This window comes from Pinus tabuliformis, chromosome 9 (genome assembly GCF_031772625.1).
Source record: "Pinus tabuliformis cultivar Carrire ecotype Pingquan chromosome 9, CPIR1, whole genome shotgun sequence".
Lineage (NCBI taxonomy): Eukaryota > Viridiplantae > Streptophyta > Pinopsida > Pinales > Pinaceae > Pinus > Pinus tabuliformis.
The window spans coordinates 81,135,251-81,279,429 of record NC_142307.1 but is presented as its reverse complement, the minus strand read 5'-3'; positions in this window follow the sequence as shown (position 1 = coordinate 81,279,429).

Below are 144,179 nucleotides of genomic sequence, written 5' to 3'. Positions count from 1 at the left end.
GTCCAGCAAAATTCAGAGTTTGATCAACTCCTACCGAAAATCCTCTGTAACCAGTGAAGTTACCCCCTAACGAGGTATTGAAAGGAGTTGATAGCCCCTGATAAGGGTTTCATGCATTAGCAAAGGGTGGAAAACTTTGAAATGAATTGACCGAAGAATACGGCACATTCCCTTGTTGGCCGAAAAATTGATTCCTAGCTCCTATCCCACTAACCGTAGGGTTTGTCCAACTCTGGAAAGGGTTACTACCTTGACTTGTAAAAGGAAAAGGCATTGACCCTACTGTCAGATTGGAATGTGGTATATGACCACTTCCAAATGGGAAACCCTGAAAAGAACCTGATCCACTCATCACGAATGTAGAGGTGGTCGATGGTATGTTCAAAGGAACTGAAGGAATACCCTGAGATGACATTCCAAAAGGGAAGACTCCAAGACTAGATGTGGTAGCTTGAGAACTTCCACTTGTTGATGGAATGGAAGTAGACCCAAATATAGTTGTGCTGGGAGTATTAGAAGGGATAGAAATAATTCCTCCCCCTTGTATAAATATGGGAGTCTACATGCTCGCAACACTCGTTGTAGATGCCATGCTTCCAGTAGTGGTCATCGAAGGAATAGATGTATGTAAACCTAGGCTCGAAGGCTTATGAGTCGAAGTACCAACGTATAACAAAACGTTTGGATGGTCAGGAGGGAGAGGAGAATTCGGAGCCGCATCCGACTCTGACTCCGTACTGTGTTCCTCTCTAACTCCATACTGGTACCAGGTCTATCTTGTGAACTAATGCCCCCAAGTGGAGGATCTATCTCTGATGCGCCTGCTACCACTGGTTAAAAACCACTGGCAGAATCGCTCCTATGCCTTCTAGGAGAAGGCTTCGGATTCGTAGGTGATAGCCCATGAAGTCTCCTAGATCGTCGAGATGGTCGGTCATCCACTTTGAATTATTTAAAAGATCTACTTAAAGACTCTATTTTTATTTTCTAAAGCTAGGCTGAATAGGAGCACAAAACAGTCACTAAAATGTCCCTAAAGATATCAATAATCAAACAACTCTCAAGTATTTCCGCTCCGCATAATTAGGACCGGACACCAAAATACAAGAAAGTTAATAAAAAGGGCCTTTCGAAAATAGACAGGGGTAATTATGCCCCAGGCCTACTAACGAAGGTATCCGAGGTAGTTACGCTGACCTCTAGATAATAGCCTTTGCTAGTGCAAGCCCACAAGCTTCGCAACGGTGCCCTCCAGAAGTAATGTTGAACGTGATACAACGTCAACCTCGGGTGCCATCGAATTCCCCTCCGCAGCCACCTGTGTGGTTCCTAGGATAGGCAAAATTCTTATATAAACAAACTACGTAAGAGCGACCATACCCGGATTTCCTTTGTTTGAGTAGGTCTCGCAGGGTTCAGACCCTCTGCAACTCCCGATGTTCTTTTGACCTAAAAATCATTCAATTCGAACATACATAGCAGTATAGAAGTAAAGCATGTTCACGAAATTTGACTTTATATCATATAAGCAAATGATCAGTTATACATCAAAACAACATTCATACCTGAATTACAACATAATTTGATGCATAAACAAAGTTCATTTTGGAAACAATACAACATTTATTTTATTGCAGTAAGCTATAAATAACATGGAGAGAATTCACCTGAGTCTTCTTCTTCCAGCTCCAAGCAAAACCGTCCTCCGAATTCGTCCTATCCTAGCCTTCAACAATCTTCTTCCATAACCAACACCATGATATATCAAGCAAGAGGGAGAATATCTATAATCAAGGAAATAAGGGTTTCCTGAAACTTGGGGGAGTGCATGAGGCATAGGGATTCATCAGACTCAGTTAGGGATAATCTCAGCATAATAACTCTATCTCTTCTCCTCCTTTAGGCCTTCCCATAAAAGTCTATTTATACTTCTCCCAATTAGTTTTTTAGTTGGGAAACAGTTGGGCCATGGGAAATAAGATGTAATCAACAGGTAAAACCTGTGATCTCCACCCATAATTATGGTAATTTAATTTTTTTAAGTGTTTTAACACATATACGTAGGTTGGGTATTGACTAACCCGCGTGTACACACTTTTATCTTAGGGAAAAGTAGTGTACATGGAATAAAACACTGTTTTTAATATATTTGGACCAAGTCTGGAAGGAGGGGTTGCCCTAGGCCATAAACCAAGCATCGCAAATACCAAGTGTGATAAATGGTACTATAACAGTGGCTGCATTAGAAGTATCACTTCACGTGAGTAGGCCCATGCACTATTAACTTAGGAGTAGGAGTAGTTTTTCTTTTGGTTTTCTTGCATGCATGTTTGCTTACTTGCTTTGCATGTTTGTTTGTTTGCCTGCTTGTTTGCTTACTCGCTTTTCTTACGCATTTACTTTTTCTTTTTTCTTTGTTTTCTTGCTTTTTTTCATGTTTGCATTCATAGGTTGGTTTCGCATGGACCATGTGTGACTCTTGAATCAAGAAAGGAAAAGTACAAGAGGAACTGTGCAGTTATCAATTCTTGGTTATCTGTCATCCTGCCTCTATATGAAGAACTTGTCATCTTCAGTCCATGATACACCAATAAAAAATACGTACTGTTCGAAGTAAACATTGATGAAAACACAATGCTTGCATGCTAACTAGTGTCACCTACTCTAGTCGGTTGTTTTTGGGTTAATCCTTGCCAGCACTGTCAAGTAGAGTAATGTGAGGGTGAAAAACTTAACAAGAACGTTAGAGGTATATATAAACTAATTCTTTGAAGGAACAACCTCTTCTACTCTCAATAAGTCAAGATCCCTCTTATGCCTCTGAAATGAATAAGTGTTATGCACAGTCACGAAAATGAAAAATGAAAAAAAGAAAGTGTGAAAAATTTCAAAAAATGAAAAATGAATAAGGTGAAAGAAGAGAAAGGCTTCCTGCGCAGAGCGATGATGTAAGTAACTCCACCGGGGTACTAACCATACTCACTGGCAATGGAGCGATGCTTGCATTCCTGCATGACTCCACCGGGGTACTATCCAGGCCTACTGGCAGCGGAGCAACACCAAAGATGAAACTAAAATTCTGACGATCATATGACTTGTGCACCAATATACCCTTCATCCCCAATCAAGAAAACTATGTTGACTTGGCTTGGAATGTGTGTCAATCTAACAAGGGATTGGAAGATGCTACATCTTACAATCAAGAAAGTATGGAAACCAAGACGAACAAAGAACAAAAAATACTTCCGAAGGTGTTAGACTTGCACAAGGTCCATTAAGAGAGCTGGAGTTCTACCAGTGTGTCTCCAAGTGTTGCAGCAGCTGCAAACATCCTCCAAAATTTTTCCTTAGCTTCATTTTGGAGCCTCCCTACCAACCATCCTCAATAGCATGTCTTGCACCATCAAGCATATAGGCTTCAGTTGTTTCTTAGTGTCTTGTCAGGCTGTGCATGTAAGTTTGCTTCACTCCCTTCACAGGATGTATTTCCAAACTTAGACCATGTGTTGGCCAAGAAGCTCCCCCAAAAAATTGCATAATTTTGGAGGGGAACCAACCTTCCCTCCAGAAATTGCACAAATCAGTTGGCCAGCCTGTTAAGCTCAATAATTGGACAAATCAGTTTGTTAGGTTTCCCTTAGAAAATTGTACAATTCTGGAGGGGAACCAACCTTCCCTCCAGAAATTACACAAATCAACTTGGAAGCCTCCTAGGCTCCAGAATTGTGCAGAGAAGTCAGGAAATCTTTGTCCAAAAATCTACACAATCTGACCCAACATTGCTACTCAGCCCAAAAATTGCACAATTCTAGGAGGAAGTCACCGACTGACCCAAGAAATTGTGCAATCCCTCTGGGACAACTAGCCCAACTTAGCCCATCAACTGCACAAATTTTCATCCCAGGCTCGCAGACCGATGCATTTGCCTTCAGGTTGACCGATTCCCTCCAGGACTGAGCAAAACTGATTTGCATGCATGGACTATTTTTCCCAAGGCAACATGAAAAGGCATCCCTAGATTTAGGGATCTATTTTTAGCAGCTAGAGGTTACATGCAATTCTCATTTTAGAAACCTCCTGCCAAGTGTTGCTTTTCCTAGATTTGTGGCATTGATCTAGATTTAAACAGGAATGCAATAAATTATAGAGATAACCAGAAACACAAAGATGCAGCAGAAATAATATTTCATTTCATTAATGTAAACTACCGAGATATGCTTACAAACAGAAAATGGAAATAAACAGCTAGGGCGACGGTAGCTTATCTCTGAGGAGAGATGTGGTGGATACATGCCTCTGAACTGTGTTGCAATGAGGCTCGAAGGTATATTTATTGTTGAGAAACCATGGAAAACCCTAAACATCCAAAAACCTAACCCTAGAAGATGAAACGCCAAACTGTGGGCCCCGTTTGGGTAAATTGGTACATCAACTTCCCGGGGTCGTAACATTGGCATACGATCTTTGTTTGACACGTACAATATCTTGTTAGAAATATCTATCCGAGAAATACAACTCTGGGAAGAGCAACATCGGTCCATGGACCCATGTTGCTCCTAGTTTTCCCAAAAAACGTCGTTTAGGGCCTCAAAACGGCTCCAAAAGTTTAGGACCTAAAAAACCACTAAAAGTAGTAAACTGTGCTACAGTTAAGGAAACTGAAAAGCTAAAAGAAACAATGGTGGGGGTCCAAGTCGACTTGGCTGGTGGCCACCAGTATCCACCTGGATCAGGCATGCATGTCATAACCTCGATTTTATCAAAACGTATGAACGAGACGCTGTAGAGCTCATTCCTCACATCGATCTTGCAGCTCTGACATCCCACATTGCATCTAGGAGTCGTCGGCACATTCAACTCAACTATTTCAGGGTAAGCCTGCTTTGCATGTCTTGCACTGAGTTTCTTTCACTTTTTGTGTTTCAGCTTGTGTGAGTGTTTTCTTCTTGACTTCAGCGAGTGCTTTCTGTCATTTCAATGTATGTTAGCTTGTAGAAGCACTGTTTCAGTTTTCATTTGCATCTCATTGCTTTCGCATGCATGATACTCTTTATGCACTGACGGTCGCCATTGCAGCGAATCTCTTCACACACATGCATGATTTCCCATTTCTGAATCATGTACTTACTATTTTCAAGCATGATCATTCACTCTCGTTTACACTTAGTTTCACAATGTATTCAAACTTCTCATGCTTTCAGTCGCCCGTCAGCGGGTCTGGGTTACCTTGGCCCGGACCTTGCCTTGCCCAGCTAGCATTATGCATTTCTAGAAGTGAAGGCTCTTCCTTCCCTTCATAAATTACATAAGGGTGGCCAAGCATTGACCTGGAGGCTTGCATTGCATAATTCTAGGAGGCAGTGCCTTGCTGGCCCCAGAAATTGCTCAATGCAATTTGCTGGTTTGCATGTCACTACTGAACGAAATTGCGCATTGCACAGTTTCAGTCCTCAGCAAGACAGACTGGACTCTGCATTGCGTAGCTCCAGAATTCAGTCAGCATCTTAACATCCTGAACTGTGCCTTGCATAGTTTTGGTAGTCAGTCTCCCAACCTCCCAGTGAACATAGCACAATCTTCACGGACAGTCACACATGGATATTGCATGTCATTCCTTCATCTTGTTTTAGTTTTTGACTAACAAATTGCTTGTCATGAGTGTTGCCATGTCTCCAGGTATGACAGGTCTTCATTTGCCTCTTAGCAGCACAAGTACAATGGATTCTAGGAGAGAAGAGTTGAAGACATTGTTCAGAGCACAATTGGGGATGCAGTTTATCAAGTGTCTATGATCTTGCCTATCTATGAAGACATCAAGTTGTTCATGGAAAAGGATATCAAGATGAAATAGCAGCGGCATCACAACGAGCAACACCATCAGCAGCAGCAGAAGGTAGCACACTTGCATGTGACAAATGCAAGAGGAGGGTTGTTGACAACGCAAAGGCGGGACAAAGTTGCAAGCTCAAGCAGATCCACCTATGATGAAAGTAGATTTGGAGATTGAGGCTATGAGGCAATGATGCGACAAGAGGATCACGTGAAGGAAGAAAGATAAATAAAGAAAGAGTTGCAGGCGTTGAAGTAGAAAATCAAGGAAGAACAAGAGCTGCACAGATGAGAGAAGGAGTTGTAGCAGGAACAAGTACACCAAGAGGCGCAACATCCATAGACGAATGAAACTGCACCCATATAGGCTATAGATCCATTCAATAGCTGACATGGAGTAGAGGGGGTGTGCAGTGCTGTTGATTGCATGCAAGGGTATTTAGGAGCATGGATGTCATTATGCGCATGCATGTGATCCCACCCATTTGGCACACTCACCGAGGCAAAGACAAGAAGCAAGTCCAACTGGAGCTGAACATGTATTTTGACAAGTTGACACAAATGGTCACCAACACACACTCAAAGATCAACACAGACACTATGCATGAATATGTTGCTGGTCTAGCTACACTTAAGATGATGATGCACATGATATTAGACGAATTGGATAGAGTAGCCATATCAGTGTACCTAGATGCAACAAAGGAAAGAGTTTGCTTCAACAGGATGTCACCATTGAGCACGTGGACACCATCACGCATGACCAAGCTTGGAATCAGTTCACCACTGTCGATTATCGTGAGGATGTCAAAGAGTTGGTCTTACCACAACTGTCCGAGTGTTAGTGATAGCTTGCAAGGCTTGCTCAAGCCTATTTTGTCTCACATCAGTACATGGGTAGATTGTATGTAACGTCTTGTCAAGTGGAAGTTCAAGTGTCGATAGTTGAATGTAACAGTCATAGAGTAGTTGAAAATTCATGAGAATAGGTGAACAATCACAAAGGGGAATGTCAAGGATCACCCCACCCTTTGAAATATATAGTATCTCATAACTCATTGTAGAGGCTTTTGGTTAGCCAAGCTTTTGATAGGAGTATCTTAGAGAAAGATTGGAGAGTATTGTAATGAACCCTAGCTTCTCCACTGTGCAGAGCTAGTATATCTCTTTGGAGGAGTAGGTGATCGTGATTGTAACGTTCCGCTATCGGAACTAGTGGTTGTTCATGGTTGTATTGTATGACTAGAACTTTCACTTCTTAATATAACAGAGCCAACACGTTTCATGCATATGTCATATTATATTTCAACTATCTTGTTTACTCTAAATGATATATGTATCTATTTTCTTACGCATGTGTGTTTAGACTCTTTCTGTATATGTATGTATGAATCTTACTGAAATGTGTTGTTGGTTTAACCATCACTTTGGATTGCTAGCTTACTTTACTTCTAGTTTGTGATGCATCTTTTCTCATGTGTTCCCTTCTTAACTTTGCACTTTCATAGGTTTCCAAGGGGTGTACTCACCTCACCCTCTATGTGTTAGAACCGTTCATGCACCTTCCTTGACTTAATGCATATGTCACACCCTTGCTACCAGCAGGGACATCTTAGTTGCCTCTGTGCGCAACTGGGGTAAAGGCAATATCATGCGACCCATTGCTGGGACTCCTACACCAAACGGTCTGCGGTCTAGTTGGGACTTATTACTAGGGAGATCCCCTGACATGTTGGTGGGTCCAACACTATCAACACCTCTGAAAACTGAAACAATGATGTAGGACATGTTTTTTGCATTGTTCCATGCAATTTTTCCATCCAAGATGTAGACAAAAACATTACCAAACTTGGGAGGTATATCCACTACTACAATGTCTATCACCATAAATTTTGAAGGAATTTGAGTTAAGGACATTGCTAAATCTTTAATTAATCCCAGGCACTTCACTTTGCTGGATTCAAATGAATAAAGGTCCTTGTATGGTCTTGTAATATCTAGGCCCAACCCCTCCATGACCATTGTATATATTAGATTATGTGAGGCTGCAGAGTCCATCATAACATTATGCAATATTTTCTCATGCACATTTAAACTGACATAGAAAGGAGGAACATCCCCATCCTATCCTTTTTCATCAATTTTTGGCCCAAGGATAGTAGCTGGATGATCATCATCTATGTTAACTGTATCAGAAGATTTGTCAACTCTAAGTGCCTTTAGAATCTGAGATCTATTTTGGTTATTCTTTACCAATTCACCAAGGGGAATGGAGATTTTTAATTTATCAATTCAAGCTTCAAGGTTAAAGGGGTTTGATACCTTTTCAACCTGTTTATTGTTGGGTTGTGTTATATTCTTTCCACGACTAACAGGGGGGTCAAAGGGGGGGAGGTACCCCCCTTGTTAGGGGGTATGCATGGGTCTCCCTTGCTGGGGTCCAGGGGGTAGTGCCCTGGGAATTTTTTTTTTCAGACCCTATATTACCTATGGTTTTGTGCATGGATTTCACATAGGTTTTGGGTGCGATGGTTTTTGGTCCATGGTATTATGTAGATCTGATCAAGGGAACTGTGGTTATGTTCTAATCCAGGGTTAATGGATTAGGGTTTATGGATGCTTCAACATGTATATATATGTATTGTAACATTGAAAGGAACATAATGAAAAATCAATCTGGTAGTCCCGGTTTTGGGGTCTGGGGGAAAATCTCTATTCATATTTGTTTTATGTGTTATGCTCTCACATTTGTTTATTTTTCTATTTTATAATTCGTATGCGGGTAATTTATGTACAGGGTTAAAAACTACATTTGGTATCATAGTTGTTTTGGCTTCAAGGGGACACATTTGCTGTTGAGGGGTTTTGCTCAGGCCTATGGTAGACCCTATTTAGTGGGAGATCTGCGAGATCGATTCTTGTGGTGAAAGAAGATGGTGAGAAGTGGAAAGATAGAGATCGATAAATTTAATGGTCAAAGTTTTGAGTTGTGGAAACTCAAGATGGAGGAACTGTTGGTGGATAAAGATCAGTGGATCACAGTAGATCAGGGTACTAAACGAATGGGAGTGTCCGATGAAAAATGGAAGAATTTGGACTGAAAGGTGAAGAGCACAATACAATTGTGTGTCTCAGATTCAGTATTGCTTAATGTATCAGGGGAAGCTACGGTGAAGACTTTGTGGGAGAAGTTAGGGAATTTGTACTAATCTAAGTCTCTGGTGAATGAACTATTCCTACGGAAAAAGATGTATAACCTGAGGGTTAAAGATGGAGACTCAGTGACAGAGAATCTGAATGCATTTAATACCATGGTAAGGAAATTATTATCGGTTGATATTAAAATTTCAGATGAAGATAAGTGCATCAGTTTGTTGTGATCTCTACTATATTCATGGGATAGTCTGGTTATTGCAATAGGTAGAAATGAAACTGCCTTGCAGTTTGATGAAATAGTCTCATCCTTCTAATCCAGGGTTAATGGATGCTTTGGCATGTATATATATGTATTGTAACATTGAAAGGTGTTAGAGTTGATATTTTCATCCCTCTGTCAGAGATGAAATCCTCTTGTTGCATTTCATATTAGGTGTCCCGCCCAGTAATTTACATTACATTAGGCGCATAGATCATCTGACGGTAGTGGCATTCCTATAGTTTCCCTCATGTTATCTACCTGCTAGCTCATGTTTGTTCATTAAAAAACATACACAATCTTCTTTCTATCTTGGAAATTGCAGAGGTTGTCTTTAGGGTTTCATGGTCAATTAGGTCTAGGGTTTCATTACGGTTTCGTCAAAAAATGTGTCGAAGTGTCCAATAATTACCAGTAGGCCATGAGGAGGTTGCAACATCAATAAATTTCATCGCCAAGTGTTTGAAAATGTGTTTTTCCTCAAAACTCTATTTTGAGGAAAAAACAGAGTATTTAGCTTTTATTGTAAAAAATCATGAAATTGTTATTTTCCTCATTGTATATTCCTTAATCTGCATCCTGGTTTCCTTCCTTAGCCCCAAAAGCTCCATCACCTGCAAAACAAGCAAAGCTCAGGTCATTTAGTTCATCACAAAACTCAAATGAAGTGAAAAAGTGAAAAAAACAGAGTTTGAAGATAAAGTCATTTGTAAAACATTATGAAAGTGGGTTTTGGCAAAATAAAATTTAAAAGCTCCATGTATAAATCATTTCTCCAAGTGTTTGAAGTTCATTTGTACTCCAAGAGCAAAGAGAAGCAAGGCAAGACGATTTGGGTGAGTAAGTGACAAGTTTGGGTGAAAATCGACTGGAGCGGCGCACTGGGTAGGTGGCGCGACGCACTCACCAGGCACGGCGCATTGGGCCTCGTTTTACTGTGTAAAACAACACGGGCGCGACGCATATGGAGGGCACGACGCATTGGGCTGGATGCACGGTGCATACAGCCAAAGAGCTTGAAAATTTCCAGAACTCGCTCAAATTGCCCAAAATGCACGGATTTGTCAGGTAGAGCCTCCATTACCGTTTTATATCCAAGTTGGGTGCTTGCTTCATGGTGCTTGTTTCATGGTGATTGCTTAAAGAAATCAAACCCTACCATTTGAAGTTCCTCAAACAAAAATTGTTGCCTAGGGTTTTGATGACTGTTTTGCCACCAAGTTCACTCCCTTATCCCTTTTTTCCATTGATTCTCTTATTTCCTAAGTTCCCCTACCCCCTAAATTCACTAATCCCCTATCCCAAGTTCCCTTTCCCAAAATCCCAATTGTAAAATCCCAAACCCTAATCCTATACATAAACTCCCAAAACATCCCATATTTCCCTAACTAAATCTATCCCAACAGTCCCTAATCCCCCACTATTTTTTCCTTCCCTTACAGTCCCTCATTTCACCATTTTCCCTTGGTGGCAGAGGTAAAACAATCACCAAAAACAGTCCAAGACAGTTTGACATATCAACACCTACTTCTCCAAGGCAGTTTATCTACCAGCAGCTATGGCATATGATCCTTCATATGATTATGAAGAGGAGACCCAAAGTGACTCACCCACGGAGGGACATGCACCCAGGAGGTCTCATAGAGGTGGCAGACATATCAGAGAGGAACCAACCACTCTTACTAAATTAGAGGCCTTCCCTCTTGCCATTTTTTGTTTCCAGCATCAGTCATGTTATGAATTTTGCGAGAAGGTTGCTAATATTCAGTTTCATCATGAGTTGGCCCGCTTATTTGTGTTGCATTTACATGGTGATCAAGCCACTCTTACTGGTGTCACTTTCACATTAACACCAGAAACGATTTCATTAGCAACCAACATACCAAACATTGGAGAACCATGGAACAAGAGGCAGAAAATTGTCCAGCAGCACTATGAACTGTACATCAAGCCTGACTTTTTGAGACAACTCAAGAGGGTGTTTTCTTTTCGGTACCTCAGGGATGAATATGCTCCTTTAATGAAACTCATCATGAAGTATTTCACCTATGAGGTTCAGTTCTCCCGCATGTATGCTTATCACATCAGGTTGCTGATGAATTCTACTCGGGTATGGATGATGAACATTCCTTACTTCATATGCCGAAACATAGAGAAGATGACCACTCTTGTGTAGCACAAGACCCCTTAGCAGCAGTTCAACAATATTTATCATTTTGCTCTCATCAAAATTGTGGTCGTTCATCAGCTTGGATTACAGGGCATCACTTGGGATGACTTCATCTCTCATGAGTTTTTCAGAGCTCAACAGGGACCTTTAGAGGCTGGGCATGAGACAGGTGGACCTTCTTATCAGCATGAGGGCCATGAGACCGCTAGTGTGCCGATGTTCATCACCTATCAGAGGGGCACTAGACGGTTGTTTGCAGCAGCAAAGCGAGTGTTATCTCCACCCGGGGTGGAAGGGGCCTCGCTTCCATCATCAGCACAACAGGTTCAGGACCGAGGCAAGAGGCCACTATAGGAGGAAGGACCATCAAGTGAGCGGGAGACTGATTTCATCCTCATTGAGGGTGATGATATCGATATGGGCTCGCGAAGTGCAAATCTTAGAGAGATCATTAAGGAGCAGCAAGCAGACATTGATGCCTTGTCTAGCAACTTGGATAGAGCCCAATGGACTATACAGTACCTGGAGTAGAGGAACAAGCAACTTGAGGATTAGCAGGTGGTTATGGAGTTGCAAAACATTCGGCAAAACCGCCAAACTGCCCGAAGGAGGAGGGTGGAGTTTACTTCATTGGAGCAAGAGATCAATGCTGATAGGGAGTCATGGCTCGAAAGAGTCAATATCCACTTGGAGAGGAAGCTAGAGAAGGCAATAAATGAGAAGAATATGCTTAGAAACTTGTCATATCATTACTTGTCCCGGAACTTGGTGTGCCACACGAGAATCAGGAATTTAAAAGCAAAGTTGAAGAGAGCATCAAGGAGGCAAAAACAAGATGAAGGACTTCAGATCTTGGCTGAGGCTTCCTTGGCCCATCACAGCACTTGATAGAGAAGACTCAGCCCAAATTTCAAGAAATTTGGAGCAGTTTTTGCATTTTGAAAATTTTTGGCACAAAAAATAGGTTTTTCTGCCCTATGCGCCGCGCCACGTGGCACTCGCTTTTGTTAGAGGCCTCCAAATCACAAAACTTAGCATTTTTGGATTTTTCATGCAAAATTACACTTGCCTACCTATGGCCAAGAAATTTGGGTAGGTTATGAGCCCTCAAAAAGGTCAAAAACACTCAAAAAATGACCTCGCTGCCCCTATTTTGACACACAGGAAGCAGTGTTGGGAGAATGGACTTTTAAAGGGGCAAATGGAGGCCAAATAGGAAAATTCCACTTGGATGGGAAAGTAGATAGGCAGAAATTTCCAGCAAGTACTCTTGGAGAGAATTTGGACATTATGAAGACCTCTAAAAGTGGGTCCAAACAGGCGCTATGCATAGAGAATCAGGCGCGGCGCATAGAGGAAAAATTGCCAGTTTGACCAAGTTATGCTCTGTTTTTCGCGCAGCTTCGCCTAGTTTGACTTTTTCACTTTCCTAATGGAAAATTTATGATGTAATTTGATTAAAATTGATGGATTATGATGTAAATATGTTATATTTTCACTTGTAGAGGTAGATTCATTAGTTTAGAGGTTGTTTGAAACTGAATGAATCAATTCCCTTGTTTCTAGAGGCATGCTGTTATGTTGCCTAGTTTCTAATTCTCAGTTTAGAATCAGCTGGATCAACTCCTAAACATGTGAGCTAGACCCCTAGAGGCAAGGATGAGCTATGTTTGTCTATATTATGTTATTTTTCAGCCATTATCATGGTTGGACTCTGGAGAAAGCCTTGAGCTTCATTGTACATTCATTTTCAGCATTTTGGCTAAGGAATTGAGACCAGGATTTGCAGCACTCTTTGGGATTCATGTGGCAATTTGTCTTGGTACAATGCTTCTCTTTGTAATTTTGAATTTGTTTATGTGATTACATGCCATTATCTATCTTATTTCTTCTGAACTAAACAAACAAGAGTGTAAGTAGAATTCATTGAAAGTGCAATGCTCTACTTGAAGTTTGCTTTAGTTATTTGATGTTTTCAATTGTTTGGAGAGGATTCATGATTTCTCTTGCCCTCTTCAACACCTTACCTATCTATTCCTTCCATCTCACTAAAATTTAAGTGCCAAAACGATTTCCTACCTTGCCCCATTGAGATCTCTGTAGAATTGAGCCTCAATCCCTGCACCCGAAAATGTGCCTTTCCCTTTGAGCCAACAAAACACTATTTTATCAAATCAAATCTTTTGCACATATACCTAGCCTAAAATCAGAAGATATTTCAGTCATCTCAAGCCCCATATATCATTATTTTTTGAGATTGACCTGGAGAGAGCCCTCTCCCGACCTGGTAGGGCTAGCTACCAGGCTGAACATGGTTTGATGTTGGTCCTGGATCCTACCTTTTTAGCCTGAGGTAAATCTAGGCACTAACAAAATGAACATAATGAAAAATCAATTTAGTAGTGCCAGTTTTGGGATGTAGGGGAAAATCTCTGTGTATATTTGTTTTATTTTTTATGCTCTCGCCTTTGTTTATTTTTCTGTTGTAGAATTCGTATACAGGTAATTTCTCTATGGGGTTAAAACCTACATTTATGGGCAACATCCTTCTTTTCTGCTGCATCCTTGGATGTGTCTTATTCCCATTACAAGATAGTGGTAGGAGACTCCTTATTTTGAGCACTTGTACTAGGGACATCCTTCTTCACATTGTTGGCTACCACCTCTTTCTTTGTTGTGCTGCTGATTGGTATTTCCATTTTTGGCACATTGTTGCCCACAATTTTGTTCTTATTATATTGTCACTAAAATTTCATTATGGAATTTTGTTATCCCTTCCTATACTCCTTGGATTTAGTCATTAATACATTAATTTGATACTGATCAAGCAACAACTCCATCCTCTACCATAAAACTTTCAAACTGCTCCTGCTCTTGATCTTATTTAGTCAAATACACCTTTCTGCCCATCACCAAAAAACAAAATTTGATTCTTCAGAAATTTCTTGTCCTCCTCATCTTGATATTAAGCATAATACTGCTGAAAAGCTAGTCTTACTTGTTGTCGTGACCACTCTGGACCCTTCCGTGCTCTTGGTTTGTTTGGCACCTGTGGCTGCATCCGAAAATTTGGGTTTGTAATTTGTGGACCAATCTGAGGTTCTCTAACTGCTTCCCTGTTAGTTAGAGATATTTTACCCATCATCTTCTCCATGGTTTTGACCAATATATCAAAATTAGCATCAGAAGAAGTGGTGATCTCTTCCTTTATTGTGACTCTTTTCTCTGCCTTCATCTTGGATTTCCTTGTTAGCAGATTAGCCTCCACACTGACTGCATTGTTTTTCATGTATTCTAGTGTCGGTGGATCTCTTTCCCTAAGCTTATAGGCCATCTCAGGGTTGAAAGCATCAAGATAATGAAGTAAAGAAAACCCAGGAGGAGGATTTATTTATGCAAGAATAGAATTGTACACTTTATTGAACCTTACAAAAAAGTTTGGGATAGTTTCTCCAGGTTGTCTTTTTAGATTATTGTACTCAACAAGAATTTGCAAGGGATTCTTCTTCTCACCCCACCTTGCAAGAAATAATCTTATAACTCTTGATAATTGGCAAAATCTTCCGGGTGAGAACTCCTGAACCACTTCTTGACATCGCCAGAAAATATTTGAGCAAATAATTTGACTTTAACATCCTCATGGTCCAATTCCTCTAAATCTACAAAATCACTGACCATGTCCACATGCTTCTTAACTATAACTTCCCCTGTACCATCATATTGGGGATGTATTTGACCATAGTTAAGAGGAAAATCATGGAGCTAAGTGGGAAAAACCAGAGGAGCATATCTCACTGACATAACTACTACTTGAGTAGTTGAGTGACTAGCGAACAGTGTAACTAAAACAAAAAATGATGGAATAACTTGATGGATAGATAGTGAAACACATGATGGGGGGACCAGAGATGTTGCGAAGACATAAATAGGATTTAAAATGACTTGTGAAGGGACTGTTTTTTGAGAAAAGACTATATTTTCAGCAGTTTTTTGAACTTTATTGACTAAAATTTTAAGTTTACTAACCTGCTGAAGAATATTTTGACTGAACTATTTTTTCTGAAGTGGGGTATAAGAACTAGAAACAAATGAATCCACTAGAACTTTGGTAATACAAGAGAAAGATATAGTTTTGGACAGAGGAACTTCAGAAGAAATTTCTGGTGAAGAAACAAATCTCCTAAGAGAGATATTACTTGCTTGACTCTCCACCACAATTCTGTCCTTCCTAAAAAGTCTTTCGGGATCATAGACAACCACAGGGGGGTTTGGATCAAGATTCTTCCTGATATACCTTCTAGAAGTGATATCTTCTCATATAGATTTTCATGCAGCCAATTTCACATTCAGTCAAAGCGGCTATGAAAAATTAAGCCTATGCCATAACTCTCAAAATGAAATAGCTTCCCAGGAAAAATTAGACCTTTTTATTCCCTGACAATGATGCCACTATGTTAGCACTCTATGAATTCTACTAGGCTGAGGGTAGTTTCACAAAGGTAACCACAAACCACTTTGGTTTGAGAGTATGGTCTTCTCCAACTGGAGGGGGCTCCCTCACTTGAAAAACTTAAATATTAAAGACTTTGAAACATAATTTTTTTGCAAAGACCAGATTTGAAAAGGATTAATTTTTTTTTTTATTGGAATGTGAATGACTAAAGAGGATGAAAATATGTGATCAATATGATTTCCTATCCCACTACACTTATGCATGTAAACTCCAATAACATTCACAAGGGCTTATCAAGCATGTGATTTGGATAAAGGAAATGACTTGTAGTATAGAGGAGAAATAAATAACATAAATTCCTTCTTTACATAGAACAATACTACATATACATGAGAAGGAAATTAAGAAGAAGTAATAACATATGCAGGTATAAGATATTTCATTTGCAGCTGAAATACTGCCACAACTAGTTTAGATTAGTTTAAAAGTGAATTCTAGATCAACTGATGTCATTATACCCATAAAATATGAAAACTATAGAGAAGAAATCAAAATAATAATCGATACACAAAGAATAACAAATCCAAAATATCATACCATAAGTATCCTTGTGAACAATAACTGGAAAACCCTCAATCCATAAGAATTTTACTCATAAAATATTGATCACAATCACATTAACTCTGTAAACCAATTCACAATAGTCTCCAACCAATAACAACCTATTCCGTCTATTTTTCCAATATAAATAGCATACAACAACAAGTAAAAATGTTTCTTGATGCAATGCATATTTGATCCATACAGTGGATCGAATTAAACCAAAAGGAGGAAATATTATGTCGTTTCAAGTATTTTTCCTCAAATGATAAAAAAAAACATTGAGATGTTTATCATTTTATCGTAATACACAAAAATCTAAATCTAAAAATCATGCCTATCTTCGAACCATATCCTCTTGGATCAATAAAAACAGAAAAATCATGAACAACTAGCTGTTAACTGCACAACGACTGGGTAGCAGCAACTTTTTCTCCCAAGGGTGGCATGCAGCTGGTGATTGGTGATCTGAGCTGGCTCCCACCTCTGCTACACATTCATCCCTTCTACCTCTACCAACTAGCATCTTCCTAACACTTGTAAAAACCTATAGACAGGGGCTACGCAACAACTGCGTAGAGAATGCAGAGTTGAACTTTCAATACTAGCTCCTTTAAACCATAAGGATCTATCAAAACAAAACTACCATACTGTAGGCCCCTCCACATGTACAAAACTATCTCAACATACTGATAAAAACACCAGCCGCAACTTGAAAAAAAAACTTTTAGTTATGGACAAAACTACAAAACTTCAAACAAGGAACTGTTATCTCCTTTTCCTCTTGTTGGATGCTCTGCTGGTGGAAGCTTGAACCTTAGGATGTTTAGGTATAGGATCCTTGTGTTAAGTAGGCACTAGTTGAGAAGGATTTTTTTCAGACTGAGCTTTATATGTTGGTCTTGTCACTCTTCCAGGTGTAGGTATCTTGGTTGCCTCTTTGTATTTCCTAACTAGTCTCCATGCTTTGGCTAATATTTTCTTCATACTCCTCAGACTTGTCTTTAGTACAGCGTTTTGACATAAATGTTATTGCATTGACTTCTTGTAGGAAGTGACCACTTGACAAAATGTTTACCTCTATCAAGGGTTTTGGAGGCTTCACACACTTCTTTGTCACAATTTTCAAGCAAATGTTGAACATATTTCTTATAATCTTGATTATCTTGCATTATTCTCATCACCTACATCTGACACTCCTCAAGTTATTCTAAACATATTTGATATTCCTTCCATTGGTCAAAGTATGACCTATCAAGTGATTGGGCCACTTTCTTCATTTACTACACCCAACCTTGTTTCAACTTTGCTGCACTAGTGTTAGGCACACTGGACACTATTTTAGGCTCTTTGGAATGTTCAATAAATGCAACTTGTTTACCTTTATCTTTTTATAATAGGTATGTATTTTCCCTTTCCTTTTTTTTAGTTGCTTGTTTTTCCTCTTTTCTCTCCTTTGAAATCTCAACAACTGCTTGAGGAACTGACTCCATATTATTCTTGACTCTCGACCTAGTTCTAGGCCTTATCACAAACTGTTTATCTTTGACTATCTCCTCTATTTCCACTTGAATATTTTTGGTCTAGGATGGTGCCACCTGAACTTTTGTTTTATGGGATTTCTCTTTACCCTTTGCAATCTGTTTCTTACCCAACTGCTTGCTAGGTTTTACTTTGGGTTTCTTGGTGGGCTGATCATATTTTCCCTCAACTACCTTTGTTTCTTTCACTATCCAAGTAACTTTCTTTTCATGTGTTTCATGTGGATCTTTCTTCTCTTCACAAGTTTTCACCTATGAAGACTCTGTTTGGGGTAATAAATCAAGATTAGAAAAAAAAAATCATACCAATAGACTTTTTTCTTGTCCACTACAAACTTAACCACAATTTTAATAAGAGAGAAATGAAAAAAAAATAGACATGTGGTTGCCCTTATGAAGTTGAACCTTTTCATCCATTCTTTCCAGACTCTTGAGAAAGAAGAAAGTTAAATTCATGGGCTTTTTATCTATGAAATGCAATAGAAGTCTCAAGTGGTATTGGTAGGCCCTACTAATTCTACCTTCGCATGTAAAATACCTTTGGATAACCTTCAACAACTCGTTGTAATGATCTTTAAGAGACATAGTGCGGAAGGTTGTGGAAAATTTGTTGCTAAACTAGGGTTTAACAAACTCCTTAAAGGATGAAATATCCAACTCATCACCCTTGAACCACTTCTCACCTGCTGTAGGGAGGTCAATGGCATCTGCAATAATCTTCTTTGTGACAAATATTTCTAAATTTCCTAATTTGAATCTGTCATTTTTTAAATTCAAGACAAAAATAATAGCAAGCCTGGTGTGATGGCCTACTTTTTGAATCTTTTGGAAAAATGGAATACATCCAACATTCTCAAAGGAAAATATGATAGCTAGGGAAGAGTTCACTAAGTTTAAAGTCATGGGCTCGGTACGCATGACATCCCCTCCCTTTTTTCTTGTGGTAGGATCTATTTAACCATAAAACACCTAACTGTTATAGGCATTTTTGGGCACTGCAACCCCAAGCATAAAATGTCCAGAAACCAAGGGCTACTAAGTCCCTAAAAGTGTGGTTCTAGCCCCTAAAGGAACAAGGTCAACTGATTACATCTTCTCCCAGAAGTTCTCCATGAAAAACTGCTCAGAACTGGTCAAAACAGGATCATTTCACCTGCTCCATAGGCAAAGTGCATTGCATCTCACCTAAGTACACTCTGTGGGTGCGTTGCATTTCAAAAAGCCCTTCTATGGGGTGCGATGGGCGAGAAGTGACAAATGGCAGTGTCAATCCGCAAGGTGGAGAGGCATGGAATCTTCTAGAAACTTCTCCTGTGACACTTGCCTCTCTAAATTCGACCAAGGATGAGTAAGAGATCATCAATCTCCAAGTGGAAGCAAGAACTATCAGAGGGAAGACACTAATCAAATCACAAGCTGACTCATCTCCCTTACAGATATCTATATATGGATCCCTCATCCCAGAGATCCAGAGGCTGGAATTTTGCATCTTGTAAGGAATTGTTGTTGGTTTCTTGAGGCAACATCATAGTGTGGGGTGATCTAAGCTTTGTATGAGGTGAAGAAGGGCTTACTTGCTGAGAGGATGATGCTGGGTCAGAACAACTGGTTGTAACTCTCTTGGCTCTTTCTTGATTATCAATAAAAGCTATTCAAGTTTTCCTCCATACTCTTGTGTTGTTTATGTTTTATGCATTTGTATGGTCAATTTACATCTGATCCTAGATTTTTTATGATAATAGATCCATGTTATTGTATAGTGTTATGCTAATTTGATTCTACAGGTACTCTGTGAAGTTGGGTGTATAAGGAAGCAAGTAGCAAAGGACTATCAGAAGAGAGAGGAAACGAACTAGGAGCCAAGCGCAAGACAGAGGTTGGTCTCCTTTATTCTTCTCTCATCTATCTTTCATAAAGGAAAAACGAAAGTAGCTTTACTTTGTTTGTTTCTAAGGTAGCTACCACACCTTAGTGGGATTAGCAGTTCTACATAGACACTTTTCCCTGTAACAAAATGGCGACTCCGCTGGGGAGCGACTAGGTTGTTTGTTTATCTACCTTGTTGTTTACTTTATAAACTTACAGACGGAGCCTGAAGTTGAGCCAGGTAACTTTCGAACTGCATTTGCTATGCAAATGCAAAGTAGATAACTGCCGCTTCAATCAATCCCCAGGTTTTGTTTATGAATTAAACAACTGATTTACAAACTCTCTAATTGCCCTTGTGGTGGCTCTAGTAACCTCCTGAGATCTACCCCTGTTGTTGATTTACTGATTACCACTTGCTCGACCAAAATCCCTGAACTGAACTGCAAACTGTGAACCGGAACCCAAGCAAAGTCTTGTCTCTGGCCCAGCACAGTCTTTGTTCTATGAATCTGAAATTCAGTGCACTTCCCGAGTGTAGTAGGTGCGCTGCATTTCAAATTCACTGTGTTACAGGTGCGCTGATCAGACTAGGCATTGTTCTTCAGTTTTGGTTTCTGTGATTCATTATTTTCAGTTCTATTCATGAGTTTTGCTGCCTGTAGTCAGTATACCTCTGTTTGAAACCCCTTTCCTTGCTGATATTCTGCCTCCATTGTGCAAAGAAATGTAAGTGTTTTTGTGTATTTGTTGAGTCATTTTCAGTTCTCCTTTGCAAAAAGTAACGTAATTGTATTGTCGTTTCTTGATTCGAAAGTGTCGCAAGTGTCGTTTTCAATCATAGAAGAGAGTCTGATTGCTTTTGATAGTCGATTACCCCTGTTACTATTGTATTTGATCTGAATTTGTAGTTTTTCTAGTGTCGAAAGCAAGTATTCATTTCCAAATCGCAAAGTGTTGTCATTATCTTCATTTTTGATTTTGAAAAGAAACTTGTTAGTAATTGTCGCTTGAAAAGTAATTCAGATTTGCGCATTAGCTTTCTTTTTATCATTCACATATTAAGAAGGCTGAAAAAAAATACATGCATATGCATTTGCATTTAGACTGTTTGATTGGTTTGATTTAGGACAGTGCATATAGTGTGTGCTCTTTGCTCTTTGTTGAAAGAATTCTGTCTTTCTTTCCTTAGTAGCTAGGATTTTCATTGTACAAAGAAGATAAAAGACTGAATATCATCTTAGATTGCATTTTAGGAATTGTACATCTACATCACACGGTGAACCTGAAAGGCAAATTTCTTAAGCAATATCAACTATAAAATGAATTTAATCAATCTAACAACACTTTGGAACCTAACGCACAACATCTAGAAGTCTAGGTTAGAGACGTATTCCGGCGTCGTAAAGCCTGGTAACTGTTGTTCTCACTGATGGTTGGGTGATTCCTCCACTTTGAGACGATAAGTGCCAATACAGACTTGTGCTCCCACGTACCATCAAGTATATTTTGGGAGACCACAATAGGCTTAATCCTTTATCCATAGGAAGCCATGTCTGCTGCCCTATCGATCGCAATGCACTGAACACAACATTCGGGAAGATTGACTGCCGTACCATAAAAAGTATTCTGCAGTTTGCGATTGGTTTGGTAATCCCTCTACCTAGATTTCCAGAGCAGTCCCTTTCGTTCCTTTTTAGACTCCTTAATGGAAAAGGTCCATCTGAGCACTTATCACTTCAGGCTCATTAAAAATCGAAGGCGACGAGAGTCATCTTTTGTTTTTTCTCGACTCTTAAAAATTGAAAAAACAAGTTGTGTCAAAGCGTCTAAAATTCATCTAATTCGGAAACATACTTCCCCTTGATTTTTAGTTGATCAAGTAATCCACAATCGTGGAAGAAAGTCAATTGAAACCCCGTCATTCGCGGAGGCTTACGAGTCAACCGTCTTTGTCTTCGGAATCGAAACTATTACGGACAAAGCAAACTCGGTTAACCGGTTCCAAATCCCCTGGTAAAGTTAGAACAAGTGTTCCAACAACATCAGAGACTCCGGTTACTCCAAAAATTTCTGGTATCCCTGCCTTTACAGAAGAAGTTCAGCAGCCACCGAAGGATAGTAGTACTGATCCTAGTCTAAGGGTAAACACTTATATCACTGAACCAGTTCCATCTACAACCGGTTCGGAGAGTGTTGTTCCCCAAACATCTGTCGCTGCAGATTCCATACCTTCTTCGGCACCAGAAATATTCTACGGACCTGATGGTCTACCTCTTCCACCTGGTCTGATTGCTATAGAAGAGATTGTGGAGGATCCTCCATCTAGTACTCCATCACAATTTGGAGTCGGGATCACTTTGTATCCTTCTTCATCAGAAATTAGTCTACCGCCAGCGGAAGCTCCTGTAGAATCGCTAGGTAATCTTTTGGATAGACTAGAAATGTCTGAACAACCGTCAACATCTAGGATTGTGTCGTCTAACACAACGATGGCAGAACTTCCTGCTATCACTCCAACAATGTTCGCCGGTATACCATCTGTCCCAACTAGCTCTCAATCGCTAGAAGGAGCCCACTCAGGGGCTATTTCGACGGTATGGTCCGTTCCTGTTTGTTCATCCGGAATAATATCCAGAAACTCTTATGTTGAGTCTCAACAAATTGATCCATTTGGAGGTCAATTTGGGTAGTCTGGTCCTGTTGTGCTCTACAACAACCCCCCCCATTTCATACAAATTTTATTCTCAAAACTATAATATAAAATGGGTCCCTTTTTATTTAAATTGGTATCAACTTAGTATTATTCAAAAAGGTCCGAAACAAAATAAAAATATTATAAAACCTTTTTGATAAACCAATTAATCGGTCTTATAACATATAAATGAGTAATCTTTTATCATTGTGATAAAGCGATCACAAGATCGCATATTGCAATGACAAGGGAGGCATGACTTAAAATACCCATTGATTTTCTCCGACGCGACAATGCTCAAAATGCTATCGAATATCGGCAATGACGAGTTATCATAACAAAAGCCCCTTTCGCTCCGATGCGATGCGATATCGCTATCGGCGATCGGAGATGTACCATGCATGCTTTTCAAAGCCCTCAGTTAATACTCCCGATGCGAATTGGTGATATCGCTATCGGTAATCGGGGATTTCGAAAGGAACCAATATAACGATTTAAGCTTTCTGCCGATGGCCGATTGCGATAAAGCTAAAAGCACGAATTTCAAAAAGGATTGATAAAGCCGGGATATTACGGTTAATTAGTATTAAAGGCCTTATCTTCCCGATAGCGATTCACTTACGCTCAACCGCCAAAACATCAAAGCCACGCTTGAATGAATCATTCAGCCAATAAACGATATGATGAGCATTTAAAGATTGGCAGGTTTAAATGGCCATTTAATGAAATAGTCAGTCTAAAATCTCTTCACAGATTGTATCTGCGGCCACCTTAAGTTAATCCTCCATCATGCATTGATTAATATATCTCGTTCATATTTGGTTTACTCCACCAATTCTATGCATTACGTTCATTTTCACTCCTGTGCAGAGCTCTTCCGAAGCAGTAAATTCAAGCAGAATGGGGAAGAAGTCTAAGAAGACCGCAACCGCCTCCGCTTCGCCAGCCACAGGACAACCCACCGTTGATCCAGGAACTAAAAGAAAAGGATTGATATCCTACACTACATGTCTAGGACTCAGCAAAACTACTTGGAAAAGTACCTATAATTTGATTGAGGCCGAAGAACCTGAGGTAACAGCAGTGCAAGCCACAACAGATACGACTCGGAAATCTGATGCTACTCTAAAGGATTTAGCCGACTCTTTCCTTCATCGGATAGCAGCCCGGGAACAAATTCTCCCATATACAAATGTAGTGAGGTGGGCAATTGAAGAAATCCCAATCACGAACAGAACCTTTTGCACCATGGATGGGAGAATCTTCGGTTCATTTCAACTTGATGATTTGAGGCAAATGTACCATTTGCCTGTACCAGAGAAGAAGTACAACAAGGCATTCTTGGAGAAATTCAGAAAGGAAAACGAAATTGAATCCGAACCCATTCGGGATTGGAGGCAAAATCCAACAAAACACAAGCATGAATCTTCGGGTAAGTACTCTGTTGATTCTTTGTGTTCTCCTTATTGTTATGCTGGGATGATGATGTGTAGATTGTGGGGGTTGCATGATTCCGCAAACTTCACTATAGAAATGGTTCCTTTGATGGAGGCAGCATGTAATAGTGAGATAATGGATTGGGCAACTGTACTGTCGGATAAGCTAGCAACCGCAGTTCTTGAGTTTAGAAGCAAATCCCGCATTACTGAAAGGTTTATTCCCCCATTCTACTATAGTGCCTATATCTTGGACACCCTGTGTTTTAATTCTGAATTTCCTATGCTTGGATGGAGATGGACTCCACAAGACCCCATGCCCATTCATATATACCATCAGAAGTTATGGAAAGCTCACTATAAGCACCATTTATATCAAGTTTGCAACGGTTTTATGTTACCCATTCACTATTCTATTTTTGATAAACATGCTCCTAAGATTTCCTACCAAGCAGGGGTTGACTTGACATCCATAGGAAGATGGTTCAGAGAAGAAAAATTCACCTATGTAAGAGTTTTCGGAAGCCAAGCCAAACCTCATGTCCTCCCTTTGTACATACCTGATAAACTGTTAGGCAGGGAGGTAGCTATCAGATGACATTTGAAGGAGTTACACAGACTCTGAGGAATAAAAGAAGCAGGTTTGGCCTCCTTCTCCTCTAAGATGCGGTGTCTACACTCTGCATGAATTTATACATGCAGAGAAAGAAGCTGACAAAGTTAAGGCGCTAAGTCTAGCAACTCTTCCTAATAGGCGATTTGATCCAAACAAAGTCACCTATAATGCACTTGAACAGGCAAAATTGACTAAATTTGATCATAAAGAAGATATGTTCGATGACCTGTTCTCCTCAGCCGAGTCAATGTCCCAAGTTAAATCGCTAGCCAGAATGGAATATAAGGATGACGGGTTAGTTGAATTTAACAGACTTAGAGAACAGAGGTTGCAAACTCTGCCTCTAGATCTGTTAGCAACGACCCCAACGACAGAATCAAGCGAGCCTGAGCAGCGACTCACTAAGGAACCTCCTGCTACATCAAAAGAGAAGGAGGAAGTGCATGCAAAAGACCAAGAGGAAACCCAGGCAAAAGAGCAAGAGGAAACCCAGAGAAAAGAGTAGGAACAAAGCAGCACAGAGGTGAATGTAGATGCCCAGATTGACCCGAAATTGCTCCAGGGATGGCAGCAATTCGATTCAATCATCAGCAATATCGAGTGCTCGAAGGAAGCTGAAACATCAAAAGCGGCTAACACATAGGAGACAACATCAAAACAGGTTCCAAGTGGAACCAGCAGCCTACCCAGTTCTAAAGAAGTAGAGATAATTCCTAAGGATCCCTTCGATCAGATTGTTTTGCAAGTAGAAGAAATTCCTCCCTTAGATGTCTTTTACAGCCCAAAGCACAAAGCGGTAGTAAAATGACAGCGGAAAAGGAGAAGGACTTATCAACCTTCCCTATTCCCTAAACAAACAGTGACGGGCAACGTGGTTTGGAAGGAGGAGTTTGATCCCTCTGATGACCTAACAAAACTGTCCCAATATGCTGGAGCCTATTCGGCAGCCACCATAGATAAGGCATCAGAGGTGAGTAATTTATTAAAAGAAAAAGACCAGGAAATATTTTTGCTACAAGCACAACTATCGGAGGCACAGCAGAAGGCAGAGCAAGCAGAACGACAATTGTTTACACAGCAACAAATAAATAATCAATTGAATAAACAATTGCAGGAAGAGAAACAGAGAATTGATTCCAGTGCAGTTCAAAAGCAGAAAGAGCTGTCGGAAGCATTGGCACAACTAAAAGAAATGAATGAACAAATGCTGAAGTCAAAAGATGAGCAAATTGCTCAACTATCAGCCCAAATACAGAAAACCAAGAATCTTCCACAGCCAGCTGAATTCAGAGCAGAGGCATTACAGATAAACAAGGCATTAGTGACACAGATAAAGCTGTTATGTCAACAAATCGCCCAGGCAGAACCTTTATGTGACTTAACAGCATCAATAGGTGAAAAATTAGACAAAGCTAGAATAGACTTGGAGCAGGCCAATGAGACCTTAACTAATTTTCTTGAGTGTTAAGACACTGATGAGGGACAGGCAGCTAATTTTCCAAAAATCCTAGAATCGCATAAAGAGATATTATTTACGGAATGGCAGTCCCAGTTAATGAAAGCAGAGAGAGCAGTTTCAAGATGCAAATTAACCACAAGTAATTTGGTTGAATTGATTAATGATACTCTCTACTTATATAACTTGATTTCTCAATGTACCCCAGGTAAATTGACATCGGCTAAAACATTGGAGCAGTCATGTTATCTAGAGCTGGAGAAAAATGGGAGATTAATCGCGGGAATTAACAGTTTGACATGGGACACCTATTGGTTGTTCTTAGTCAAACCATACAGCCAGAGAGCCGCCCTCAAGTGCCTCACAGATGCAATCGGGTGTATCATTCCTGATATACAGGATGCCACCTATGCTGCCCAACTCAATTCTCGTCTCAACCGACCACCAGAAGTGGAACCAATGCTTGCGATATGCCAGCTCAGGTCTAAAGGCAAACAGCCTAAGTGATGAATCATGCTGCCGACTGCCAGATTTCCATGAAGAAGATATTCAGAATCAAAGTTGTACCAATTAAATAGGATTTTAGTTTCATAGTTAGTTAGTTTTAATCAAGTATTTATAGACCCTTTCATGTATTTAGAAAGGGTCGTAAGTTTTTGTATATGACTTAAACCTGAAGTTGCACTACTGTACTTCAGGTATATTCTTTTATAAAGACTGGGCCAATTATTCTGATTTTGATAACGAAGCTTTTATGTGAATGTGCACTACTGCCTTTGTTTAAAAGTGTTTCTGCGTCGAAAGAAGGAATCCAAATAGAGATTGATATTGGGAGTGATTTGCAACTCATATGGTACTATTATCTATGTCTGAGTTCATTCCTTTTATGTGAATTTTTGTTTGATCGCTCTTGCTATTATCAGATATATGCATGTGTTTTAACAACATCCTTTATACTTTCCACTATTGGGTGTTTACAACATGCTTTTCTTTTAATCATACTTGTATCGGTAATATAAAAAGATAGGTGTAACAATGCGTTAATCACTTTGTTCAACTATTTGAACAAAGTAATCATTAAGTAAAGGAATATCTATGTTTATTGCTTAGAGTCATCTACATGCCTATCAATGAACAAAGATTATCAAACGTTGCACTTCAAAGAATAGAAGTCTCCCGGGATAGAATAGTTATTTATATTTTCGCTGATAGATTAGGTTATCCATTCATTATCATTTATTAGAATTCAATTACTCATGCATCCCCTTTTATTCATTATTGGGAAACTGGTCCCATTATATCCAGTCGGAGCCACCATTCCAAACGGAAAAGGAGCTGTATTAAGGTCCAGACCGGGTGATTATCCCCCAATGTTGATACAACGATTTTCGGGGCATCAACATTTTCGGCACTAGAAGGAGGGCCTAAACTATAAATGGTGAGCAAATCCAAATCTATAGACCATTCTCAGAGTAACTCTCTCTCCACATCACCTCGTACTTCCCAATTGCATGCTGGTTCTCCAGTATCCAAGCAAGAAGAAGAGGAATCAACTACCACTGCCCTCACCCACAATACTCCAGAACGATTAAGTCCCGAGTCCCATGAAGTTCAGTTACTCATCCAAAAACTTCAAGGCTTCTCAATGACACCACAAAAATCTGAAGTATCTCAAAGCAGTGAGACTTCGTAGTTCAATTTACTTCATCCCCTCACTAGACTTCAGAGCGAAAAGCTCGGTATTGAACCTACTGAGTTCCATTTACCCAAAAGGAAAAGGGCCAAGAAGAACACTGAAGGATCTGACATTGAAACACTTTCATCCACATCCTCCATCTCATCTTCCCCTGTGCGAAGTCAACCATCCACCCCTCCATTACACGTCGTTGTTCATCAGGGATTAGGAACTTCAACATCTCAACCTGTGCAATCCTCAATATCAACTCCTTCCCAAACATCTGGAATTTCAACAGTAATATCATCCACTACTGGTGTTACAATGGCAGATCCATGGACCAAGCCTGGTGTGGTCAATATGCCTGCACCATTACATGCATTACCTGACGCTCCTGAAAAATGGCTACCCAAGTTTAAACCAGATGATGGAAAACAAGCTGAGGAACATATTAATAACTTCATGTTATCAGTTAATCTCAAAGGAGTAACTGAGGAAGATGTTGTAGTTAGGCTCTTCCCTTATACTTTCCAAGGATCAGCAGGATCCTGGTATTTTTCCTTGCCATCTGGTTCCATTACCAGTTGGACCACTTGCCAAGAACAGTTTCTCACTAAGTATGGAGATGATAGGTCTTTAGCCACATTAATAAATGATCTCTCCAATCTTAGAATAGAGCATAGGGAACCAATTAAAGAATTCAATGCGTGATTCAATAAACTCTTGAATAAAATCCCAACGGCTTCCAAACCAAGTGAACAAATTAGAAGCGAATGGTATATAACTGACCTACCTGCTAATATAGCTATTTTTGTAGACAGGGCTACAAAACCAACCTTAGCTGAAAACATGAAAGAAGCACTTACTGTGGAAAAACGTATTAATGCTCTAGAAAAGAAAGCTGCTCTGGAAGATAGAAAAGCCAAAAAAGTTTCTTTTAAAGATGATTCAAAGAAGAAAACCCCAAAAGATCCCTACGATATGGAAGGTCTACAAAAGGTCCTTAAGACTTTGTCAAATGAAATGGTTGAAATCAAAAAGAAAGTAGCAGAAACCTCAACTAAAAGGCTTTTTAGAACTTTCAAGAAAACTGAATCAAAACCACCGAACGTTATATCTAATGCAGATTCAGACCCTGAAGAAGAAGAAGAAGAAACAATCTCACCAATTGATGATGAAGAGGAAGTTGTTGAATGCCATGGAATGTGGGATTTCATATTACCTAACTCCGATACAGAAAATGAAGAAGAAGCTTTTCTTGTCACTACTAGGAGTAAAGGTGACCCTGAACCCATCCAGGAAACTTCAAAGAAAAGAAGTGCAGGTGCTACAACAACAAAGGAAAAGGTATCCACAAGGAAGCCAGCTGCAACGGTTTCCCAAAACCAACCTTCAACCTCAAATATGCCCTCAACATCTAAAACATTAGTAGTATCCGATTCAATGGATTACAATATCATTGATGATATGAAGAAAACTAAGGCAAACATTACTATGTTTGAACTTAGTAAACTAAAACATCAGCAGAAATTTCTTCTCAAAGAATTGAATGTTGTTCCTTCCTCACCTCTTCCCAGTGCTAAAGCTGCAAATGATTCAGGACAACCACCTTCTAGCAGGATTGAAGCTACTGATACGATTCTGATTGGAGACAGATCCAATTCCCATACTTCTCCTTTCCTATTAACCTATGAGATTTATAATCGTAATCTGCACAATTGTTTGATTGATTCAGGGGCATCCTCAAATATAATGCCAACTTCGGTTTGTTCCAAGTTGAACATTGAACCCCAGAAATCTGTAATTCACATTGTACAGCTAGATAGAACTAAGGTACAGGTTGTAGGAGAAATCAATTCCGTAACAATCAGGTTATCGACCGATCTGCGAGTAGTTCAAAGAATTAATATCTTAATCGTCGATATACCTGAATTTTATGGTTTAATCTTAAGTAGGGATTGGTCCAAAAAGCTCCATGGGTATATTTCTACCAATTGGTCCCATATGTGGCTACCCTACAATGGAAAGCCAAATCAAATAAAAATCAATCGGGAAAAGCACATGACCCACACCGTCACAGAGTTCGAACGGGAAAATCAACCCATAGCATTTAATAACAATATCTTAGGGAATTATTCGTTAGAATCATTCTTTGGAAACTTCACAGCCCAACCATCTCCTTTCTCAGTAAATAATTTTTCATCTCAGATTGAAAATTATTCACAAACAGATAGGTCAAGATGTTTTGGTGATACTGAGAAAACTATAAATACAATTGTAGAAAATTCTTTATTTTGGTCTTTATATTTTGATGGCTCTAAATCTAATGAAGGCTCGGGAGCAGGATGTATCTTGGTTAGTCTGCAAGGAGAAAAAACAATGTTGTCCTGTAGGTTAGAATTTGAATGCACAAACAACACAGCCGAGTATGAAGCCTTAGTCCAAGGACTGTACAAAGCAATTGGCCTTAAAGTGCAATATTTGAAAGTATTCGGCGATTCTGAAATTATTGTCAAACAGGTGAGAAATACAATTCATTTTCTTTCAAATCACCTCAAGCATTATCAATCGCTGGTGCAAGAACTCACCTCGCACTTTTCAGCATTCAATATCTCTTCCATTCCCAGGTCTCAAAATTCGGCAGCCGACTTGCTAGCCAATGTTGCTTCCAAACTCCTACCTTCCGAAGATTATAGCCCAGATAGATTTTCAGTAGAATTGCTTTTTAGGCCGTCAATTCCTGACAATGTCACTAATTGGAGAGTTTTTAATCACGATGAAGACATTTTACAATTCCTGACTTCTGAAAAATCCTATGATGATCAGATTATAGAGGAGAACGATCATGATCTTTAGATGAGAGAAAAGCATGAAGAAAACTCAATACCTAAGCCTGTGGTGAAACTGAAGGATCTTTATGACATTAAAGATAGATTTAAACCTGTGATCAATACGAAGCTCCACAGTTCCACCTTGAGGTTTGAGTTGATTAATCTTGGCACTGAACAAAATCCTCAAAACATTAATCTAGGATTAGGACTTTCTCTGGAAGAAAAAAAGGCATTCATTAGACTATTAAGAAAGAATAAACATGTCTTCGCTTGGAAGTATGATGATTTAAAGACGTATGATACATCCATCATCCAACATACTATTCCAATGCTCGCAGAACAAAAACCAGTTCAACAAAAGCTCAGGAAAATACATCCGAACCTAGAGAGTCAAATTAAAACTGAACTTAATAAACTCTTAAAGGCCAAGATTATTTTTCCCGTTTGACACTCGAACTGGGTCTCCAATATGGTGCCTGTTAGGAAGAAAAATGGCGATATCAAGATTTGTATAGATTTCAGGAATTTGAATAAGGCAAGCCTAAAAGATAATTTCCCATTACCTACTATGGAGCAGATACTCCATTCAGTAGCAGGCTCTGAATTGATGTCCTTTTTAGATGGTTTTTCAGGATACAACCAAGTTTTGGTCCATCCTGATGACAGACTTAAAACTACATTCAGGACAAAGTGGGGAACTTATGCTTATCAGAAGATGCCTTTTGCACTGATTAATGCAGGAGCCACATTTCAAAGAGCGATGGATATTGCTTTCAAAGGATTGATCAATAAAACAGTAGCTGTCTACTTAGATGATATTACTGTATTTTCTAAAAAGAGAACCAATCATTTGCATGATTTGAACCAAATCTTTCAACGTTGCAGAAGGTACGGTATTTCACTCAATCCTAAAAAATCCTTCTTTGCTCTTGACCAAGGAAAGCTTTTGGGCTTTATTGTCTCCAAAGATGGCATTTATATTGATCCGAGTAGGATCAAAGAAATCTCTGAAATCCATTTTCCTCATAATAAAAAATCCATGCAGTCATTTTTAGGCCAAATCAATTTTGTTAAAAGATTTGTTCCAGACTTTTCTCACATTATTTTTCCACTAAACTATGATTAAGAAAAATTTAGTTTTTAGATGGGGATCAACAGAAAAGGAAGCGTTTGATTTAATCAAAAAATCAATAATTAATGCCCCCGCTTTAAATACTCCTAATTTTTCTAACAATTTCACGTTGTATATTATCGCATCTGATTTGTCTTATGCAGCAGTACTCACTCAAATTAATGATCACAACTTGGAAGCACCCATTTCATTCTATAGTTCAAACTTGCAGGGTGCCGAACTGAATTACTCCGAAGTAGAAAAACAAGCCTTTGCTGTATATAAAGCTGTCAAACATTACAGACCCTTCCTTTTAAAAGCCCATACAAAAGTCATAGTTCCTTTCTCTGTAGTAAGGCAACTATTAATCCAAAGGGAATTAGGTGAAAAAAGGGCAAACTGGGTTACAGCACTTCAAGAATATGACTTGGAAATCAAGCTAGAAAAGATTGTTAGAGGCCAAGGTTTTTGCAGGTTATTGGCAGGAGCATCCAACATCCAACAACCAGGTGATACAGAACATTTCAAAGAAATCAATCAGATAAGTATTATTGATTCTGAATCACAATATGCAGACTTGATCTTTTATTTGAAAAATGGATATGCACCCCCTAACCTGTCTTATAAAAGCAAGAGGGCCATTATATTGAAAGCAAGGAATTTCACAATTGTTGATGATGTACTTTTTAGGCAAAATTATGATTCAATCTTATTAAGATGCCTAGAAAAACCTGAAGCACAAAAGGTTTTGCAGGAATTACATGATGGACCAGCAGGAGGACATTTTGGAGCTGACACAATAGCCCACAAAATCATTCATGCTGGATATTATTGGCCCACCCTGTTTAGAGATGCTCATGAATATGTAAGGAAATGCCGAAGTTGTCAAACTTCTAGTGGAAGACAAAGAAAGCCAGCTTTCCCTTTGCAACCAGTCAACATTGAACAACCATTTGAGCAATGGGGATTGGACATCATCGGAGAAATCACTCCACATTCTTCCAAACAGCATAAGTATATCCTTACTGCCACGGATTATTTTACTAAGTGGGTTGAGGCAATTCCGTTGAAGACAACAAATTCTGAGGCAATTATAGAATTCATAGATCAATTCATCATTACCAGGTTTGGTGTCCCAAATGCTCTTGTTTTTGATAATGCATCTTATTTCTCAGGCAATGCTATGTTTGAATTCGCTATTAAAAGAGGATTTAAATTGAAATATTCTGCTAATTACTATCCCCAAGGTAACGGTTTAGCATAATCTACCAATAAAAATCTAATCAAGATTATAAAGCGAACAATCAAACAGAATCATAAAAACTGGTATAAATCTTTGATATTTACACTATGGGCTGATAGGATAACACAGAAAGCTTCCATAGGTTCTTCTCCATTCAATCTTGTGTATGGAAAAGAAGTAGTACTACCAACAAATCTTGTCCTTCCTTCTCTAGCCCTAGTTCAGTTTATTGAGGAAAGCCCTTCTTCTTCTATTCAACCGAGACATGATCAAATCCTAAAATTAGAAGAGGAAAGAGAAAAAGCCAATATTATTCATGCAAAACATCAGCAAAGTATCAAGTCATCCTTTGATTCAACTTCATCCGGTTCAAAACAGTTTCAAGTCGGTGATTTAGTTCTGAAATGGGACAAAGCCCATGAGGATAAAGGAAAACACACCAAGTTCCAGAAAATGTGGCTTGGGCCATTTCATATCTGCGAGAAGATAGGCCATTCGACCTTCATATTGCAAGATTTATCAGGTTTGAGAGATTCTCTCCCTGTTAATATCCTTATCTTAAAGAAATTCTTCAATTAAGGAGGTAACCCCTTCTCCTTTTTAGTTTAGGAAAATTTGTAGTTTGTAGGACCATTAGGAAATAAAGTTGTAAGGTATCTTCCATTGACTTTTGCTATATGAAAAGTTGCTCAAGGAAGTAGTGTTGATATTTGCTTTTAAAATAATAGAATTCTTAGACAAAAGGGATAATTTCTAGGAAACTAGGTATAATTGCATTCTGAAACCGCATTTCAATATTTGTGAACTCTTCTCAAAATTTACAAATATTGTAAATCATTTTATGTTTTCAAATTGGTCACAAAAAAGGTTATCAATATAAAACAGAAACTAATCCAATTTCAGCATCTTCAACTATTACCTTGTCATCCATTCTCTCTTAAGGAGAAAATTGTCCATCCCATTCATTGAAGTTTGTAATTACTCAGAGTGTAATTCTAAAAAATTTGATATAAAAGATAAGAGGTCTTATTACAAGCCTGCTTACCATGATCATCGGGAAATAGTTTAACCGACATTACCAACACTGCATACCAAAACAGGCTAATGGCTTATTATAAGACAAGGGGTCTCATCACGAGCCAGCTTGTTCGGTTAGATTACTACCAGTGAATGGCATTGTCACTCAGCTAGCCACCAAACCAGGACAATGACTTTTTATCTTACAAAATAACAGAAAAGTAAAAGAAATACAAAATATGAAAGCATGTTTTGAATTCATTCTGTTAATTATACTTTGAAGTGGATGGGATAATGGACAGTAATATGGTTAAAAGGTATCCCTATCGAAACTATGAACGTTTGCTGGTAGCAGAGGCTCTACCTATGATAGACGAGTTAATTCTACAAGCTGATTTCGAAAGGTTTTCCGCTTTATCATTATCAACCAATAGAGGCCAATTTAAAACTTAGAATGTATCTAATTTTAAACAAGAGAAGAAATTAGCAAAAATAGTTTTATTTGGAATGCGTATATACCTAGTTATATTAGAATTTTCCTCTTTGATGAGATTCCTATTTAGAGAAAGTTTAAGTATTTCAGTACTTTTCAAAGATAACTGTTTCTCCCAGCGAATCGCCAATTGTTGTGCTCTACAACAACCCCCCCATTTCATACAAATTTTATTCTCAAAACTATAATATGAAATAGGTCCCTTTTTATTTAAATTGGTATCAACTTAATATTATTCAAAAAGGTCCAAAACAAAATAAAAATATTATAAAACCTTTTTGATAAACCAATTAATCGATCTTATAACATATAAATGAGTAATCGTTTATCATTGCGATAAAGCGATCGCAAGATCGCATATCGCAATGACAAGGGAGGCATGACTTAAAAGACCCATTGATTTTCTCTGACGCGATAATGCTCAAAAGGCTATCGGATATCGACAATGACAAGTTATCATAACAAAAGCCCCTTTCGCTCCAATGCGATGCGATATCGCTATCGGCGATCGGAGATGTACCATGCATGCTTTTCAAAGCCCTCAGTTAATACTCCTGATGCGAATTGGCGATATCGCTATCGGCAATCGGGGATTCCGAAAGGAACCAATATAACGATTTAAGCTTTCCCCCGATGGCCGATTGCGATAAAGCTAAAAGCGCGAATTTCAAAAAGGATTGATAAAGCTGGGATATTACCATTAATTAGTATTAAAGGCCTTATCTTCCCGATAGCGATTCACTTACGCTCAACCGCCAAAACATCAAAGCCATGCTTGAATGAATCATTCGGCCAATAAATGATATGATGAGCATTTAAATATTGGCAGGTTTAAATGGCCATTAAATGAAATAGTCAGTCTAAAATCTATTCACAGATTGTACCCGCGGCCACCTTAATTTAATCCTCCATCATGCATTGATTAATATATCTCGTTCATATTTGGTTTGCGCCACCAATTCTCTGCATTACGTTCATTTTCACTCCTGTGCAGAGCTCTTCCGAAGCAGTAAATTCAAGCAGAATGGGGAAGAAGTCTAAGAAGACCGCAACAGCTTCCGCTTCGCCAGCCACAGGACAACCCACCGCTGATCCAGGAACTAAAAGAAAAGGATTGATATCCGACACTACATGTCTAGGACTCGGCAAAACTACTTGGCAAAGTACCTATAATTTGATTGAGGCCGAAGAACCCGAGGTAACAGCAGTGCAAGCCACAACAGATACGACTCGAAAATCTGATGCTACTCTAAAGGATTTAGTCGACTCTTTCCTTCATCGGATAGTAGCCCGGGAATAAATTATTCCATATACAGATGTAGTGAGGTGGGCAATTGAAGAAATCCCAATCACGAACAGAACCTTTTGCACCATGGATGGGAGAATCTTTGGTTCATTTCAACCTGATGATTTGAGGCAAATGTACCATTTGCCTGTACCAAAGAAGAAGTACAACAAGGCATTCTTGGAGAAATTCAGAAAGGAAAACGAAATTGAATCCGAACCCATTCGGGATTGGAGGCAAAATCCAGCAAAACACAAGCATGAGTCTTCGGGTAAGTACTCTGTTGATTCTTTGTGTTCTCCTTATTGTTATGCTGGGATAATGATGTGTAGATTGTGGGGGTTGCATGATTCCGCAAACTTCACTATAGAAATGGTTCCTTTGATGGAGGTAGCATGTAATAGTGAGATAATGGATTGGGCAACTGTATTGTCGGATAAGCTAGCAACCACAGTTCTTGAGTTTAGAAGCAAATCCCGCATTACTGAAAGGTTTATTCCCCCATTCTACTATAGTGCCTATATCTTGGACACCCTGTGTTTTAATTCTGAATTTCCTGTGCTTGGATGGAGATGGACTCCACAAGACCCCATGCCCATTCATATATACCATCAGAAGTTATGGAAAGCTCACTATAAGCACCATTTATATCAAGTTTGCAACGGTTTTATGTTACCCATTCACTATTCTATTTTTGATAAACCTGCTCCTAAGATTTCCTACCAAGCAGGGGTTGACTTGACATCCATAGGAAGATGGTTCGGAGAAGAAAAATTCACCTATGTAAGAGTTTTCAGTAGCCAAGCCAAACCTCATGTCCTCCCTTTGTACATACCTGATAAACTGTTAGCCAGGGAGGTAGCCTATCAGATTACATCCGAAGGAGTTACACAGACTCTGAGGAATAAAAAGAAGCAGGTTTGGCCTCCTTTTCCTCTAAGATGCGGTGTCTACGCTCTGCATGACTTTAAACATGCAGAGAAAGAAGCTGACAAAATTAAGGAACTAAGTCTAGCAACTCTTCCTAATAGGCGATTTGATCCAAACAAAGTCACCTATAATGCACTTGAACAGGCAAAATTGACTAAATTTGATCATAAAGAAGATATGTTCGATGACCTGTTCTCCTCAGCCGAGTCAATGTCCCAAGTTAAATCGTTGGCCAAAATGGAATATAAGGATGACGGGTTAGTTGAATTTAACAGACTTAGAGAACAGAGGTTGCAAACTCTGCCTCTAGATCTGTTAGCAACGACCCCAACGACAGAATCAAGCGAGCCTGAGCAGCGACTCACTAAGGAACCTCCTGCTACATCAAAAGAGAAGGAGGAAGTGCATGCAAAAGAGCAAGAGGAAACCCAGGCAAAAGAGAAATAGGAAACCCAGAGAAAAGAGCAAGAACAAAGTAGCACAGAGGTGAATGTAGATGCCCAGATTGACCCGAAATTGCTCCAGGAATGGCAGCAATTCGACTCAATCATCAGCAATCTCGAGTGCTCGAAGGAAGCCGAAACATCAAAAGCGGCTGACACACAGGAGACAACATCAAAACAGGTTCCAAGTGGAACCAGCGGCCTACCCAATTCTAAAGAAGTAGAGATAATTCCTAAGGATCCCTTCGATCAGATTGTTTTGCAAGTAGAAGAAATTCCTCCCTTAGATGTCTTTTACAGCCCAAAGCACAAAGAGGTAGTAAAACGACAGCAGAAAAGGAGAAGGACTGATCAACCTTCCCTATTCCCTGAACAAACAGTGATAGGCAACGTAGTTTGGAAGGAGGAGTTTGATCCCTTTGATGACGTAACAAAACTGTCCCAATATGCTAGAGCCTATTCAGCAGCCACCATAGATAAGGCATCAGAGGTGAATAATTTATTAAAAGAAAAAGACCAGGAAATCTTTTTGCTACAAGCACAACTATCGGAGGCACAACAGAAGGCAGAGCAAGCAGAACGACAATTGTTTACACAGCAACAAATAAATAATCAATTGAATAAATAATTGTAGGAAGAGAAACAGAGAATTGATTCCAGTGCAGTTCAAAAGCAGAAAGAGCTGTCGGAAGCATTGGCACAACTAAAAGCAATGAATGAACAAATGCTGAAGTCAAAAGATGAGCAAATTTCTCAAATATCAGCCCAAATACAGAAAACCAAGAATCTTCCACAGCCAGCTGAATTCAGAGCAGAGGCATTACAGATAAACAAGGCATTAGTGACACAGATAAAGCTGTTATGTCAACAAATCGCCCAGGGAGAACCTTTATGTGACTCGGACAAAACTAGAACAGACTTGGAGCAGGCCGATGAGACCTTAACTAATTTTCTTGAGTGGCAAGACACTGATGAGGGACAGGCAGCTAATTTGCCAAAAATCCTAGAATCGCATAAAGAGATATTATTTACGGAATGGCAGTCCTAGTTAATTAAAGCAGAGAGAGTAGTTTCAAGATGAAAATTAACCACAAGTAATTTGGTTGAATTGATTAATGATACTCTCTACTTATCTAACATGATTTCTCAATGTACCCCAGGTAAATTGACATCGGCTAAAACATTGGAGCAGTCATGTTATCCAGAGCTGGAGAAAAATGGGAGATTAATCGCGGGAATTAACAGTTTGACATGGGACACCTATTGGTTGTTCTTAGTCAAACCATACAGCCAGAGAGCCGCCCTCAAGTGCCTCACAGATGCAATCGGGTGTATCATTCCCGATATACAGGATGCCACCTATGCTGCCCAACTCAATTCTCGTCTCAACCAACCACCAGAAGTGGAACCAATGCTTGCGATATGCCAGCTCAGGTCTAAAGGCAAATAGCCTAAGTGATGAATCATGCTACCAACTGCCAGATTTCCATGAAGAAGATATTCAGAATCAAATTTGTACCAATTAAATAGGATTTTAGTTTCATAGTTAGTTAGTTTTAATCAAATATTTATACACCCTTTCATGTTTTTAGAAAGGGTCGTAAGTTTTTGTATATGACTTAAACCTGAAGTTGCACTGCTGTACTTCAGGTATATTCTTTTATAAAGACTGGGCCAATTATTCTGATTTTGATAACGAAGCTTTTATGTGAATGTGCACTACTGCCTTTGTTTAAAAGTGTTTCTGCGTCAAAAGAAGGAATCCAAATAGCAATTGATATTGGGGGTGATTTTCAGCTCATATGGTACTATTATCTATGTCTGAGTTCATTCCTTTTATGTGAATTGTTGTTTGATCACTCTTGCTATTATCAGATATATGCATGTGTTTTAACAACATCCTTTATACTTTCCACTATTGGGTGTTTACATCATGCTTTTCTTTTAATCATACATGTATCGGTAATATAAAAAGATAGGTGTAACAATGCGTTAATCACTTTGTTCAACTATTTGAACAAAGTAATCATTAAGTAAAGGAATATCTATGTTTATTGCTTAGAGTCATCTACATGCCTATCAATGAACAAAGATTATCAAGCGTTGCACTTCAAAGAATAGAAGCCTCCCGGGATAGAATAGTTATTTATATTTTCACTGATAGATTAGGTCATCCATTCATTATCATTTATTAGAATTCAATTACTCATCCATCCCCTTTTATTCATTATTGGGAAACTGGTCCCATTATATCCAGTCGGAGCCACCATTCCAAACGGAAAAGGAGCTGTATTAAGGTCCGGACCGGGTGGTTATCCCCCAATGTTGATACAACGATTTTCGGGGCATCAACAGGTCCTCAAGGGCAAACCATTCCCTTAAGTACCGGATTACCGCCGTATGGGGGGCAGTATACCCTTTCATTGTCCCCTCCGGGAGGACAGCCATAAGGGAGTTCACTATAAAATTTGGGTTATGCTGGAATTACGTCAAGCGGTTGGGTACCAATACTACCTCAACAACCAAGAGTTGTATATTCGATGCAACAATGTTTACCTATGTCAAGTATACCAACTACGCCAACTATTGTGACGGTGTCGCAAGTTCAAGCGCTGCCTGTTGTATGCCAACCTCAGGTTTATCAGGTTGTAATGCAACAGCCTCTTGACCCTGCAACTCAACCACAATTGCCGACTGGTGGAATGACAGAGGTTCAAACGGGTACAATTACCCCTCATCTTGGTCAAACAGTTAGTATCGGGCAACAACACATGGCTTCACAAACATGGCTAGTGCAATACCAACAACCGCAGTTCCAACAAGTATACCAAGGTTCTGAGCATCAAATCTTTGCAAATAGTGGGCAGCCGTATATTCAAAACGGTCAAAATCAACCATCCTACAATGGTCATGCCCACCAACCTTACCAAAGTTACCATCATCAAATGCATTATGCTGGTATGCAAAGACCAACTGCTCAGGCGATCCCATCTTATCCTGGGTAGGCTTCACCTAACCTGAATCAAAAGTTACCCTTCGTGGCGACTTTAGAGTTACCTGATTTAAATCGGTTAACAAACAATCCAATCGCTTACGCCCCTTGGTGGCCAGCGATTCTGCATAAACTTCCATCAGATATTCCTAAATTTAATGGAAATCTGGGTGAAGATCCGTCGAATCATGTGATGACCTTTCATCTGTGGTGTTCATCAAACACCCTAAATGATGATTCGATTAGGCTTCACCTTTTTCAGAGGACGTTAACTGGTTCGGCAGGAAAATGGTATATCGAATTGCCCAGAGCTTCATTTGACAACTTCAGTACCCTAGCCACAACCTTTTTAACCCATTTTCAGTTACCGATAAGGTACGAAACGGGAACAGAACTTCTTACCAATTTCAAACAAACAATGGCCACTCACATATCTGATCATATACATGAGTGGTGACGTCGTCGTAGAATGGTAAAAACGTATGTTCCTGATCAGCTTTTAGCTGAATGGTTTATTAAGTCATTATTGCCTTCCATCACGGAAGATGTGGCAAAAGGGGAGTCGTCACTAAAGAGCAGGTTATCGCTCGTGCACAATATTTGGACTTGATTTACACTCAGTCTGGCATGCTCTACGATAAAATACCTGACGCTCCTAGACAGGAATTCTTAGTCCCTCCTCCTCCTAAATCAAACAATGACTCTCATGCTGGCGATGGTGTGATTGGCTCAACAGACACGAAATCGACAAAGGCTACATCTAAAAAGGCCCGTAAGATTTCCCGTCAAAATGCAAAAGAAGAACTTCTTGCCTCAGAAGTAAATGCCATCTCGACAGATGAAGGCAAAGAAACCAAGCAACCAAGGGGCAAGAAGAAAAGCAAAGGGAAGAAGAAGAAACAGGAAGAATCATCACCTGAAAAATCTTCTGCAAACCCTCCTGGAAATAGGAAACCAAGAAATCCATGCTTTATATGCGATGAGGATCATAGGACAACAGATTGTCCACACAGAGCTGAGCTTAAAAAATTCTTCAAGAATTCAAAAACCTCGCCAGTATTAACTGATCCGTTTCTAAACCCAGGAACGAATCTAGTTGACAGTGGAAATGCTTCCCCATCTCAAGTGCTGATGTTGTCGGTTTCCAAACAGCAAAATGATGCTTTGATATCGAAAAGGAACAAAGATTACGGGAATCCACAGCTGTCGAACAACAAGGATAAAGATCAACCTAGTAGTTCGACAACAACTTCGACAAAAGTTGCCCCGCCCATCATTTCTGAGTTGACAATAAAACCGCCAAAGGGAGTAGTACACAAGTCAACATTTAATCCTCGTGCTAGAGCAGCACAAAATTATAATATAGTGGAAGATTTGGCCCAATCGCCATCCGCTATGTCGACACTTGAGGTACTACAAAATTGCCCATCCCAAAAGCAGGCTTTATTATCGGCCATCGGTGGGATAGACCCAAAGGATTCCAATCTTGTATCCTTTGATCATAAAGGATACGATCCTCAGTTACCAGCTCAACTACATTTCCTCGTTCAAGTGAAAGCCCTCAATAAAACTATTCATCGAACAATTATTGATGAGGGGGCATCTACATGTATTATGTCGATGAGTTGCTGGAAAACTTTAGGATCTCCAACCTTGTCATGATCTTCGACGACATTAAAAGCATTTGACGGACGAACATATACCCCATATGGTATTCTAAGTAACTTGAAGGTTGAACTAGGACGAAAAACAGTAGAAATAGATGTTGAAGTAATCGACGGAAACCTCGATTACAACATCCTACTGGGAAGACCATGGATATATACTATGGCTGTTGTTGTGTCGACCTATTTTAGGAAGATTGCATTTCCCTTTCAAGGAGGGATTACAATTGTCGATCAACAAAACTTCCTCCCCAAGGGTTCTCAAGTTACGGGAAGCATTCCAATGATCCATGGAAGCCCCCATTCGCTTCAAAATATCGGAGTAGGCCTACTAAAAGACCCTATATTAATGGGAACTTTTGCCCTTGCACCTCCAATCAATTTGGCGGAAGTAGCGTCGGTAGGAACCTGCAATATGATATCTTCAATTAAAAAGATCTTAGAAAACGATATCAACATGGATCATGCGCAGGTATTGCCTCCAAGCCCAACAGAAATATTGTAGCAATCAATGTTCCTAGCATGGGAGGCAAACCCAAATCAATGCTCATCAAGCGTTTGGATAGATAGGTCTAAGGAATATGGCACCCCTTCAGATCCTTGGTCGCGAGTGCATGTCACCGACGAAGGAATTGTTCAATCAATGGTAATTGAAGGGGCACCATGGGAAGATTACCACCATCGTTCCCTTCTTCCGGATTGTGAAGAAAATACTCCTGATGACCTTTATCATCCTTCAGTTTTTGATTTTCTATCAAATACTGTAAACATGGTGGATTCCGAGTGAAACTTGTCCAACATTGAAGAGACTATCACCATAAATATCTTGACCAAAACAGATGTTGTAGAGAATATTTATTTTGGCAAATGTTGTTCTCCTTCAGAACTGGAAATATATAACGCTCTTTTTCGCGAATTCAGAGATGTCTTTGCTTGGTCATATAATGAAATGCCATGCATTGACTCGAGTATCGTTGAACACGAAATCAAGATGTATCCAGATGTCAAACCAGTACGACAACGGCTACGGCAGGTGCACCCCAAGAAAGCCACTGCCATCAAGGCAGAAGTTGAAAAAATTCTCCATGCTGGCTTCATTTACCCGTTTCCTCTAACCGATTGGGTATCGAATATTGTCCCTGTTATGAAAAAACAAGGAACGATTAGAGTGTGCGTTGATTATAGGGATGTAAATCAAGCTTGTCCAAAAGAGAACTACCCTACACCCTTCATTGACCAGATAATTGATGAATGCGTCGGATGTGAAATCTTTTCATTTATGGATGGATTCTCCGGGTATAATCAAATAAATATCCGCCCACAGGACTAGTCAAAGACTGCATTTATTTTTCCATGGGGCACATTCGCATATCGAAAATTACCCTTTGGTTTAAAGAATGCAGGGGAAAAATTTCAGAGGGCAATGAATTATGCCTTCCATGACATCAAAAACATCGTTCAACTGTATCTCGATGAGCTCTCGGCTCATTCGTGAAACCGGACTGATCATCCGCAGCATTTAAGAGCGATATTTCTACGTTGCCGACACTACAAGATACGACTCAATCCACACAAATGTGTATTTTGTGTCAGTTCTGGTCGTTTACTTGGCTTTGTAGTCTCGAAAGACGGGATTCGTCTTGACCCATGTAAGGTTCAGGCAATCATAAATTTGCCTCCACCTTCGAATTTGCTTCAGATTCAGAAACTCCAAGGGAAAGCAAACTTTCTGAGGAGGTTCATTCCAAATTACACCGAACTTGCTAAAGGTTATACACGTCTTTTGAAAAAGGAAGTACCCTTCGTCTGGGATCAGGTCGCGCAAGCTTCCTTTGATGCTTTGAAAGACTCCCTAATGAAAGCATCATTAATGTACGCTCCTGATTATCAAAAAGACTTTAACCTGTATCTGGCTGTAGCGGATACAACCATCGTAATGGTTTTAGTTCAAGAAGACAACAGAAATGAACATCCTATATATTATTTAAGTAAGAACTTAAATGATACAGAAAGCAAATATTCATATGTTGAAAAGCTAGTGTTCGCAGCTGTTCAAGCGATATAGAGATTTCGACACTATGTCCTCTTTCGAAAAACTACAATTCTGTCAGATTGCAACCCCATGACTTATATATTGTCGCGACAGTTGCTGGGGGGAAAATATTCAAAATGGATAGCAATTCTACAAGATTTTGATATGGAATTTGTAAAATCCAAGTCAAAGAAGGCTCTGGTTTTCGCAGAATTATTATGCGATCTCCCATCGTCGTCCAACGATGAAAAATCCGAAGAAACGATCGTGGACAAAAATTTGTTTCTGATATCTTCAAGCAATCTGTGGTATGGGGATATAATCATTTATCTCCAAACCCAAAAATATAGACCCAATACCTCCCGCTCTGAACAAAAATGTATTCGATACCAATAAAAAGACTACATGATCGTCGGTGATACACTTTACCGTCGTGGTGTCTATACAGTTCTACGGAGGTGCCTCATCCATGAGGAGGCCGAAAAAGTCCTGAAAGATTGCCATTCAGGCGCGTGTGGGGGGCATCAATCAGGTTACGCTACAACACAAATTTTTTTACGAGCAGGATACTTTTGGCCAACAATATTCAAAGATTGCATAACGGCAGTCAGAAGTTGCCATGCCTATCAAATTTTTGATAGCAAAACCAGAAGACCACCCGCACCTCTGCAGCCAATAGTTTCTATTGGGCCATTCGCCAAATGGGGCATAGATTTCATGACATGTAACCCCACCTCGACTGGGGGGCATGGGTATATCATAGTCGCAGTTGACTATTTTACCAAATGGGCCGAGGTGATGCCTACATTAGATAATACTAGTGAAACAACTGCCCTCTTCTTTTTCAATCATGTAGGCGCCAGATTCGGTGTCCCACAAGCTATAGTCACAGATAATGGATCGCATTTTGCAATCACATGATGGTCGAATTAGCTGCCAAATTAGGGTTGTCTCACGACAGCTCCACTCCATATTACCCGCAAGCCAACGGACAAGTTGAAGCAATCAACAAGGTCCTGAAGCGCATGCTGCAAAGGATGATTGGAGTTCACAAAAGAAGTTGGCACCTAATCATGTACTCAGCCTTGTGGGCTTACCGAACATCGGTAAGGAATGCGACCGAGTTTACTCCTTTCCAACTGGTGTATGGCTTAGAAGCAGTCTTACCAATCCAGTGAGAAATCTCATCCCTCAAACTCGCAATCGACCTTCTCCCCGGGACTTCAGAAGAGGAGGCTCGTTTCTTGGAACTAATCCAATTGGATGAAACCTGTCGTGATGCCGCTTTGGCTAATGAAGCCCATAAGAAACGATTCAAGGCGCAGTTCGACAAGAATGTTAAACCCCGTGTCTTCTCAGAAGGTGACTTGGTCTTGCTTTATGACCAAGAATCTGATAAATTGGGGGTAGGTAAATTAAAGTCTTTATGGATGGGCCCCTATATTGTTAAGCGAGTGTTAGCAAAAGGAGCCTACGAGTTAATGGATTATGACAGGATTCCACTGGCACAACCTCGTAACGGGTTGTACCTTAAGCGTTACTATGCGTGATTCAGTATAGTAACCTATATGCTTTTGTTATGTTTTTGTTTTCGCTAAAGTATTTGTTTTGGTCAAGTAATCAACTTTTTACATTTATTGCAAATGTCAAACCTATTGGAGTCATGTGTTGGATATTTCGACGGAGCGAATCGTAGTTCGCGGAACCTATCTTCCGCGGCCTGGGCCATATTTGATCCAAGCGGCAAGTTAGTAAGTTTCAGAGGGGTATGTATTGGTCGATCAACGAATAACATCACTGAATATAGCGTGTTGATAGAATTTATCTCTAATGCCAACACACATGGCATACGCCGACTGATTGTCAGGCTAGACTCACAACTCGTCATACTACAACTCACTGGTATCTACTCTGTCCGAAATCTAGCTATTTATCGCATGTTCCTAAGGGTTAAGATTTTGGAAAGGAAATTTGATTTTATTCAATATCAGCATATTTCTAGAAGCTTAAACACATTAACTGACTCATTGGAAAATTATGTGTTAGATAGACATTTGCAACATTTATAAAAAGAAGCATCTCATCAATATTTGCATCAGGGCCATGCAACTTAATCAAAATAAAACTCCGAAAATCAAAAATATATATATAACTATTTATGGTTTACACATAATGTTCCGTAACCAAGACAAAATTGGTCAAATGACCCAAAACTCAAAACGCTAGGGGGCACCCTCGTCTAATGATGCTCGTGATAACAAGTCACAGCCTGTGCAATCATGCGTAAGAGCCTAGTCCATCGTCTTAGCACACCAGTAGTATGCCGCTGCAACCTCAAAGGCAAATCGTCAGTCCTCACATTTGGAATATTGAGAGTGAGGCCCTCGACCTGATCCTGTAATGCTGTGAGAGTCTCGGCCACATCAAGGTCGCGAAGGATAGCCCTTCCAACAGCCTTTCCTGCTGGGGCGGCAGCTGGCACTCTGAGGCGTACTACTGGCCGAACAAGACAGACATCTGCATGAACACATGAGTTTTGATTAGTCTTGATAGAATAAAGCACAAGGACATTGTCAAAGAAAAACGATAAACAGGAATATGGTCAAAAGAATTTACCAATGGCACCCCACTGTTCGCCAGCCGGCAGTACCAAATCTGGGTCACCCCGAAAGTCCATACCAGCATATGGATACTCATAATAAACCATCTCCTGACAATCAAACCACCCGAAGAACGTATCAGAAAAGGAAATCTGAGACTGGCCAGCATGCCTAGACATATGGTCGACCCATCTCTGCATACGTGGTTCAGTCGGTGGAGGTAAATCGAGTGCAATATACTGCGGCTGCATTAGTGGTATCTTTTCCAAGGCGAAGGCGGTCAAGATAGAACCATATCCAAAGTTCTTCAGTCTCCCGCTCTTCACCTTGGTCAACTGTTCTTTCATCACAAGGAGTACTGCATCGCACCAGTTGAACACCTTCGGTTGGAGACATTCTAAGGCGTACTGCATATAAGATCGGTTGGCCACATGAAGAGCCGCACCACCAGCCATCCTACCAAAAGTAAATAGAATAGTCCTCAAGGACCTGTCAGTGACATCTCAGATGATGATCTTGCCGTCTTTACTCGGCTGAGATCCCTCTCTGCAATACCTACGAACATAGTCTCTCACAGATTCACCTCCTCAGGCCGAACCTGATAAAGAGATGGGGCCACCCCGCCTCGATAAGCCGGTCAAAAAATAGATGTCCACTACAGTCAAGGGGATGGATTTGCCCCTAATCTGGAACACTTGGCTGGTAGGATCCCAAGCATCGAGAAAATACTGCAGCAAGTTGATTTGTTGTCTCATGCTAGAAATGCGGAAAAACTTCAGCAAGCCACAGTTCTGCAGTGCGTTTACTGCGACCGGATCATGTAAAGAAAGCATGTCCTCTTCTTCATGCTCACGTTCTCACCATGTAATAGTCATATTGCTCCAAAAATCTCTGAAAACAAACAAGAGAAGAGTTAGATCTTGATTTGGTGAGAAACAGACAAAATTTCCATAAAAAACTGTGCATAAATTTCCTTCTTTGCGCTCATCGCACCTACAGTAGTGTTATGGGTGTGTTGCATGTTAGTTGGCCAATAGACAGGCCAACATCCAATGCCTCTCGATACACAAAGGGTGCGCTGAAGCCAGGGCGAGTTTTTAAAACCCCAGAGGCTCAGAAAAACCAGAAATCAAGCTTAGAATGCAAAATGGAAAGCATGAAATGAAAGAGCTCGAGTTTAGCTCCTACCTGGTCGAGACGGCGCCGAGAATCATCCACAGAATCTCCCGGAATTAGCTGATGAAAATCAAGGGGGGAAAGCACCTCCAAAGCTCCAACAAGCCAAAGTTCAAATGAAATGGTAAAATGAGAGGTAAAAGCACTTTTAAATTACTTTTTACGTAATTCGAGTAAAATATTAGTGTTCTAACTCATTTTTCAAGCATATATTGTTCATTTCTAACTAGTTTGATGAAGCGATTGAAAATGCAGTGCCATCTTTGAAAGAACAAAGCTATTTATGGTAAACTCAAGAAATGGTTGTTGTATCGAGCAGTTTTAGCACATAGTTCAAGCTCGTTAAAAAATAAACATAAGTCATGAGCAAATGTTTCTCCTCGCGTTTAAGCTCATTAAAAAATGAACTATTTCCCGGTAAATAATCATCGTGAATGTAGTACTTCAGCCTTTAAAGCCTTGGTCGTGTTCCCATCATCACCTCCACTCTGTATTGGCTGATCATTCACCTCCATTTGATTGTTTACCCCTTTTGAGGAACAGCGGTGAAGAGTGATCCCACTAGCCATCCTTGTAACACTGCCGTGATTGGAAAATTCCAAACCTTACCTGGAATCAGCTGCTACCCAATTTTATCACTCGTTCCTAAAAATACGAGTCTCCTTTAAGCTCTTTTCAACTAACTCGTAAAATATGAAAAGATTGCCAAGCCATTGGCCTCTCCAGCTCGTTAAAGGGACCGGAAGTGCTATCCCTCCTTTAGATTTTAATCTTTTTGGGACTAAGGGATTATTACACAAAAAGATCGAGCGCTTGTTTTGTTCGGCTCGTTAAAAGTATCGAAAATTCATCCCTTCTATATTTTTTTATAATTTTTCAGACTTAAGGGATTAGATGACAAAAACGGATTTTTGGAGTTTCCTTTACGTCCCTTTTCAGAATCTCTAAAATTGAAAAGGACCGAGTTATCTTTGTCATTAAACTCGTTAAAACTTAATAGCGACAAACTTGTCCATAGCAGACAAGAACGAGTTTCACTATCGCTAGGCTCGTTAAAACATAGCGATGGGTTTGCCCGAAGGGAAAATTATAGAACAAGCATATGTTATCCTCCTCAAGCTTGACAAAAATAAAGAGGTACTGGTCAGCAATGACTGGGGAAAAATTGGGAAGAAAACTTGAAGAAACTTTGTTGGTAGCAAGTCGCTCTTGAACATGACACTTTCACTCCGCATCCAAGTCGGGTTGGGTTGTTTCATTCACCGGTCACATCACCATGGTCCCATCACACCATCCACATTTGGGGTTAATGCTACCAATCCATCACGTCAGTGTCACCGATATGTTCAAGAGAAGTCACTCAGAGAATTCACTTGTGTCTCACCCGCTGCAATACATTTACGCTCCTTTCTTTCATGACCGCCACCCTGAACCTTATATCACCAGATCGTTTTCACCTCCATTAAAATCATTTGCTCCGTTCCGTTTCATTGATGTGGGATTCATTAAGGCCCTCCTATGATGGATCACTTCTTGTCAACATCAGCTCATTATCCAAGATGTCGATCTAGGAACACCCCTTCCAGTACTTTGAAGCTTGCATGCCTCAATGGCAAGTTTCTCACTTCCGGCGACAGGTTGACATCAATGGCCTCCGACCGAAAGATTTTGCGTGGTGTTCGACGCCAAGTCCTTTATTCACACCACGTGAATTGTACTGTAGTACCTTGAGGGTCATTATCATTATCGGTGATTCCTCTCGCGCCTGTTAACAGCTTGCATCATTGGCTGGTAATCAGGCGATGTCTTTCCATGTTCGACTCCAGAACATCTCTCACATGGATCGAATTGTACTTAGAGTGAAGATCGAACGAGATTGAAGACCCCGGATCTAGTTTCATCCATCCGGGTTGTGATATATATTCAGGAAAATAAAGACATCAAATGTACATAATTGCTGCACAGATAATCATCCAATCAAAGGGATGATGGCTCTACTAGAATCATCAGTCTACACTCAGACGATTGTCTGTCCTATGTACATGAAAATGAATTTATAAATTTGAGCATGGGAATGCCCGCCTCAGCTAGATCATGAAAATATTATGAAGATAATGTATTGTATTGTATCTTATTACAGGTCTCCTCCTAGCTTGAAAGAACTTCAGATACTCATGATAAAGCATTTCACCCGACATCAAAAAGATTAACGACCTCATGCTTTAGGGGGCAACTGTTATAGGCATTTTTGGGCACTGCAACCCCAAGCATAAAATGTCCATAAACCAAGGGCTCCTAAGTCCCTAAAAGTGTTGTTCTAACCCCTAAAGGAACAAGGTCAACTGATTACAACTTCTCCAAGAAGTTCTCCATGAAAAACTGCTCAGAACTGGTCAAAGCAGGATCATTTCACCTGCTCCATAGGCAAAGTGCGTTGCATCTCACCTAAGTACACTCTGTGGGTGTGTTGCATTTCAAAAAGCCCTTCTATGGGGTGCGATGGGCGAGAAGTGACAAATGGTAGTGTCAATCCGCGAGGTGGAGAGGCATGGAATCTTCCAGAAACTTCTCCTCTGACACTTGCCTCTATGAATTCGACCAAGGATGAGTAAGAGATCATCAATCTCCAAGTGGAAGCAAGAAATATCAAAGGGAAGACACTAATAAAATCACAAGCTGACTCATCTCCCTTACAGATATCTATATATGGATCCCTCATCCCAGAGATCCAGAGGCTGGAATTTTGCATCTTGTAAGGAATTGCTATTGGTTTCTTGAGGCAACATCATAGTGTGGGGTGATCTAAGCTTTGTATGAGGTGAAGAAGGGCTTACTTGCTGAGAGGATGATGCTGGGTCAGAACAACTGGTTGTAACTCTCTTGGCTCTTTCTTGATTATCAATAAAAGCTATTCAAGTTTTCCTCCATACTCTTGTGTCGTTTATGTTTTATGCATTTGTATGGTCAATTTACATCTGATCCTAGATTGTTTATGATAATAGATCCATGTTCTTGTATAGTGTTATGCTACTTTGATTCTACAGGTACTCTGTGAAGCTGGGTGTATAAGGAAGAAAGTAGCAAAGGACTATCAGAAGAGAGAGGAATCGAACTAGGAGCCAAGCGCAAGATAGAGGTTGGTCTCCTTTATTCTTCTCTCATCTATCTTTCATAAAGGAAAAATGAAAGTAGCTTTACTTTGTTTGTTTTTAAGGTAGCTACCACACCTTAGTGGGATTAGCAGTTCTGCATAGACACTTTTCCCTGTAACACTAACAAATTTACTTTGACTCTGTGGCAGACTATGTGTACAGAAAGGAGAGTAGCAGACTTCATATTCGTGACAACACAAAGATTTATTACGCAAAATCACGATGCAATGATGACAATGTAGACTTACAAAATTGAAAATGAGCGGGAAATATTTCTATTCTGAACCATATTTCACCCAACCACTCAACATTCCACATTGACCATGATTCGTCCTAAAAACGCATGACTTTAAGTTTTTAGAATTGACTATGTGTGTGGCAGATAGGGTGTGCGCAACAAGATTTCCGAAGGAAAAGTAATATTATTATTATAGTCCTTAATTGAGACATTAAACACAAATTTTAGGGGATAAGAAATAGACCCCTACCTTCCACAGACTAGAATTTATATGTGCAGTCACTGGTAGCCTCAGGGAATCACTGCAAAACAAGTGTGTAGTGCTCTGTGTAGAAATGTCGTAGCATGACTTCTGAGTTCCTTTGCAATCTTCTCTCCACACTGTGACTAACCTTCAAAAATCTTGCATGACAAACCAAAATATATGTCTGTGATTAAAAACGATGGAAACGGCGGTCTACTCGAGAAATTTGAATTTGATGCTTATTCCTTAATGACATGATCAAACGTGATTTTTGGGTGACACTCCACTTGAAGGGTAATCATATTAGAGCATGGGAGTGTAGGAGTATTTGGGTAATAGATTTGAGTATGATGAGGTGGGCTTATGTATGGGATACATGGGCGATGCTCACTCATCATGCACAATGATAGTTTATCAATAGGGATTAGGCCTAGGGTAAAATACAGGATATCATAGTTGGGTATATTAGAAATGGGAAATAGTTTGAAAAGAAATAATGGGATAGGAAGAGAGGATATGTAGGGTTAAGGAATAAAATAAGAGGATAAGGGGAAAAAATAATAGACAATGGGGAAAGTCTTGAAGGGAAAAATGGATATTAGAAGTGGGAAAGAAGTGTAGTATTTGAAAACCATGCTGCCTTTAACAACATCCCCTTGACTGTAAATGAGTGTTTAGGAGAACCTTCTAATAGACCTCATTTTTACACGAACCTCTTGACTAAAAAATTGTAATGACAACTCTCAAAAATGTAAACACCACTTCACATTACTAACCAAAAACTTGGATGAGAAGATTCATGGTGACTTCCCAGATAGTACTCAGTTGAACTCATGACAGTAAAAAGTTTATGAGTTTGAATTATTTCATGACTGCAAATTTACAGATTTGAAGACATTCGACGACGGACAAACTAGCTGACGCTAACATGTATCAATATATAAAATTACATAAATATAAAAAACATGTGAAGAAATGTATTCATACACATGCAATATAGAAAATTACACACATATGTACATACAATTCATTTACATGTACAAATTTGTTTTAACATATTTTTTATTATTATATAATTTACTAAAATGATGAGGATCATGATGATCCAATTGATATTGATGACCACCTGGAGATGGTTGAGCACCATCATGCCCAGGTACATGGGTTGATTGAGATTGTTGACCATTGGGAGAATTTTGACCACCCTCACACGACGACATAGTGAGCAAAGCTTCTAAAAAAAAATAGAAAATCAATTCAATATATATGTATACATATGATATATATATATATATATATATATATATATATATATATATATATATATATATATATATATATATATATATATATATATATATATATATATATATATATATATATATATATATATATATATATATATATATATATATATATATATATATATACACACACACACACACACACAATACCACTATGGTGTGAAAGATGAACCTCCATTGATTGAGGAGATACTCTTTTTGACCTAGTTTGAGATGCTCCTAAATAAATGAAATTTAATATAAATTTATTTAAAGATAAATTGATAAAACGTCAATTCCATATGTATACATACATATGATTATATTCAGATATCATTTAAAAACTTGCACATAAACATATATATACCATGATCATGATGGACCTCCCCCGATTCATTTGATATTCTCTTTGATCGATGACCTCCCCCTCTAATATATGCATGAGACTCTTTTGATGCTCGCCTCTAAGAATCATGTGGCAAATGCTCATCCATGATATGGATATCTATAGATGCATAGATACATGATATTTAAAATTTTACCTCATGCATTTACAATTCTTTTTAAAATTTCTATATAAAAAAATCAATTTCAGAAAATTGTTGTAACCCTTGAAGTTACCTCATTCATTTAAAATATTGAAATTTCTATTTAAAATATTAAGAATTCATAAAATTGATGTAACCTTTGAAGTTACCTCATGCATTTAATTTATGTAACCCTTGAAATTACATCATGCATTTTAAGATCTTAAAATTGCTATTTAAAAACATTGAAAGAATTCATAAAATTAATGTAACAATCCGAAGCTCTTCATTTAAAATATACTCAAAGACTAGAAACACAAATGTTGAACCACACACATTTTGAAAATTAAATACAAAATTTTCTAAAACATGTCAAGTTCACCAAGTTGTGCTTACATAGTGGGACACACTTGGTATATTATTGAAAAAAACACATGGTCATTAAAAACAACACATTTATAACTAAAAAACACACATGTATCAAAGATACCTTACAATGTCCATCAATAAATTTTGATGAAGCAATTATTAACACTAATTCATTTTTCACACACAAATATTGAATTGGCATTACCCCATACAATAGATGACTAGACATCCTATTAACATTTTCACAATGTGTTATGCTAAATGATTGAAATTGAGTAACAATATTTTTTGCTTCTCCATGCAGTTGTTTTAAACTCTCCTTTTTAACTTGGTACACGCCTTTCATCTGGTTGCACACAAGTTCGGAATTGGTGAAGACTACAATTCCATTGGATCCATACTCCCTAGTGTAGGTTTTAACCCCGTACATAAATTACCTACATACAAATTCTAAAACACAAAAAATAAACAATGCGAGAGCATAAAACATAAAACACATATACACAGAGATTTTCCTCTGGATCCCAAAGCCATAATTACCAGCTTGATTTTTCATTATGTTCCTTTCAATGTTACAATACATATTTATACATGCTGAAGCATCCAATACCATCGATCGAAAACCATCGTGTCCAAAACTATGGACTGAAAACCATCACGTCCAAAACCATGTGCAAAAAACCATGCACAAAACAATATGTAGGTCCACCAAACCTAATATAGGGTCCAATATTTTTTTTTTCACATTGCCCGGACCCCATAGAGGGGGGCTACTCGCCCCCCTCAAACCCCCGAACAGGGGGGGCTGCCGCCCCCCCGTGATCCCCCCACTGTGCAATTGGCACAATGCTGGGGGGGATTCACCCCCCTCTAGCCCCCCGATTAACTATGTTGGTTAGTCATGGAAAGAATATAACACAACCCAACATTCCCACACTTGTTGTTTTCTTTCCATAGGGAGTCTCATGAGAGCTTAGTCATTTATCTAGCCCTGCAATGCCCATTGTTTCTCTACACCAAGATAACTTCTCAGAGCTCACATATTTTGTTAATGCATCTACAGTATTCTTCAAAGTGTCCACCTTTACCAGCAACACCTTTTTGTCTTCTATCATATCCCTCACAAAGTGATACTAAACATCAATGTGTTTTGTCTTTGAATGATAAGTAGGGTTCTTTGCCAAGAAAATTTCACTTTGACTGTCACAGTCTATCCTTATAGCTCCCTGTACTAACCCCATACTTGAACACAATCTCTGCAACCAAAATGATTCCTTGCTTGCATGAGTGGCTGCCATTTATTCTGCCTCTATAGTTGATAGTGCCACTATAAATTGTTTCTTACTCATCCAACTGACTGCACCTCCAAATTGGCTAAACATATACCTCTTGTAGATCTTCTCTAATCCAGATCTCTAGCCCAGTCTGCATCAACAAAGCCATGAATATCCAACAATCTATCCAATTCTGGTCTTCCTTGGTATCACAAACCATAATCACTAGTGCCACGCAAATACCTGAAAACCCGCTTCACTACTGTCCAATGCTCCTTCCCTGTTTTTGACATAAACCTGCTCATTACTCCCACTGCATGTGCAATGTTTGGTCTCATACAGACCATCACATACATCAGGCTACCAAATGCACTTGCATATGGAACACAGGACATGTCCTCTTCCTCTTCTTGTGTCTTGGGCCACTGTTCAACAGATATTTTATACCTACAGGAATAGGAACCTTGACCGGTTTACTATCCTGAATATTAAACCTCTGCAATATTGTCTCAACATACTTCCTCTGGTTTAACCAAATCTTCCTCTTTGCCCAATCTCTTTTAATTTCCACGCCTAAAATATAGTTTGCAGCACCAAGATCTTTCATGTAGAATTTGGAGGACAATTGGGTCTTCAAATCCTGGATAATTTCTTTGTCATTTCCAACCAGCAACATGTCATCCACATACAAGACCAGATAAATAACATGGTCACTAATTAATTTAAAATACACATAGTGATTTGCTTTGCTTCTGGTGAAGCCAAGTCCCCGTATAAATGTATCAAATTTCTGATACCACATCCTTGGTGACTGTTTTAACCCATACAAAGACTTATTTAACTTGAATACCATTTCTTTCTTACCCTTCACCGCAAAGCCTTCAGGTTGCTTCATGTATATCTCCTATTCCAGATCCCCATGAAGAAATGTTGTCTTCACATCCATCTATTCTACCTCAAAATCAAAAGCAGCATCAATAGATAAAAGTAATATAATAGAAGCTACCTTGGCAATAGGAGAAAAAAAATTCACCAAAATCAATTCACAACACCTGCAAATAACCTTTTTCTACCAACCAAGCTTTGTATTTCTCCACCTTTCCTTCTGCATTTGTCTTCTTCTTGAACACCCATTTGCTTCCAATGGGTTTCCCTCCAGCTGGAAACTCCACCAGATCCCAAGCTTCATTTTTGTGCAAAGATTCCATTTCATCAACCATGGCCTCTTTCCAGAGTTTTCCATCCTCTGAATCTACTGCTTTCTTCACAGTTCTGGGATCATCATCAGTAACAGATAAAGAAAAATTTGAATAGAAAGTAGATGGAATATACCTTTCTGGCTGCCTTCTTTCTCGAACTAATCTTCTCACACACAGAGTTTGTGGCTCTTCATCTTCTGATTCCTCCTTTTCTTTAGAGTTTGATTCTTCCTCCTTGAGCTCAAACTCTATCTTCTCAAGTTCATTTGGTTCGACTTAATGTTTAATAAATCTTCACCTCTATGAACACCAAATCTCAGCTGTAGACAACCTTCCTTGTTACTAGGTTCCAAAGCTTATAACCCTTTAAACCATCCTAATACCCAATAATGATGCACTTTTCAGATTTACTATCCAACTTGGTTCTTTTCTCCTCTGGAACATGTACATATGCATCACATCTAGATACCCTTAGATGTGAAAGAGTGGGTTTCTTGCCAGTGCATACCTCTTTTGGAGTCTTATCCTCCAATGCTGATGAAGGTGATCTGTTGACCAGGTAACATGCTGTCTCTACCGCCTCTACCCAGAATTCCTGTCCTAACCCAACACCACTGAGAATGCTTCTTTCCCTTTCCATCAATGTCTTGTTCATTCTTTCTGCAACTCCATTTTTCTCAGGTGTGTATGGAGCAGTATTTTGTCATGCTATACCACACTTCTTATAGAATTCTTCCAATTCCTTGTTGCAAAACTCTCCACTGTTATCTAACCTCAACACCTTTATCTTCTTCTCTGTCTGGTTATCCACTAGAGCCTTAAATTCTTTAAGCTCTCAAAGAATTCAGATTTCTTCTTAAGGAAATATATCCATGTAATCCTTGAGAAGTCATCTAGAAATGATACATAATACACAAACTTACCCAGTTATGGAACCTTCACAGGTCCAAACACATCACTATGCACAAGCTCTAATATTTGTTTCATCCTCTTACCACCGGGGGGAAACTCACCCAATTCTGCTTCTCATATACACAATTTTCACATAAATCAAAATCCGAAGAGCTATTACTCATACCTTCTACCATACCTTTACCATGAAGTATTCGAAGGCCCTTCTCTCCAATATGTCCAAGCTTTTGATGCCACAGCATGGTCTTCTCTCTAGAGACCACTAGATTTTCTGCTCCACTTTCAGGAACCAGAGAATTGTGGCACCCATCAACAACAATGCTACCTTGCAGCTTGTATAGAGTTCCAATCCAAACTCCCCACATCAATACCAGTGCTCCCCGAACCATCTTGTAGGTATCCTTTTCGAACACTATTTTTACACCTGCATCATCTAGCTTGCTTACGAAAATCAGATTTTTGGCCAATGCAGGAATATGCAGAACACCTGGAAGTGTTCTAACCCTTCGACCTTGCAACTTCAAGTTTACTTTTCCACAACCAAAGATTTTAGCCTTCCTGTAATCCCCCAAGAAGACATCACCACTATCATATTTCTCATACTCCCAAAACCACTCTCTATGGGGAGTGAAATGAAAGGATGCACCTGAGTCAATCAAACATGCCTCATGATCCACATGTGTACTTAAAGAAGCCAAGTACACATCCCCACTATTAGTGTCAGTGTCTTCACACTACCATTAGTGATCAAAATTTACTCTTTTGCATTCATGTTAGGAGTCCCATTTTCAAATCAGCTGCATTCCATTAGGTCATGGATCAAATGATGGTAGATGTTAGTCCATTTTTTACTCCTCATCACATGATATCCGCTGACCTCTTTAAGTCATCATTCAGTCAAATGGTTTAAGTTAATTTTCATCTTTGCTCCATTTGATTTAAAGAATTCTTAGGTCTTAGGGTTTTCAAGGACATTAGGCATTAGGGTTTCATTGAAGTCAAATTTTTAAAAATAAGGGTCATGCAGACATGTGAAGGATATATGAATCTTTAGATAACTTTGAATTTTCACCATATGTAAATTTAATAAGTTTTTCACCTCAAACTCAGTTTGAGGTGAAAACAGAGTATTGTTCTATTTTGGTAAATTTCATGTAATTTAATTGTTTCTATATGTAATAAGCACTCAACAGTTGTTCCTGGTTACCTTGCCAACTCTTGCCACTGCAAAAACAAAAGCATTAAGACATCAGTCCATCAAATTCACAAGAAAAAGGGTCAAGATTCACAATGAAAAAATAGAGTTTGTGAAAAAGTTACCAAGACTTTAGAAAAGTGGGTTTGAAATAAAAAAATCAAAATTTAAGGTATATAAAACAAATTCATGATAGAAAGCCATTCCATTGTGAAAAAAGTCAAGTGGAGAGCTAAAATCGTGTTTTGAAGGAAGAGTGAGCAAAAAGGAAAGAAAAATCCAAATTTGGTGCAAGTTTGCCTAGCACTGCACATTGGGAGCTCGGTGCTGCGCATCAGAGATAGTTCTCCTTCATTAATGTACACTGGCGCTGCGCATCAGAGAGGCACTGCGCATTGGCAAGTGAGGCTTCAAAACCATCAAACTTCACCTCAAATCACCCTAATTGCTGCATTTCTCTTCTAATCAAGTAAGTAAACTCACCTTTGATCTCAGATAGGGTTTTATGCTTCAATTATGGTTTTAGCCTCCTAAAACTCAAAACCCTAGTTGTCTTCTACCTAATTTCTCGCCATTGCAAGTTCTTGTCACTTGTCTCCATTTTCCCATTATCATTTGCCCTAAATTTACCTTTAAATCCCATCTCACTTAACCCATATTACCTTCCCCTATTTCCCTAAGAAACTAATCCCCTTTATCAAACCCTAAGTCCCTCATCCACCAAAACCCTAGCTCCCCAATCCTTCCCTTCCTTCCCCTACCTCATCTCATTACTATTGTTCCATTTACAAAATCTCTTCATACTCATCTTTTTGTTCCCACCTATCATCCATTATTCACCATATCATCACCACATTATCTCATAGAGATAAGCATGGAAAGAGGCAGTGAATCAGATTTTGAAGAGGAGACTCTTAGTGATATCTCAAGAGAAAGAAATTTGCAGCAAAGGAAGTCTCACAAAGGTGGTAGAATTATCAGGGAGGAACCTATCAGCATGAGTGAACTTCTTGCTTGCCCACTAGCCACCACATGTTTTAGATATCAATCTTGTTTTGAGTTTTGTGAGATGGTTGAGAGGGTTAAATTTCACCATGAACTAGCAAGACAGTTTGTGAAAAACATGGATAACAATATGGTACATCTTGTTGGGTTAAACTTCACTCTTTAACCCACTATCATTGCAGAGGCCACAGGAATTCCGGATGTAGGGGAACAATGGAACAAAAGGAAAAATATCAGCAGGCAACATTATGAGCCTTACATCAAGGCTAAGTACCATGGCAAACTCAGTAGGGTGTTTCCTTTTAAATTCATGGAGGACCAGTATGTTCCACTCATGAAACTTATCATCAAATACTTTACATGTGAGGGTAGGTTTTCCAAACTTTTGCCTACCACATTAGATTGCTCATGCACTTCACCAGGGTCAGAATGATGAGCATCCCTTATTTCATATGAAAAAACATAGAGAGGACGACAGTGATTGCAAAGAGAAAACCATATCCACAACAACTCAATAGTGTTTACCATTTCTCTGTCATCAAAATTATTGTTTTGCACCAGCTTACTCAGTTGGGAATTCCATGGGAAAATTGCATTGCCCATGAGAGCTTCAAGGGGCCTCAAATATTTTCATCAGATCCCCAAGAGGAAGGTGAGCCTTCCGGACAGCAAAAGGTGCCTGAAACTAAAACAGAGGAGGTTCCTGTATTTATCACCTATGAAAGAGGCACTAGATTGATTTTTGTAGCTGCGAATCGAGTACCGCCTCCATAAGGAGTGGAAGGGGTCTCGCCTTCATCTACAGATCATAGGAAAATGTTATCTCCACCTAGAGTGGAAGGGGCTTTTCCTTCTTCTCCAGCTAAGTAGGTATAGGTTGGTCAGCAACAGAAGGGCAAAGATAAAGAAAAGAAAAAGGTGCATGAGGATGATCCTAGTGAGGGGCAAGAGAGAGATTTTGTCATAGTGGACCATGATGTGGCTCAAGAGGAGAATGTCATGGACTTGGATGATCAAAATCCAAGGAGGGTCAAGGATTTGATCATCAAGGAAAAATAGGCTGACATTGAAGCCCTATCTGTCAATTTAGAAAGAGAAAAGTGGATAATCAAATACCTTGAGTAGGAAAACAAGAAATTAACTGATAAACAAGCTATTATGGAATTGCAAATGATTAGGGAAAGGAAGCAAAAGGCAAAGAAGGCAAAAGTCAAGATGACCTCCATTGAGCAAGAAATTGAGAATGACCGATAAGCTTGGTTAGAGAGGGTGAACATTCACCTTGAGAAGATACTTGAGAAGGCCAAGAAAGAGAAGAAACTACTTCGCCACATGGCTTATCACTATTTGACCTGGAACAAGATATGCAATATGAGAATGAGAAAGCTTAAGGAAAGACTAAGGAGGGCCTTAAAAGGAAAAAAGAAGGATGAAAAGCTCAAAATTTTGGTTGATGTTACTTTAGCCCAACAAAGTAACCCATGATGTAGCTTTGAGCCAAAATTGGGAAAATTTTGAGACAATTATATCAGTTTCCAAATTTTGAGTTAGAAAAATAGAAAATTCCGGCTGATGCACAGCGCCACCGCTGCTATGCATTGAATTGGTGCATCCTCTTGACAAATGGCTTGTAGATTTGGATTAGCATCAAAACATAAGTAAACCCAGAAATTTTCATCAATTTTGGAGAAGATCTTGGCCACCAAAAGGGCAAAAAACACTCAAAAAATGCCCTCTCTGCCACTTTTTAGGCTCACAGGAAGAAGTCTTGGGATAATTAATTTTTGAAGGGGAAAATCAACTCAAAATAAAGTGTTCCAAAAACTATATAGGCAGACCTTTCCAACAAGATATCTTGGGCTTGATTTGGATGAGTGGAAGGCCTCCAAAAGAAGCCTTGAAGCGGCGCTGTGCATCAGGCTCAGGGTGCTGCACATCAGGGAAATTTTTGTCAATTTTGCCTAAAAGTCAAATTTCACCTAGTTTCTTCAGCAGTTGACTTCTTCTTCTTGTCTTGGTAAATTTTTCATGGTAAATGATGTAACATGATGTAAATGTTGATGTAAAACACTTGATGGGGTAGATACATCAAAGCAAAGGTGATTTTAAACTGAATGTATCAGTTTCCTTAGTTTTAGAGGCAAGCTGTTCCACTGCCTATTTTCTTGTTCCTAGTTTAGATGTTGTTGAAATAGTTCCTTGACTCATGGATTCGACCCCTGATGGATAGCTCAGATGGTTTTTAGGTCTAAATGATGTCTTTTCTCAATCATTGGTAAAGGTTGGACTTTTGTGGAAGCTTTGAGCTCTATTGTATATCTCTACAGCAGTTGGCAAGGAATAAAACCAGGTTTCATAGCTATTTTTGTGGGATTCTTGTGATAATGAGTTTATGCATTGTTTCTTCTTCTGTAATGAGTTTTTCTTATGTGTTATATGTTTCCAAATCTTTATTTTTCTTCTAAACTAAATGAATCAAGATAGATAGACAAAATACACTAATAACAGTGCTTTGTCTTGGGAATCCATTTGGTTTTTTATGTTTTCAATAGTTTGAAGAGGATTCATAGTTTCTTCATGCCCTCCTCAAATTCTCAACAGTCTTAAATCCATCATCTCCTCCAATTACTAGTGCCTAAACACTTATCTATCTCGCCCCACAGGACATGTCTGTAAATCTGACTTGATTTCCCGGACCCAACTTGCCTGCTCCATTTGATCCAACAATCAATCATCAAAATCAACCAAAAACCCTTGAGCTACTATACCTAGCCTAAAATCTAATTTTAATTCAGTCATCTCAAGCTGTAATTACAGTCATCTTTACTGAGATTAACAAGGAGAGAGCCCTCTCCTGACCTGGTAGGGCTAGCTACCAGGTTAAGTGTGGTTTGTGGTTATCCTAGGATTGCCTCCCTTCAGCCTGAGGTCGATCTAGGCTCTAACACCCACCTTCATCTGAGGTGGTTTTCGCCTCTGCAGAAGGAGCATCATCAGATCCCTTTCCTTTGTTAGGAACTTTAAATTTGCAGTCCCTTTTGTAGTGCCCTTCCTTTCCACATTTCCAGCAAACCACCTTTACATGTTTTCCTGGAGATTTAGATCTCCCACTCGATGACTTATTTTTGTTTCTATTCTGGGACCATCCTCATATAGAAAACGCATCACCATTCTAGCTCTCCATATTTTTCCGTCTCATCTCCTCCATCAACAAGGATGAGACTATTTCATCAAATTACAAGGAAGTTGCATTGCTACCTATTGTAATAACCAGACTATCCCATGAATCTGGTAGAGAACACAACAAACTGGTGCACTTATCTTCATCTGAAATTTTAATATCAACAAATAATAACTGACTTAACACAGTATTAAATGCATTCATATGCTTTGTCACCAAGTCTCCATCTTTCATCCTCAGGTTATACAACTTTTTCCGCAGGAACGGTTTATTCACTAGAGACCTAGATTGGTACAAAGTCCCTAACTTGTCCCACAAAGCCTTCATCATAGCTTCCCCTGATACATTCAACAATACTGAATCCGAGACGCAAAATCATATTGTGCTCTTTGCCTTCCAATCCAACTTCTTCCATTCTTCATCTTACACTCCTGTTGGTTTAGTACCTGAATCTACTGCGATCCACTGATCTTTATCCACCAATAGATCCTCCATCTTGAGTTTCCACAACTCAAAACTCTACCCATTAAATTTCTCGATCTCTATATTTCCACTGATCACCATCACTAGAATCGATCCCGCAGATCTCCCACTGAACAGGGTCTACCAAAGGCCCAAGTGAAACCCCTTAGCAACAAAGGCGTCCCCTTGAAGCCAAAACAACTCTGATACCAAATGTAGGTTTTAACCCCGTATAGAAATTACCTGCATATGAATTATAAAACACAGAAAATAAATAATGCGAAGGCATAACCATAAAACACATATACACAGAGATTTTCCCCTGGATCCCAAAACCGGGACTACCAGCTTGATTTTTCATTACGTTCCTTTCAATGTTACAATACATATTTATACATGCCGAAGCATCCAATATCATGAATTGAAAAACGTCACGTCGACAACCATGGACCAAAAATCATCATGTCCAAAACTATGTGTGAAAAACCATGCACAAAACCATATGTAGGTCCGCCCAACCTAATATAGGGTCCAAAAAAATATTTCCTAGGGCACTGCTTTGGACCTTATAGACGGGGCCTACCCGCCCCCCTCAAACCCCCTGAACAGGGGTGGCTACCGCCCCCCGGTGACCCCCCTGCTACGCAATCGACGCAATGAAGGGGGGGCTCCGCCCCCCTCTAACCCCCCGGTTAACTACGTTGGTTAGTCATGGAAAGAATATATCACAACCCAACACCTATTTGTTCCTAAGCCTTCTATCAATGCAATATAATATGCTTCATTTTTTGTTGTTCTTCTAGGTACATTCCTTTTCCTTTGGAGGACTTTGTTCGTCACAATATTACATAGCAAATAAGTAATCACTGCTTTCCATGGACTAGGATAACAAGAAACTTCTATGCATAATGTTCATTTTTCAACCATGTTTAATGGGTTTTCTGATCCCTGTAAAAAAAACATTCAATAAAATGAATTTAATATATTTAATTAGTGAAAATGTCTTAGTTTATGGGAGAATGATAATAAATAAATACATATTGTGATTGAATAATGGAATACTACAAGGATTTAGCCTAGCTTCAGGATCATATTCTATGTTCTCCTTTGGAATTTATACATGTGATTGATAATTTCATCAAGAAATTATAAATTATGATGTTAGAAATTTATTGATTTTAGGAACCGGGTCTATATAAAATCACTATTTAAATGCATATCTGACAGATTATTTAACCAAGGGTGTATGTAGACTTGTTATCATTGCCATTCCTCCCTTTGGTTACTCTGAATAAGTTGATGGGAAACACTTGCAATGACGAATACAATGATGTTTTTGTCTCTTTCAATTAGAATATTGTATTTTGATTATGAAGGATTATTCCCACACTTCTTGGCCTTATAATGAATTTATTGACATATATGAGAAGTTGTGTTTCGAGTTACCGTTTCGAAGAGCTTGGTTTGAGAAATTGATTTGAAATAGAATGCAACTTAAAGAAAATATAATCTTAACCACAAATATGTAGCCATGTTCATTATGTTTTGTCAAAACCCTGGAATTGAAAGTCGACTTAAGACATGTGCTTTATTTTGTCATTTCAGGGAGCATAATCTGAACCAGGAAAGGAATTCAAGAAAAATGTTTGGGTGAAACTAAATGGCCTTTCTGATCTTTAGGTCCTTAGTGATATAATAAGGGTGGAACTGGAGTGTTTTAAATGTAGATGTAATATGAATTCACACCAGTGAAATCTCAATAAAATTTCTTCACATTTTGTAATGCAAGAACCGATATGCATGGATTTGCAGGTAACTAAATATAGTCTAATCCACAGTAATGCTAACTAAGCTTAATTTGGGAATCTTTTAAAGTAAATTGATAACACAACTTCTATTTTTGGAAATTTGAATCTATGCAAAAATATTTTCTAGTTATAAAACCAAAATTCTATAGAAATGCATTCATAGTTATGCTATATAAATGCATTCATAATTACAAGAATTGAAAATTTAAAACTGCATTTCTTTTACCAAGAGGTACATTTGACAAGGGATATGTATCAACCTTTTTGTGTGTGCTCACACCAAGTAATTTTAATAGAAATAAGAGAAAAAGTGGTTAACATAAATATTATTTAACCACTCAAAGAGAATTTGAAAACATTGAGATTAACACCTCATGCAGTTTGATACCCATGGTGCATAATAAATTCACGGTTAAGATAGATCTGCATTGTTGTAAACTGAATGATGGTACATGCTTTTCATTACTCTCCAAGGCCATGGTATTTTTCCAATTTATCATCAGTTATGGGAATCTATGCAAAATCCAAGTGTCAACTTGCAGTTGGGAAAAAGTTTAAATACACACTTTCATATAGGATTGACAAAAAGAAGAGACAATTCCACTTTAGCACAAATTGAAGTCCACCATTCCAAATAAAGGGTTGTTTGCGTAAATACTATACAGGTGTCTGAAACTATAACACACATTGTTAGTTTATAAATGTTGAAGGTTCGTAGTATTTAAGTTGATGATAGAAATCTTGCGATTAATTAATACAATGCACAAAATATGACAGAAAAATTACCCAAATATCCTAAAATTACTCTAGTCTTCCTGAGAAACGTGGTCTCAGTCAAGGAAGATTAAGCATCCAAGGATCAAACAAATTCTTGCCCAAGAACGACACTACAAATGCCTGCTACAATTGAAGATTAAAGCTTTGATATAAATTGAAAATAAACTTGTTTTGAATCATTCTCCTTTTCAAATCATTCAAGGAGCTTGAATATTGAGTTTATTGCAATTAAAACTCTCTTAGAACCTTTAAATGATGGAGAACAAAAATTATGTATGAAAGTGCAAAGGAGGAGTGAAGCATTGCTTTTTAAAGGGTTGATGGGATAGTTTGATCTGGTTGAATTGGAGGATGATTTTGAGGGACAAGTTTTCTTAAACTTGGTAAATTTTGATGCATGTTATTGAAAAGTGCCATGTCAAGCAAGTTTGACTTGATTTGTAGCAATCTTGATGCGAACTTGGAAATCATAGTCAACTATACCAACTATGTGACTAGTCACTGTGGTAATAATATCCAATATGTCCATGATTGGTAAATACCTCATTTCATGCTAGGTGGTTCGAGAATAAAATATTTTGTAGCATCTTAGGATTTTGATAGAGGATAGGTAAGAGTTGCAATGCATATATATGTTATAAGTTATTTGTTGATATTAGGCATTAAATGAGCATATGATGAACAATGTTTAAACTAAAATTAGTCAGAATTTACACACTAGATTCTCATTCCACATTCTTTGTTAAGATGGGCCCATGATGTTGTGCTTACATATCATTCAGTTTCTTAACAACTACTGAAATAAACATAATAAGTTTCTTCCAATAATATTGCGGTAGACATTTAGAAAATTATAACCAGAGTTTTCTCAAGGTGGAGTGTAAATTCTTGTAACCAGAGAACATTTCAGTTCCACCGAAAATATTAAGTTAAAATTTTTCTTTTTGATCGATAATGTTAACTACATTTATAAATTAATGGATTGCTTTTATAAGAAAATTGGAGCAATAACTTCAGAAAATTGGAAAGTTGTTGCTACTACATTCATTGATAAAAATTCTACTGCTATAGATAGTTCATGGATAAAAATTTATTTATTTAATTTCCCTTGTTCTTCTACTCTTTGATGCTCCTCTATTTAAAACAACATAAAATGTCCAACATTTCACAAATATAGTGGCATTCAACTGCCTCTGGCAAGAATATAAAAAATCAACTTCCCTGGCCCAGATGAGGAGGCTAAGGAAGCTGACATAATTCCTCCAGCGATGATGAGGTGTAGCCAACCCTGGTGCCAACCAACCAACCTCGCACAAAAATCCTACAAAAATTCCTCTGGTGCCAACCAACCCTACAAAAAAACCAATAAAAAATTAAAAGACCACCAAAAACCATAAAAAAAAACTAGGAAAAACAACAATTCATGCACATATGCGTACATACGCTATCATTTCCTCCAACGAACTGAGGGGCTAGCCGAAATAGCAGTGCAATAACAATATTGCTTGGTACAATAACAATAACGCACTAACAATGCAAAAAATTCTACAAAAACGTTAGGGCTCTCATATATATATATATAGATATTGTTTTGGTCGAATATATAGTTTGGCTGAATTATTTGTTTGGACAAAATAAATAGTTTAGATGAACTATTTCTTTTGCTGATTTTTTCAACTACGAAAAAAAATACGTTTAACAGTCGGCGTTAATCAAAATGACCAATTGTTCGACCGAATGTTAGTCTAATAGTTCGGCCAAACTATTTTTTTTGCCTATTTTTTTAACCCCGAAAAAAATCCATTTAACAGTTGGCATTAATCTAAACAACCAATTGTTTGACCAAATGTTAGTATAATAGTTCGGCCAAATAAATATAGAAAATTCAGCTGAAGAAAATTTTGGTTCGGGCAAAAAATTGAGATTGTGAATTTTTCGAGGACTCACAAAAGTGTAACCCAACTTCACGTTTTCACCCATACATGCAAATATGATGAGAAAATTTATGAGAATTGAAAATACATTGGAAACCATAGCTTATAGTCTGTTTCTGTATGTGAAGTTGAAATCTCCTGAAGTATGTTGGAATATACAAATGATGTAGCTGGCCCACTACTACAACGTCCATGTCCTTCATGTCAAATCCATCTTTGTACACATGAGAACCTGTTGTAGTAGCTACAACCACCCTCCAATATTTTTCCTTCACTTTTTTTGGAGCCTCCCTACTAGAATTCGTAACAACTTATATTACACTACCTAGGTACTTGTGCTTTCATCTGAGTTTTACCTTTCGCTTTACAGTTTGTGTTCACTTCTTGCTTTGTTGTCTAACCACAGGCTGGCCCAGTGACTTGGTTGCAATCCAGTTATAGCATTGCCTCGGTGATCTATGCAATCCTAGGGGGAAATCAACCTTGCTCTAAGGAAATGCACAGTTCAAGCCCACAGTGAGTTTTAGCTCCAGAATTGTGCAAACCCAGTTGGAACCTGTCTTCAACTGGGAAATTGCGTAGAGTAGTCCAAGCCAGCAAGTGAGCCTTCAGCTCCCGAATTGCGCAGAGCCAATTGATAGCCTACCTTCAACTGGGAAATTGTGTAGATCCCGAGAGGCAGCTTAGAGCCACTCAACCCAGGAATTGCACAAAACCTACTGTGCTCAGAAACTGCTAAGTGGATGAAACAGAGAGTTTCTCAGTCCTTCCCAAAACTACACAATCTTTCTAGGCATTTTTCCCGAAAATCAAGAAGCTAAGAGGAAAAACATCCCTAGGAAGTATGGATCTATTATTAATTTCCCGAAGGTGACACATTGCCATCTTTAGAAGTTTCTGCCAAGTGTCGTTGTTGTCCTTGATCTCAAGCATACATGTCATGAACTCCATTTTGCTCAAATATATGTAATGGATTCTTGTATATCTCACTTATACATTCGATAATTAAGCTCTATCTTCCCTAGGAGATCAAGTAGCCTTCAGAGCATTGTCATCACTTTTCAGGGTGAGTTTTGCGTTTATATCCTTTTGCTGCTTTTTTTGTCACTTTTGTTTGTTTAACTTGAAAGAGTGATGTTTCACTCATTTGTTGAGCAACCAGTGGCATTTTAACTTGTTTTAGCTTGTAGAATAGTTGTTTCAAGTTATACATTTCCTTCCCCAAATGTCGCATGAGTTTTCCCATTTTTGCACCAACGGTCGATGTGCGATGACTCCCTTCACATGCCTCCTATTCCTTTAGTTTGATCCACTACTACACTTGTTTTACATGCATACATATACACTTAGTCATATCTGCACACATACTTACATCCTCCTTCATAACTGCTTGTTTTCACACTCCTCGTGGGCATATTTGGGCTCCCCTTGCCCTAATCTCACACTTCACTGCATGCACTGCACAATTTGGGAGCTCAAGGCCTCTACCTTGGCTTATGGAATTGCACACAAGCTATCTTGGGCTAGCTCCAACTACGCACTACGTATTTCTAGGAGCCAGTCTCCCATCTTAGTCACTGAGATTGCGCAATGTGCAGTCTCTACTAGGCCCTGACCCAGACTGAACTGCATATTGCGCAGTTACATTCATTAAGCTTCCTCACTGACTACTAGGAATGCATAGTGAGTAGTTCCCACAGTCATCCATTTACCACTATCAATCAAAATTGTGCAATTCCCATCATCATATGCCCTAGTTTCTACTTACTCATGTTGTGAAGTTAGATTTGTAAAAGCTAATGTTTGCTTTCCATGAGTGTCCTTTCTATCCCACAGGTACCACACTCGTGAAACACTTCTCTCTAGTAGTCATTGTATGATGGAATGAAAGATAGTTGTTTCAGGAGCGACGACTAAAAGTAATACTGGGGAAGCAGTTGAGTAAGCACCAATTTAGTTGCCAATATATGCAAATGCCCAACTGTTTATAGAAAAGGAATCAACACTAACATGGAAGCAAGACCAGCAACAATGGTAGAAGGCATTAATCCAATACAAGATGAGGGAAAGAGGAAACTGCTGACATAATAAAGGGAGAACAAAGCTGCAGAGAAAACGTGCTTTCAATCTTCATGCAAGCAACTTTAATAATGAAAGAAAAAGGAAGAAAAGGACACAGACAATAGAGTAGATGAAGAGAGAAAAGAAGAGATTGTAGGTAGCAGAATTGAGATCGTAGCAAGTAGAACAAGAACCAAAGGAAGAACGAGAGCAAAGGAGGAAAGAGTAGATAGAGTAGCAGAAGCAGGAATAAGAACAAAAGCAAGACACAATGACAAGAAAACAACTCCAATATAGGTTGATGAGCCGGAACAACCAACAACTGAGGAAGAGAGTGAACATATTGCAGTTTCCCTCACCAAAGCTAAGCATAAGAACCAAGTCTGGTTAGAGTTCGATAGGTACATGGTGGAGCTAAGGTGAGAGGCCACTAAGGATGACTTGGAGCTCAACGAACAAAACATGCAAAGTACATAAGTGGTCTGGTTATGATCAACACCATGCTGCACATGCTTCAAGATGAGTTGGACACAGGTTCCAAGACCATATACCCGAATGTTATGGAGGAAAGAGTCCACTACCAGAAATACACCATCAAGAAGTTTGGGGACATCATGTAGTACCAAGCTTTGCTGATCAATACATGACCAGGAAGCATCAGGTGGAGGTTGCTGAGTTAGTCTTGCCCCAAGCTTCGGAGTCATAGTGTTGTGTCTTGTTAGGATATCTTTAGACTATTGTGTCTCACATGTGTACATGTGGAAAATGTATATTATTTGTAAATATGTTGTGAGTGAAATTCCAAGTGTCATTAGTGGAATGTGGATAGTCACTATGTATTGTAAAGAGTTATTTGTAAAGAAGTTGAAGAGTCATGACATTAGTTGAAGAGTCACAAAAGGGAATGTTAAGGGTCACCCCAACCTTTGTTATTAATGGAACCTCATAAATCATAGAACATGCTTTCGGGAGCCAAGCTTTTGGCTAGGAATTGCTTACAGAAGGCTTGGAGAGTATTGTGACGAGCCTTGGCTTCTCCACAACTTAGAGCGAGTACATCTCTTTGGAGGAGAAGGCAGTGTTGACTATAATGTTCCATTATTGGGGCTAGTGGCTATCAATGGTGTATGTATGGATGGAACTTTCACTTAATAATATAATTAGACCAACATGTTTTCATGCATATGTTGTTATTATAGTTCAACTATTCTAGTTACTTTAGCAATGTATGCTATTTAACTTATGCATTTGTGTATGAACTATTTTGTATGCAACTGCATGAATCTTGTTGAAGACGTGTCGTTGTATTAACCTGTCACTTTGGATTGTGGACTATTACGCTTCTAGCTTGTGATGTCATTCCACTCGTGTGTTCCTTTCAGGTTGTGTACTATTATAGGATTCTAAGGGACACAATTCCTTTTCCCCCTTGTGTGTTAGAACCACCATGCATCTCACTTGACTGGCTACAAGGTCACACACTTGCTTCCGACAAGGTTATCATGCTTACCTCTGTGCACTACCGCAGTCAAGGAACTACTTTACTACCCACTGTTGGGACTCCTACTCGAAACAGTTTGAGGTCTAGTTGGGACTTCTTACTGGGGAGATCCCTTGACATGTTGGTGCATCCAACACCATTAACAAAACCACATATCAAATATATTCATTGATGAAAGGTTTATGTTGGATCATGGATGTAGAATCCCATTTTTGCATTGATACATATGTCTTCTCCTATATGAGTTGGTATGGTTGTTCATACCCTATGGAATAATTGGTTGATCATGAGGCCAAAATTCTACAATTTGACATCCCTCAGTGTTTTTGTCATATGTAAGATCACCTCTGAAGATAATATATCTCAATTCCCATTTGAATCTCTCAACTTTAAGGAAAGCTTCAACATACTTAGGTTCTTTGTGCCCCCCATCTCTTCAATAATAGGAATATTTACTAAATAATTTTCCTTTAAGTCACTAACATAAGCATTATGAAGATCCAGCATTTGGAAATGAGAGTAGCTTGTGTTTGTATTTGGAGGAGGGTGGGTAGATTTTTGAATATCCTTATATCAAGGCTCTCCTCATATTCTTATTTTTCAATTATTTCCTAATTATTGATGGGAAAACAAGGATATTCTTCTTCATATGTGTAGTGTTGAAAATGCAGCAAAAAATTCTCAATTTGATTTTTCCTTAATTAAATTGGGAAAGTTCAAAATTCCACATCAACAGAGAGCTTGGATGAGTTAACTAAGGTGACATTGCTTTTTTCACTCAGTTAGCTTAGTTAATTTGAGTTAGGGGCATGAATTTAAGTTTTATATAGTGAATCCTAAATTTTAGGAGCCTAGGTTGAGTTATTTACAATTGTAATCAATTAAACTATTTCTAATTGTTAATAGAACTAGTTGGTGGTCAGTTAAGTAGTAGGACATCAATCTAATTCAAAGATCATCTAGTTAACTGATCAATCAACTAATAATTATCTCAAGCATGCAAAGAATTCGAGTTTTCCAGTTGTGGTGGAGTTTCCAAGGCAGTTAACTAGGATTTGTACACTAGTTGAGTGTACAAGTGTTTCATGATGTTAGGTGGACAATCCTTGGGAACTGCACAATCAATTAGAGGAATTACCTAAATAATAGGGGCCCAATTACTCAGTAATTGTGCAATGAAATAGGGGCGTGGTGGGATAAATTGGTTAAGTAGTAGCCAGATCAGTCATTCAACAAGAGAGAATAGAATTTCTTTTGTAGGTTGAGCTCTAGCATTGAGTTGACAATTGTAATAGTTTCTCTTGATTAATGAACACAAGGCTAAAGGGATTTTTAGCAGTTGCTTTCCCCTGGAAAAAATATTGTACATGTGTGTTATTTATTATTGCATGTTTATGGTTTGTGTTCTAAATTGTGAATTGAATTGTGCGGAGTAGTAGACTAGGTTTGAGTCTTATGATTTAGTAAATCTCATGAGCAGTTTCAAATCTATACATAATTTCTACATGGTATTAGAGAAATATTCATAGTAGAACACGAATTTCAAAGTTGTTTCTTAGGTGGTTCGAATTTGCAGTTCATTTTTATAGGATCTCTTTAGATTTGGGAAGATGAGATTCACTGGGTTGAGGCTAGAGTACAACTTGGAAGGAAACTCTAATTTCAACACATGGAAGGATCACATGGAGGCAGTATTAGATGACAACATATTGTTGGGATATGTCAAGACAGACATTACACAACAACCTTTAGCTGATGTCCAAGACCTTTCTCAATGGAAGAAAGATGTAGCCAAGGCGAAGAGAATAATATTGGAGGGACTACGTGATCACATTGTCTCTAATATCCACGAAAAATAAACTTTGTTTGCAATGTGGAAAGCACTCAAGGAAAAACTTCAAAATATCAAGATGCAGAAGAATGACTCCATACATCAGTATCTGAGCAGGTTCACACAACATCATAATGAACTTAGTGGGGTTGGTGTTAATGTAGCAGAGGATGATTTGGTGGGCCTATCCCTTCTAAGCCTCCCCAAGAGCTGGCATAGCTACCAATATTAGGTGAACGGGAGGGAGAAACTACCAAATTGGAAATTCTTATGGTCCGATTTGGTACAAGAGGAAATAAGATGGAATACCAGAGATGGGACCTCATCCAAAGAAAAGGAAGATGAATTTTCTCTAGTGGGAAAAGGAACAAATGCCAAGGGAAGGAAGTCCCAAGGTGAGGCTGAATCCAGCCAAGAGGACAAGAAGAAAGAATTGTCCAAAATTAAATGCTTCAATTTTCATGAATTTGGGCACTATGCTACAAAGTACCAACACAAAAATTTTGGCAAGAAGAAGCTTGCAGGAGGAGCAGCAGGTGAAGATTTGGCTTCATAGTTCGAGCTTGACCTCACCCTTATCTCATGCAGGGTGAGAACAATGATAGGGAGAGTGTGGTACCTGGAATCTGGTGCCTCGTTCTACATGGATGGTCATAAAGAGTTTTTAGTGACCCAAAGAATAAAGATAACTAGAGGAATATTGAGTTAGAGGATGAAGGAAGGTATAAAACGACTGGGATTGGTATAGTCACCTTTTTGAGGGAGTCAAGATCCCCTCTTCGACTCAAGGATGCCATATTCGTTCCATGACTAAAGAAAAATATCATCTTTATAGCAATTTTGGAATACCATGGTTATGATGTTATATTCAATAAATGTAAAGCCTTTCTGAGGCACATAGCTACAAGAAAAGTGAAGCTGATAGGTTCTCAAGTCAAGAACCTGTATGCACTTGAGGTAGAAGATGCATGCACATCCTTGAGGAGTAATGAAGACATTAGAGATATGGTGGTTGAGAGGGAGCATGATAGCCCTCTCAAAATGGAGCCTCAGGAGGTTGTGGAGCAACCAAAAATGGAGAGGTAGAGAGGAGGAAAAATGGAGACATCCACTCAAGTAGAGACCTCTAGCAGGGGGAGAGTTCGAGCTAAGTGGGCGGAGGGAGCACATGCAACCATACCTCCAGGTGTGAGGTGGGGCAATGTGAAGCCCTAGTTCCAAGAGTTGCATAAATTTGGGCAAGGTCCATTGAATTTTTTTCCTCATGGATCATTACCTTCCTATAGGGGCCTACAATATTCAGTAATAGGAGGATCAGTGTCAGTCAAATATTGAAGAGTGCAGAGGAGTGTTAATAGAAGAGCAGGAGGCTCAGTAACAGAGTCAACAACAACACAATTTTCCTAGTAGACAGTTGCATACACAATTGTTTCAATGTTTTGTTTTTTTGGGTTCTTCTTAGTTGTAGATAATGCAGTAGAAGAAACAAAAGTGATAGGTGTTGTGTTCCATACAGTCCACAGGTGCATGATAGGGGTTGTTGATAATCCCTTTATTGTTGAGAGGGAGTGTTGAAAAATTGAGCAAGAAATTCTCAATTTGATTTTGCCTTAATTAAATTGAGGAAAATCGAAATTTCACATCAACAGATAGCTTGGATGAGTTAACTGAGGTGAAATGGATATTGTCACTCAGTTAGCTTAGTTAATTCAATTTAGGGGCATGAAATTCAGTTGTATGTAGTGATTCCTAAATTCTAGGAGCCTAGGTTGAGTTAATTTAAGTTGTAATTGGTTAAACTATTTCTAATTGTTAATAGAACTAGTTGGTGGTAAGTGAAGTAGTAGGACATTAGTTTAACTCAGAGATCATCTAGCTAATTGACCAATCATCTAATAATTAGCTCATGCATGCAAATAATTTGAATATCCCAATTGTGGTGGAGTTTCCAAGGCAATTAACCAACAATTGTAAAATAGTTGAGTGTACATGTGTTTCATGAGGTTAGGTGGACCATCCTTGGGAATTGCACAATCAATTAGTGGAATTACCTAAATAATAGGGGCCCAATTACTCAAGAATTGTGCAAGTAAATAGGGGCATGGTGGGCTGAATTGGTTATGTACTAGCCAAACCAGTCATTCAGTAGGAGAGAATATAATGGCTTTCGTAGGTTGAGATTTGACATTAAGCTGACAATTGCAATCAGTTCTCTTGCTCACTTGATTAATGAACACAAGGATGAAGGGGTTTTTAGCAGTTTCTTTCCCTTGGAAAAAAAATTGTGCATGTGTGTTATTTCTTATTGCATTTTTATGATTTGAGTTCTAGATTGTGAATTGAATTGCATAGAGCAGTAGAGTAGGTTTGAGTCTTGTGATTTAGTAAACTTCATGAGTTGTTTCAAATCTACACATAATTTATAAATGTAGGAATATATTATTTTATTTCAACCACCTGGTCCTCCTCAATAAGATGGGACTCTTCATTACGACTCTATTCCTAAGGAGTCACATTTAAATCTATTGTTAGGCTTTTCTGTTTATCATTATCCTCAAATTCTTGAAATAAAAGATTAGTGGAAGGAGTATGTTGAGTCTCTCCATGGGAATATTCTCCTCCTTCCTTTTCATAATGATTTTCCAATTCTAAGTACCTTTGTTGCATTAAAACTTGATCTTGATCTATGTTATTTAAGATCATTTGATATTTCTTCATTGGTTGTAACAACTATGTGGGGATTTGTATTAGGTATCCTAGACTTGTGTCTTGTTCCTGCATTTGTATCTTGTTGTTTTGGTTAGTCCATAGTTGGTCCTATGTAGTTAACTTTGGGTTCATCTCATCCTGTATACAATTGGAAATCCTTAGGTGATCCTACTTGAGGATTAATGGCTTTTTGGGAGTTTTCTTTTGTAGGGATGATCACTACTATATGAGCCAGTTCAACCCACATCAAGGTGCACCCATGTCTTTACAACATGGTTATGGTATATAGAGTTTATAGGTGGCCTTGGGTTCGGTGCAGTATCACTCAGACAACTTTCATGCATTTCAATCTCATTTTTGTCAAATTTCACATCTATGACGGTAGTACATAATTCCTAATGTAAAGTGGTCCTAGTGGTAAAAAATCGACTTGGTCTCAGATTGTTTAGTTTGATGAAGTTAATTTCATGTTCAAATTTTCTAATTAGAGGTGCTAGTGACAAGTTACAACTTGATCAAACTTAGTCAATAGGTCAAGTAGAATTCTAGGTGGTTGAATAGGGCCAATGTTGGAAAAGATGATGCATGCATTACTTCAAAAGTGGTCTACTCAATGAGAGGAAAAAAACACATGTTATAGATTTTCTAAATCCACAAAAACGTAAGAGATCATCCACCTGGACATGATAATGTGGCAGGAAAATATTCCAAGTGGCGTAATAGGGGCATATTGTTTTACAATTTGACATGTAACATGTCGAAATTAGTCTACAGAACGAGAGGAACAAAAACATTGTTTTGGTTTCTCCAAATTCCAAAGGGTGTTAGATATCAAACATAAGACATGATGGCATTGCAAACAATGATGATGTGGCAATTAAAAGCATAATTTGGTCAAAAAAATCTAGATCCAGATGAAATTAGGCTGAGTTACAACCAATCCAAGTGGAAAAATTGATAAATTCATCAAGGTGTTGGAGAACTAGAAAAACAAGCTCAAGTTTGAGTTAGTAGAATAAAAGTCAATTCAAACTAGAGGGTCTAACTATCCATTTAAGAATTTATGGGCTAAGTAGTTGAGGAATGGACCAAGAAATTAGCCATTAGAAGACAATTTATTCCTCCAAATGACCAAGTCGAATTTCTTGCAAGGAAAATAAGTGGAATGTTTAGATATTATTAGGTACTATTTTATTTTTTTGAATGTATTGGGCCATAAGAAAAGGACTTTGTGTACTAAATTGGGTAATTGAAGCCAATTTACCCCTTAATGGGAAAATAAAAGTTTGTAATGTAATAATTTATGAAAAATTATTAAGCCTCCAACTTGTGGATGACTAGTAAAAATAATTATTTGAGGAGTGCACCTAGAGAATAACTAGTTGTTAAAAATGTCTTATCAAATAATATCATTCCCTATTCTAATTGTTGTTGTCGTCATATGAAATTTGTGCCATCAACTACTAAGGAACTCATTTTTGCAAACCATTGTCCATAATTTTTATATACATTGTGTGGAGTGGTTTTTATCTTTCATTTTTTCTTGATCACAAGCTACTGAGGATTAATTGAATAAAATTAATAATCAGTAAAACTACATAGAGGCTAATATATCATGCCATTTAGGGTCTACATTGTTATGCTCTTATTGCTGTTATCGTCTTGCAGGTTATGAGAAAGTTGGTGTAAACGGGTGGGGTAGGGCGCAGAAATGAGCATACTTAGAAAGTCGTTCCACAACCACCATAATGATTGACTTGTTTCCTGACTTTGGAAGACCTGTAATGAAATCCATAGAAACCTCCGTCCATATAGATGTTGGGATGGGCAACGATTGTAGTGTGCCTGGTGCTTTGGCTGTCTCCCCTTTGTGGTGTTGACAGACATCGCATTCCGCTACAAAAGTAAGGATGTCCTTTTTCATGCCTGTCCAAAAAAATGATCTTCTAGTGTGAGCATATGTCTTCTGAAAGCCTGAATGTCCTACAATGGGGACGAGTGCAATTATGCCAAAATGCGGCTTTTGAGGGTGGATGTTGGTGATATTACAACTCTGTCCTTGTAGCGAAGAATCTCATCCTGCCACGAGTAGCCCTTGGTGGAATTTGGATCCGCCTGCAATTGAGTAATGAGTTGGGAGAGCTAGGGATGTGAAAACCATTCCCTGTGAGCCTCTTCAATCCATTCTAGAATGGGAAGGTAAATTGTGAGCAGGGTACTTTCCTCCTCAAATTGGCGAATAATGCATCTGCGACACTATTTTCGCGCCCTTTCTTGTAAATGATCTCATAATCATATCCCATCATTTTGGAGAGCCATTTATTTTGTTGTGGGGAGGATAGGCGTTGCTCCAAAAAATATTTAAGACTGTGATGGTCTGTGCAGATTTGGAAACGTCGCCCCAGTAAGTAAGGTCGCCAGGTATCTACTACATGTAAGATGGCCATCATTTCCTTCTCATAGGTAGATTGTCCCAGATTCCTCCCACTTAGTTGTTGGCTTGTGAAGGCCAAGGGTCAACCTTCCTGCATTAAGACTGCCCCAATACCCGTACCCGAAGCATCACATTCAATGACAAAAGATTTGGTGAAATCAGGTAGTGCTAAGACTGGAGTGGAACACATGGCATTTTTGAGAGCTGTAAATGCTTGTTGTGCATCATCATTCCAGAAGAATGAATTTTTCTTGAGGAGTTGAGTGAGAGGCTTTGCAATGCGACCATAATTGCGGACAAATTTGCGATAATAGCCTGTGAGACCCAAAAATCCTCCCAGGCTCTTCAAGGTCTTAGGTTGAGGCCAATCCTGCATTGCCTGGATCTTTTTGGGGTCCACCTTGACACCTTCACGCCCCACAATGTGGCCCAAATACTCAACTTCTTCCATGCCAAAAGAACATTTGGACATCTTAAAAAATATTTTATGCTTGCGGAGTAGTTGCAAGAGCAGATCTACATGCTGAAGATGTGCGGCCCAAGTGCAACTATAGATGAGGATGTCATCGAAGAAGACAAGGACAAATTTCCTGGTCAAAGCGCTCTATAAGAGCTTCTTTGAAGGTGGCCCAAGTCAGAAAACTTCCATTGCGACGTTGATGCCATTCCCACCATTGCCATCTTTCATTGTCCAAGTACATGCTCCCCACCATAAGTTGAGTCTCATTATCTAAGATGTTATTCAGATTGAAATACTGCTCCATTTGTGCTATCCATGTGGTCGGGTGAGAACCATCAAATTTATGCATATCCAACTTGGGAGGTCGCGGACAAGATTGTTGGTGGGTGCCCCAGAGGTGAAGAGAGTGGCTAGACTCACCCTCACTGTGTCCATTGCCAATATGCACATCCTCACAGGCTTCCTCCTTGCCCTTAAAGAGTGTGCTAGTTAGTCTATCAAGCTGATCTTGGAGGGCTTGCAAGGATTGTTCAAGTTTGTCGATCTTCTCATTGGCCATAGCTTGCGCTCTAGTTTCTACCATGCACCGATCCGATGTACTTGAAATTTGGGACTGCCTAAATTTTTTTCACTAACACTTGAATGGTACCACCTTGCTTAGCTCGTCGTCCTAATTCTTATGGGCTAGATCACCAATAAGCGCCCCGGGGGGTCTCAGACTCCTTTTTTTTAACTCCTAATGGAGTTTTACTCCTTGCTTAGGAATACTGCAGTAGTCGAATCCCTGAAATGTCAATGTTGCCAAAAGTCCTACGAAAATCACGCCCCGGTATAGGAACCCCACACAACTACTCAGATCTGGTGGATTTGAGAGATCTGAATGGATGATCGGATAGCTCCGAGCGGCCGCACCGATTGCTACTGCAGATATTATGGATCAGAAAGGCTGGTTTGCTAACTCGAAACTGCGGGACTGATGTCTGCTGCTACTGTCAGGTGCTACAGATCGCAAAATACATAAGGGTTTGACAGTAGTACTCAGCCCAATGTTTCAGGGCTCTAACTAAGGAGGATCAATCGTACCCTTAGCCATACAACCTGACTACCCTATCGTACGAGCGAGTAATCTCTCCGAGTGCTGTTCTCAGTGTACTATAGCAGCAAGACGACCGACGGTCTATCTATGGCGAGGTTTCAAAGGAGCCAGGGGGCTTTCGATATACCTAGAGGGTACTTGGAAGACAGTCAGTGGGCGGTTCTATCTTATGCGCTACTACTCGAAGGGGTACCCATAGGGGTTACAAGGGAGTCCAATAAGCCGACCACCTCTTGTATTTCCTGCGTGCATGCCTCTCCAAATCCACAGGTTTATGCGCTCAACGACAGATCCCGTGGTTTAAAGACGCCGGAACACGTCTCTAGCCAAAAAATAAATAAATTTGCTAAGGAATGGAGATCCCACCGGCCCTGGAAAGAGCTCTGATACCACTTGTTATGCTCTTAATTTGCAAGACGATACCAGAATATAGAACATGTGTAGAAATATACCCAGAACATAGAATAGTGAGAAACAATAGCAAGTATTTTATTATTCAGAAAGCAATGTTCACTTGCCTCTTCGAGGGGGCAACCTCCAATAGAGTAGAGCTCGATTACAAAATAAGACACGATGCTCCTCGCAGGGAGTCTCTATCCTTTATATATGACTCATACATGCAATACCATGGATCAATACCATGTTTCTTAATAATACCATCTATCTAATACCATGGCCCATTTGCAACTAACTACGGTCCCGTCATTAATTGCGGGTTAACCACTTACAATTATTAATATGGGCTTTATTGAATCCTTACTTAACTATAACTATGACTCGATCCTACTACATAAATAAGGGGGTTAGGGTGGGACCCTAACATACATAGTCACATTAAAGGGGTAAACTAGGTGGAAACCTCACTTGGAAATTTTGTTTTTTAGGTGGATTAATCCAAGCAACCAAACCATTCCAAAATGGAGCTTCAAATCCTTAATCTCACAATAATATGGAGACTAGAGATGTCACATTGAAGGGACCACTCCTACTTAGGTTTGAACATTATTAAGGATACTAAGTCAATAGTTGGGGAAATTTCTCTCTTAGCGACTAAAACCACTCCCTTGATTTATCGAGCAAGATCAACTTAAGAAGGTGTTGATTTTAGCCTCCCGAAAGAGTCAGGTAAGTTGGGCACAATTATAACTCAACAATCATTTTTCTACGAAAATTCAAGAGCTTTTATTTTAAGTATTAGTTTAGTATTTAGTTTCTTTTGATTTATATATTTATTTACCTTGTTAGCAAGTACTGCCTTGGGGAAATTGAACATAATTGCTAGATCTACTCAAGTATGGGTACAAGAAATATTATGTGAATATTTTATGTTTGTATCTAATTGAATTATTTTGTAGATCAAGGATTTATTGGTTGTAGCATACAATATCTGAAACAAAGATAAGAGTTTCAACACTTTTCCAAGTAAATTACACATCAAAAAATCCTTATTTGACTCTATCTTTCTTAATATCACTTATTTCATTATTTAGAGTTCAATTTATGTAATTTCTAGCCACATATAAAGTTAAAATACATATTTGGAAATTCATGGACCATTTTGTCCAAGAGGGTTTCATCCAAATTCTTTGAAAAACAATTTCCATCTTGCTAAAATTGACTTTTTTCGTTGTCATAGGTTGAGAGGTCTCATAAGGCTTTATTTTGATCTTCAGGCCTCAACACCCCTAGACACAAAATTTGGAAGTGCCTAGGCACTTGCAGGTGGATGATTTGGGCTTAACATGTTGTTGTCCCTATTCTTACGTAGACTTTACAGTTTGATTTTATAGGAAAACAAACTATTTTGATCCATAAGTCTATAACTAGTGGTCAAAACTTGAATACATTTACATATTTGGTTATAGTAAATTCCATAAACCAAAATCGATTGGTTACACTCCATATTTTTTGTATTTTGTTACTTCTAAATCTCTTGTTTAGTACTTTTTGTTGTACAGTGACATTAAAAACAACTAGACAGTTCTAAGAGATTAACACTTCCACTCAAGGTGAACCCATCTAAGGAACTTATTTTCTTTAGGATTGTTTGGAGTTATATTTGGTACTTCTCCCTTGACCACTTAGGATTTTTTTAGGTCTAAATAGCGGGGGCTTGAGCTAATGTGACAATAGGCCTCTGCCTTATGTGTGTCAATCCAACACGTTTCCAAGACCTTAGCAACCCCGTTAATCGATAGGAAAAATTGATGCCATTGTCAGGGATAAGATAAAATAATATGAAATTTCAAAATTCTATTTTAGGGCATGAATTATTCCTATCCATAGCTAACATTTTTTAGCACCATTGTAGGAGACAAGGTCATTTAGTTCTAGTTGTAGGACATCACCTTAGTAATATTTCAATTTGTATTTTTACATTGGTTAGATATTTGTTTAAGGACTAACTTGTAGGATCTCATCTGGTTACTCTACTTTGAAAAAATCTAAATAGGTACATTACACTAATTGCTTTCCAAGTTAAAGAACATGGTAAGTCAAGAATGTATTGGAAACTCCATTGTGGTATTCTCATTAATGTCTTTCATCTTATATTTATTTTAGTCTTACTAACCAAAATTTTATAAATAATACAAGATGGAGCTATCTCATTGGAGAGCACTAGTTTATAATCCAGTTGATTTTTCAATTTTGAGGGGTAAAGTAGGATCACATGACAAACCCATTTTCTCTGGACACAAGGAATCAGTGATAAACCACCTTTCTGCATATATGATATATTGTAAGAAAAATGACTTATGAGATGAGGATGCCATGATGAATCAACATTGTAAGTTTGTAAGGGTTTGCATGCATTTCTTGCAAGAGCCTTGGGGAAGGCATATTTACAAAATTTCTAGAAGCATTGTGTGCGAGATAAGATCATATATGGAAAGTTGGATTCCCATTATCCAAGAAATAAAAATGATGTATTTGGCACAAAAAATTATAGAATAATGGTTTCAATTCCAAAATGAGAAAAATAGTAAAGAGTCCCATTTTATTGAGGAAGACTAAGTGGTGGACTTGAAAGAAGACAATTCTACTTGTATAAAAATAAATAAAGAAGAATCTCCTTGTTCTTCTAGCAATATTCTAGAAAAAAATAAAAAATAGGAATATGAGGGGAACCTTGACACCGAGACATCAAGGGCAAAGGGCAAACCAAGATATTCTCTCACTTATGCTGTTCCTGCTCCCCCTGAGTACATGCTGGATTGTCTGATTGAGCTCCCCTTTGTATATGTTGAGATGCACTGAAAACATCCATGCTCCCCCTGAGCACAAGCAGAGTCTGCAAAAATATTCTCCAAAAGAATAACATGACTCTATAACTCAACTATGTGAGTATGACCTTCCTATCACCAATGACTCATACATACATCCATCTCCCAACCAAGTGGGTATATACCAATTGCTGATACATGACATAATTATAATTACATCATCCATCCTATGCAAAGTGGGGATACAAATTACATCATTTGTCTAATAGGACTCATTCAAATGTATGAGAAGACATATCACACCCTAGACTTTTACATGACTTAAGCAACAAAAGGTATAAATATATGAAGCCATAGCAGGACTCAGCAACCATAATGTCCACAATGCAGAATGCAAGTGAAGGCTAATGCTCCCCCTGAACCTATACTACCTGTGCATTGTTAACAAGTCAATGATCAAGGCATCTTTGTTAGTTAGATAAAAAATTAATGAACAAAGCATATCAATAGAATGTAGTCATCAAAATTAGACAGAGCACCCATATCAGATCCCACCCCACTGTTTTCTTGTCTGAAAAACATATATGCTCCTTGACCCACAAAAACCTGCATGTGTATGCGACTATACTTCATGAAACACGCGTATAATAATCTTTCTCTGAAAAATTGGATTTAACAGTAGGATGATGCAACAACTACTCCTAGCTTTTGTCTGAGATATTCAAATGTTTCTCTAGGCAGTGGTTTAGTGAATATATTAGTAACTTATTCTTTGGAGGGAATATACTCCAATTTGTCCTTTTGTTCAAACACTTGTTCATGTAGAAAATGGTATTTGATGGGTGTGCTCTTCGTCTTCGAGTGCATGACTGGATTCTTTGAAATACTAATGGCACTTGTATTATCACATAGAATGGAGATGGGTGGAGTACATGTGATCTGAATGTCTTGCAAGGTTTGCATCATCCAAAGTAATTGTGTGTAGCAAGATGCAACAACCACATATTCTGCTTCAGTTGTAGATAAAGAAATTGAACTTTGTTTCTTGCTGAACCAAGACACTAACCTGGAACCCATAAAGAATGCACCACCACTAGTGCTTTTTTTGTCATCAACACTTCTTGCCCAATTTGCATCTATATATGCATGAAGAGTAAGATCTGCATCTCTAGGATACCATAAACCAAAGTCCTGAGTTCCTTGAAGATATTTGAAAATTATTTTGACTGCCTGAAGGTGTGATTCCTTTGGATTTTCTTGGAATCTTCCAACTATTCCTACTCCATGCATGATGTCAGGTCGGGTACCTGTTAGATAAAGAAAACTGCTAATCATGGATTTGTAAGTTGGTTGATGTACTGCTGCTGATTCATCATTTGAGCTAAGACTGCATCCTGTTACCATTGGGGTACATACAGGTTTATAATCTTCCATTCCGTACCTTTTCAAGATCCGTTTGAGATATTTGGTTTGTGAAAGAAAAATACCATCTTTATTTTGTTGAACTTGTAGACCAAGAAAATAGGTAAGTTCACCAAGCAAGGACATTTAAAATTCTTGTTGCATTACTGAAGAAAAATTCTGACTCATGGATTCTTCATTACTACCAAAAATGATATGATCAACATAAACAATAATAATTAGCAATTTATCAGTTTCAATCTTTGTATATAGATTGCTATCTGCTGAACCTTTTGTAAAACCGTGTTGGTGTAGATATTTGTCAAGGTGGTAATACCAAGTCCTTAGAGCCTGTTTCAGACCATAGAGGGCCTTTTTGAGTCTGCATACAAGTTTTGCATCATTTCCAAGAATGAATCCTTGTGGCTGTTCAATATAAACTTCTTCTTCTAAATCTCCATTCAAGAAGGCTGAATTTACATCCATTTGGTATACTTTGAATTTATGAAAGCTAGAAAGAACAAGAAACATCCTTATGGCTTCAATTCTGGCAACAGGTGCAAACGTTTCTTCAAAATATATACCTTCTTGCTGAGCATATCCTTTACAAACAAGTCTGGCCTTGTTTCTAATGACTTCTCCATTTTCATTCAGCTTGTTTTTGAATATCCATTTAGTTCCTATAATATTTTTGTCATGAGGTCTAGGAACTAATTCTCAAGTATCATTTTTTTCAATTTGCTCAAGTTCTTCATCCATGGCCTTGACCCAACATTCATCTTTGCATGCTTCTTTTACATTTTGAGGTTTGATGGAGGATAGTAATGCTAGATAGCTTGAGGTCCCTGTAATAGTTGTTCTTGTTTGTACACTTGCCTCTTTTTCCCCTAAAATTTGAGTTTCCGGATGATTTTTCTGAACATACCTGGACGAATTCTTTTCTTCTACCATTATCTCTTCTTCTGGTGCTTCATTGTCTTCTTCTTCAATATGATTTTGATTTGATGTGGGAAAATAATCCCCATCTTCTTCATTATCATAATATTTTGTTGATTTTATTTGTTTTGGATTTTTGCATGTTTCATCAACTACAACATCAATGCTTTCAACAATTTTTCCAAGTCTTTTATTATAACATTTATATCCTTTACTTATAGAAGAATAACCAAGAAGAATGCCTTCATCTGCTCTAGGTTCAAACTTACCAAGTTTTTCATCAGTCCTTTTGATATAACATTTGCTTCCAAAAACTTTAAAGTATTTTACAGTAGGAGTCTTACCATACCAAAGTTCATGTGGAGTTTGAGTGTTGTTTACTTGAACATTTGCTTGGTTGAGAATAGTTACAGTAGTGAATGCAGCTTCACCCCAGAAAGTTGCAGGAGTTCCAGATTCATCTAGCATAGCTCGAGCCATTTGTTGAACTGTTCTATTCATTCTTTCTACCACACCATTTTTTTGAGGATTCCTTGGGGTGGAGAATTGCCTTTTTATTCCATGTTGTTCTCAAAAGTCAAAGAACTCATTTGAGGTAAATTCCCCTCCTTGATCAAATTTGAGGCATTTGATTTTTCGATCTGATTCATTTTCAACCAAAGCTTTGAAGGCTTGGAACTTTTCCAAAAGCTTCATCTTTATGCTTTAGAAGACCTATCCAACACATTCTTGAAAAATCATCAATGAACAAAATAAAGTATTCTTCTCCACGAGGTGACTTTTTCCTTGATGGTCCACATAACTCAGTATGGACAGTTCAAGAGGCTTACTAGCTGACCTTTGTTTTTCCATGAAGTGAACTATGGTTTGTTTGACGATTTGACATTGTTTGCATATTGTATTTTCTAGGATGTTGATATCTGGAATATCATGAACAACCTTGAATCTGCATGCTTTTCTTATTTGAGAAAAGCTCAGATGTCCCAATCTTCTATGCCACAACTAGTTTTCATCATTTTTGCTTAGATAGCATTATTGTTGTCCTTCCTTGAGTATGTATAAGTTGTTTGGAGTTCTTATACCTTTGATCACAGTCTCTCCTGTATCAAGCTCATGAACAACACATTCATTTGATCGAAACACCACTTCATTTCCTTGATCACACATTTGACTGACTCTCAACAAGTTATGCTTTAAACTGTCTACATACATAAAATTTCCAGCTTTAACCTTTTCTTTCAAGAAAATAGAGCCTTTACCTTTTATGATAGCAGGAGTGTAATTTCCAAATAAGACATTCTTTTCCTTTTCTAAGGCATTATATGAGTGAAGTTTTTCTTTGTCACCTATCATGTGTTTTGAGCATCCACTGTCGATGTACCACTGATTTTCTTATCCTTTTGCATACAAGGCTATACGACATCTTTCTGTTTGAGATTCTTTCCTTCTCCATATCTTGGGGTTTAATGGAGTTTGCTCCTTTTGAGATGTTTTCTGAAATTTGCTCCTGCATTTAGATTCTTTACGACCAAAGTTGTTATAGATTGAGCATTCTATTTCATTTTCAAGAAGAGAAAAGCTATTATAATAACTTTTCTTGATCCTTGTTACATTCCTTTGATTTCGTGCTTCTCTAGTCATGATGGTTTTGTAAGCAACACATTGAGCAGCCTTGTGTCAAAAATTATGACATGAAAAACATTGCCCATTAAAGAGGTTCCTGTTGGGTGTGGAGCCTGATTATCTTCTATATTCAAAGGTATCGCCACATAGGACCCCAGTTCGAAATGGGGGCGGCAATGCCGCCCGTAAAATATTTGCTGCAGGGGGGGTCTAGGGGGGGGCAGCCGCAACCTTTGGGAAGCCCCCCTGGCGGGGGGTTTCGGGGGCAGTGCCCCCGAAGCTAAAAACAGCTGTAAAATTGCCTTGTAAAAGTATAGTAATTTCTAGTCAATCTGGGCCGTTCATTAGGCGGATGATCTGACGGTAGAACTTATGTTTAGTTTAGGGTTTTTTGCCCTAGAAGGCAACCCCTCTCTTTGTATGAGGGTATTGTATTTGAGGCTGTGTGATAGATGTGTATTCAGTGAGCGAGAAATAGAGAGGTGAGACTGTGAGAGAAAACAGAGGATATTACAGCGGATTTGCTGTAGGTTGTGTCTCTTCATTTTGCTGGATAATAAAAAGGAAGGACTGGCTGTTCGGGGTGGACGTAGAACAAACTGGGTGAACCACGTATATCTGTGTCTCTCTTGTTTTGTGTGTTTTCTGTGTTTATATTTCTGCAATATTTTATGTGTTCCATTGCTCCGTAATATATAATTTTCTAACAACTGGTATCAGAGCTGAAGGTCTATTTGGCTGATAAACTCGCAGGAAAGAAGGATTCCTGGTTCGAGTGGGAGCAATGGCGGAAGATGGTAAGTTTAGGGTCGAGAAATTTAACGGCCAAAACTTCTCGCTGTGGAAGATGCAGATGGAAGATTATCTGTATCAGAAAGATCTATACCTACCATTGGGCGGAAAAACAAAGATGCCGACGGGTATGAAAGACGAAGAATGGAACCTTCTCGATAGAAAGGCACTCGGAACAATACGGTTGTGCCTTGCTGCGTCAGTCGCCTTCAACATTTCGAAGGAAACCACGACAGAGGGTTTGATGCAGACGTTGTCGAAACTATATGAAAAACCCTCGGCCTCAAACAAGGTATTTCTTATGAAATGGTTATTTAATATGAATATGTCGGAAGGTGGATCTGTTGCAAACCATTTAAATGATTTTAATACAGTTACAAGTCAGTTAAGTTCTGTAGGGGTAAACTTTGATGATGAAGTTAGAGCTCTGTTATTCTTGTGCTCATTACCAGAAAGTTGGAATGGTTTGGTAATGGCCATTAGTAACTCTGTTTCTGGATCTAGTACTTTAAAGTTTGATGATGTTGTCGGTGCTATCCTTAGCGAGGAAATGCGACGGAAAAGCTCCGGTGAGACATCGGGAAATGCTTTGAGTGCAGAGTCTAGAGGAAGAAAAATGGAAAGAGGAAAGAGCTCAGGATATCGCAGTAAATCAAGGAAAGGCAGATCCAAGTCCAGATCGGGGATAGTGTGCTGGAAATGTGGAAAGAAAGGACACCTAAAGAAAGACTGTAGATCTCGGAAGGGAAAAGAAGGAGATGCACAGCAAGAAAACAATCATGAAGCAAATGTGACAGGTGAGGTGTTACAAGATGCTTTGATTCTTTCTTTCGAAAATATTACTGATTCCTGGGTGGTAGATTCAGGGGCTTCATTCCATGCCACACCTGATAAGAAATACTTTCATGACTATGTTCAAGGAGATTTTGGACAAGTTCATCTAGGTGATGATAAACCCTGTAAAATCGTTGGAATGGGTAAGGTTCTTGTAAAACAGCAGAATGGAAACCAATGGCTATTAAAGGAGGTAAGGCATGTTCCAGATCTAAAGAAAAATCTGATTTCAACAGGACAGTTAGGCGGTGAAGGTTGTGTGACAACTTTCACAGATAAAGCTTGGAAGGTCACTAAAGGAGCCTGGTAATAGCAAAAGGCGAAAAGGTTGGTACATTGTATTTATGTAATGGTATTTCTAACTCTGTTAATGCTTTAACTTCCAGAGGAGCAGATGCAGCATTATGGCATCATAGGCTCGGACACATGAGTGAAAAGGGGATGAAGATTCTTCACTGAAGGAATTTGTTGCTGGGTTTGAAGAATGTTGATTTGGACTTCTGTGAGAACTGCATTTATGGAAAACAGAAGAGAGTAAGATTTCTCAAAGTTGGGAAAGAAAAGAAGAACGAAAAATTAGAGCTTGTGCATACAGACATATGGGGACCTGCTCAGGTATCATCTCTCGGTGGCTCTCGTTATTATGTTACTTTTATTGATGATGCAACTAGAAAAACTTGGATTTATTGTATTAAGAATAAATATGATGTATTTGATACTTTCAAGAAATGGAAAGCTTTGGTTGAGATTGAGACAGGAAAGAAATTGAAGTGTCTTAGATCAGACAATGGAGGAGAATATTGCAACAAAGAGTTTGATAGGTACTGTTCAGAGCATGGAATTCGCAGAGAGAAGACAGTTCCAAGAACACCACAAGAAAATGGTGTGTCAGAAAGGATGAACAGAACAATCATGGAGCGTGCAAGGTGCATGAGATTGCATGCAGGATTGCCTTTACAGTTTTGGGCAGATGTTGTAGATACTGTTGTTTATCTAATAAACAGAGGGCCTTCAAGTTCCTTGGATGGTGGTGTTCCAGAGGAAGCATGGACAGGTAAAAAGGTAAACTACTTTATTTTAAAGCCTTTTGGTTGTGAGGCTTTTGTCCATATTGATAAAGAAAATAGAACAAAGCTTGAGGCAAAGTCAAAGAAATGTACCTTTATTGGATATGGTGTTAATGATTTTGGTTATCGCTTATATGATTACGAAAATCACAAAATCATTAGGAGCAGAGATGTAATATTCAATGAAAAGGTCTTGTATAAGAATCAGTTGCAGGAAAAGAAACAGGAAAAGGAAAACAAGGAATACGCAGTTCTTGATGAAATCACTGAAAAAGTAAAGGTGCCTGAAAATAATAATAATCAACAACCACAACAACAACCACCACAACAGCAACAGGCACCCCAAACACCTGAATGTGGTGTTAGAAGATCTACCAGGATAGGTAGACCCCCTGAACGATACTCTCCTTCATTATATTATTTATTGTTGACTGATTCCGGTGAACCCGAATGTTATGAAGAAGCAATGCAGGTTGAAAGCAGGAAGAAGTGGGAGGTGGCCATGGAAGAAGAGATGGACTCCTTAATGCATAACCAGACTTGGGATTTAGTCAGGTTGCCTGTAGGAAAAAACTACGTTGAAGAATAAATGGGTTTACAGGCTGAAGGAAGAAGATGGAGGAAAACAGAGGTATAAAGCTAGACTTGTGGTGAAGGGGTTTGCACAGAAGAAAGGTATTGATTTTGATGAAATATTTTCTCCTGTTGTTAAAATGACTTCAATCAGAACTATTTTAAGTCTTGTAGCAGCTGAAGATTTGCATCTTGAGCAGTTAGATGTAAAGACAACGTTTCTCCATGGGGATTTGGAGGAAGAGATATATATGCAGCAGCCACAAGGATATGAGGTGAAAGGGAAGGAGAAACTAGTGTGCAGGTTGAAGAAGAGCTTGTATGGCTTAAAACAGGCTCCAAGGCAGTGGTATCTAAAATTTGACAAGTTTATGTCTGAACAAGGTTATACTAGATGTCACTTTGATCATTGTGTTTATTTGAAAAAGCAAAATGATGGCAGCTATATTATATTGTTACTGTATGTAGATGACATGCTTGTTGCAGGATCTAACATGCAGGAAATAAATGTGCTCAAAAGAAAATTGGCAAATTCATTTGCAATGAAGGATTTGGGAGCTGCGAAACAAATCCTTGGTATGAGAATAACTAGAGACAGGAAAAATCGTAAATTAACATTGTCTCAGAATGAGTACATACAAAAGGTGTTGAAAAGTTTTAACATGCACAATGCAAAACCAGTTAGTACACCTTTTGCTAGCCATTTCAAACTTAGCAAGGAAATGTGCCCAAAGACCCAAGAAGACATGGATTATATGTCTAAAGTTCCATATGCATCAGCAGTTGGAAGCTTAATGTATGCAATGGTCTGCACAAGGCCTGATATTGCACATGCAGTGGGAGTTGTAAGCAGGTACATGAACAATCCAGGAAAGGAACATTGGATGGCAGTGAAATGGATTCTCAGATATTTGAAAGGTACCACAAATCAAGCATTCTGCTTTGGTGGTTCAAACATCTCCCTACAAGGATATGTTGATGCAGATATGGCAGGTGACAGAGATAACAGGAGGAGCACTACAGGATATGTATTTATTGTTGGAGGAACAGCTGTCAGTTGGGTTTCAAAAATCCAAAGTGTTGTTGCACTTTCAACAACAGAAGCAGAGTATGTTGCTGCTACAAAGGCTAGTAAAGAAATGATTTGGTTACAAAGGTTTATGGGTGAATTGGGTAAGGAGCATGATATGGGCACGTTATACAGTGATAGCCAAAGTGCCATTCATCTTGCAAAGAACTCAGCATTTCATTCCAGTACTAAACACATATAGCTCAAGTACCATTTCATACGATCAGTGTTGGAAGATGGAGAGTTGAAGCTGGAAAAGATACACACTAGCCAGAATCTTGCAGATATGCTAACAAAAGTTGTAACCAGGGAGAAACTGAGAATATGCTTAGTTTCAGCTGGTCTTCAAGGATGACGATGAAGATGAGAAACAACCAGGTCCAAAGATGAGTCATTGTCCAGCAAATGGAGTAGCGGTGGAGTTGCTACAATCAGTCTCCAAGTGGGAGATTGTTGGGTGTGGAGCCTGATTATCTTCTATATTCAAAGGTATCGCCACATAGGACCCCAGTTAGAAATGGGGGTGGCAATGCCGCCCGTAAAATATTCGCTACAGGGGGGGTCCAGGGGGGGGCGGCTGCGACCTTTGGGAGCCCCCCCTGGCGGGGGGTTTCGGGGGCAACGCCCCCGAAGCTAAAAACAGCTGTAAAATTGCCTTGTAAAAGTATAGTAATTTCTAGTCAATCTGGGCCGTTCATTAGGCGGATGATCTGACGGTAGAACTTATGTTTAGTTTAGGGTTTTTTGCCCTAGAAGGCAACCCCTCTCTTTGTATGAGGGTATTGTATTTGAGGCTGTGTGATAGATGTGTATTCAGTGAGCGAGAAATAGAGAGGTGAGACTGTGAGAGAAAACAGAGGATATTACAGCGGATTTGCTGTAGGTTGTGTCTCTTCATTTTGCTGGATAATAAAAAGGAAGGACTGGCTGTTCGGGGTGGACGTAGCCCAAACTGGGTGAACCACGTATATCTGTGTCTCTCTTGTTTTGTGCGTTTTCTGTGTTTATATTTCTGCAATATTTTATGTGTTCCATTGCTCCATAATATATAATTTTCTAACAGTTCCTGTGACTATCGAATCTATTGACCTGGCGATTGTAGTTTCTATTGATATTCATCTTTAGAGAAAATTGAGTATGATTTACCTGAGGTTGGTTATGGCTTCTATTCATCCTTGGAGTGAATTGAGTCTGATTTACTTAGTGATCTGCTTTATGCCTTTGCTGACGATTTTCATATTGTTCACTGGTCATTGCTGCATCAAGATAGCTTTTGGTGGAGGTTGATGACTCCTGTGATTGAGATGATTCTTCAGTATATCCAAGACCTGTCTTTATCAGAGGAGAACACTGAACTTTGATAATTTCATTTAAAGTTTCTGATCCTTTAGCAAATCTAAGATTGAGAGATTTCATTTTCTCAAGATCCTTTCTTAGACCCACAATTTCACATTCTATTTTTTCATTGTGTTTTTCCTTTTCAGCAAGTTGGTATGTCAAGGTATCTATAATCATATTATTTTCTTCTAAATATATTTTGACTTTAGATATTTCTTCATGAAGGTCTTCCTCTTCTAAAGCATCCCAAAAATTATCAACGTCATAAGCCACGAGAAGTCTGTAATCTTGTCCAGTTTCATCTTCATCACTATTAGATAAACCATCACTATCTTCATGAGTATAGTAGCTCATTTTATTCACAGCTTGTTTTCTATCCCCTTTTGCATATTCCTTTCCTTTTTCAAATTTATCTTTATGAGGACATCTGGTAGCATAATGACTGACTTTGCCACAAGAAAAACATTTGAAGGGTAACTTACCTCTAAACCTTCCAGAACCCCGTTGAAGCTTTTTGACAAAGTTTACCTCGTCTTCTTCTTCTAAAATATGTCCTGATTCATTGTGTTCTTCCTTTCCTTTTGTTGAAGCTTTGAATGCAGCTTCTCTCATATCTGATGGTCCTCCTTTTCTCATCTCAAAGGCTGTTAAGATTCCGTGAAGATGCGTCATAGTGATATTCTGCAGATCCTGTTTTTCTTCTATGGCAAACACTTTGGATTCAAATTTAGCAGACAAGGATCTCAAAACTTGCTCAACTAAGGTAACTTCCTTAATTTCTTCACCCATATTCTTCATACAATTGACAACTTCATCTATACATAGGAAGTAACTAGCTATACTTTCATCACTATGCATCTTAAGAGTTTCATATTGAATTCTGACAGTTTGAAGCTTAGAATGTTCTACCTGAGAGTCTCCTTCCTAGCTCAGAATGATTATGTCCCATATTTCTTTGGCTGCTTTGACCTGCATGAATTTGACAAACTCTGTTTGTGACAGACTTCCCAATAAAGTATTGACAGCTTTGGCATTGGTTTCATATTTCTTTTTACCTACCATATCTGTAGGAATTGTTGTTAGAAATGTATATCCTCCTTCCACAATTTCCCATACATCTGTTCCAAGCAATTGTAGATAGGTTGTGGTTCTTATTTTCCAATAAACAAAGTTGCTCCCATCAAAGATTGGTGGTCTGGTGGATCCCATGCTTTCTTCATTATTCATGATGATGGATCTCCCTTCAAGTGATCAAGCTTCTTTTGAAGGACCTGCTTTGATACCAATTGTTGGAAATAATATTGAGAGGGGGGGTGAATCAGTATTATCAGATCAATAATTTTATTTCCCAAACAGATTTATATACGCTACTTCAGTGAAGTGAACTAGTGTGTACACGTGACTATGCTTAAAGAAACTAGCGTATATGCAGAGAACTTATGATTTAGACAGTTTATCATGTGTTGAGCTTAAACCAGTACATCAGATATTTATTAGACAGTGCAGTAAAAGCATAATAAAGCATCACACATAAGGTTACCAAGATTTAAGGTGGAAACCCAATGTGGTAAAAACCACCTGTTGCTATCATCTCTGTCTTCTTTTAATAATAAGAAAATATGTTTACAATCTTGTACTGGTGCAGACTCATACCAGTACACAGGCTTCTACCTGTAGAAGGTTACAACCTTCTCTCATTTTCCATCTTCTACTGGAAGGGAGCTACAACCCCCTAGCTCTTATACTAGCCAATATATTTACTAGTACGTAGGTGCCAGCCTACAGAAAACTTCACTCTTCCACCAGGGACCACGTTTCATGAATTTTCAGACTGGATACTCTTGGATCACAACACCACAATCTGAAGGCCACGTTTCATCAAATTTTCATACTAGACCCATCAAAGCTTTTAAACTTAAACTGCATCAACCAATATTCAGTTAATCTGAACAATCAGATCACTGACACCAGAACACTGTGTTGAACCCAAAACCTTGCATCATCATCCAAAACCAGTTGTAACCTAAAAAATCATGCATTAGAGTGTATACACTACTTGGTTGAACCCAACCTATGTGTATATGCTACTTCTTTTAAACCAACCTGTGTATATCTCTAAATATACTGAATCATAAACTTCTGAACCACAGACTATACCAACCAGTGACATTCTGAAGATCTACTGTCATATTACAGAGTTCAAAATAGATAACAACAAGGATCATCCTTCCTTCTTAATCAATCAATCAATCAATCATTCAAACTCAATTTCCTTATACAATAGTTCTATGTTCAAATCTAAGAAGACTTTATTGACAAAAAGTGGTAAAAAAACAAAATTTGATCAAATAGATCAGTCAGATCTGAAAAGAAGCTTTTCTTTTTGTATACGCTACTTGAAAGAGTCAAACCTGCGTGTACACACCCTTTGGCAGAGACAAACCTACGTACAAATCTAAAAATTTTGAGTCAGAACTTTGTTGCAATTCTAGACATCAGACAACCCAGATCATGATAGATAACAAATAGAACAGGTGCAAAATATCAGATCTGGTCTCAACCAATATCAGATCATTCAAGAATAATTCATTTCAAGTCTCATGATTCCTGATCCAATGTTAAACTCAAGGTGCACATGAATATTTCAGATCCGGTCCCAAACATAACCCTGCAACATAATATATACTTCAGATAGAAGTATTCCTTAGAATCTCATTTATTGCACACCATGGCCTAATGATCTTCTCCTCCTTATATACTCTTAGGAATTTGTCAATACCTTGGACCAAAACCACTTAGGACCAATACCTTGGACCCAATACCTATGGTCAATACCTTGGACCAAATGCCTCGGACTAATTACCTTGGATCAAATACCTTGGACCAAAAACTTGGTTTTTCAACATGTACGCACTTTTCCTCCTGTGAAAGTGTGTGTATATGTTATACGCTACTTTTGTTCTGTTAAATCACGTGTATATGCACCTTGGACAAAGTGAACCAGTGTATACCTCTCTTTATTCATTCTTTGGAGTCTAATCTATAATCCTTTGCTGTTGACTTGCTGCACTGTGAACTTTCATCTGAGTGAGTTTCCATCAAGGACAACACTTTTTTCATAATGCAAACACTTATATGGCAATGTTGTCCCTCCCTGGGTTAACCATTGGTTTACCTATCTGGTTATTTTCGACCTCAGTTGTCCCAAGTGTCCCAACTCTTGCCCAGCCATCTCCTTCATTTGAACCACATCAAGTTGATTCTAAGGTTGACCTTTCACCTTCTTCCCCTATTTCTTCACATTCCTCTTCTACTTCTCCTGGTGAAAGTTTGAAATCCAGTAACCAGGAGGCTAAGACGAAGAAAAATAAGACAAAGAAGAAGAAGTAAGATAAACAAGAGGCCAACTATGCAGATGTTACTCCAAATGCACCTCCCATAGACAAACCTTCTGAGCATCCATGAAAGGTCAGATTCCCTTGCAAGCTATGTAAGGGTGACCATCTCCTTTGAGACTACCATGGCATTCCTAGAGTCTTAGAGGTATGGTCTCAAGACCTGAATCGACCATCCTTGCCGACCTCTGGAGATCATGTCGATGCTACACCTTCAGCTAATTATGGTAAGAAGAAGGGAAAGATTATATTCCCCTATAGGTTATGTGAAGGGAAGCATCTTCTTCACCTTTTTCCTCTTATGGATAAAGCTTCCAAAATTTTGGAAAACCTTACAGCTCCTCAAACCCAACTCCCTATTGGTTATTAGGGTCTTTCTTCTGACCCTCTCCTAGCTGGTAAATGGATTGAATTAGATTCATCTCTTGCCCATCCTACTCTTCCCGAGAAAGACTCTCTTCTATCTATTCCTGACCAACCATTGGTCAAAAAGAGTGTTGACTTGGCTCTACCTTCAGTTGTTCAATCTGTTCCCGAAGAGAGTGGTGATCATACTTCACACATTATTCTTGTCTCCTCAGATTCTCATGAATCGAAGAGTGACCCTCTTGTCTCAGTTGTTCAGGAGAGTCCTTCTCCTATTCCTGTAGAGCATGGGGGGAATCATATGATACACCCACCAAGTAGTTGTGTCGTTTCTTTTGATTAGATTCAATTGACTGCTTTCTGCCTCCCATCTTATGTGCCTTTTCAGATCACAGTACAAGCTTATAATATGGTAGTACATGTCACTATATTAGATGAAGGTGTGTCTATTAGCATCATACCTTCTACTACTTGGCAAGCTTTGGGTTCCCCATAGGTTGTGCCTGTCACTCAAAATATGTTGGCTTTCAACAGTGGAACCAATCAACCCTTAGGGATCCTTCCGAAGCTACCTTTTACTTTGGGAGGAAAGATTATCTATATAGGTGTGATGGTAGTCCAAGGTCCTTTAGATTTTAATCTTCTCCTTGGACGCGACTATGTTTATGTCATGGGAGCTCTTGTTTCTTCACTTTTCGTGATTTGTTCTCCACACGAAGGGAGAATAGTGACCGTTGATCAATTGTCATTCATTAGTCACCAAGTGCCTCCTTTGCAACCATCGTCCCCTATTGGTTCTTGTTTGCAAGTAGTACCCTCCTCACCACAGGTCAATTATGTGGCTACCCATTCTATGTCCACATCTACTGATGATCACAGAGATGTTATAGTACATTATGTATGTTAGGGTCCCACCCTAACCCCCTTATTTATGTAGTGGGATAGAGTCATAGTAAAGAGTCAATAAAGCCCATATTAATAATTGTAAGTGGTTAACCCGCAATTAATGACGGGACCACAGTTAGTTGCAAATGGGCCATGGTATTGATCCATGGTATTGCATGTATGAGTCATATATAAAGGATAGAGACTCCTTGCGAGGAGCATCATGTCTTATTTTTGTATCGAGCTCTGCTCTATTAGAGGTTGCCCCCTCGAAGAGGCCAGTGAACATTACTTTTTGAATAATAAAATAATTGTTGTTGTCTCTTACTATTCTATGTTTTGGGTATCTTTCTTTGCATATTCTGTATTTGGGTATCTTTTTGCAGGTTAAGAGCATAACAAGTGGTATCAGAGCACTTTCCAGGGCCAGTGGGATCTCCATTTCTTAGCAAATTTTTTTTTTGGCTAGAGACATGTTCCGGCGTCTTTAAACCACGGGATCTGTCGTTGAGTGCATAAAACTGTGGATTTGGGGAGGCATGCATGCAGGAAATACATGAGGTGGTCACACTTGTTGGACTCCCTTGTAACCCCTGTGGGTACCCCTTCGAGTAGTAGCGCATTAGACAGAACCGTGTACGCACTGTCTTCCAAGTACCTTCTGGGTATATCGGAAGCCCCTTAGCTCCTTTGCAACCTCGGCATAGATAAACCGTCAGCCGTCTTGCTGCTACAGTACACCGAGAACAGCACTCGGAGAGATTACTCGCCTGTACGATAGGGTAGTCGGGTTGTATGGCTAAGGGTACGGTTGATCCTCCTTAGTTAGAGCCCTGAAACATTGGGCCGAGTACTACTGTCAGACCCTTATGTATATTGTGATCTGTAGCACCTGACACTCCTCGAGACCATAGTTCCCTTTTCTATCTGGGGATCATGCATCATCTCTGCCAAATCCACTCGTGCAAAGGGGTGCAGCAGCAGCAGATATCAGTCCCGCAGTTCCGAGTTAGCAGACCAGCCATTCCAATCTATTAGATCCATCAGATCCGCAACAGCAATCTGTTCTGCCGCTCAGAGCTCTCCGATCCACCATTCAGATCTCTCAAATCCACCTGATATGAGTAGTTGTGTGGGGTTCCTATACCGGGGCATGATTTTCGCAAGACTTTTGGTAGCATTGACATTTTGAGGATTCGGCTACAGCAGTATTCCTAAGGAAGGAGTAAAACTCAAAAAAAAAAAAAAAAAACAGGGTGCTTATTGGTGATCTAGCTCATCAAAATCAGGATGACGCGCTGAGCACGATGGTACCATTCAATTCTTAGTGAAAAAAAAAAAAATTGGGCGTTCCCAATTTTCAAGAACATCAGGTTGGTGCATGGTAGAAACTAGAGCTCAAGCTATGGCCAATGAGAGGATGGACAAACTTGAAGAATCCTTGCAATCCCTCCAAATTCAGCTTGACCGACTAACTAACATGATCCCGAGCATAATCCCGACGGGCAAGGAGGAAGCCCATGAGGAGTCGTATATTGGCAATGGACACAGTGAGGATGAGTCTAGCCACTCTCTTCACCTTGGGGGCCCCCACCAACAATCCCGTCCGCGACCTCCCAACTTGGATATGCATAAATTTGATGGTTCTCACCCGGCAGCATGGATAACACAATTGGAGCAGTATTTCAATCTGAATAACATCTTAAATAATGAGACTTAGCTTATGGTGGGGAGCATGTACTTGGACAATGAAAGGTGGCAATGGTGGGAATGGCATCAACGTTGCAATGGAACTTTTAGGACTTGGACCTCCTTCAAAAAAGCTCTTACAGAACGCTTTGACAAGGAATCTTCTTTTTTGGGTTGTCTTACTAAGCTCCGACAGACTGGCACAGTGGATGAATATATTATAGCCTTTCAAGCCTTAGCCTTCCGCACTAGGGGTCTCTCAGATGTGTTCTACATGGAATGTTTTATCAGCGGTCTTAAAGAAGCCATAAAAGCCCACGTCTTACTGCACCACCCTCCCACATGGACGGAGGCTTGTAAGGTAGCTCGTAACATGGAATGTGTGTTAGCAGCCCAGTACAGTTGCCCAAATTTCACCGCTAAGGATCGCCCCCCACAGGCTCACAGCATGACTCAAACACTTAAGGTTCAAAAGGTGTCACCTGCAGAAATGGCCAAAAGAAGAAAGCAAGGATTATGTTACTACTGTGATGAAAAATACTCCCCAGGTATAAATGCAAGGAGCCCAAATTTTTTCATATTGATGCCACTGATTACAGCTCATCGGAGGAAGATCCACCACTGGAGGAACATGAGAAAGTAGAAGAGGACAACCAAAAGGACAATGTCCCTGACGAACCAGTTATTTCACTGCATGCTTTGGTAGGGATTTCTTCATCTCAAACTCTCAAAATCAGAGGTTTTATTAAACATCGCCCAGTAGTAGTCTTGATTGATAGTGGAAGTACACATAATTTCATCCATCAAAAAGTCGTGGAAGCAGTGCATTGTTTTGTACGAGCAGTTTCTAACTTCCAAGTCCAAATTGGGGATGGGGGCATAATGAAATGTGAAGGCCGCTGTGAAAATGTCAAACTTCAAATGGGGGATTATCAGTTGAAGACCCACATGTCTACCATACACATGGTAGGGTGCGACATTGTCCTCGGTGTTGAATGGCTTCGCACTCTTGGGCCAATCACAATGGATTTCCAGGAGTTATATATGAGTTTTAAGTAGAACAACTCCACACATACCCTCCGTGGACTCCAGGCGAGAGCTCCCTCTATCATTAGCTCGCATAGGATGGAAAAATTGCTAAAAAAGGGCCATCATGGAGTTATAGCTCAATTTAATTCCATCCAGGCAGTCGAAACCAAGTCTCTGCTGATTCATCCTGAGATGCAACAGATTTTAAATAAACATCTATCGGTCTTTGACAAGCCTCATGAGCTTCCACCCTCGAGAGGGGAACATGATCATAGCATCACATTGGTTCCAGGGGCCCAACCCCCAAATGTGCACCCATACAAACATCTGTTCACCCAAAAGAATGAAATAGAAAAAATAATCAAGGAACTTTTGGAATCAGGTGTCATTCGTCCTAGCATTAGTCCTTATTCATCATCGGTGGTCATGGTGCTCAAGAAAGATGGGGAGTGGCGGATGTGTCCAGACTTTAGTGCCCTCAATAAGTTGACAGTCAAAGATAAATTTCCCATCCTGGTGGTTGACGATTTGCTGGATGAACTCAATGGGGCTCAATTCTTCACTAAGCTGGATCTTCGCTCGGGCTACCACCAAATTCGCATGAAGGAAGTCGACATTCCAAAGACTACTTTCAGAACTCATGAAGGCCATTATGAGTTCCTGGTCATGCCATTTGGTCTTTGTAATTCCCCCTCTACTTTTCAGAGCCTTATGAACCACCTTCTCAAACCATATCTCAGGAAATTTTTCCTTGTCTTCTTCGATGACATCCTCATCTATAATTGCACTTGGGCCACACATCTTCAGCATGTAGATCTACTCTTGCAACTGCTCTGCAAGCATAAATTCTTTGTCAAGATGTCCAAGTGTTTGTTTGGCATGGAAGAAGCTGAGTATTTGAGCCACATTGTGGGGCGTGAAGGTGTCAAGGTGGACCCCAAAAAGATCCAGGCAATGCAGGATTGGCCTCAACCTAAGACCTTGAAGAGCCTGAGAGGATTTTTGGGTCTCACAGGCTATTATCGCAAATTTGTCCGCAATTATGGTCACATAGCGAAGCCCCTCACTCAACTCCTGAAGAAAAATTCATTCTTCTGGAACAAGGACGCACAACAGGCATTTACAGCTCTAAAAAATGCCATGTGTTCCACTCCAGTCTTAGCACTACCTGACTTCACCAAATCTTTTGTCACTGAATGTGATGCTTCAGGTACGGGTATTGGGGCGGTCTTAATGTAGGAAGGGTGACCTTTGGCCTTCACAAGCCAACAACTAAGTGGGAAGAATCTGGGCCAATCTACCTATGAGAAGGAAATGATGGCCATTTTACATGCAGTAGAGACCTGGTGACCTTACTTATTGGGGCGACATTTCCAAATCCGCACAGACCATCACTGTCTTAAATATTTTTTGGAGCAATGCCTATCCTCCCCACAACAAAATAAATGGCTCGCCAAAATGCTGGGATATGATTACGAGATCATTTACAAGAAAGGGCAAGAAAATAGTGTAGCAGATGCATTATCTCGCCAATTTGAGGATGGAAGTACCCTGCTAGCAATTTCCCTTCCCATTCCAGAATGGATTGAAGAAGCTCGCAGGGAATGGTTTTCACATCCAGGGCTCTCCCAACTCATTTCTCAATTGCAGGTGGATCCAAATTCCACCAAGGGCTACTCGTGGCAGGATGAGATTCTTCGCTACAGGGACAGAGTCGTAATATCACCAACATCCACCCTCAAAAGTCGCATTTTGGCAGAATTGCACTCATCCCCATTGCAGGACATTCGGGCTTTCAGAAGATGTATGCTCGCACCAAAAGATCATTTTTTTGGACAGGCATGAAAAAGGACATCCTCACTTTTGTAGCAGAATGCGATGTCTGTCAATGCCACAAAGGGGAGACTGTCAAAGCACCAGGCACATTACAACCGTTGCCCATCCCGACAGCAATATGGACAGAGGTTTCTATGGATTTCATTACAGGTCTTCCAAAGTCAGCAAACAAGTCAGTCATCATGGTGGTTGTGGACCGACTTTCGAAGTATGCTCATTTCTGTGCCCTACCCCACCCATTTACACTGAATTTGGTCGCTCAATCTTTCATGGATCAGATCTTTAAATTGCATGGCAAGCCCACTTCTATTATGTCCAATTGCGACCCGATCTTCACCAGTAATTTTTGGCAAGAACTCTTCAGGCTATAAGGCACCCAGCTAAAACTCAGTACTTCTTATCATCCACAAACGGATGGTCAAACGGAAGCTGTCAACAAATGTCTAGAAACCTACCTTAGGTGTTTCACTTCAGAAAAGCAACATCTTTGGGTACAATGGTTACCTCTGGCTGAATGGTGGTATAACACCAACTATCATGCCACCACAAAAATGACTCCCTATGAAGCAGTATATGGTCAACTCCCTCCTTCCCCTACTTCTTATATCAAAGGGGGCTCAAAGGTACAAGCAGTGGATCAACTCCTACAAAACTACCTAACCATGCTCGCCCATCTTAGAGAGAATCTTCATCAAGCTCAAAACCACATGAAGCAATAGGTAGACCAGCATCGCTCAGAGCGCCAATTTCAAGAAGGGGATCACGTATTTTTGAGGCTGCAACCATATAAGCAAACATCACTCAAAGACAAGGGTTGTCAGAAACTATCTCGAAAATTCTACGAACCATATCAAGTACTTCAACGCATTGGAGAAGTCGCCTACAAGCTGGCTTCGCCACCTACTGCAAAAATCCATCCAGTTTTCCATGTATCATGCCTCAAGAAAGTGATTGGGAACAATTGCAGAATTCAAACCAGTCTACCTGAATTGGACGAGGAAGGGTCAATTTGGTTCCAACCTAAACAGGTCCTAGACACACGAGAAAGGCATCTACGTGGCCGCATGATTAGGGAAGTTCTCGTCAAGTGGAAAGACACCTCGCCGGAAGATGCAACTTGGGAACTAGCCACTATTCTTCAGCAGTTTCCGCAGCTTCAGCCTTGAGGACAAGGCTATTCTTAAGGGGGAGGGCATGTTAGGGTCCCACCCTAACCCCCTTATTTATGTAGTGGGATCAAGTCATAGTAAAGAGTCAATAAGGCCCATATTAATAATTGTAAGTAGTTAAACCGCAATTAATGACGGGACCACAGTTAGTTGCAAATGGGCCATGGTATTAGATAGATGGTATTAATAAAACCCATGGTATTGATCCATGGTATTGCATGTATGAGTCATATATAAAGGATAGAGACTCCCTGCGAGGAGCATCGTGTCTTATTTTTGTATCGATCTCTGCTCTATTGGAGGTTGCCCCCTCGAAGAGGCCAGTGAACATTACTTTCTGAATAATAAAATAATTGTTGTTGTCTCTCACTATTCTATGTTCTGGGTATCTTTCTTTGCATATTCTATATTTGGGTATCCTTTTGCAGGTGAAGAGCATAACAATGTACCAGGGACATTGGAACCTAATCTGTCTTTGGGACCAGTTGACATGTATTCCTCCCAGCACATGGTTCTCCCATCTAGTGAGGACCTCTTAGGAGCCATGCTCTCATATGGTCCATGAATAGATGTCAGAGCATAGTTCCTTGTCTTGTGTCAAGCTCTTTCAAAAATGAAACAAGGGCCTCGGAGCATAGTTCCTTGTCTTGTGTCAAGCTCATTAAAAAATGAAACAACTCCCTTTTCAAATCAAGTCTTTGATTAAGATCTCATAAAATCCTAGTCGAGTATTTCCTAGATCTCAAAATTGAACCTTCATTCCATTCACCTAGTTGAATGAAATGAAGCTTGGGGGTCATATACCTCAAATTAAGTCATTATGTCAAGGGCATGCAAACTTATCTCAAGCATAGTTTTTTGTTTCATGCTTGTGTAAACATGAAACTAAATCCAAGTAGAGTTATCCATGGTTCAAGCTTGTGTAAAAATGAACCCATGCCCGATTTACATCTCGTGATTTCCGTTTTAATCAACTGATTTTTGCTAGATGAACCTTGGTTGTTTCATTCCATCGCCACCATCTCTTTGGCCAATCATATGCTTTCACTTGGTTGTTTTCTCTTTCCTGAAGAACCGCATCAATGAGTGGTTTTGCTAGCCAACCTCTTGACCATTACAAGTTTTGAGCAGTTCCATCATTGTCGAAACCAGTTTCTATCCCTTTATACCACTCATTCCTCCAAGATGAGTCACCTTTAAGCTCTTTTTTGACTTGCAAAAAATGAAAATATTGCCAAGTATTTTTCCCTTTTTGACTTTTTAAAGAGAATAAAAATGGGGGCGATCTACTTTCAGCTCTTTTCTAACTCTTAAAACATGAAAATATTGCTGAGCTCTTGTCATTTTTGAACTCGTTAAATGCTACAAAATGTTATTTACCCAATATACGTTTACGCCTTTTTCAGGTTGGGATAAACTATTTACAAAAAAGGTACTCCTTGACTGAAATGGGCAAGCGGTTGTTGGCTTATTGGGGCCTAACCCAGGTTTGGAGTTAATTAGCCAAGAAAATACCTATACTATTGGTCCTTTTGGCAACAGTTTGCAGAGCGCAGACTGAGGTCTCACCTGAAGCAGTATGGGGGGATGATGGAACTATGTTTTTGCACCCTTGAGATGTTTGAGGGGTTTATTTAGTCCAACTATGAATACTTTCACATAGGTTACTTCGCGCCCTTCCTTTGCCTACGAGGCCTTCACACCTTGTTATATTCTTCTTCGTGCAGCCATAACGAGGGGCTATAGAGCTTTTACGCTGTTGGAGCAACGATCTGCACTATTTACCCAAGTAACACCATGGATCTTACTTATCTTCTTATAACAATTAGTTAGCTTCACATAAACATATACCTTCTACTAGATTTACTTATTCAGCACATTCATATAAGTTTGCCCAATAAATAAATAGTAAACTTGCAATTCATACCCAATATACTTCAATGCATAAAACATGAAAAGATACACAGAAATATGGTAACACTTCTCTTTATTAATGCTTCCAATGGTTACAGACTCAACCTGCCCTATGCACTCAGTTGTAGGGGTCGACGCACTTAGCTACGGACTACTAGGCCTCTGTGCACTGAGCTGCAGAGCCTTCCCCTACTCTATGACCCAAAGACATGACTCTACACCTCGACTCAATGCTTCATGGATTGATTTACTTCAATCCTTGTTCCTTCAATCTCTTTACACCTAGAGCCTCACTCTATTTATACAATCCAATGGTTCGCGGACCATGGGTATATCTCTCAAACCAACATTACATTACAAATATGAGGGCGGACAACCCTATGACTCTATTACAACTTTGCGCTCCACACCCACAAATCGCGGAGTCTTTATAATGGACTTAGTCAAAACTTGGGCTTTAAGCCCCAAAACTTGCCTTGAGGGGATCCCAATCCCAATAGGCCCCCAACACAAACATCGTGACTCACCCTCGAGTCACTCTGTCGGTGCGAAGATCTTCGCACAAAGACCTCCCAACTCTACTTGAACGACTGCAAGGTTGGTAGTGCACTGAGCGGCTGCCTGCTGTATCTCTTGTATGCGTTGTTCCAAGACCGCATGTCAGAAGTTCTCCCCTGCATCTATGTGAGCTTGCCTTCAATTGTTGCTGTGATTACGAAGGTCTCGTCAATCCAAGGTTGAACACGCGCCTTCAAAACTACTACTTTGTTTCGTGCTGTGTCTACTTTCTATTTAAGTGCTTTGGCCTATTGCATTCACGCGAGCCTCTGAGTAAGGGCCACCATCTTTGTTAGTGCCTAGATTTAGCTCATGCTGAAAAGGTAGGATCCAAGGCCAACATCAAACCACGCTCAGCATGGTAGCTAGCCCTACCAGGTCGGGAGAGGGCTCTCTCTGGGTCAATCTCAACCAATTATGATCGATGAGGGCTTGAGATGACTGAAATATCTATTGATCTTAGGCTAGGTATATGTGCAAGAGAGTTTGATTTGATACAATGGAGTTTTTTTGGCTCAGATGGAAAGGTAGATTTTGGGTGCGGGGATTGAGGCTCAATCCTGCAGGGATCTCAATGGGGCAAGATAGGAAATTGTTTTTGGCACTTAAAATTGAATGAGATGGAAGGAATAGACAAGTGAGGTGTTGAAGAGGGCAAGAGAAATCATGGATCCTCCCCAAACAGCTGAAAACATCAAGAAACTAAAGCAAACTTTAAGTAGAGCACTGCACTTTCAGTGGATTCTACTTACACTCTTTTTGTTTAGTTCAGACGAAAAAACATAGAGAATGGCATACATGAAATATAAGAAAATTCACAATTACAAAGAAAAGCATTGTACCAAGAAAAATTGCCACATGGATCCCAAAGAGTGCTGCAAATCCTGGTCTCAATTCCTTAGCCAAAATGCTGATATGAATGTACAATGAAGTTCAAGGCTTTCTCAAAAGTCCAACCATGCTAATGACTGAAAAACTACATAATATAGACAAACCATAGCTCATCCTAGCCTATCGAGCTCACATGTTTAGGAGATGTTTCAACTAATTCTAAACTGAGAACTAGAAATCAGGCAACAGAATAGCATGCCTCTAGAAACAAGGAAACTGATTCATTCAGTTTCAAAAAACTTTTAAACTTATGAATCTACCTCCATAAGTGAAAATTTGACATATTTACATCATGATCCATCAATGTACATTAAATTACATCACAAATTTTCCATTAATAAAGTGAAAAAGTCAAACTGGCCAAAGCTGGGTGAAAAACAGAGCAATACTTGGTCAAACTGGCAATTTTTCCTCTATGTGCCACGCTTTATTCTCTATCCATAGTGCCTATGTGGACCCACTTTTGGAGGCCTTCCCAATGTCCAAATTCACGCCAAGTGTTCTTGTTGGAAAGTTCTGCCTATCTACTTTCCAACCCAAGTGGAATTTTTCAATTTGGCCTCCATTTGCCCCTCCAAAACTCAGTTCTCCCAACACTGCTTCCTGTGTATCAAAATAGGGGCAGTAAGGTCATTTTCTGAGTGTTTTTGACCTTTTGAGGGCTCAAAAGCTATCTTCTTGGCCACTGGTAGGCAAGCATATTTTTCCATGCTGAATCCAAAAATGCTAAGTTTTTATCTTTTGGAGGCTCCCATCAAAAGCGAGCGCCAGGTGGCGTGGCGCATAGGGCAGAAAATTCTGTGTTTTAGTCCAAAAATTTCAAAAATGCAAAAAGTTCCCCAAATTTTCTGAAATTTGGGCTGATTCTTCTCCATTAAGCATTGTGTTGGGCCAAGGAAGCCTCAACCAATAACTGAAGTCTAACATGCTCCTTTTGCCTCCTCGATGCCCTTTTCAACTTTTCTTTCAAGCTCCTGATTCTTGCCTTCCAACTTTTGTTTTTCGCCAAGTAATGGTAGGCCATGTGCCTCAACCATGTCTTCCATTTGTTTTCCTTCTCTAGCATCCTTTCCCAAGTGCAATTTTGTCCTCTCAAGCCAAGATTCATGCTCAGCTTGAATTTCCCTTTCAAGTGTTGTCGACTTGGTTTTCCTTCTCTTAGCAACTTGTTGGTTGCTTGCATGTTTTTGAGCTCCATGGATGAGTTGGACTGATGAGAGGAGGATTTGAGGCTAGATGTAGGGTTTTGAGGAATGAAAGGGTTTAGGGAATAGTATTTAGGCTTTGGGATAGCAATTAGGGTTTGGGGATATTTGAATAGGGTTTGGGAATAGTGGGATTAGGTATTAGGGTTTTTAGTTTTAGGGATAAGGGGATAGGTGAGTGTGAATGAAAGGGGAGAGGGAAAGTAATATGAGTGAAGTGTAGTGAAAGCAAAATGAAAATGGGGATACAACGGAAAAACTGCAATTTTGCAAACCCTAGGCAATTTTCTCAACACAACTTTGCAAGGAACTAGGGTTTTGTTTTTAACCGATTGAAACACCATAAACACTGATGGAAACTCATACATTGGAAATATGGAGGTGTTAAATTACTTTAACAAAAGAATATTGAGCAAATTTTTCAATTTGGGCAAGTTTGGGAGTGAAATCACGCTTCCAGCTCTATGCGCCACGCCACAAACCCAATGCGCCGCGCCACCAAACCCTATGCATAACTTTTTTTACAGGAGATTTTTGGAGGCCTTTCCGGTGTCCAAATTGGGTGTAGGATAGTGCGTTGGAAATTTTATTGAGTCTACTTTCCAACTCAACTAGAATTTTTCAATTTGGAGTTCATTTTCCCTATCAAACGTCAAATCTCCCAAGACTGGTCAAAATGTGCAGAATGAGGCTTCCTAAAGGTAGAGTGTTGTTGCAGTCAACTTTTGAAGGTCTTCCTCAACTCCAAATTGATCTCATGATAACGAATTGGAAATATCTTTGTGTCTAGTTATCATTTGACTCATCAAGTAAGTCATTTGGCCAACCAAGCTAGGAGAAAACTGGATTTTCCCAAGGTCACTTTAGAGGTGCATCAATTCTCCCGAGGAACCTATATTCTTGACATTTTTCTAAACCCATGACACTTGTGTAAAAAGTGAAGGACGTTTTTCTTCCTTGGCCTATTTTGGACAAAAACCTCTCTTAGTTTTCCCAAATTCATATTTTATTTCTCAGAAACATCATTGGAGTAAAACCTATCCCGATGCGTGGAATAGGGGATTTGTTGAAATGAAGCGAAATGAAGGGGATAAGGAGCTTCTAAATTCTTGAGAAAATTTTGGGAAGTAGGGAGGGGTGTTAGGAAGTAGGGGAAAGTGGAATTTCAGAGATTGATTGAGGGGAAGGGGTCCAAAAAGGAAAAACACAGATCTAGCCTAGAAAATTGCCAAGTTGTAGCAAGAAACAAGGGTTTGTGTGAAAATGAGGAATTTGAGGGATATCAGTGATGGGAAATGTTTACTAAGGTAAATTAAGGATAGGGGAAGGTGTATAAACATCAGGATACAAGTTTTGCTGATGATTTGACCATCCAAGAGAAATTGCCTTCAAAACCCTAGGAGAGGGAAATGAACCTTACATAGGCGCAACTGAAAGATGAACAAGGTGTAAAACGACCCAGTGGAACTTGAAATGATGATGAAAACCCTCTGAATGATGGTACACTCAGCTGAATTGTGACATGGACCGACATTTGGACAACTTTGAAAGGAGTAAAAGAAAACCCTAGACCTAATAACTAGTGACCAAATTTTGCTTGAAGACTCACTGAAATGACAAAATTTGACCTTAACACCTTAAAATCACTTTGTAAGAGCATGTTTGATCATTGGAAGAAGGCTACGAAGACTGAAACTAAAAATCTGCATGGTCCCTTTGATGTTGTCATACTGTTGTTGCAGCTCATGCACCTCTGTCTCTAAGTGCTATATGTTCAGGTCCTCCTGCAGATTGGTGAGGACCTCAAATGATTCTTACAGCATTCTGGTGCAGTCCCTTACTGCACTGTTGATCTCCTCCATCCCCAATGTAATGGTGTTGGCACGCTATTCCCTTACTTCTGGAGGAGTTGAAGGCTGTACCTTCAATCACAACTCTGCTATCTAAAGGTTCAGCTCCAACTGAACCTTGGTCATTTCTTCTTGCGCCTCGTGCACCCCTGCTGCTAATATTTCGATGCACGCCTCTGTTGGTGCTTCTGCTGGGATGGCCAACTCAAGGATCATTTGGCAGGCTTCTTCGATTACCTGCACCATCTACATGTTCTGAGACATGACCTCGTCACGCTGCAAGCTCAAATGCTCCATGTTGATCCTTTGTTCACTCAATACCTGCCGAGCACAACTCTCCCTAGCCCGTAGTTCTGCAACAATCCCATCCTGTAAAACATAGAGCATCTCCTGATGGAGCGCAGCCATGTTGATCCCTATGCCTTTCCATGTATTGACTGTAGGCTTGTCGGCCTCATTTGTTGTAACCAGTGCCCCTTCTAAAAGCACTATTGTGTTGGTCGTACGAGCGCGCAAAATTTCCTCAGTCGTGGTTGTTCCTACTACGAGGCTACTCAAGAGAGTACCAAACTAAGGAGTGCGTACCTGCAACTCTTGAATCTGTGTTTAGAGGGGCCCCAACATAATCTGATTCTCCTCCGCAAAGTTCTAGAGGGCCTCTGTGGTGACATCGTGCACCGTCTCTCCTATGGATCTATTATAACTTCACGCTTCATACCCACAAATCACGGAGTCTTTATAATGGACTTAGTCAAAAGTTGGGCTTTAAGCCCCAAAACTTGCCTTGGGGGGATCCCATGCCCAACAACAGTTCTCTTAAGTATCGTTTTATACCTTTTCGGGCTCGAGAGACACAAATGTATGAAAAGGGACCTTCTGGAGTATTCTTTTTTGTGTCTTTTTCAAACTCTCTAAACATGAAAAAGATACCGAGTTTTCCCTTTGTCAAACTCATTAAACTTTAAATGACATCAGACTTGTCATTATGACGAGACCGAGCTACTCCTTCCTAGGGCTCGTAAAACTTACTAGGATGGATCCATCTAAAGGATGGACTTATATTACAAGCATATGTTGTCCCCTTCAAGCTTGCGATAAAAAATAATTGGGGTACCTTCCAGAAATGGTGAGGGAAAATTGGAAGTATTTCATCAGTTGTATTCACTTGAGGTAGCCTGGCTCTCTTGAACATTGACACTCATCGGTTGTTCGTGTCAGGTTTTGGGACATCCTCACTCTATCATTTGCCTCCCTGGGTTTTGGGTTGTCCATTTTAAACCTCTCATATGATCTCTACCACGTCACCATGACTTTTGATCCTATGATATCAAATGTTGCCAAATTCCGGAGTCGTGTCATGCATATGTTCAAGAGAAGTCTTCGTACCTGTACATTGTCTGATCATCTTGGATTACTCTCATTCATTGTGTTTCCCATTTCATGTCGATGATGAAGGATTCATTATGACCTTACTTTAGTGGATCGCTTCCTATCGACTTCATCTCATTATCCAAGAAGTTGATCTAGAGACTCCTTTCCAGTACCTTAGAGCTTGCATGCCTCAATGGAAAGTTCTTTTCACTCAACAACAAGTTCTCATCATTGGCCTTCGATTGAATGATTTAATGGGTGTTCGACTTTAGTTCCTTATTCACATTTCGTGAATTGTGTTGCTGCTACCTTGAGAGCCATTGTTATTATTGGTGGTTTCTCTCGCACTTGTTAATGGTTCACATCATTGGCTAGTAATCAAGCGACTTTCTATCATGTTCAACGTCAATACATATATTCGCATGCTAGAATTTGTACTTTAATCAGGTCGTGTTGGAGCACAAGACCCTGGGCTTAGATCATAAAATTCTAGGTTGCGAGGAGTGATGAGTCATTCATGATTATATACATGTTTCTTTAGATGGATGGTTGCACACATGTCGTGGATTTATTTCATATGATCCCTCCAGTTGGATGGCTGTGTCCATGTCGAGGATCCATGCACATGATCTTTTTCTTGATGGATTGCTGCGCCTATACCATAGATTGATGTATTGTTATATGCCTCTCATGTTTATTAGGCATGACTATTATATTTTAGATATGTACATGTATGCTTGCTTATAGGTTTTCGGATGACAGACTCCGGTTCCCCGCATCTACTTGTAAATAATTTCACCCCTCACTCTAGTTCGGCCTTCACGCTTTACGGGGCATTTGTTACACAAAGTTTTTTCACTATCCTTGTACTCCCCTTTCCACAATCCCAAAGGACCTCTATAGTGACCCTCATGTGTTTTTCCATCATGAAGAAGCTCTCGTTATGTCCCTCTTCATGAGCGGAACATTTCCCTTTTGCATCATTTCCCAAGAATCTTCCTTTTGCCCCAATTTACAAGATCGACGCTAATGACCAGTTCATCCCCCGTGTAAATTTGCAGAGTTTAACATTGGTACTAGTGTTGATCAATGCTACTGAGCCTTGTCTCAGTCACGTCGATCCTCTTTTGGCAATTTTTTTAAATATGGAGTCGAAGCTTCTAGGTCTAGAAGCTTCGTAATGGAAGTTCAGTAAATGGTTGGGCCGGATGGAGCTGAGGAAGTTAGTTTGGGCTCCTTTCCCCTATTAGGATGGAACAAACCCAAGAGATAAGGCCTTCTCCCATGATAAGAGGAACCATCTCCCCTACATAAAAGCTATATAAGCCCCACCTTTCCCATGTTGAACTAGTTTTTTGGATGTAGTTTCGGTCTTAGTATTTTTGGAGCTTGAACAATCAGCAAGACATCTATAGCTTGTAGCTCTCTAGTTTATGTTTGAGGGAGAATAACGTGTTTGGTTTGGTTTGAAACTAAAGGGAAAAGCCTTAAAACTTCCATTGTTGGGGCTATCCATGAGATGCTAGAAGAAGTGTGGGAACCTGGATATGTCGAAGGAGACCAGCAACGTCAAGGCAATGGTTGTAATCTCTTTATGAACTTATATGAATACAACTATGGATTGATTTCCTACATTGAAGTGTTATCTTACATTTGATGCCTTAATATTCCTTGACCTGTTAAGTAGGTTGAATGAAATTTGTATGCTATCACGTTTGTTGTTGTTGTTTGTTTTCTTGTTTTAGGTATTTGAAGGAAGGAAACAGAAAGTAGCTAGAGTGAGGAAGCAAGATCATCACCAAGAGGAATAGCATTCTAAGAGGTAGGCCCTCTTATTTGATTCTAGCTTAAGGAAGTTTTCCATAAATTGTTTGTTTGTGGCTAGACCCGCTCTCTTGGGCTAGAGGAATTGTTTGTGTCTGCACTGAGAATTTACCTACACCACAATGGGTTTTCCTAGTCTAGACACAATTTCATGGTTGGGCTAGAGCTTCCCTTGCAAACGACTCGTATTTTCTATCCAAACTTCATCGGCCAAAGGTTATAACCAAGAACATAGAAGAAGGACAGAGGACTGGCCAAATGTTGTAGTCTCAAAAGACTCATTGGATCTCAGCCACATACTATTCAAAATCCCAAACTCAGTAGAGGGCAACACTTATTGAAAAAACCAAAAATAGCATGATATTAAGCAAAAAAAACAAAACGAAGCAAAAAAATAAAAGCAAAGCGAAAAGAAAACAAGCATTAAATAGATTATGCACATAGCGTGGGGTGTGATCTCGACTTACTGAAAGTAGTTCTTTAAGTCTTGGTCATTGACAAGAAGGTTGTCAATCCTCTCTTCAAGTGATTGCAGACGGTACGTGCACGGGCCAATATTTTCCTGAAACAGTGTCAATCTATCAGGTTCTACTACTAGAATCTGGTTGTATCCTGAAAGACCATTGAGAAAAGACAACATTCTTGCTCCATATATTATCCGTAAAATAGGTTCCATTGACAGCACGGGGTAGTTTTTATTTTCTAAGGCACGGTTCAAGTTTCTGAAATCAATGCATAAGTAGATCTCCTTGGATTTCTCACGTACAAGAACTATATTAGAAACCCATGTAAAATGACAAACTCTGTATGTGATTTGAGCATCCAACAGCTTATTCGATTCTTTCTGTATTAGGGGTTCAAGTGACGGATGTACTTTTCTCAACCTTTGTTGAAATGGCTTGACCCCTTCTTTGATTGGAATCACATGTTGGATTATTGGCGTGTCATAATTTTTCAGATCATCATATGTCCACGTGAAGACATCCTGGTACTATTTGAATAAGAAAACAAAAACTTGTCGCTCTTGCAGTGTGCAACACATACCGAGACTAAAAAACTTCAGATCTTCATCCGTCACCAGGTTGATCTATTCATACATCATGATGGAACTATGGGTTTTATTATTCCTTTACCCTTGGAAGAGAATCTGCAAGTCATAGAGATTTTCAAGAGATACCACACCCTTGGGGATGAGGTTTCCTTTCTTGTCATTAGTTGTGGCTTGCAAAGACAATCCTCAATCGTTGTGTCCTTGAAGAGATCAATGTTGGCCACGAAGTGCAGTATCTGTTGATCATCATAAAAAATATTTAAAATATTTATGTTATCAGGGATAGAAGGCTTATATAAAACTTCAACAGTAAACCTATCCCTGAGCGGTGTCATCCTAGCAACTGCGTTAGCTAAGGCATCGGTAGCTGCATTACATATTCTTGGCGCAGCAATGATATTGAAATCTTGGAAGTTAGAGATTAGTCACCATACCTCTTGCTGATAACTTTTGAGATGAGGTGACAAACAGTTTATGGTGTTACGTACCTGCCGTAGAATGATTTCTAAATTTCCTACCACTTTGAGTGTAGCAACATTGAGGTTGATAGATTTGTGCAAGCCCAATACGAGTACTTCATATTCACTAGCGTTGTTCATGCACTCAAACTCCAAGTGGCTTGTGATCAAGTGTTTCCTATGATTTGGGTCTATCAAGAGACACTTGGCTCCAGAGTCATCTTGTGTCTTTGGTTCATCAAAATGCATGGTCCACAACTCATCTGTACATGGATCGCTTGATGCATTAATACTACTTTTGCTATTTCTACTGTTAATACTACTAGTGTTACAGTGTACTACACATGTTTCATTTCCATCAGTTGGGAAAGGAAGGAGACCCAATTGCGTGTTTGGTGGGTTTAGAGATGTCCATGCAAGATAACACCCTAGTTCTGTTTCCAAGAGGCAATTTCCAAACATGAGTTCTGCGAAAGCCAACGGTTCGTTCTCACCATTGATGGGAGTGAGATTATGTTTCATGTATCTCTCAGATAACACCCAGATCAGATTTCTTTTTCCCTAGTATGGAGGCCATAAGTGTGACTAGTCTGTAGTAAACTACCCATTCAACTTGTTGGACCAATCTCTACTAAGCAGTAAGCCATATGCTTCTGATATGTCCACAATAACAATGTTGGTGCACTGGTAAACTCAGTAATCATGAGATAATCGAATGATTACATCTCGAAGTTCAACAATGGATGGTACACATGTTTGATCTAGTTGGATGATTTGCACATATGTCTTTCTCCATTGCACATTGATATTATTGGCAATGGAGAGTGGCATGAAGTTGGCTTATGTGTCAGAGTCAACCAAACATTTGTGAACATTGTAATTAAAAATTTCAAATGAAAGCAAGAATGGTGGGTAAACATCAGGGAAAATTTTAAGAACCCCCCCTAAATTTATAAATATAATAAATGGGCGAATCTCCATGGTATATAGGAAAAATGGAAGGCGATTTTATCAATAATATAATATGTATATATAATTTTTTGGCGAATCTCTCACTAGGCATGGCGAATATTTTACTCAATTATAAAATCTTGTAAGATGTTGGCAAGTCTTTCACTAAATAATAAAACTTTGTATGGATCTAAGACGATAGAATTTCCCCTTTAAATAGTCTATGCTCACATGAATACCATGGTATTACCATGGGTCAATACCATGGGTTATCATAAACCTGGAGCTTAAAAATTACTATTAGTAATTTATAAAAATTAATAAAATTAATAGTTGATTTTTATTTTATTTTTTATTTTAACCAAGCTCAAATGTTTAACCTACATTAAATTACAACATCCATTTTTACTCTTGACCAAGCCCCAAGAGGATCAAATATTTTTCACTCTATGCTAGTTTGCATATCACGATATTTGATACCTCTCGGGGGTTAGTAGATCCAGAGATGGATCTATGCTGGTTTAATTAATTCCCCCATTTAAATAGGCTACATTCCAGGTGAATACCATGGGTCAATACCATGTGCCATTTTGGTGAATACCATGGGTCAATACCATGTGCCATTTTTATTTTTATTAATTCTAATATTAGGGTTAATAATGGTTTTTTGCATGGTATTAAAAACAATCTAGTCCATGGTATTTGTCCCATAGTATTTTGCCCATAGGTTTCACCTAAATATAACCCATTTTTTGAGTGTTCCTAAATATAAGGTGACTTATGGGGTAAATATAAAAAAATGTTTTATTTGTTTACCATACCTCTTGTTTATTTATATTTTTATTAATTTACCATACATCTGTTACAAATATGGTATTTGGCCCATAGGATTCACTTAAATAAAACCTCTTTCTTGAGCCTTCATAAATAGAACGAGGGTTATGGACTAAATATAAAAAGAGGTTTTATTTATTTACCATACGTCTAGTTTATTTATATTTTTATTTATTTACCATACCTTTTGAGTAAGTATAAAAAGATGTTTTATTTATTTACCATACCTCCACTTTACTTATATTTTTGGTGACTTATGGGGTAAATATAAAAAAATGTTTTATTTGTTTACCATACCTCTTGTTTATTTATATTTTTATTAATTTACCATACATCTGTTATAAATATGGTATTTGGCCCATAGGATTCACTTAAATAAAACCTCTTTCTTGAGCCTTCATAAATAGAACGAGGGTTATGGACTAAATATAAAAAGAGGTTTTATTTATTTACCATACGTCTAATTTATTTATATTTTTATTTATTTACCATACCTTTTGAGTAAGTATAAAAAGATGTTTTATTTATTTACCATACCTCCACTTTACTTATATTTTTATTTGTTTACACCAAGTGACTTATGGAGTAAATATAAAAAATGTTTTATTTATTTACCATACCTCTCATTTATTTATATTTTTATTAATTTACCATACCTCTTTTATAAATATGGTATTTGGCCCATAGGATTCACTTAAATAAAACCTATTCTTGAAAATGGGCGAATGGATTCACTTAAATAAAACCTATTCTTGAAAATGGGCGAATGGAAGGTTGTAACTCCTAATTTCAAGGGCTAAATTTACCTTTTTTACCCTCTCCCTTAAAATAAGGTGGGCTATTTGAGGTGATTTGTAAAATTGTACTATGATACAAAATATTCGCCCACTAAAAATTTAAAACCCCTTAATTCCCCCAAAGGGCGAACATTCGCCCCTAAAATTATCCTTGGTAAACATAGTTTTCTTTCCATTTGGAGTGTGTTGAGCACAGTTGTGAGTGAACTGGGAGATGCGCTAGCTCCCTTTCTAGTAGAGGTTATTTTGTCTATGGATGTTTTCACTAATGCACACAATAGAATAGCCCGCTGACCTTGGATCTTAGCTAACTCGAGCAAAGAAATGTTTGCACGAGTTTTCTTCATATCTTCCACAATATTTTAATCAAGAGCGGGTAAACTCAATGAGATGTACGGGGTTAGACTAGTGTTTGTACTTTCTAGTGGAACGTTCTGAAGTTTACTACTCATGGATGTACTCTTGGTTGCAGCTGTCTTCCCAAGCTTGCTTTGTGCTTTGTACTTTGGGATGGATGGTGGATCAAACTTCCTCAATAGTTCAAGTCTTCTTGCATCTCCCCAATCATAGGTGGGGCCCCTTGACTTCTAAGATTGTATCAACCACTTTTATTTTGGGGTTGTCTCTCGGTGTTCATTTTTTGCATTGCACATGAGCATTGATACATGTTGATCAGCTGCCCAGTACCTGGTGCCTCATTAGATGCAGCAGCTTCTTCATCATCTTTGTCTTCTGTCTGACTATATGCATTCTTTGCCACATTTCTCAAATTGCTGCATACCGAGTCCGCAACTCGATTCCATTACAGACAAATTGCTTCCAGGTGACGGTATTTATGGAATGAGCAAAACTTGGAGTTCGCACACATTTTTGTCTATAATATTGAGCTAGAGTTCTGCGTAGTTTTAGTTGAGAAGCTATTGCTTCCTGATGACATGCTCCTCTTCTATTTTCTGGGAGGCCAGTTGCTCGCAGATGTCTCGATCATTCATTGCTTTAGCTCAAACACCTCTGTTGTCAAGTTCTTGACAAGACGAGTAAGGGTTTCAATGTCACTTTCTTCCTTATCTTTCCCCTTGCTCGTCGCAGCCTGGGGGTTCCTGCTCGTATATTTGGAGTCTTTTGTTGGTTCATCATCCTTGATGACTCCAATTGCATGCAAGTCCTTTTTCAAAGAGATCACCTCTTCGCAATTCTTAGGTAACGTTGGTTTCACAACGCACTTGATGAACTGCGCAATATTGGTTGGTAGTGCAGACATATAATAGTCAATAGTGATAGAGTCATGAGGCTTTGTGTCTACTGCAAACTTCTTCAATATACTTAAAACCCTTTGATTAGAATATTTCATTTTCTCTTTCAACTCCAGTTTTAGACTGCCCAACTCTTTGAGCAACATGGCATGGGTCTTGTCATCAGCAATTTTTTCCAAAAACATTATTTTGAACATACCTAAGTTATGGATGGAATTGAGAGGAAGGTTGTGATACCATACCACTGCTCGGTCATCCAAGATACATGGAAACAATCTGCATGCAACATCATCGTGTCATTCCTCGAGCGTCTACAATTGTAGGTAGAATTTTTCCAAGTGGTCTTCTTCCTTCACTATTCTATTAGGGTCATAAATTTTCAACATCCTCTCTGAATGCTTTGGCATCCTGTTCAAAGTGCCCGGGAGAGCTAATGGTCGCTGAATCATCCATTCCATGTTTTTTTCAGCCATGTCTTCTTCTTCTTCGTCCTCCTGCTCTTCTTCAGAATCTGATGGTTCCGCCTCTGAGTCTATTGGTTCATCTCCACCTCCAGCTCCTCCGCTTCCTTCCCCTCCATCTCCTATACCGAAGCCTCAGCCCAAGATCACGAGGGTGTCATGTTCTCCCTATTAAAAGACTGGACGTTCCTCTTCGTTATCAACATCTTCTTCCAGACCTTCAAGCATGGCAATAACTGCTTCTTCCATTGATGAGACAACAACTCATGTGGGAGTGTTCTTTGGCTTCTTTGATGCCTATGGAATATCTTGTATTCCTGGGATCATTTTGACTACTTTGGAAAACTGACGGGTGATGAGATGAATAGAGCAGAGGTGCTAATACGAAATTTTGTGTTCACGTCTTGGTTGCGAGGAGTACCCAACTTCAGAGTTACACGTACGTGAGAGAGAGTGTCAGTTGCTACCTTGACCAGATGATTGATGAGTGGGGATGAGAGGACATTCAGCCATAAACAATTGGTGGCCATTCTTCTAGCGTCATAAATGTTGATGGTGTTGGACCCACCAACATTCATGGGATCTCCCGGGTATGAAGTCCCAACTAGACCTTACAACGTTTAGTGTAGGAGTCCCATCTAGTATGATGGCTCAATTTCCATTATCTTAAATATATGCCTTAGCTCTTGCTTGTCAGCACATGAGAGTGGTATACCTAGTCTTCAAACAATGAGGTTCGTGTGCTTGGTGAATGCTTAGTGTCACTTGAGTCAAAGTTCTTTCACTATAGAGGGAGAGGGTGAGAGTGAGTCTCAAGCCAAAAGGGAATAGTCCCAGCTCAATTAAAGACACACAAAATAGTAGGACATGCATAGCTTCCGGTGGAGTAGTCCACACAGATGTGGTAGTCACAAACACAAAGTGAATAGATAACACGTACAACACCCATTGGAGTAGTCCACATGAGTGCAACAGTTGTTATAGCAAGTTTTACAAGAATGAATCTGTCTAGTGTCTAGCAGAGTAATCCACATGGGAGAGACAGTGTTAACAACTAATACAACACATTTCCAACAACTTATGCTCTAAAACAACTGAAATAGTTCAACTATATTTGTGCTGGTTAACAGGCTTTTGAATTAAGAAAAGGTTCGAAGACACATCCGTACACCTTACATCACTAACCCCGATATCTTGGCATTGGAGCCAATGCTCGCTCCTCAAACAAAATATTACATACTCTCAAGGCTATGTAGGAGGAGCCAACATGAAAATTCCTTTGCATGTACAAATGAGGGGTATATATAGCCAAGGGTGAACCTGACCCTTGTGGCCCTTCGACTTCGCTCATGACTGTTTGACTTACATGACTCTTCAACTCACACAACTCTTCACCTTCGTATGTGGGCCTCTTCAAATTCCACATTACATTACATTGATTACAGTAGTATGCTCCATGTGTGATGCGGCCAAGATGACTCATGACATGACTGGACATGATAGTGTTGGTATGTCCACGTTGATGGTGGTTTCCATGTAGAGCTACAGTGTTGTTGAATGATGAGTGTGCTCTTGGTGTATCATAGCTTCACCTCTGCATGGTAAGGTGTGCGGAGTCCTTAATGGTCTTGGTGTTTGTTTGATGTTGCATGTGCATGTATTCTCTTCGTTGGTGTTTGGCATGCTTCATGTGGTTATCCATTCGTGAACAAGTCTCCTATCATGTGCTCCTTTTTCATCCTATTCATCGTTACACAATGTCTCATCCATGTACCTGTATCTTCAATCACCCATGATGAGGTGATATCAAATCTAGAAATCCCCTAATCTATGATGATGCATCATCTTTCGCTTTCAGGTGCAGGTGACCAAGATAGAGGAAAAGGCTCTGAAACTGTGCAAAGCACATTTTAGGCTAGGATGTGGGGCTCTAAAACACGGTCAAGAGAAACTACACAAAGGTCACTGACAAGCTGGTTTGAGCAGTCCAGGACAGCAATGAAATTTTGTGGGATCTAGCTCAGGTGGGAGGTGGAACTGTGAATTTTTTCTAGGGAAGTCAGTGCAAGCAGCAGAGGACACTATCAGTTAAAGCTATGCATATTTTCAGAGGAGGCTGGGAGCGAGCTCTGGTAGCTTGCTGGCCAAAACTACGCAGAACATGGAGGTAGTCATGCAGGACATATCTATGTAGTTTCTGAGTTGAGTAGGGTGTCGGGAAGCTAGTTGACAGTCCAAGAAAACTGTGAAAATTTTAGGAGTAGTAGGTTGGCTAGCAGGGGGACTGAATGACATAATTGCACAATTTTCAAAGGCAGTGTAGTGATAGGGAGCAAGTTCATGTTCTTCTTGTCTGCGCAATTTCTTCAGTCAGTGGAGACAAGCATGCTGACATCTTCTACACCATTTTTCAGAGGAGTGAAGCCTGGGGTCACTACCCAGTCAAACTCTCCGGTTAAGTAGTGGGAGGCTTGATGGATTGGCTTGCAAGAAGCACAGATTGAGATAGCTTCTTGGGCAACTTCTACACTTTTCTGGGTGATAGTCACCTAGGTCGATTCCGGGATTGAGTAGTGCAAACTTCCTGCGATGCAGCCTCAAGATCTATGCAATTTTTGGCAACAGTGCTTGGTCACTGAGGCCTCAGACTACCTAGTGCAACTCAGTGGAGGTTCGACTGATGGAGGGTTATCCACTCGACAGATTTTCGGCAAAATTACTAAGTGTGTGAGTAAGTGGAATTTTGTATACATGACCTTGCGAACACACACTCAACATTACTTGATGACAAGACACCTCAAACCAACAAGACAACATATGCTCAGTGTGACTAATCGAAGGGTGCAAGTGATAAGTGTAACACTTTATATAGATCATTGAGTGACCGTGATGACACTTGCACAACATTTCCGACAACCTCCTGTGTGAGTGCGATGAGTGCTTACATAGCGAATACAACTTGTACACATGAAAATGGACCTTGAACATTGCCAACATGACTGCAAGCATGAAATTGCAACCAACATTCTAAAAGACAACTGGTGAACAGTCAAGAAAAGAGGGTGTAAAGACTCAATACGAGCTCATGGGATGTGCCCAAGTGTTTGCAAACATCAAGGTAAATCCCAAGGAAGGCTCCGAAATTAGAGACAGGCCAAAATTTTGGAGGGTGTTGTAGCCGCTACAACAGAATCTCATAAGAGAAGTATCACCCAATCATGAAGTGACCATGAATAACCTTAGGTGACAGATCATGGGACCATAAGTAGACCCAAAAATTCAGGTGTGAGCAAACTTTTGGAGGGTATTTGTCATAGTGACAACACTTGGTGACACACTAGAATAACTCCAGCTTCTTTGTTTAGATCTACCTTTGAGTACAAAGTCTTAGTCTTTTAGAAAGTGTTGACTCACCATGTGGAGCACCTCATCTTTCCCATTTATCTCGATTATAAGTATAGTCTTTCCTATCCCCTTTCTCAATTAAACACATTTAAAAGCATTACGATATCTTAATTTTTTTGATCCGAGAGAAAGATAGTATATATTTTTGAGCTTAAGATGATCAGAGTTTTAGTTTCATATCCAGTTTTCTTTGTTACCAGGAGGCCTGTTCAGTACCCTGACAAAGTCACTACATGAACACAAGTAGTGAGCCTATTTAGTACCTTAGCGAGGTTACTTTATTCACCTCCCTGTGTAGGAATCCTTTCTCTTCTTTGACCCCTTATTTTATTTTCAATATGTTTTAGCATGCATTATACTTTATTTCATGGGGTGGAAGAGGTATCTCAACTTATTAAGAGAAAGAGAGGCTAAAATTAATATGCACACTCTTAATTTTCTCCTTTCCCTTCTCTACTCGAGTGTATCAGCAAACAAATTACCATTCAATTACCATATCGAGTCAAGGAATGAATTTCATAAAATAGATATGGGCATCATGCTTTAGCTTATGGCTTTCCCTTCGAATGGATCATATTTTCCATTCAAACATCATTGACTTTAAAATATATGTAGGCCCAAACAAAGAATAGGGATACATATTAGCCAAGAGTTTCCTGCCGTTATACTTTCCTTTTCAAAACTCTACCACATTGTTCTCTTGAGCCAAACAAGCAAAATTTTCTTGCATGGTCTTATTGAACAAGATGCAAAATGAAAGACATGACACAACAAGAAAACCAAAAGAAATAGAATAAAGCAAATGTAAGACTTAAAAGAAACACAACATGCAAGACGGGAAGCAAGAAACAAAGCAAATGAAAAAATACATCTGGAGAAAAATGCAAGGTCTATGTAGTGCAAAAGAAACTAAAATGCAACTAGGCCTACTTCTAATCTAACTAGCTAGAAGGTCAAGGTTAAGTGTGGTGAAATTTCCAATGTAGCCATCAAATTTGCTCCTGATCTGCAAATACAAAGATACAAGCAATTAAAAGAAATGCAAAAGTAAAGATAAAAACTTGAATACTATGCACGATAAATTGAAGGTCTTGCCTAGAGGTAGAAATATGTGCCATAACAGCTATCTGCAATCGTATGTTTTTATCCAAACAACATCCATACAAGCCTTGATAGTTTCTCGTGCATGTACCTTTGTCTTTTTTTCATCCTTAGAAAACATTAAGAAAGATTGAAGCTTATAATTAATGAAAGATCTTGATAGGTAAGATCACTCTATCCAATCATAGATTTGATCATGAAATATGAAACAATCATTTTCGTAACGCTGAAATTCTTGAGATAATAAGCTTTCAATTAGTGCAATGGAATCACATAGAGAACCTTGTGGGGAGGGGGATTTCACTGATATTATTAAGAAGCCTTTTTAAGATCGTGAGAACCTAACATAACCATTAGCAAAGGCTAAAGTGCCTCAATTTCTTGACAAGTATCTAAAAAGTGAGATAATAAACCACAAAGTTCAATTGGTTCAACAAGATAAATTTATGTAAAACAACTATCATCAAATATACTAATGGCGAAATTATTAGTTGCATGGCATATGTTTGACCCAGTGTTATGATTATATGCACTGGTTAGGGCATAAGGTTCTTTGTTATATGAAAATAGAGATGTATCAATGATCTATAAAATGTCATGGATATTCCACTGGATAGTTCATCACAACAGATCTAATAATATTATTTTAAAACTCCGAAAATCATACACTATTACAGTTTATTAAACTTTAAGATCTGTGGATTTAAATATAATTATTTCATGCATGTGAATATATAAATTATGCAAGTAGAGAATGACAAAATAACACACACATAAGACACAAGATATGCTCTCTGGAAAACCCTTATGGGATAAAACTCAACTAGAAGGTGAGGTCGCTTCACTCACTTTCGTTGACAGGAAATATGGCTGCAAGTAAAAAGAAGTAATGTATGTGGCCTGCGGGATGCTACAGTGCATAGATTCTATTTGTGTACTTTACCTCCTATCTCTCCCGGATATCTTTGCTCAATTATGGAAGAAAATTCTCTCCAAAGAATGGAATGCCTCTTCGTCCTAGTGGCTTGGTTATAACACAGCCTGATAGCATAATAGTGGTTCATTTTGACTACATTAACTCTTAACTAGAGTTACAGTATAGAACCTTCTAGACTATTTTACATCAAAAACATGTGGTTAGCCCCATTTCCATAAATAATGGGTGCTGATGTGACATCCTCTCGAACTATAGGTGTGAAAATAGGAAGAACAACTTCTGAGTGGCATAATTTTTGCATACAGACTCTAATTGATGCACTTATTTCATCGTTGGAAACTTATTTTTGTGCAAGATAGCATGAATAGGTGTGGCGCTAAACTAAAAAATATTTATCCCCCCAAAAAATGGCATTTTATGCCTAAAAATTATCTTGAAAGGTTTGAGACCTCGTTTCGCCAAACTGTGTCCCAACAGTAAAAATGGTCCCGTGAGACGATTCCTCTACTTTTTCCACTCCAAATGCATCGAGAGGGATGAAAAAGAATATAATGATCCAATTCAGATCACACCTCCCAATTTTGGGAGGATTTTGGTCCCTAAAACAATTTACTAAATGAGGTGAGGAAATGTTTCCTCCACCTTCTCTCTGGTGTACCATTTAGCTTTCCCTGGAAGTTGTCCCTTCAACCCAATATTCCCAAGGTCATGTTGCCCATATCTTGTAGCTTTGGACCTCTTCTGCAAAATTATATCTTTTTTCAACTCTGCCTGAGCATCTGGTGCCAAATCCTCCACAAAATGTAGGACTTGTTCCTCTTCCTGATCTATCATGGAAGGCTCAAAGAGTTTGAAATTCTCTAGATTCACAATTGAGTAAATGTGCATATATGGTGGTAAACTATGTCGATAGGCATTATTACCTACCTTTTCCATTATCTCAAAGGGACCATACCTTAGAGCCTTTATTTTCATACCAAGCCCCTACAGCCTTTCCTTGTTGAATAATAGCCATACTCTATCTCCCACCTTGAATGATTTATTTGTTTCGTGTTGATGTTGTTTGGCCTTATACTTCTCCTACAACTTTTGCAGTGTTTCCTATACCTATAGATGGATCTACCTGATCATCTCTATAAATTCTTCAGCCCTCAAATCATCTCATGTAAGATCTTCCCTCACTCCTCCTTACTACCCATATACAATATCCAAAGGTGAAGGTAGAAATATCCAAAACAAGTCTCAAATGGGGAATTTCATGTAGAATTGTGTGGACTACTCTGTCATAAGAATGTTGTATATATACCATATTTTCATCCCATGCCTTCATATGCATCTAGTTGTATCCCCTCATAAGTTGCACCAAAGTCATGTTGACTACTTTTGTCTTCTCATCTGTATGTGGATGGAATGATGTATATTTTTTCAACTTTGTCTATATCTTCTCCCACAATGTAGTCCAAAATGCACTGAGAAATCTTGTGTCCCTATCTGAAATGATGCTCCTTTGTATCCCAAAGTGCACCCAGACCTATCCAAAGAAAAAGTTTGTTGCTTCTTGTTTGTTGATGGTATTTTTATAGGGCATCAGAACACACATCTTGCTGAACTTGTCAACTACCACGAACAAGGAGTCATGTACCTTCCTAGTTGTCAGTAAAACTCCCACAAATTCCATGGAAATGTTTTCCCAAGGACAAGTAGGTACAGGTAAGGGATGATATAGAACTTATTTCCTATTGCTAGGCTTTTTGATACAACAAAGCATGCATCCTCTTATGAACCTAGCTACTTTATCTTGCATCTTGGGTCAATACACATACCTCTGCAAGTTAGCCACACTCTTCCCTACACCAAAGTGCCATGAAACCTTGGAGGCCTGAGCCTCTCTAATCAGTTTCCAATGCTCACCTTTAAGAACACAAAGCTTATCCAACCTGTAGAGTAACACATCCTGGAGATGGTATTCAATGGTGTTGTTTCCATCATGCACATGAATCTAAATCTATAACTGTTGATACACCTCCTTGAAGTCCTCATATTTTGAATATGCCTCTCTTTATGCATCATGGGTGAATGGATCCATGTGCATAAGAGTCCCCAAAGCTATAATATTTGATGAGGGTGGCCTTGAAAGCATATCATCCAACTTATTTCTGATGCCCTTCTTATACTTCATAACCAAATGAAATTGTTGTAAAACCCCCATCCACTTGTAATGCTTGGTCTTTTGTAGCTTACTCTAGGTCTACAAGTACTGTCAAATTTGGTGATCTGTGTGGATTACTATCTCCTTTCCCATCAAATAGTGCTTCCAATTCTTCATATCTTGCACCATGGCTTATAGCTCCTTATCTTAGGTAGGGTATTCAAGAACTGCCCCATGAAATACTTTTAAATGCTAGCAAACGGGCTTTCCTTCTTACATCAAGACAACTCCCATAACATACCCACTTGCATCTATCTCCACTTCAAAGGGTTGCTACAAGTTTGGTAATGCCATAGTTGGTGCTTGACTGATCTTATTCTTTAGCTCCTTGAAAGCCTTCTGATGACCTTTTCCCCAATGGAAGCTCTTGCCACTTGATGTTATGGCATGGAGGGTGCTCTTAACACTGAAAATTAGGCTATGAATTTCCTCAGGTACTGTGTTGCCCCAATGAAACTCTTGACCTCGGAAACACTAGTAGGCATCAGCCATTTCATGATGGCCTCCATCATGGAAGGATCTATATTCAGCTCTCCTCCACGAATCGCATACCCTAGATACACTAAGTATTGTTGCGCAAAATCACACTTCTTGAGATTTTCTAGCAGTTTGTGCTCCTTCAATGTTTCTAGCACCTACATAAAATGTGAAATATTCTTCTCCCAGGTAGCACTATATACTAGTATATCATCCAAATAGACAATAACAAATGAATATATAAAAGGGTGCAATATATCATTCATTAATCTCATAAACATAGTTGGTCCATTACATTGGCTAAATGCCTGGTTTTGAAGGTGGTCTTCCATGTATCTTCTTCTTTGACTCGAACCTCATGATATCTAGACTTCAAGTCCAGCTTGGTGAAATACTTTTCTAACTGCGACTGATCTAGAATATTATCTATCTTGGGTAGGGGGTATCTATTCTTAAGCATGATTTTATTCAATTCCCTGTAATATATACACATCTTCCAATTCCCATCCTTCTTTGGCACAATAATGATGGGTGACCCACATGGTGATGTACTTGGTCGAATGACACCCTGTTCCAGTAGTTGCTGCAACTATTTCTTCATCTCACTTGCTTCTATAATAGGCTACCTGTACAACCCAATATTTAGCAATGGGGAGTCTAGCAATAGCTGGATCTCGTGCTCCACTTCTCTCTTAGGTGGTAACCCTTTAGGCTCTCGGAACGCATCCTTGTATTCCTATAACAACTCCTCCAATTATTATCTATGTTTTTAGTACACCCCTCTATGGATGCCTTGTCATTTATTGACTCCTCTTTAGACTGAATTTCTCTTAAAAATAATAAAACATATTTTTTTTTCTTGAACGGATCAATTTATTGGCTTCGTTAGTAGTTACCAATGAAATTTTCAACTTGCCTTTCTGCATGTTAATGAGGAATGATTTTCCATCCTTGATGAGTCAGTATTGGTTAGCTCTCCTCATGAATATTGAATCACTCATGTACATGTATGGACTCCAAAACACGACTCTGCATACATCAAGGGGAACCACATCTAGATCTACTTCATCAATAAAATCAGCACTAATAGCAAATCTAATTTTGCATTTTTTTTTTACCTTCAGCTTTGTATCCTAATGTACCCATCTCAGTGGATATGGGTTTGGTTGATCATGAAATTCAAACCCCAACTTCTTGACCAGATTTGTTGCAATGAGATTCACCTATGATCCTGAGTCAAACAAAGCATCGATCTTTGTCTTCCTCTTATATATCTTTATATGGAAGAGTTTGTTCATTTATTTCTCTTCCTGTTACTGAAGGCTACTCATATTCACCTCCTTCTGCATTGTTTTACAGATGATCTTCTCATCCACATCTGAGTTGCTTTCAACTTGGTTGTTTGAATCAGTGGCCAAGAGATTTTTCTTCTTATTATCTGCCTTCTTGTTCTTCAGGTTTAGATCTGGATGCAACTTCCAACACTTCTCCTCTGTATGGCCATCAATGTTGTAGTGGTTGCAGTGGTTTCTAGGATCTTTGTACTGGTGCATTACGGCTACCCTTTGTTTATCTTTCCCCATTTTTTTCTTCTTCTTCCCCTCCTTAGAAGCTTCTTGTGTCTCTTTCTGCTTCGATCCACTTGATTTCACTCTTGCAGGCCTATGTTCTCCAGGTACGGTGCCTGCACACAAGCCTCGTCCACCGGTTTGGGCTTGAACAAAATCACGTTCTCACAGATGGTGGTGCAAACCCCCAAATACTTAAGGAGTACATCTAGGTTCTTTGGAGAGATACCCAACATTATAGCCATCTTTCTAAATTTTGTGGTGTACTCCTGCACACTTTTGCTTGACGTTTTCTTGAAGTAATGCCACTGGATCCAATGGTCCTCCATGTACCCAATGGGATAAAATTATGACTTAAAGAGCGTTTTGAAATCTTCCCACTTAGGAATTAGAGGTTCTCCCTCCAACCTCAAGGTTTCCATGTGGTTATCCCACCAAGTCAGTGCATGGCACTCTAATTTTAGTCACATGAATGAGATATTTTTACCTTCCTCAATTTGATGGACGCTGAAATAAAATTCCAGTTTATACAACCAATGGTTTAGATTTATAGCATCGATCTCAACATGGTATGGCTTGATATCGACTTTTTCTTCCATTTTGAATTGGGATTGATTCACGATACTCAAACTGGGATTATATTTTCTGGGTTCTTTCTTCGGCTGGTTCTCTGTGTCTTCCCAATCTCCTGATCCCCCTTCTAATTTTGCCTCTGCATTCAAACCCCCATCTTCTCCAAATATCCCTAGATTATTTCATAGGGCCACCATGAAGAGGTTTACATTGCGATTTATATCCACAACTTGTTTTTCAAGACACGAAAACCTCACCTCTATAGGATCACGAGGTCATTTACATATTTTTCGGCCAAGATTGGGGTTTTACGATTTTTTACCCCACCGACCTAGATCCCCTACAAATATCCACAAATATCAAAAGAAACCTATTTTGATACCAAATTATCTGTAAACTTCCATGGATATTCCATTGGACAGTTCGTCACAAAGAATATAATGATATTGTATTAAAACTTTGAAAATCCTATACTATTACAGTTTATTAAACTTTAAGATCTATCGATTTAACTGTAATTAGTGCATGCATGTGAATATAGAAATTATGTAGAAAAATAGAGAATGACAAAATAATATCACACACACATAAGACATAATATATGCTCTTTGGATAACGCTTTCAGGAGAAAACCTGTTGTGGGGAAAAATGCCTATGCAGGACGATCCTATCCACCTAAGGTGTGACAGTGCCTTAGCAACAAACAGAGACAGCTATTCTAGTATTCTTCCTTTATGAATTAAGAATGAAGAGAGAGATGGATGGACTAACCGGTGTCTTCCGTTTGTCCCTCGATCCGGCTTCTCTTCTCTTGGAGAGTTCCCAGCTACTTGCCTTCTCGCTCGCCCAGCTTCAAGAGGTTTCTGCAAGATCACAAGAAGAGAACACTACACAAGACATGGATTCATATTCATAACTAGTTCAGGATTAGAAATAAACTAAACATACTAATGCAATCATACATCAAAAATACATCAGTATATAGGAGAAACCAAGATAGCTTTATTGATGAATAACAAGGTTCAGGAAGAGATACAACCTAGAGGGCTCCAATCCAGCATCTCCTTCCCAACAAATGGAATTCCTATCTTCACCGCCTTCAAAGCATTAAGCACCCAATGATTCCAATCTCAAACCAACAGCAATTCTTTGCAATAAAAAAATTCCATCCTCCAGATCTCATGGAGGAGAGATCCATATATAGATGTTTGGAGAGAGGATGAGTCAGCTTGAGATCTGACTAGTGTCCTCTCCCTCAGTCAGTTCTTGATTCCACTTGGAGGTTCTTGCTTCCACTTGGAGATTTGGAACCTCTTACTCATCACCAGTCGAATTCCCTGAGGCAAGTGTCATTCTGGAAGCTTCCTGGGTCTTGACACCTCTTGGAATGAACTTGCCACATGTCAACTCTCGCTCAACGCAGGTAGCCAGTGTTGCCTTTGACATTCAGCGCAGGTAGCCAGTGTTGGCTTTGACATTCAGCGCAAACAGCTAGTGGAGCCACTGAAATGATCCTGAATTGACTTGTTTTTGAGCAGTTTCTGGTGGAGAACTTCTGTGAATTGCTGTGGTTTGTTAGCCTTGTTCCTCTAGGGGTAGGAACAACATGTTTAGGGACTTTGGATCCCTTAGATTATGGACATTTCATGCTCAATGCTGTAAGGCACAAAAATGTCTATAACAGTTGCCCCCTAAAGTATGAGGCCGTTTATCGGGTGAAATGCTTTATCAGGGGGATCCGAAGTTCATCCAATGCTGGGAGGAGACCTGTAATAAGATACAATACAATACATTATTTTTCATACTGCTTTCATGATCTAGCTGAGGCGGGCATTCCCATGCTCAGCTTTATAAATTCATTTTTCTGTACATAGAACAGACAATCGTCTGATGGTAGACTGATAATTTTGATGAAATTATCATCCTTTGGGGTAGGATGATTATCTGCTGCAATGATGTACATGTCAATGTCTTTATCTTTCCTGAATGTATATCGCAGCCCGGATGGATGAAACTAGATCCAGGGTCTTCAAACTCGTTCGATCTTCACTCTAAGTACAAGTCGATCCATGTCAGAAATGTTCTGAAGTCGAACATGGAAAGACATCGCTTGATTACCGGTCAATGAGGTAAATCGTTAACAAGCGCGAGAGGAATCACCGATAATGATAATGACCCTCAAGGTACTGCAGTACAATTCACGTGGTGTGAATAAAGGACTTGGCGTCGAACACCACGCAAAATCTTTCGATCGAAGGTCATTGATGTATACCTGTCGCCGGAAGTGAGAAACTTGCCATTGAGGCATGCAAGCTTCAAAGTACTGAAGGGGTTGTTCCTAGATCAACTTCTTGGATAATGAGTTGATGTCGACAAGAAGCGATCCGTCAAAGGAGGGCCTTAATGAATCCCACATCAGTGACACGGAACGGAGCTAATGATTTTAATGGAGGTGAAAATGATTTGTGACATATGATTCAGGGTGGCGGTCATGAAAGGATGAAGGATAATGTATGGCAGTGGATGGGACACGGTTGACTTTTCTGAACGACTTCTCTTGAACATATGGCGACACTGATGCCATGGATTGGTAGCATTACCCCAAATATGGATGGTATGGCGAGACCATGGTGATGTGACCGGTGAATGAAACAACCCAACCCGATTGTGGTACGGAGGAAAAGTGTCATGTTCAAGAGCGACTTGCTACCATCAAAGTTTTCTTGAGTTTCTCCCAATTTTTCCCCGGTCATTGCTGACCAGTACCTCTTTATTTTTGTCAAGCTTGAGGAGGATAACATATGCTTGTTCTGTAACCTGCCCTTCGGGCAAGCCCATCGCTATGTTTTAACGAGCCTAGCGATAGTGAAACTCGTTCTCGTCTAAAGACAAGTTTGTCGCTATTTAATGATTTTAACGAGTCTATCGACAAAGATAACTCGGTCCTTTTCATTTTTAGAGAGTCTGAAAAGGTACATAAAGTTAACTCCAAAAGTCCTTTTTCGTCATCTAATCCCTTAGGTCCGAAAAAGTATAAAACAATATAGAAGGGATGAGTTTTCAATAGTTTTAACGAGCCGAATAAAACAAGCGCTCGATCTTTTTGTGCAATAATCCCTCAGGTCCAAAAATATTAAAATCTAGAGGAGGGATAGCACTTCCTATCCCTTTAACGAGCTAGAAGGCCAAGGACTCGGCAATCTTTTCATATTTTACGAGTCAGATGAAAAGAGCTTAAAGAAGACTCGTCTCTTGAGGAACGAGTGATAAACAGGGTTAGTAGCTTATTCCAGGTACAGGTTGGAATTTTCCAATCACGGCAGTGTCACAAGGATGGCTAGGTGGAATCACTCTTCGCAGTTGTTCCTCAAAATGGGTAAACAAACATATGGAGGTGAACGATCGGCCAAATGAAAAGTGGAGGTGACGGTGCAAACATGACCAAGGCTTTAATGGCTGATGATATTACATTCACAGTGGTTATTTACCGGGTAGTGGTTCATTTTTTATTTTAAAATGAGCTTAAACACTGGTGGAAACACTTCCTCATTGCTTATGTTTATTTTTTAACGAGCATGAAGTCCGCGTTAAAACTGCTCGGATCTTGCGTTTATTTTTTAACGAGCATGAACTGTGTGCTAAAACTGCTCGATTCTTATATGGTCAAATTTTTTATTTTTTACCATAACTAGCTTTGCCCTTTTCAAAGATAGTACTGTATCCTCAATTGCTGCATCAAACTAGTTAGAAATGAAAAACATTTGCTTGAAAATGAGATTAGAACCCTAATATTTCGCTTTGAACTACGTAAAAAGCAAAAAAGTGTTTTTACCTCTCATTTTACCATTTCATTTGAACTTGGTTTGTTGGAGCTTTGGAGGTGCCTCTCCCCCCTTGATTTTCATCAGCTGATTCTGGGAGATTCTGCGGACGATTTTCGGCACCGTCTGGACCAGGTAGGAGCTAAACCCTAGCTCTTTCTTTTCATGGTTTCCTTTTCCCATTATGTGCCTGTTTTCCTGTCCTCCTGAGCCCCTGGGGTTTTGTTAGGGCGCTCTGCCATCAGCGCAGGTAGTTCACTCGAAACCTGCATTGAATTTCAAGCTGCATGAAGGCATTTTGACCTTCAACGCAGGTGGAACACTAGCCAGTTGCGTTGGGCATAGAAAAACAGTTTTGTTGCACAGTTTTTGATGAAAATTTTTCCAGTTTCTCATCAAATCCAGGATCTTACTCTTTCCCTTGTTTTTTTTGCAGGGACTTTTGAGAAAAATGACCCTTACATGGCGAGAACAAGAACATGAAGAAGAGGACATGATTGCCCTCCATGACCCTGTCATGGTGAACGCGCTGCGGAACTGTGGCCTGCTGAAGTTCTTCCATATCTCTAGTATGAGAGCACAGATCTCCCTACTGCAGTATATGCTTGATGCTTGGGATCCTATCAACCAAGTATTTCAGATTAGGGGCAAATCCATCCCCCTGACCATAGTAGACATTTATTTCTTGACTAGCTTGTCGAGGCGGGGTGCTCCCATTTCTTTGTCAGGTTTGGCCCGAGGGAATGATTCAGTGAGAGATTATGTCCACCAGTTCTGCAGGGAAGGATCTCAGCCGAGCAGAGACAACAAGGTTGTTATCCATGAGATTGCTAACAGATCTCTCAGGTCCATTCTGTATACTATTGGTAGGATGGCCGGTAGCGCATCTCTTCATGTTGCCAACAGATCCTATGTGCAGCATGCCTTGGAGTGCCTCCAACCGAAATTATTCAACTGTTGTGATGCAGTACTTCTTCAGATGAAAAGTCAGTTGAACAAGGTAAAGGACGGGAAGCTGAAGAACTTTGGATTTGGTTCTATTCTGACTGCCTTTGCCTTGGAGAAAATACCACTGATGCAGCCTCAGTATATCGCACTCGACTTGCCTTCTCCTACCGAGCCACACATGCAGAGATGGGTTGATCACATGTCTAGGCATGCTGGTCAATCTCAGATTCCTTTCACTGATACCTTCTTCAGGTGGTTCGAGCGTCAGGAGATGGTCTATTCCGAGTATCCATATGTTGGTATGGATTTCCGAGGTGATCCGGACTTGGTATTGCCGGATGGCGAACAATGGGGCGCTATTGGTAAAATCTTCGACCATATCATTGTTTACTGTTTTTATTTATAATGTCCTTGTGCTTTATCAAGACTTTAATCGAACTCATGTGTGCATGCAGATGTTGGTCCTGTTCATCCAACAGTTTGCCCAAGAGCGCCAGTTGCTGCCCCAGCAGGGGAGACTGCTGGGAGGGTTATTCTTCGTGACCTTGATGTGGCCGAGACCCTTACAGCTGTGCAGGAGTAGGTTGAGAGCCTTACTCTCGGCATTCCCAATGTGAGGATCGACGAGTTACCTTTACAGTTGCAGCGACATACTACTGGTGTGCCTAGACGATGGACTCGTCTCTTACGCATGATTGCACAGGCCGTGACGTGCTATCATGAGCATCACTAGACTAGGGTGCCCCCTAGCATTTTTGAGTTTTTGGGTCATGCGACCGATTTTTGTCTTGGTTACAGAACATTATGTATAAACGATAAACAACTTATATATATATTTTTTGATTTTCAGGGTTTATTCTGGTTGAGTTATATGATCCATATGTACAACATTGATGATGTATCTCTTTTTATAAATGTCGCAAATGTCTATCTAACACATAGTTTTCTAATGAGTCGGTTAATGTGTTTAAGTTTCTGGAAATATGTTGGTATTGAATTAAATCAAATTGTCTTTCCAAAATCTTAACCCTTAGGAACATGCGATAAATAGCTGGGTTGCAAACGGAATATATACCATTGAGTTGTAGTATTACGAGTTGTGAGTCTAGCCTGACGATTAGTCGGCGTATACCATGGGTGATGGCATCAGAGAGTAGTTCTATCAACGCGCTATACTCAGCGATGTTATTCGTTGATTGCCCGATACATACACCTCTGAAACTTACTAACTCGCCGCTTGGATCAAAAATGGCCCAGGCTGCGGAGGACAGATTCCGCGAACTACGACTCGCTCCGTCGGCATATCCAACACATGTCTCTAGAAGGTTTGACATCTGCAATAAATGTAAGAAGGTGGATTACTCGACCAAAACAAACACTTTAGCGAAAACAAAATACAACAAAAGCATACAGGTTACTATTTAAGCATAGTAACGCTTGACATACAACCCATTACGGGGTTGCGCCAGTGGAATTCCATCATAATCCATTAACTCGTAGGCTCCTTTTGCTAACACTTGTTTAACAATATAGGGGCCCATCCATAAAGAATTAAATTTACCTGCTCCCAATTTATCGGATTCTTGGTCATAAAGCAAGACCAAGTCACCTTCTGAGAAGACACGGGGTTTGACATTTTTGTCGAACTGCGCCTTGACTCGTTTCTTATGGGCTTCGTTAGCCAAAGCGGCGTCACGACGGGTTTCATCCAATTGGATTAATTCCAAGAAACGGGCCTCTTCTTCCGAAGTTCCGGGGAGGAGATCAATTGCGAGTTTAAGAGACGAGATTTCACACTGGATTGGCAAGACTGCTTCCAGGCCATACACCAGTTGGAAAGGTGTGAACCCGGTCACATTCTTTACCGATGTTCGGTAAGCCCACAAGGCTGAGTACAGGATTAGGTGCCACCTTCTTTTGTGAACTCCGATCATCCTTTGCAACATACGCTTCAGGACCTTGTTGATTGCTTCAACTTGTCCGTTGGCTTGCGGATAATACGGGGTAGAGCTGTCGTGAGATAGCCTTAGCTTGGCAGCTAATTCAACCATCATGTGATTGCGAAAATGCGACCCATGATCTGTAACTATAGCCTGTGGTACGCCGAACCTGGCGACTACATGATTGAAAAAGAAAAGGGCAGCTGTTTCACCAGTGTTATCTAATGTAGGCATCGCCTCGGCCCATTTGGTAAAATAGTCAACGGCGACTATAATATACCCATGCCCCCCGGTCGAGGTGGGGTTACATGTCATGAAATCGATGCCCCATTTGGCGAAAGGCCCAACAACAACTATTGGCTGTAACGGTGCGGGTGGTCTTCTAGTTTTGCTATCAAAAATTTGACAAGCATGGCAACTTCTGACTGCGGTTATGCAATCTTTGAACGTGGTTGGCCAGAAGTATCCTGCTCGTAAGATTTTCTGTGTTGTAGCATATCCAGATTGATGCCCACCACACGCACCTGAATGACACTCATTTAGGGCTTTTTCGACCTCTTCATGGGTGAGGCACCTCCTTAGAACTGTATCGATACCACGACGGTAAAGCGTGTCACCAACGATCATGTAGCGTTTTACTTGGTATCGTATACGTTTCTGTTCTGAGTGAGAGGTGTCAGGCCTGAACTTTTGGGTTTGGAGATAAATTATTATATCTCCATACCACTCATTGTTTGCAGATATTAGAAACAAACTTTCGTCCACGATTGATTCTTCGGATGTTTCATCGTTGGACGACAATGGGAGATCGCACAATAATTCTGCGAAAACTAAAGCTTTCTTTGATTTGGATTTTACAAATTCCAGATCAAACTCTTGAAGGATCGCTATCCATTTCGAATACTTGCCCCCCAGCAACTGTCGTGACAATATATAAGTCATGGGGTTGCAATCTGATAGAATGGTAGTTTTCCGAAAGAGGACATAATGTCGAAATCTTTGTATCGCTTGAACAGCAGTGAGTGCTAGCTTTTCAACGTAAGAATATTTTCTTTCTGTATCATTCAATTTTTTACTTAAATAATATATAGGATGTTCAATTCCATCGACTTCTTGAACTAAAACCATCGCAATGGTCGTATCTGCTGCAGCCAGATACAGGTTAAAATCTCTTTGATAGTCTGGGGCATACATTAATGATGCTTTTACTAGAGAATCTTTCAGAGCATCAAAGGAAGCTTGCGCCACCTGATCCCAGACAAAAGGTACATCCTTTTTCAAAATACGAGTATAACCTTTAGCCAGTTCTGCGTAATTTGGAATGAACCTCCTCAGAAAGTTTGCTTTCCCTTGGAGTTTCTGAATCTGAAGCAAATTTGAAGGTGGAGGCAAATTAATGATCGCCTAAACCTTGCAAGGGTCGAGACGAATCCCATCCTTAGAGACTACAAAGCCAAGTAAACGACCAGAACCGACGCAAAATACACATTTGTGCGGATTGAGACTTATCTTGTAGTGTCGGCAGCGTAGAAATATCGCTCTTAAATGCTGCGGATGATCAGTCCGCTTTCGCGAATGAGCCAGAAGGTCGTCGAGGTATGGTTGAACGATGTTCTTGATGTCATGGAAGGCATAATTCATTGCCCTCTGAAACGTCGCCCCTGCGTTCTTTAAACCAAAGGGTAATTTTCGATAAGCGAATGTGCCCCACGGACAAATGAATGCAGTCTTTGACTGGTCCTGTGGGCGGATATTTATTTGATTATACCCAGAAAATCCATCCATGAATGAAAAGATTTCACATCCGGCGCATTCATCAATTATCTGGTCGATGAAGGGTGTAGGGTAGTTGTCTTTCGGACAAGCTTTGTTTACATCCCTATAATCGACACACACTCTGATTGTCCCTTGTTTCTTCATAACAGGGACAAGATTCGATACCCAATCGGTTAGAGGAACCGGGTAGATGAAACCAGCATGGAGAAGTTTTTCAACTTCTACCTTAATGGCAGCGGCTTTCTTGGGGTGCACCTGCCGAAGCCGTTGTCTTACTGGTTTGACATCAGGATACATCTTAATTTCATGTTCAACGATACTCGAGTCGATGCCTGGCATTTCATCATATGACCAAGCAAAGACATCTTTGAACTCGCGAAAAAGAGCGTTATATATTTCCAGTTCTGAAGGAGAACAACCTTTGCCAACATAAATATTCTCTACAACATTTGTTTTAGTCGAGATATTTATGGCTATAGTCTCTTCAATATTGGATAAGTTTCGCTCGAAATCCACCGTATTTACAGTATTTGATAGGAATTCAAAAACTGAAGGGTGATAAAGGTCATGTTGAGTATCTTCTTCATATTCTGGAAGAAGGGAACGATGGTGGCAATCATTCCATGGTGCCCCCTCAATCAACATTGATTGTAGGATTCCTTCATCAGTCCCATGCACTTTCGACCAAGGATCTAATGGGGTATCATATTCTCTAGACCTATCTACCCAAACGCTTGATGAGCGTTGATTTGGGTTCGCCTCCCATGCCCGAAACATTGATTGCTACAATATTTCTATTGGGCTTGGGGGCAAAACCATTGCATGATCCATGTCGATATCGTTTTCTGAGATCTTCGTGGAAGATATCGTGTTGCAGGCTCCTACCAATGCTACTTCTCCTATATAGATTGGAGGTGGAAGTGCGAAAGTTCCCATTAATGTGGGGTCTTTCAGTAGGCCTACTCCGATGTCTTGAAGCGAATGGTTGCTTCCATGGATCATGGGAATGCTTCCCGTAACTTGTGAACCATTAGGGAGGAAGTCTTGTTGGTCGACGATCGTAATCCCTCCTTGAAAAGGGAATGAGATCTTCCTAAAATAAGTCGACACTACAGCTGCCATGGCATATATCCAGGGTCTTCCCAGTAGGATGTTGTAATCAAGATTCCCATCGATGACTTCAACATCTATTTCTACTGTTTTTCCCCCCAGTTCAACTTTCAAGTTATTAAGGATACCGCACGGGGTATAGGTCCTTCCGTCGAATGCTTTCAATGTCGTCGAAGATCGCGACAAGGTCAGAGACCCTAAAGTTTTCCAACAACTCATCGACATAATATATGTGGATGCCCCCTCATCAATAATTGTTCGGTGAACAGTTTTGTTGAGGGCTTTCACTTGAATAAGGAAAGTTAGTTGAGCTGGTAACTGAGGATCGTATCCTTTATGGTCGAAGGATACAAGATTGGAATCCTTAGGATCAACCCCACCAATAGCCGATAACAAAGCCTGCCTTTGGGTTGGACAATTTTGTAGTACTTCAAGAGTTGACATAGCGGATGGCGATTGGGCCAAATCTTCCACTATGTTATAATGCTGCGCCGCTCTGCCGCGAGGATTAAACGTCGACTTGTGTACTACTCCCTTTGGCGGTTTTATTGTTAATTCAGGAATGATGGGCGGTACAACTTCTGTCGAAGTTGTTGTCAAACTACTTGGTTGATCTTTACCTTTGTCGTTCGACAGCTGCGGATTCCCATAATCTTTGTTCCTTGTCGAAATCAAAGCATCATTCTGCTGTTTTGAAACCGACAACATGAGAACTTGCGACGGGGAAGCATTTCCACTATCAACCAGATTTTGACTTGGATTTAGGAACGGATCAGTTAACACCGCTGAGGTTTGCGAACTTTTGAAGAACCTTTTAAGCTCAGCTTTGTATGGACAATTGCCTGTCCAATGATCCTCATCACATATTTGACATGGATTTTTTGGTTTCCCTTTCCCAGGAGGGTTTGAAGAAGTTTTTCCAGGAGATGACTCACCCTGTTTCTTCTTCTTCCCTTTGTTTTGCTTCTTCTCGCTTCCTGGTTGATTGGTTTCTTTGCCTTTATCTGCTGATACAGCATTTACTTCCAAAGCAAGAATTTCTTCTTTTGCATTTTGATCTGAAGTCTTACGGGCTTTCTTGGGGTTGGCCTTTGTCGACTTCGCGTTTGCCATGCCAATCACACCATCGCCGGCATGAGAGTCACTATTTGATTTAGGAGGAGGAGGAATTGAGAATTCCAGTCTAGGGGCGTCAGGTATTTTGTCGTAGAGCGTGCCAGACTGAGTGTAGACTAAGTCTAGATATTGTGCACGAGCAATAACTTGCTCCTCCGTTACGACCCCCCCTTTGGCCACATCTTCTGTTATGGCAGGAAGTAACGACTTGATAAACCACTCAGCTAATAGCTGATCGGGAATGTACGTTTTCACCATCCTACGACGACGACGCCACTCATGTATATGATTAGATATGTGAGTGGCCATTGTCTGTTTGAAGTTGGTTAAAATTTCCGTTCCCGTTTCATACCTTATCGGTAATTGAAAATGGGTTAAGAAAGTCGTGGCTAGGGAGCTGAAATTGTCGAAAGAGGCTCTAGGTAATTCAATATACCATTTTGCCGCTGGACCCGTTAACGTCCTCTGAAAAAGGCGAAGCCTTATCGAATCATCGTTCAGGGTGTTTGATGAACACCACAGATGAAATGTCATCACGTGATTCGATGGATCTTCGCCTGGATTTCCATTAAATTTAGGAATGTCTGATGGAAGTTTGTGAGGAATCGCTGGCCACCAAGGGGCATAAGCAATTGGATCATTTGTTAACCGGTGTAAATCGGGTAACTCTAAAGTTGCCACAAATTGTAACTGTCGATTTAGGTTAGGTGAAGCATACCCAGGGTACGATGGAATTGCCTGAGCAGTTGGCCTTTGCATACCAGCATAATGTAATTGATGTTGGTATGACTGATACGGTTGGTGGACTTGACCACTGTAAAGCGGTTGGTTTTGACCGTTTTGAATATACGGTTGTCCACTGTTCGCAAAGATCTGCTGCTCAGAACCTTGGTATACTTGTTGGAATTGTGGTTGTTGATATTGCACCAGCCACGGTTGTGAAGCCATGTTCTGTTGCGCTATACTAACCGTTGGACCAAGGTGTGGGGTAATTGTACCCGTTTGGACCTGTGTCGCCCCACCAGTTGGCGATTGTGGTTAAGTCATAGGGTCAAGGGGCTGTTGCATTACAACCTGAGAAATCTGAGGTTGACATACAACAGGCAACGTTTGAACCTGCGACACTGTCACAATAGCCGGTGTGGTCGGGATGTTCGACATAGGTACACACTGTTGCATGGAATATACAACCCTTAGTTGTTGAGATAGCATAGGTACCCAACCACTTGATGTAATTCCAGTATAACCTGAATACTGTTGTGAACTCCCGTATGGATACCCTCCCGGAGGGGGTAATGAAAGGGCATACTGCCCCCCATACGGTAGCAATCCGGAACTCAAAGGGATTGTTTGTCCTTGGGGACTGGATTGCCCAAATTGACCTCCAAATGGATCAATCTGGCGAGTTTCAACATAAGAGTTGCCGGATATTATTCCGATGAACAAACTGGAACGGTCCACACTGTCGAAATATTCCCTGAGTGGACCCCTTCTAGCGGTTGTGAGCTAGTTGGGACAGATGGTATGCCAGCAAACATTGTCGGAGTGACGGCAGGGAGTTCCGCTGTCATTGTGTCATTCGACACAGTCTTAGATGTTGACGGTTGTTCAGACATTTTGAGTCTATCCAATAGATTGCCTAGCGATTCTATAGGAACTTCCACTGGTGATGGAATAACTTCTGATGTCGAAGGAAATAGAGTGACCCCGACCCCAAAATGAGTTGGAGTACTTGCTTGCGGATCTTCTACAATTTCCTCTATCGCAATCAAACCAGGTGGAAGAGGAAGACCGTCAGGTCCGTAAAATATTTCTGGTGCCGAAGAAGGGGTTGAATCAACAGCGACAGTTGTTTGAGGAGCAAGACTCTCTGAACTGGTTACAGATGGAACTGGTTCAGTAACACAAGTATTTGCTCCCAGACTAGGATCAGTGTTACTTTCCCTCTGTGGCTGTTGAACTTCTTCTATAGAGGCAGGGTTTCCAGAAATGTTTGGAGTAACCGGAATCTCAGATGTCGTCGGAACACTTGTTCTAACTTTGATAGGAGATTTTGAACCGGTTAAACGAGTTCGCTTTGTCCGTACTGTTTTCGATTCTGGAGACAAAGACGGTTGACTCGTAAGCCTCCGCGAACGACGGGGTTTCAATTGACTTTCTTCCACGATTGCGGATTACTCGATCAACCAAAATACAAAAGGGGAAAGTGTGTTTCCGAATTAAATGAATTTTTTAGACGCTTTTAGACACAACTTGCTTTTTCACTTTTAAAGAGTCGAGAAAAAGCTAAAGATGACTCTAGTCTCCTTCGATGTTTTAACGAGCCCGAAGTGACAAATGCTCGGATGGAATTTTTCTGTTATAGAGTCTGAAAAAGGCCAAAAGGAACTGCTCTGGAGTTCTAGACAGAGGGTGTGCCAAACTTTTCGCAAAACCGTAGAATACTTTTTAGGGTACGGGCGGTCGATCTTCCTGAATGCTGTGTTCAGTGCATTGCGATCAGTAGGGCGGCCGACACGGCTTCCTAAGGATAAAGGTTTTATGCCTATAGGGGTCTCCCAATATATACGCGACGGTACGTGGGAGCACAATCCATACTGGCGCTATCGTCCCTCAGGAGGAATCACCCACCATCCACAAGATCGACAGTCACCAGGCTTTACGACGTCGGAACACGTCTCTAGCCTAGACCTCTATGTTGTGCGTTATGTTGCAAAGCGTTGTTAAGTTCATTCAATTTATTTTAGGTTGATATTTTTAGAAGTTTTCCTTTCGAGGTTCACCACGAGATGTATGATACAATTCCTAAATGCAGTCTAAAGATGATAAGCAAGCTTTATATCTTTTCAACTTTGAAAATCCTAGCTACTAAGGGAAAAGAAAGACACCATCTTTTCTCAAAGAGCAATTAGCACACTCTAATGCACTTTTCCTAAATCAAACATGCAAACTATCAAGATGCAAATGCACAATGCAGGTGTTTGTTTTCCACTTTATTGATGCGTACAAAGAAAGTTTTTTTTTGTACAACTTTGAATTTGCTTTTAAATGACCAATACAAACAAGTTTACTTTTTCGAAATCCGAGAGGGTAGAAGAGATTACAACACTTAACGATTTTCGAAATGAATACTTGTTTTTGACACTTAAAAGAGACAAACTCAAACCAATAAGCAAAAGCAAATGTATAATCAACTGTAAACAGCCAATGAACTCTATTCTAAGATCACAATCAATAGATCTGAATCAAGGGCTACAGGATGACTATTTCACTCATGCAAAGGAAAACTGTAAATGACGCCACAAACACATAAAAACACTCACAGTCCTTTTGTACAAAAGGAGGCAGAATCTAAGCAGAGAAAAGGGGTTATCAGACTGGTACCTATGCTGGTTACAGGCTGCAAAAATCAGAGATCAAAACAAGGCAAAACAGAGCAGAGAACCCCAGCTGCACAAGGCCAAACTGGTTCAGCGCAACCTCAACACAGGGGTTTTGACATTCAGCACAGGTAGCCTTCACGGGACCTGCGTTGAAATGCAGAATCTCTTCACTGGGTCTGTGCTGAAGGAGAAACTCTCGTTTCTCACTGGGTTCTGGGTCACAGATTGCTATTTAATCCACTGTTTCAGGCCAAATAAAAGCAACAAGCAAGGTGTAATCAAAGGGATGCTTTGAGGGAGTACTAAGATCTATCACAAAGGATCATCAAATCATTTGTGAGTCCATTGTTCATATCATAGACAAGTCCAGTGATTGGATCAAAGAAGCAACTGTCTACTTTGCATCTGGGAATAGCAGATGCAGTTCGATTGTTGCTGTCGAGTTTATGAAACAAACAATGATGGAAACACAAATAAAATGACTAAACAGATCTCCCCAGCAGAGTCGCCAATTTGTTGTGGGGAAAAATGCCTATGCAGGATGATCCTATCCACCTAAGGTGTGACAGTGCCTTAGCAACAAACAGAGATAGCTATTCTAGTATTCTTCCTTTATGAATTAAGAATGAAGAGAGAGATGGATGGACTAACCGGTGTCTTCCGTTTGTCCCTCGATCCGGCTTCTCTTCTCTTGGAGAGTTCCCAGCTACTTGCCTTCTCGCTCGCCCAGCTTCAAGAGGTTTCTGCAAGATCAAAAGAAGAGAACACTACACAAGACATGGATTCATATTCATAACTAGTTCAGGATTAGAAATAAACTAAACATACTAATGCAATCATACATCAAAAATACATCAGTATATAGGAGAAACCAAGATAGCTTTATTGATGAATAACAAGGTTCAGGAAGAGATACAACCCAGAGGGCTCCAATCCAGCATCTCCTTCCCAGCAAATGGAATTCCTATCTTCACCCCCTTCAAAGCATTAAGCACCCAATGATTCCAATCTCAAACCAACAACAATTCTTTGCAATAACAAAATTCCAGCCTCCAGATCTCATGGAGGAGAGATCCATATATAGATGTTTGGAGAGAGGATGAGTCAGCTTGAGATCTGACTAGTGTCCTCTCCCTCTGTCAGTTCTTGATTCCACTTGAGGTTCTTGCTTCCACTTGGAGATTTGGAACCTCTTACTCATCACCAGTCGAATTCCCTGAGGCAAGTGTCATTCTGGAAGCTTCCTGGGTCTTGACACCTCTTGGAATGAACTTGCCACATGTCAACTCTTTCTCAGCGCAGGTAGCCAGTGTTGCCTTTGACATTCAGCGCAGGTAGCCAGTGTTGGCTTTGACATTCAGCGCAAATAGCTAGTGGAGCCACTGAAATGATCCTGAATTGACTTGTTTTTGAGCAGTTTCTGGTGGAGAACTTCTGTGAATTGCTGTGGTTTGTTAGCCTTGTTCCTCTAGGGGTAGGAACAACATGTTTAGGGACTTTGGATCCCTTAGATTATGGACATTTCATGCTCAATGCTGTAAGGCACAAAAATGTCTATAACAAAACCCAGCTGAAAAGTGAGACATCTTCGCTCTCTTTCTCTGTTTGGAAATATGGTTGTATGTACAAAGAAGTAATGCATGTGGTCCGTGGGCTGCTATAGTGCACAAATATTCTCTGTGTACTCTACCTCTTATCTCTCGTAGCTATCTTCGCTCAACTATGGAACAAAATGCTCTCCAAAGAATGGAATTCCTCTTCATCCTAGTGGCTCAGTTATAACACAACCTGATAGCCTACTAGTGGTTAATTTTGACTACATCAACTCTTAACTAGAGTTACAATATAGACTCTTCTAGAGTATTTTACATCACAAACACATGGTTAGCCCCTTTTCCATAAATAATGGGGGCTGATGCAGCATCCTCCCTAACTATAGGTGTGAAAATA